Here is a 144179-nt window from a genome sequence, read left to right on the forward strand (position 1 = left end):
TGTCTCACATTTTCTCACAGGCCAGCATCACAAATCTGACCGATGTAGAGTTGTAGTGGACAGTTTCAATGGACTTATGGGTGACATTCAACTGATGGTACAAGCGTAGCAACGTAGACTCGGGATTGTTAGCCTCACAATTTGAGGTCCATCGTTTGATGTTGCACTTCCAGTTTGTCGGCCTCTTGTGAGAGCTAATTTTTCATATAAGTCAAGCACATTGTGTAAAGTCAAGACTAGATTAACGTTGCCACACAGCAAGAATATATACAGTATATATAAATCCCGCAGTGGGTATCAGATTTAGCATTAATGATTCCTAAGACAGAGCTTTTGCTATCGATTCTGATTTGTTAATCAGAGGCGTCAAATCGTGTGCGGACAATTGAAAGCATAGGTACTCACTTGTTGCATTTGTAATTGACCCATTCATAATGATTTGTCCATAACACAAATGAATTACTGTTTCATAACAGGCACATGCTGCTCTAAAACACATGCTACAGATCCCGACAGTCCACCTCAACGAAACAACCATGAGAGCAGTGAGTACAACGAAAGTCTGAATCAATATTTCTTGTGTGTTTCCTTTGTTCATTCTGCTTTGAACTGTAAAATCGGTTTTTCCCAGTAAAATGCATTTATTAAATATTTTGTTGCTTTTTTCAAAGTATATACTGGACAAAACAAAAATCACTGGTTAAGTCTTATGCCCTTTTTGCGTATGACAGTACTGTGTCATTTCTTGTGTGCCAGAGGATGGTGATAGTTTGTGCTTCGTTATTCAGCAATCATATTAACCCAAATATATTCAATGTGATTTCAGCATCACGTTGCACGAGATGAGTTATGGAGTTTCAGATTATTTTCATAATGGAGATATCTTTGTCACAGGTGAACCAGTTCACAAGCCTGCTAACTGGGACAACAATTGGTTACGATGTGTATGGCTTTTTTACTATCAACCCACCGACTGTCCTAAATGTAAGTTGATTTATATAGTATTTTCTGAGAAGATCTCAAAAGAAAACAGACATTACATGACTTTTACCACGAAATGTGACAAATGTTGGGGTAGGCCTTCGTTACAATTAGAGTGAAGTGTTCAAACTGGATACTTTGATCTTGTTACAGATAGTTGGAACTTTGGTGACCTACGTTGTGGTGGTTCTGCAGTTTCGTCCAGCGGATTCTCAGACAAGTCTTAGGTCATTGTGCCAGGACCTAGTGACTAATGTTACTTTGTTGATGGAGGATATGCACAACACATCATCATGTTCATAAATGTTTTCATAATAGTCTATCATCTTGGACCCAGTGATGATCAGTTGTACCTTGACGTTACAATATGTTTGAATATATGTAAACATATGTTTATGCTTCATGTGTATCGGAACGTGCTTAATCCGAAACCCGTTTTCCTTCTTAATGTTCTTATTTAGAGTTACTTGTTACTCTCAGCTTCTTATGGGAACGACTAATAAAGTATCTGTTTAGAACCTCTGAGATTGTAATGGACCATGTATATCAACTGAAGTGTAAACCATGCAAATTCCACTTTATTCTAAGCGAAAGGAATTAAGCCAAACCTGCCGAAGCATTTATGATCGGTTCATAATGGCTGGCAAGTGTAACATTTGGGCGTTATTCTATTTTAGCATTGTTGTCTCAAGTTCGTTTTGTTGTTACTGATTAAACAACTGGTCACTAAAGTTGTTTATGATGTGTTTATTCATGAGAATTGTTGTTCGCCCCTTGCTTGTCAAACATCGTCCAAATGTTTCTGTGGAACAGCTTTCTCAAATGAAAATGTGTCTTGAGGTATTTACTCATACACATGCTGTGTGATGTTGAAGCAGTTCCTATGAGACAAGCGGAAGTTTTACACTCTGCACTTTCCCATTTTAAATAGTCTGCTTTCGAGGTAAATAATCTGAAGGTCTTCACACACGTTTACAGCATTGAATGTATACGCCATTCCATATACACTTGTCGTATTCCGAGAATAAAGTTTGTAAGCAGAGGTGGATTCATGAAATTTACCATTTATCTATCAGGTAACACTGAGGTTAACGAAACGAAGTCCAGAAACGAAGTGGTCTCAGTCCGGGTTAAACATGTTAGTTCTAACTTCACAATTGTGTGACCAACATTTCAGTTCAGCTGTACAGAGTTCGTACATTCGCCAGGTTTCTGATCACGTTTTAGGAAACGGAAACGTTGTGCAATTACGATGGATCTTGGTTATAGGTGATCTCTTACAATTTTCACATTGACGTCAAACTAACTTCTCAAAAAAAACCAAACGATCCTTCAAAAAAGTTTAAAATGGTTTAACTATATTTCCTATAGATGTAGCAAAGGTGTAAAGACAGTGAAATTGCACCTGAAGTCCGGAATAAATGTATACACACGACACAAGACAACTGGTATAACACATGGCAAGTCACAGAAGGATATATTTACATACACATGAACGTCATGCGGGATGTTATAACAATATGTTGGCGAAGTGTTATGTGCGATTATATTGTTCTCTAGAAAGAAGCAAGTGACTGCTCTATTGCCTTAACCGAGGTGTATGGTTACTGGAATCTTGAACTGAACTTTGTTTACACTCCGGTAGCGTTCTGCAGCATTATACACAGCTTAGCAAAATGTGAACCTCTGTGAACACAATCACATTTGTTTCCCATACTGGCGTCGAATGCCAAGAGATTATGAATCTAAGTGCAATTCATGATGTTACGAGTGTGTATTTTCTGTATATTTTGTTGTTAATTAAGTAATATTTATTATTGGGTCACAACGTTTAGTGTTTTGAATAATATAAATATGATGGGTCACATTTCGTATAATAGATGATCCGTATTTTTAGGATTTTGGCAGCAGGCCGGTCCGGGAATTATCTGCCCTTGACGTCCTGTTTGTTTACTTCTGAGAGACTGTTTCAAGGGCATTCTACAGTGTTGGCGATGGCAGTAAGTGCTCGTACTTGTGTGATAATAACAAGTACAATAACAGGTTACAAACTGCAGAAATATAAAGGCTAGTTGCCGTGTTGTGAGCGACACAGATTCACACATTCCCATGACTGGAGTATATCATCAGTCGCTGCCAATGCTTCATAACTGCTGTCAGACCGCTGGCTGTGTTTTCATTCTACGTGACTGTTTCTCCCTCGTACTAAGACTTAGGAGAGTTTGCTATATTATATTTTGTGACAGATTGCCTTAGATATTGACTTGTGACTTTGTACAACTTGCTCTCATTGCCTTAATACAGTATCTGAATATTTTAAACTTGTCTTTTTCTGTTTTGCAGTAAACCTGCAGTGCTACTGTAAATAATAGGTATAGGATAGTTTCCATATGAATGTTTTCCTAAGGGCAAAGTAAAAATGACATTTTTACAAAAGTGATGAGGGCACTTTGTTCTCGAAAACGTGGACGCATCCTGCCCCACCGCTGGCACGCGTCATACACATCTAGAAACGCTAAGACTTTGTTTTCTTTGATTTCAAGAAATCAGCATGTATGATATTAAAGGATAAACGTTTTCGATGGAAATCATTCGAAAGTGCACTTGAGCTTTTAGGGAGCGCACAGAACACGAGATTACTCCACATGTCGCCGATAGTGAAGTCATATTGTTTGTGTTACAGTGCCCTGTTTCCGAAATCAATAGTGTGTTGTAAGATTGTTTTGAACGTCTGCAGAGTGTTATGTTCAATTCTTCCGCTTATTCAATTCTTTGCAATGTATTTACGTTGCGTTTGAATTACAGTGTATGTATCACTTAGTGTAATTCAGATAGCATGCAAATGTGACTTGTCAGTTTGAAACTTGTCTTCAAAAGAAAAGAAAAACCATTAGGGACAATGTACCGCATCCAGTCAACTGTAATTGTGGGCACGCTCACATTTGCCAAACATGAAAGCTTCTCCATTCATATTTTCATCAGCCTTCCGCTAAAAGCATCATCATTTCTTGATTTAACTCCATTTAAATCTACTAAAATAATTGCTCATTCTTATAACAATACCTATCGCCATGTTTAGTATTCTATCCTCTAAACATACACCCATTAGTATGGTGTTTTGTTCTCCAATATAACATATTTTTCTTTCATTCAATTTATTTAACTGATTTTTGTTAAACGTTAGTGAGTTGCATTTGACTTGTCATTACCGGACAGAAACGAGTATTTCTGAAACACGAATGGAGTGTCAAAGTGAAAGTAAACAACACAGGACTACGTTGCATAATTAACAGTTCATCGGGAAGAATAAATGTACCCAGTCTCACTGTGTTATGCAAATGTATTTGTCACGCTTGAACAGACTACCGGATTCTGCTCCAACCAAAAGCCTTTTACCTTAATGTGATGTACTTCCGTGTTTCCATTACGTTAATTGTGAGGTCATTCTTCTCCCGCAAACATGTTTACAGGTAAAAGGTGACATTTGATGTAGCGGTCCCAGACTCCTGTCCCGATTGTCTTGAAGCAAGGTTAGTCCCGAGCATCATGACTCGGGTTCAGCCACTGAATGCATCCATGGTATATTGGATGCAGTGACTACCATTTCAGGCTGCTTCACAAAGATGGGTGGTTGCATACACTGTACTGCGTCTTCCTAAACTGTTGTCTGTGGATTTACACCGGGATACTTGCCTATAAACTTACTTTACCTGTAACGATGTCAAGTGAATGGATTGTGGTGTTTCAATTATTGGCTCTTAATTTAATTGCTTCTGGTTGTTCGGCGTGAACCTCACTCAACTACATTGATGGAATATGCCAAATTTGGGTGAAAGATATTTACTTGTATGAACAGCGGTATGGTGTTCACGCAAAAATGAAAGTCATGGTTAAGAAAAGTAGGATGCTTCTTGCGCTAGTGTTGTCCACTGGAATTTTGTATTCAAGGGGCTATGTTAACCCAGTCCTTCTCGTCCCCGAAATCGGAGAGATTGTTTTTGTTGTCGACAGAGCTTTGGGGTGTTGGAACTATTTGATAACTACAATCAATTATTTCATTTTCTGCACTTCACTATCGAGCTGTGTTATTAGTTCCGTGACTGGATCCTACCCTCTTTGTTCGGAACTTGACGTGATAAACACCATTATAAAACGATGCGTTGCCGAAAGCATGAAACGTCAAGATAGTCAGACATTCCGATCAAAATCTGTCTCTGACATAACTGAAGAACTGAAGACCATAATGGGTCGATATAAGCGCATCGCTTGTTTAACATATGGGTACACTGTATAGTGATGTTATTGTCCCCTTTCAATTTACAGTATTTTTCATGTCACTCCCACTGTCATGGTTTTCGCTCTATGTCATTATGACTCGAACGGGATTACCAAGTAATGTTGCTCTGTGTATTTCCATCATGCTCTTTTGCAGTGCGTTATGCATCGTCTTGTCCTTGGCAGGCGTGAAGGTAAACGTAAAGGTGAGTATGTATTGTAGTTGTGTGACGTTAGGATATGCCCAATATGACTAAATAATACAAACAGCTTTATGGATAACTTCTTGTTTACTACGTTGAGCGACGTTTCGATGTAGATTCTGACATCGTTTTCAAGCTAAATGTGAATACAACCAAATAATGAGAAGCTTATATACATGGTATGTTGTGACAAACAGCGGATTAACATTAACAACGGTATGTGATAGAGTAAAGAAGTGGTACATAATTGGAGGAGGCCAGTCAGGAGCTAAAACAACAATGAGCACTAGTGATGAAGCCAATGAGTTGGATGAGTAGTAACAAGAAACAGACACTGTGCTTAGATAGTCTATGGTTTGATCAGTTCTTCATAGGCCGATGGTATGTAGTATCCTTGGTCTCTATTGATCAAATCACTGAACAAGCTGCACGTTTCTGCAGTAATGAAGCTGATAACCTCTGAGCTGCAAAGTAGTGTTGTACTATTATACAATAAAACAAATGGTCACTATGTATGTGTGCAAGTGTCTGTCCATAGTTGCAACACTTTTAGATGGGTCATTTGTACAGCAGATTAAAACATCTCCATCTAATGGGTGTTTCTGTGGTTTATTGCAACCCAAATTAAATTGACTACTTCCAGAGTAGAATTCCCACTTTTCCTCTTGTTTTTCGGTTTGTACCTGATTTTCTGTTAGGTGATCCAGTGGCGCGGGCTCATTATAACTTCTTGGTCGTTTAGTGCATAAGGTGGGCCCTGAGTGACGCTGTTCTTGTCAAAAGCTTCAAAGCCAAAAAGTGCGTATATGTCTACAGATCTCATTGGTAAAAACACACACATATATATTTATGTGTGTGTGTGTGTGTGTGTGTGTGTGTGTGTGTGTGTGTGTGTGTGTGTAATTTTTTTCAAGAAAAAAGTTTTTTAGTTTACTTTATAAATGTCAGGAATATTGGCTACGATTGATTTCATAGGTTTAAATGAACATTGTTTCCATGAGTTTGAAATTGGTTGTTTCTCTTTTCCAAACTGAAGGTGTTTGGGTAATATTGTTTTTCTTATATCTAATAATTATTACTTTTATTCACAGAGTTCAAATGCAGATAATCCATTGAATTCCACGCATCAATAAAAGATTGGGAAATTTTCAGTGTTCAATGCAAACTAGCTCACTTACCATCCAAAGCACTGACAGTAAGCGCTCTTCATGTCAACATTCATTTTGTTTGCGGACATCCGTAGGCTGTAGAACTCGGACTGTAGGCAGGTGTTGCCCCGTTGTGTTGGCTTCACTGAAGTGTTACAAACTGAAGCGGTGGCAGTAGAATCAAGATACTCTGCACTGTTGACATGCCCATCAGTGAACAAGCGACGGCCTTATAAAGATCTGTAAGCTTCTGTCATTATAGGGCCTGAACGACACCAAGTAATGATATACTCCAACTTCCGAACACTGTGCCAAGCTGTTTGAGTAGCCATGTAAAAGGGGTGAGTGAGTTTAGTTTAACGCCGCACTCAGAAATATTCCAGCTATATGGAGGCGGTCTGTAAATAATGAAGTCTGGACTAGACAGTCCAGTGATCAACAGCATCTCCGCACTGGTGAACCGATGACAGGTGTCAACCAAATCAGGGAGCCTGGGCACCCAATGCTGTTAGCGACCTTTGACAAGCAAGGGTTACTGAAGACCAGTATCCTAATATCCAGTAATACAGCTGAAAATGTCGAGTGGGGCGCTAAACAAACATAAAGAAACAAATACACACATGTCCATAATGTAGTGAGACTTGTACAATAGAGTCTGCATTTAGCAAACATTTCTTATAGATTTGGTGGCTTCATTTTACAACATTACACAGCAAAAATTAAGTGAGTGCCTTGGTGAGATAACATTTACAGTCACATCTGTTATACGTCAGCCATATCGTGACTAAATCAAATTATAGATTTGCAAAGAGTAATAGTAAATTATCAACTGTCAACAAAGGAAGAAAAACAGCTGGATTATAATAGACATTGATTTAAACTAGTAATGTTAACTAAAATAAATTGAACTGTACATGATGATACAATAAAAATGTAGTTTACATATCGCCAACAACTGAAGGTAGAACAACATTAGGAACAATGGGTTGTTACTTACCTTGGTTAACAACATGGATCCTAGCTGGATGTACACCATCAGACGCTGGAGATTGTAGGAAAATTTAGCCGAAATTTATAATAACAAACATTTTACAGTTTAAAAGTTTAAATTTTATTTTGAAAGTTTCCGGACTTACGTTCCCTCGCAGGAGGACCATAATTTTACAATACTTTAAGGATATCCTGTGATGATACAACCACAAATAAATAAAAGCGCAGTAGCTAATTTCTACTAAATTAAAACAATTTCACTTCTAAATTTACAAAAGGTATTGCACAAAATTATCTGGTAAGTATGTTTCTTAAAAAACATACTGAATGATAGTGTAAATTACAAGAAAAAGATCGTTGACTGCTTACATACTGAAATATCCCCTTTTACAATACGTTAACTCTCTTCGAGGATACAACACTGACCATCTAAGCTGCAACTATAACGCTGCCATCTATACAGTATAAAAATAGGAAAAGGTATCAATTTTCTTTTAAAAATTCACAGATTAAATGAGAAGCATCTTGATTTAAAAGACCCTTCATTGTTTGGGGTTGAGTCACATCGTCATTATTCCAGCCATATAGTGACGAGGTCAACACAGATCCAAACATAAAAAGCAGAAAATGAGATGCCTGCTCACTCGTTTCATAATGTGAGTCCCTTGCAGTCGAAAAGTCAAAGTACTCAAGCAGCAAGTGCTTGATGGTGAACACTTAATCGCAAGAGACACACACGTGTAAATGACTGTGGCCAGTACGATATCGACATCGCTGTAAAACTACATCATCACATTTTGTCTAACAACACAAGTTGGTATAACTAATTGTTCGCTTCAGGTCATCGAGTTGGTCTCTTCCTACACGTGTGTCCCACCTTGATATAAGGTTTGAAATCACTACACGGGATTAGCCGTGGAGAAACGTTGATGTGAGAAGACAGCAGTAAATGAAATGTAGTACCCCTCGTGTACATCTCAAGAACCCATTAGGCAGTTTTGGGGAAAACTAGTGAAATGTTTGGGGAATTCTAGTGAAAGCAACCTCACAATTAAACCAGTTTAATATTACAGATATATGTTAAAATATTTTATTTAGTTTCAGTAACGGAATTGTAAGTGTTACTAGAAACAGGTTTTCCTTTGGTCTTTTGTTGACATTACTGAATATCTTTTCTGCAGGACTGTGTAAAGATGTCCAACAAATACTTTCTTCTCAAACTCCTACTTTGTAGGCAGATATTAACCTGCTGGGCTTCACTGCGCTAGCATAGGTAATGTTAGCATAGTTTATAGAGAATCTCACCCACGTGTCTACTGATATCAGTTATATCAACACGTGTTACAAACATCCGAGGTTTGCCCTGGATATGTTGCCTTTTATCAACGAGTATATTTGATATCAGAAGGCACGGGGATGAGGCTCTGTATTTCATAAAAAACCCAACACTTTTCATATTTATCGATGAAAATGTATATATCTGAATATGGGACTGCCATTATTTTTTCAATGTCATAGCATTGTGACGTCATGGCGTTGTGATGACATGTAATGATGATGTCAGATCATTGTACAAAATCTACTGTTAAAATGATATCGCTTGATGTAGTCCAGTAAACACTCTTTGTTCATCACTTAAAATTGACAGTAGAATTGGGCTTTACACCTTTTACCCACACTGGGAATCAAACCCGGGTCTTCCGCGCGACTAGCGAACACTTTAACCACAAGGCTACTTCATCTCCATGTTATGGAATTACACACATCAATAGACCCGCGAAAGACGTATATCCAAGGTCTACTTTCTTTTGAAGCTCCGCGTGGGGTAGTTTGAAAACAGATATGTACCTACTGGCTGTTACTAGGTTAACATACATGGAGTTGTTATGGTACAATATAGCCCACGGGGCTGGTTGTAATTCAGTAACTTTCCTTTCTTCACCATTTACAAGTGACCGCTTTACAATAGCAAAGTTTCTGACATAGTAGATCACATTCCCGACCATGTCTATAGTCAAATCACCACTTGTTTTTCCCATGGTGGTGACCACTCTATAATCTGAACCATTGTAGGACATTGAAACAAGCCTTTCCTCAGAACAAGCATACACCCTATTGTATCTTCGATCAAGGGCAATATGTCCACATCGCATAGGGTCACGTCCTATTTCTTGGATGGATCTTCGTCGACTGCCATCAATTGCCAATCTGACTATTGTACATCCAGCGTCTGTGGAGGCAATGAACAAACACTGTTTCTCTTCGTCTGGAGCTATGGACTGCGCACGGATGTTGTAAGCTAGAGTAGACTGCCCTGTGGCATCTAACGGCATAGTTAATATTTTCTTTGTTTCCCAGAGGCCAACTAGAATTTTCCTTGATTCTGAGATGTAAGCTAGGGCAGATATAGATTTTAAACTGAAGAACGTATACTTTCTGATGGTATTTGTTTGGGTGAAGACCTGGTAGAGAGCAGTTTCGTATTCATCATTGTCGCATGCTACTAGAATTCGCTGAAACGATGTCATCGCAGGGATTTCTTTAGCTGTGAGTTCAACAGCTGAAAATGGAAATTACTTAAGTGTATTCTTTTAAGAAGTTTAATAATACTGAGATCCATTATATGATGTTATAAGTTATCACACCGTGTCTAGGGAAAAACGGGATTTTATCAGTCCTGCTTCCAGTTGTATTCTGTGAGCCACAGGACCTTACTTGGGACTGATATAATCCTCTATTTCCCGAGACACGATGTGATAACACATTTATCTAGCCGAATGAATAAAAAAAATAAAATAAAGACAAAACCAATACAGATCGAAATAACTGGTTAATTGATATATATATGTATGTATCCCAGCTAACACGCACCGTTCGCACAACGTTTATTTTTACGTCGTGGTTTGGTAACGTCAGGAAATAACGTAACTAGGACGTTATTAGAACGTCCTAGCATAACGTCATACCACCACCTTGTCACAACGTTACGACGTGACGTTATTAGGACGTCCTTGCAGCGTATTTTATCCAACCTTGATGCAACGTTCTCATAACGTTGTGAGAATGTTCGATTTAAATATACATATATTTTGTCTACTTGACACATTAGAATACGTTTGTACTGCTGCTGACCGGCTTAATGGTTTACTTATCAAAAGCATGTTGAATCTAGAACGATTTTCCGAATACATTTGTCATGTTTATTTTGCTAATTCGTTCTGTTGAATTAAATATTACTTAAAAGAACGTTTGAAAGTTATGAGAATGTTATTTCCATACGTTTTCACAACGTTACCCGTTACGTAACCTGGCCGTCACGGCATATCTCTGACCAAGGTGCAACGTTCGTATAACGTTGTGCGGACGTTCTATCTACGGCTTGCCAGTACTGACCGACCCGTGCCCACTGCCTGGTGGTTACTTCATTGATGGTTTACACGTCACATTTATTTCTTTTTTTTAAAGTTTTCATTATTATCTATCACTTTAGCATAAAAAAGTTTATCCATATCACTGTGGTCATTTTTGTTTCATACAAAGTATTATCATTTGTTATGACGTTTTCTGTGACGTCATTAACCGTACGCCGTTTCCCGCGCGTTGACAAATCTGTTCCCGTGCTGCTGCCAGGGTTCTCTGTTTTTTTCTTCACTTTTGGAAGAGCTCATCGCCAAATAGTGAGTATTATTTTGTGTAAAATAGACAACTATGTATTAATTCATGACGTTGTCTTTGAGAATAATGAAACTGACACTTGATTATTAACTTGTCCTAGCTTTTTAGGACACATTACGAAAATGCGATTCACAGCGTTATTTGGTGTGTATATTTTGAAATGTAAAATTCAGATAATTATTCGGTGTACTGAATTTCAACATTAGCATATTGATGATCACTGATATCAGCTTTTTTCCTGAAATCACTTATGATAATTCTGAAACATTGCCGATGAACCTAGAATCGGTTGGAACGGATTTGAAAATACAATAACACGAATGCCGAAGTGGGCTTTCCGCCATTTTGAATACAGTTTACAAAATCACATTTCGCGATGGCCGAGATACCTAATTACGTCTGCGTATAGTTCATGTTTAGCAGTGACAAATGCATCACTAAATTCCTCATATATTACTACCCTCAGGGCCGTATGAAACTTTTCTCATTAGGTTGTTTTGTCAATACTTTGATGCACAAAACGGAATCTGTAAAAAACAATATTGGGAGGCAGCTAATCTACATTTAGCCTTATATTTCAGTTTGCTAACTCGTACGTGCATGTATAACGGTGTGCGTGTTATTCTTGGAAAAGTTTTGTTTGTTTGAATAATATAAACATAAGACAATGACATAGTGGGTTTTGTAGACTACATTATAAACCTTTGATACAAGTGTTTAGAAGATTAGGCATAACTGTAGCCTGCTCCAATTATTTTAAGGCTAGCTGTGCTGACTGCTGGGCCCATCGATGTACTTGTATCCTTCAAACATGTAAGTCCAGATAAGCAAAATAGTATATGCATCCTTGGTTTCAGCCTGATAAGGCCAGCCGGAATGTCTATGTCCCCCTAACACTCCTTGGGTGCTGCCACCGTCACCCTTTCCCTCTCTGATAAATAATGACCACAGACAGCTAGGGATGTTAGTTCTCCAGTTCAACATGGCAAAGAGAAATCATCTGGCATTTTTTTTCATTCTTTTTCAAGCTGCGTGTTGTTCATATCAGGATACAGTCTAATAACTGATCTATTTTGACCATTATTTAAATGGCACAATCAGTCACTTTAAGAAGCGTTCCCGAGTTACAATTTGTTGTATGGATTTTGTTTATTTCAACGAATTTCAAAACGTGAACCCCAGTGTTGGACAGGGATTTGTTGCAACTCGTGGGAAGCGATTTGCATGCAACAGAACTTGCTCTATTTTCATGCAACAAATTGGATGATTAGAGTTTTAGTCCCTTAATTTTCTCGGGTTAAAATACTGGCAAGCATGCCAACTACCGCTAATTTAAAAGCGTCTTCTTCACTATCGCTTCCACAAAAGGACGCCGATGGTGCAAATAACATTTGGTTGCATAGCAACGACACACGTGCATACGCACGGCAGTGTCGCGAGACTAAAACTTTTATGCAACGGCTACAGCATTCCTGTAATTTGTGGCATGCAAAGTTATAGCTAAAATGGACAGATTATAGCTGAAATGGATAGAATTAACGCCCGCACGTTATCAGAAATGAACGGGCCACTGACCATCAAGTCTGTTGTTAGGTGACGTCATAACTAGCTCAGCTGTTGAAGTTCAATCACCTACGGCTCCTTTGAACTTGGGTTCATTACTGACGATATATCTGGCTCACGTTCGTCACATGTATCTGTGCCCGCCATAACAATTGTGCCACAAATTACAACATACAACGGTGAACATATTAACTGGAACTCTAACGTTGTTGAAATCTGAAAACAATGGCTTGCAGTATCGGCAAAGGTCAAGGTCGAGTGTCGTCATATCTCAATAGTGACGTCATCTGCGTTGTGCCATGACGTGTCTATATTTTTAAAAAGTGTGCCAGTGGCCTCCGGCGTTTGTTGTTGGCAGTAAATGCTACTAAACCGATGCCGTTGTTTTTGTTCTTGTTTCTATGTCTCCTTCGTCGGACAGTTAATGAAAGACCTCGGACTTCTGCAAATGATAACGCCCTGAAAAATAGTGTTACCCTTATAATTAACTACGATAACAAGTCGCATATTTTATCAACTGTTGGTTCTTGATAATATTACTGAAGATGATTTGACTTTGAGCAGTCATATATAGGGACACTGGGACAGTCACACGGGACTACATAATATCTCCAGTTTATGTAGCTATTTTGATAGGCGGAATATCAAAATTTGGAACTGAAACAAATTAAACTCCAATAAATAGGATTATTCCAAGTAACAACGGTTACATAAATATATCATAACGTAGTGTCTCTTATAGAATGATAAACTATCAAAACCAATTGGGATACTTTAATATTACGATCAGTGACAAGGTGTCCAGTTACAATTTTAATGATATTCTGAATGTCAAAACATTGTTAAACACTGTTTAAACGATCAGTGACAAGGTGTTCAGCTACCTTTTAGGTTTCCAGGCAAGGCTCATCAGGATGAGTTTCTTGTTTATAACTTGCACTCACTTCTGCATTTACGTGCTGAGGCCGAAGCTCAAGGTAGCCTAGATGTTTGCTCTGCCTTCAAGTTTGAGAGCAGCATGCATCAACTGAAACGCATGGTCCGATCAGGCAAGAACCCTCTGTCACAAGTGATCAGACGTTTGGCGGAAATTGGTGGCATCAACTACTCAAGCAGCAAACAAGGAAGTTTCATCACTGATAGAGCGCCAGACAACGCTTATATCACTGACAAAGATGTCATTCTCGAGGTTGTCTGTGCAAGAAACGGAGATCGGCTTCTCTGTAGGCTCCACAACAGACCTCAGTGTCTGTTCACAAACCCATGTGGTTCACGGCTACTCGACTGCTACGCCACTCTCGATGGGTATACTCGGATGACTCAACACGAAGTCGAGTCGAGGAAAAGGGCAATAATGACAAAGACCGACAGCGGTACTGTCTTCATGACCATCCTTCACCAATTATGATGTAGATTTTCGAAATATAACTCATCCATTAACTGACTAATTATATGCTTACAAATATGTAGCGTTTCGTTAACCCAAAAGGTTTAACTTAGAAAACGTTTATTAAGGTTTGCGAGGAATTACACTATACGAGAAGATATCTAAGCAAGGAAACTCTAAAGTACTGTGCTGTTTCCACCATATTGTAAAACAATATGTAATAACAGTGTAACATATCCTACCAATTACCATACAATGAGCTTAACATTAGACAGAAATTTCGAGACTGAGTAAATAATTTTCTAACATATATTTATGTATGATGTATCAAATGAGAAACAAATATATCATCTCAAAACTCTAAAACAACCAACAAACATATCAGTCACCGCAAAACCGCAGTAGTTTGTCAACTGAAACGTAATGTTTCTTTTTCCTGTTCATTGAAGAGAAATCTGTTGCCATTGTTCCATCCACGTGGCTGCTGTATGAACAGAACGTAATGTATATTGTTTCATTATTTGTTTAATATTTCCATTGATCAATGAGGTTTATAGTCAAAAGCTGTCCAAATAGGGGTGACGTTTTCGAGTCCTATTTAAATGTCTAAATTGAATACTTTTCTTTTTCTGATCATAACCTACATGTTTTTGTACATTATTGTCTACCCTTTAAGAAGTCCCAATAGTGATTTACGAAACTGTTTGTCCTACAGAGACTCCAATCATACTGGCCCCGCTTCAACGCCACCCAGACGGCGAGGAAACGGGAGATTCCGGACAAATCCCGATGGGCGGTGTTTCCTGTCCGCGTCATCTGCTCTGGGTATACGTTATGATATGTTCATGGAGATAAGGGGATAGATACGGCTCATTGGCACTTAAACAATTTCAATTATTCATGTATATGTTTGCACATGAATATTATATTCATGCAAAATACACTGAATTTTGCTTCATTTCTACTTTACTTGGGTCAAGACTATCTTATCAGTTATGTTCCTGCTTCGTATTACTTCTAATATTATCTATATGTAACAGTTTCTTGTTCCATATATTTACAGATACCTATGAACAGGCATCCAGGAGGGCGAATCGCTCGAAATTTATTAGTGTGGGCATGGATTGACATGTTAGACCCATTATAGGTGTTATTTATTATTTCAAATTGATATGATAAAACTATGACAATCTGGGTGAAAAGTATTTCAAGTAAATGATTGCGTTTCAATTGCAGGAAGATGTATTAATATGTAACTCATCTCAAACAGCATTTATTTCTAACTTCAGTTCAAATGATACAATTACGCATACAAAAAATGCATAGTTTATAGTTAACAATGACAGTCGTTTATTCATGTAAAAGTTTATCAATCAGAACAATTACACAAACGATTATTTATATATCTATTCCCGATGTAGAGTCAGTTAAGAATAGGATGTATGAGGGACTTCCCGCCCCACCAATATACCAAGTTAATACTGGAGCTTCAGGTAGTATAAGAGTATTCAAAATTTCTCCCTAACAATACATTTTGCATTAACTGACATATCAAATGAACTGAAATTCGGCTTAACATAGCGTGTTTGCTCTGGTTTCCATTTCTTTTCTTTTTAATGAAAAACTGAAGTGGATGCGAAAAGTATGCACCCGCGGTTTACTTGTTTCATTTTCCTAGTGTATAGATGTCAATATGTAGATAATCGTTCAACACTGTTCTTTATTTGATAAGTCTGTATGAAAATATGTCATTTTTGTGCAATCCAGGAACGCACAAGAGAGTGGCCACGTCAACTGTTCCTGCCACGCCTACGGTTATAGCTCCTGCTATGCCTACGGTTACTGCTCCTGTCACCCCTACTGCTCCTGTCATGCCTACGGTTACTGCTACTGCTATGCCCACGGTTACAACTCCTGTCACCCCTACTGCTCCTGTCACGCCTACGGTTGCTGCTGCTGCCTCGCCCACTGCTCCTGCCACGCCTGCAACTCCCGCGAGCTCAAATTCTCACAGTATGTATAACATGGGTGTAAATAGTATGTATAGTGTATTTCTCGTCACTTTGACTTTGACCCATCTGGGGTTTCGTTCTGCTTAATGCCATAATGCTTATTTCTTTTCTTGTGGTTTCATTCGTTCACAATCAAGTTTTAACTCTGAATCAGCGTTACTGACTGAAAGCTAATTTTTTACATAAGTGAGTTCATACAAATGTCTTCGTAGCTTGTTCCCTCCTGACTGATGTCTCAGTGACATTTTGTGTTATCACTGTAACCAATTTGCGGTATCATTTAGCCATTATAATCAGTCAACTTTGCAACTGTTTTAATGGAGACTTGTAAATAATCATGTCGTATGTAAATTCCAGAAGTCATCATGTCATCATGTCATTATGTCCCTATTGATTAATAAATTGTACTGTACCTTTTAGGTTTCCAGGCGAGCCTCATCATGAAGCTAAATGAATTGTTGGATGGGCAAAGGGAAATTCTAAAGCTTTTGACATCCAAAGGAACTGTAGCCAACTTACATATCGACATAGATGTCGAGAAGATGAACAGACCAGAAGAAATGACATCCATGGCAACAAATCTGTCAGATGGCGCGTACAGGGCGAGGATGGTAATATAACTCTTTCAGTTCTTGTTTTTATAGTCATATACACTAAATATTGATATCGTGTTTGGCATTACATTTCCAGATGAATGATTGAGGATGGAATATCAAAATCATAGCAAACATATGTATGGTTTTACCCGTCAATATTAGTGTAGGTTAAATTTTGGTTGTAGTTGTAGTGGCTTTCAAAGCTTTTCTATTGTAAAAGTATTTTCAAATTAAGACTAATACTTTTGTGTGTAATTGCCGTACACCTTTGCCATTTTATTTATTTATTTATTTATTTATTTATTTATTTATTTATTTATTTATTTATTTATTTATTTTGCATTGATATATTAATGATAATAGTTATAATAAGAACATTAATAACATGCTAGGATCACCCGAACCCTCACTGCTGCATTTCATCTGAATCTGTAAAACATAATAATACGGGAATTTGCAATGCGCTTAATTTCATACCATGGAGGGGCACGCTCAAAGCCTTGAAAACAATAGCCCTTATAACCCAAGCTGCCAGTGGGCCACTAAAAGGTAACCAGTCACATGTCGTATCCCGCCGGGTACCCATTTCCTGCTGGGTGAACACAGGCCATTCTGAACAAACTCATTTGTCTAAGGTGAGGCCACGTGTATCACGTGTGCTTCGTTGAGGGGTGAAGTCTACAAACTCTCAGGGCTGAAGCTTCCAGACAGCAACCCATTTTGAGGATAGCATAAACTTATGTTGGTGTCTTTTTCAGATAACTTTTCTCAGCTCTCTGGCCGGCAATTCAGCAGGGGACACCGTCAGGAGGATGATGAGGAGTTTGGGGACCAACCAACTGTGGTCCCCTTATAGTATGAAGGGGCGAAAGGGGAAGGCATGCTTTGCGATCATCCCCTCTATCGCACAGTCGTCAGTAAGCGTTCAAAATTGATCATATATTCACTTCAGATCCAATCTGAAAACCCACATCTTCTCAGCTGTGTATTCTTACTCGCATTTACTCTTGCATCAACACATATTATTATTATCATCATTGGTATTATTATTTACAACACAAACGTATCATTGCATTATTGCCATAACCATTATATTGTGATCCTTGTCAATGCCTACCCGTATACGTTGGATGAAAGTAATAATTATATTATGTGTTTTCTTGCATAAGTATCCTCATGCATATGCATATATATGCAGTTCAGTTCAAATTTGTTCCATGTGTACATACATGTTACGTTCACTGAGATTTAAAACTGATTTCAGAAGCATGCCTTAAAACAAGAAAGTAAGGGAATCCGAGGTGGAGACTGAGATGGCCGAATTCTTAAAACATGCTCCGTCACGCCAGGGAGGCAGTCGCCAAAAGGTTGGTGATCGCTTACAGTGCATTGAGTTAACGAAGCTTGTGCTGTGTGTGACTATACTCACATGATGCAGAGACAAGGCAATTTCAACTTTTCTCAAATTTTCTGCGTTCAGGATATGTTTAATTAATTACTTGCAAAGGAAAGCTTCTATGAAAACACATTTTCAATAGATACAAGAGTGCTGTAAAGCACCATATGGACAGCCTTGTCGCAGTTACTGAATAATAATGTACGCGTAAACATATGCCTGCAAAATAATAATTAGTTAAATCAAAAACACACCCAAAATGTTTTAAGCCAAGCTGCGATATTGGTATTTACAAGATACTTGGATAACACGTGCACACGCTGAAGATTTAATTAAGCGATTTAAGAGTGGATGGTCCATATACCATTTGAGTTGACAGTGACGGCTATGCAAATTACTAGGCTAAACTTCAGTCCCCATGGTGCCTAGTATGGTGACCTACCTTCAGTCTTTGGCGATCTATAGCCCATAATTTATATTGTATTGTCTGCTTTAATTTATAGAATGTTTTACTTTTCCATGCTAGTTTTATATCCATATGTGTGATACCCTATATTTTTACTGTCCATGGTTTTGCCTTTCACAATGTTTTCATTTTTCATATGCAGATTGTTTTCGTCACGATATGGCTGAGATATTGCCGATGTCACGTTAAATATTAACGCACTCACTAGGCTAATCTTGCCAATCAAATGTGTTATCATTAGCCCTGAAATATAAATATTTATTAGGGAAATAATCCATGTATCAAGCCACGATATCGATATTTCATGCAGTCACTGCTAACAATATTATAATAAAACAAGCCAAACATGTATATAAGCTACACATGCATCATAGCATTTTGAAAATCTGAATAACTTCCTAATATTATGCAAACCCATGTTCTGACCATTTTGTGCTTCAATCTGCAATAACTTTTAAAATCTGCAATTCTTTTTTTCAGTCTCAAGCTGCCGCCGGGGAAGATGGTGGACTGCAATCTCAAACATTTCTTAGATATTTATTACGCTGAAATAAACTGTTCAGTTTAAACAAAATAAGCATCTCTGTTTTGTCTTTCCAGGGTTCAAAGTGGTCAGTCTGAAAAAATCCAAACAGACTTGCTGACACAGTTATAATTGCCGAATAACTTCTAGAATTGTTGATAGTCATTTCACCATTTTTTCGGAACAGCGAATTTAATTTTAAAATATCAATAAACGTTGTTAAAACGATATGTTTATGACGTCATGGGGACGTTATTTTAGGTCGTATAAGGGATGTTTATGACGTCACAAGGACGTTATGTTTTGGTCGTATGAACGTACAAAATAACGTTGTGAGGACGTGTTTTCGACTCCACAAATAAGACGTAAGTGGGACGTTATATACTAACGTTCTGGGGACGTAAACGTAACGTCCTGACAACGTAAGTTTGTTAACTGGACCAGAACTCAAAACAAATTGTGTTCTTGAGTTGTATCCTCATTTGTTGTGGCAAAACTTTTCCGTGACCTCAATGCAGCACACGTTACTAAAGATTTGGCGATGCACGTGTGGTCACCGAGGCGTGGAGGAATGACATGATCTTTGTACTCCGCGGATCGAACGATGTACATGGTATTCATCACAGTCACGTGAACCAATCAAAACTTGACATTCTTACTTGAGGCTGGATAAATGTATTATATGTGAGAGAACACGGAGCTCAGGATAATGATGAACTTAATGACGGAACCTCCAGCTAATGGCAGTCTACATCAGATGTGTTCATGAATTGTTGAATGTATTCATACAGTCAACGACGTTAACTGCCTATGGAAACTTTGAGGAATGCATCAAGTTTGGCTTGCAATACCAATACATACAGCGTTGTTGACTATTACTCAGTAGCATGTCTGGCACAGATTCGATCACAGACATGTCACACCGCGATACAGCCTGAATAGTCCTGCTACTGCTCAATAAACAAGTGTAACTGTGATACCTGTTTCAGTAAAAATAAGGAATGCCGAAGGGGTGAGTGAGTTTAGTTTTAGGCCGCATTCAGCAATATGTGGAATAATGACTTTGTGCATCAATTACATCTTTAAAGTGACTACCGATGGGGACCGGAATTATATGAATGAGGGTGACAGTAATAGTTAAAATTGCGTCGTTTATTTTAGAATATGTTGCACCTACGGGATGTTTGCCAGCATTTCTGTGTACTTACGCTCTGGTTCAATGCATCGTATCACCGCCTTAATACGTATAAGTCTCGACTTCCGGCGACACTGAGGCGTTCCGTTGTCCTTGTAAAGGAAATAATAGAATGGCAATATTATTCAATTTGTAGAAAACTAAACAAAATAAACAAATTCCATCCAAAGTTACGAATGCAGTTTTCATTTGCTCGGCTATTCGATACTCCTCCAACAACTCCAAACGAGATAAATTCTACATCCAGGTTAAGAGCGTTTAAACACACATCTACCATTAAATTAGTAGATGCACATACATACACATAAACATACATACACACACATACACGCGCGCACATGCGCGTAAATGCTCATCTGTCTATCGGTCTCTATCTTTCTGTCTCTCCGCCTGTCTGTCTAACCTTCATCTTTGTCAACAAACGAAGAATCTCAGATGCAAATAGTGCACTGGAGTAAGTTAAATGTCAAATCACATTTCAAGTGCATAACAAAAGTAAATTACAATGCAACGTGTAACATGGTCAGTTTTAAAAGAAAATACTTCAAGAAAGTTTACTTCAACACTTAGAGATTTGTCTTGATATACTCAAGCTGGTTTTCAGACATGACTAAATACACACGTACCATTGTGTTGACAACGACTCGACGTACACGCTTGTCCACGTCGGTGCTGTTGTTCATCAACTGACATTGTAGTTGTGATGATTCAAATGTATAAAATGTACATCCACCGATGTGTCGACATAACAGCTCACACATCTTTATGCCAAATGGCTGCTTGTGAGGAAAAGCTGTATTCGTTGCCAAAGCAAAGAGCGGATATGTTATACGTAAGATGAACATAGATGCGAGGCACAGTGATAACATCATTCTCCTCCTTTCGGATCCAGTGGATTATGGTCACCAACAATCTACGCACATTTACCCTGTGTTTGATACATTATGTATACCGCAGCGGTGGAACCGAATGGACTGTAGCTTACCTTGTTTGATATATAATATATCATCATCATCTCTCCATGTTCATGTATAAGATATAATGGCGAGCTGATAACGGGGGCTTGTATATACATGTATGTGCTTATATGTATAGAAAAGATTACACATTTTGGGTCTTTCATTTATGAATAACTTTTTTATTGCGTCTTGTTCATGTTCTCCGAGTGTCAGTTCAGATTTGAACCTGAAAAGTGATGTTCCGTTAACGTTTCAGGGCGTACAGATAATGCTATTATCCAGTCATCAAATGCCTCTGATGCCTCTGACATTCATTTCAGAATGTTCGAGACGTATTAGAATGGCAAGACATACTGAAGCATTAGCAGTTTCATATAGCATGAAAATGAATTGTACGAGTCCATCTAGTGTCCTCTGTGTAGCATGTACCATTTTCAAACTTATTTGTCATATCGAAAAGTATATAATGCCATTTTGCTGTTATAAACCATGTGCGCATTTGAACGTTGGGTAGGAAGTCTGGGAACGAAAAGAGAAGATGGGCAATTAGATGTGAAAGAAATAAATAACAGGAATTGTTTATGTCTGAGAATCGTTTCAAGAATTTCAAGACAACAGAGTGACAATTTGGCTGTCGAGGTGATCTAAATATTTCAAACTATTGCAAGCGTAAGTTGTCCAAACACTGTAAATTTTAAATATGTAAATACTGTGCATACTACTGGCGTATACGATATCCTCAGGAAATAGTTCACTGCATAATGCAGAAGGCTTCACCTCTAGAGGTGCTGAACATTAACGCAGAGCAATGTACGAATGTACAATATTCGCCCAAGCAAATTTCACGTTTGTTTTAAGAACAATCTCGACACGACTCAGTCAATCTTGACACGACCGGTACGATCAGAAATGACTGTGTGGGCAAAATGACAGGATTTTATCACTAGTTGTATGGGTATCTTGGCAGGGAAGTATCAGTGACTGTGTTGGTACATTGACAAGGTAGTATCAGTGGTTGTGTGGGCATACTGACGGAGTAGTATTCCTGGCTGTGTAGGTATATTCACACGATACGTATTCCTGCTTTGAGGGTGTATTAACAGGGTAGTATGACTGTCTGTGTAGGTATATTGATAGGGTAATATCAGTGCCTTTGTGGGTATATTGACGGAGTAGTACCACCGAGAGTGTGGGTATATTGACAGCGTAGTTTTCCGACTATGTGAATATCTTGACAGGGTAGTATTCATGACTGTGTAGGTATGTGACATGGTAGTATTCCTGGCTGTGCAGGTATATTGAAAATGTAGTACCACTGGCTGTGTGGGTATACTGACATAGTAGTATCACTAGCTGATTGGGTATATTGGCATGGTAGTATCACTTGCCGTGTGGGTATATGGACAAGATAACATCACTGGCTGTCTGGGTATAATCACAGGGTAGTTTCACTGCCTGCATAGGTATAATGACAGGTTGGTTTCACAAACTATGTGGGTATAATGACGGTAGTTTCACTGCTGTTTTCTGAATGCATGTCAAAATACTGGTGTTCGATCAGCGGATCTCAATACATATCGTCTTCATGTCTGAACCGGCAAGCTGGTTATACTGCGCAGTCCTAGTATATTGATAGGGCAGTATCACTGGGTTAGTCCCACCTGTCCGGTTTGTTTGATGTGCTGTTTAGATACAGATAAGATAATCCCGAACGAGGATTGCAGTCCAGCCTTTGATGTACCGACTATAGCCTGTATTGGAAAGTCGAATAACGGACAAGCTGGAGCAATATGAAGTTATATCTTTATAAGGGTGTATATGTTAAGAAGTTAGATTTTAACAACGTTTTAATACTGAATTTAATTAACAATGCTCCGTAACATGACATTTTGACATCTATAACACTATATATACGCACATTTCTAAATTAACATTATTTTACCAAATGGTAAACCATATCACTGAAACATTTTAACACTGCCAAGTACAGCCTTTAACAACTTACACATAAACATGTACCAGAACATGGGTTTTCCTGAGTATGAATTGACTATTACTAGATACAGGCGCCATCACATCTGTCACTTCCGTTTACGCTACGCAAACAGTGGAACAGAATAATTTCGCCAATATATGTATAGGAAGTCAGCCGTGACTTTCGTGTGTGTGTAAATATATCTTTTGTTTGACAATCTAATTTTAGGAAGATTTCACTAAACGCCGTGTATCTACAATTCTAGTGTCCCTCGTTTTGCGATTCTTCCTTACATGAAGTCTGGCGAGTCTATTCTGAATGTCGATTGACCTGTCACCTGTATAACCAGTGGTGAAGTTTGTCATGACTCGAGCCCGGAACAGGTCCTGTCAGTTTTTCATTGATTAAACCTCAGAGAAACACAACAGTTACCAGCGAGGATGGACTCGGCAATGTATCCTTGTGTAAGTAACGGTTTAACATGCTTGAAACGGTGTTTATAGTAGAAGACTTGTGCATTCTTCGTCTTTTCTTGTCTCATATGTGTTACGGTTTTGAAATTACTGAGATAAAAGCCTTGTGATTCCCCTTTAAAATCAGCAAAATAGACCACAGACAATCTATAATGTGCAATAATATCTTGAATAAATAACAGATGGCAATGAATGACTATACACTCCTATGCAAATTTATTGACTCGCCCAGTATCGACATTCCCAAGAAAAAACAGATGCACTGACTGAAAATTGTTAACAGTCGTGAAACTTCAATGTTAGACGAGTTCTAGGTCTCTTAAGTGCTACTAGTACAAGAACTCAGTTCAAATCCATAATAATTAAAAGTTAATTAATGAGACATAACTTTACACACACACACACAAACAAACAAACAAAAAAATAATAATAACGTCCTCATAACATATGTGAATAAATCTTTTCCGCCTCTCCGACAAGTTCAGGTGTTACCTATCCTGTTAGGAAGTTCAATGGGATATTTAGGTAGACTCATCAGAGTCATTTGAAAATTGGTCAGCTCTCGATAGTTTTAGACAAACATTCTTTTGAGACGTTACTCAGCTCCAGACACCACTTGAAAATCATTGCAACCAAGACCAGTCATAATTGCAGATTGGTTTTGTTTCCATAAACAATATCAGAGACCTGTGTCAATTCTGCGTAGCGGAATTAAAGCGTTTGTCACAACATCGTAAAAGTAACAGCAACATAAATGGGCCACAGATACCTTTTCGTTCTCCGACCTAAAATAGAGACTTTTCAAAGGTGGCTTTTTACAGATGACAACTAAAGTTCTTAACAATAATACATTAACACCAACTCCAAGTCACTCCACAACCTGTAAACAGACTAACAGGAATTGCTTATTCTCTCAAAGGTGTACCATTTGTGTCGAAGACAGGTATGTAACATTCAGATGGCTTCACCCGAATGCAAAATGTTTAAAATGGGAAAACAGAGTACAGGGATCAAAATGGAGTCTGTCTTATAGGAATTCAGTCACCTCTGGTGAAAGATCTGGTCACATGGCTTGCTTTTAAGACACATTTTTAAACGAGATATATTTCGACAATGTATGCGTTTACGTGTTCTTGAAAGCAAACGTGTGTTGATATCGATTCTCATGAAGAAATATATCATCAGTATCTTTATGGACAACCTGTTTTACCATTGACAACAAGACTAACATTCATCTGTATGACTCGTGTGTTGAATAAGCTCCATCAATAGGACACACACACAGCTGACTGTTCATGATTACACGTTGTCCAACACACAGCTTCTAAGCTGTCTGACGCGTGAACCACGGCATGTCAACGTCACACGTAACTCGTTGCCATTTCAGGGCTCCTAAACAGTTGTTGTACAAGTAACAACTGAGAGTAACACGTCACACAAACAGAACAAAAAGGCAGAAAACGGTTTCACGTAGGGTGATGTTCCATCACACATATAGAGCATAATTCAGACGTTTTGAAACCTCAGGACGTTAGTAGGTCCATGTTGAGAGACGATGTTAAAACGTTTATGAACCCGATGATCCGTTGCGAATATCCTCCAACAGTATGGTAACATTAGCCAGTAGATCTTGACACAAAGTGCTGAGGCTTGTCTGAGAGTCCGGTTGACGAAACTGCACAACCACCACAACGTAGGTTACCAAAGTTCCAACAATCTGTAACAATACGAAAGCATGCAGTCTATAACCCATGCTCGTTATATTACAAATCTACAGAAACATATTGTCAAATATTCTGTATATAAACACGGGAAAGTACCAAAAACATTTCCACGTGAAATAAAGTTCATGTTTGCTCTTTTTTGAAATCTTCTTATGAAAACCTCATAGAAATCCACTTACACTGAGCAGAGTCGGTGGGCTGATAGTAAAGAGGCCATACACGTTGTACCCAATTGTTGTCCCAATCAGTAGGCTTGTGAACTGGTTCACCTGTGACGAAAGTTTTCCCGGTTATGAAAAAATCTCAAACTCCTCAGCTCATCGGTAAATATATTTATGATAAAGTTCACACAGACACCCAGTCACTAAGTCACTTACTCACTCACTCAAATCGGGCATTGTCAAAACTTTTTTGTACTTACTGCTCTCATGGTTGATTCGTTGAGGTCGTCTGTTGGGATCTTCAGCATGTATTGAAGAGCAGTATGTGCCTGTTATGAACACACGTTGAAGACAGTAACAGTGATGGATAGTGTTATGGACAAATCATTCATTGAATGGTTCAATCAGAAATGCAGGAAGTGTGTGCATGACCTGAAAACGTGCTTTCAATTATCTGTGAGTGTTACTGTGGAATATACCAAACCCCTAAACTTCTAGATTTGTATTGTTACCAATACTTATCTACCACACCATACATTTCCACGCAGACTTTGAATGATGCCGTATCCTACAATTGTACATACAGACCACAAACAAGGATTAAGAAACACCTCGTTGTGATTTGACACCTCTCATTAACAATCAGAATGTGTCTCATGAAACATTGCATACTAAATCTGAACTCCACTGCAAGATTCAAATACATTCGTCCTGTATGCCAACGTTAACCTGTATTTCACTTGGCACAATGTTCTTTCAGCTAGGATCCTTACAGGTAAAAAAAGTACTGTAAATCCTCATGGTCCCTAGCATTGTGATCTACCTTCAGTTTTGTACGATCAGTAGACCACTTTTCCTCAGTCTTGATCCCCAAATAGGTATCTGCCTTTGTTGATATATGCTAGTTAGGTTTGCTGTCCTTCGTTGACAGGGTTTTATATATTATTTGCATATATGTTCAATTTAGAATTAGTTTCAGCCAGGATATGGCTGACCAACTGCGATCTGATTTGAATCTTTACTGACTCACTAACTATGGTCTTAACATATACTAGCAAATTATCCTTTAGAAGAGGTCGACTAAATACAACTCTAACCGTCCTCAAAACTTGAGGTTAACAATCCCCAACCTACGTTCCCACATTCGTACTACCACTTGAATCTCTCCCATATCTTCATTTAAACTGTCCGTCAAAACTTCAGCATCGATCAACTTCGGTCTACGAGAAAACTGTTAGACATGATTTTGTGATTAACCATGCATGGAATGTTTAATCTTTGTAAATGGAAAGGTTCAAGTGGAAAGTAATAATAACTCGATATCATTCATAGCAAGGTGCCATGAATGCGAGAAGATGTCCTGCCACAGGTAGAAAAAAATTCATCATAGTTTAGTCCTATAGGATCACAAAGTCAATACTCACCTTTAAGTTCACCGTCACGCCTATTATGGATAAAGGGATGCATCCTATGCCACAGGCGAACAGGATAAAGATACATACAGCAACATTACTTTGTGATTCCATGCGTGTCATAATGACATAAAGTGAAAAGCATGAAAGAGGGAGTGACATGAACAATCCTATACACATGTGGAAGGCAATGAAGCTACCAAATCTAGATATTAAACTGCAGATGAGCTTATGTCGTCCTATTATGTCCTTAAGTTCTTCGTTTCTTTCACTGTGGCAATCAGGTGCAGTTTGTGACTGGATTCTCTGGCTTTCTTGACGCTTTATGCATTGGAGAACGCATCGTTCCATAATGGTGTTTATCACGTCAAGTTCCGAACACAGACAGTATGATCCAATCACTAACCGAATAACAGAGCTCGAGAGTGAAGTCCACAACATGAAATAATTGATCACTGGTATTAAATAGTTCCACCAACTCAAAGCTCCATCGACAACACATACAATTTCTCCAACTTCGCGGATGGCCAGGGCATAGGCTGACATGAAACCAGGTATACAAATCCCAAAGAACATCCCAAGCACTACAAGGATCCTACTTTTCTTAACCATATGTTTCATGTTTTCATGAACACCGTCCCTTTGTTCATACAGGTAGAAATCCTTCACCCAAGATTGATAAGATCCATCCCGAAAGTTCACTGAGGACCATGTATAAGCAATAGATGCTATGATATTTATAGCCAGAAATTGGAAAGCTATAATCCATTCTCTTGACATTGGTTCAAAAAATACAAGTTTATAAGCAAGTATTCCGGTGAAAATCCAAATACATGAGTTTCCGAAAACGCAATAAAGTATTTGGAACCAGTTCTCTTTGTGACGAAGCCTGAAACGGTAGTCACTGCATGCAATATTCTCCACAGTAACATTTGGACCAGTGCATGCTCCACAAATACGCATGAAAGTTAGCACTGGGCTAAGGATGTGTAGAACAGACTTGGACATCGTTGTTTCTTTGTTCTCATCAGACGAAATAGATGCATGCTGTGGCTGAACACGAGACATGATTACAGGCAGAACTCTAGCTTCCACATTAACACAGTCAGGCGTCTGATTCTGTCACGTCAAATACCGACTTTTATCGCTGAATGAGGTGATGTTAAGTTGATATAACTGACTCAGCAAACATAATGTACTCAGTATGTATTCATGATGCAGTGCTGCTTGTGTACATTCCACTTCGAAGTACTAGTGTGGTGTAAGTACAGAAAATCCTTTTATGAATATAGGATAAACAAATCGATCAGAATCAAAAGCTATTGTTTTGCAGAAATATCAAACACATTGTGGATTACAGAAATAATCGTCAATGAAATATGACATGAACACGTATGTGCATCAAGTTGAGTTAAAATGATCTTTGATGGGGCACTATTTGATATTAGGTTCAAGTGCGAGAAATATCAAATGAAATGACTCAGCAAAAACAATGCTTACTAGTTATATGCTTGATATGGTAGTACATGTGTACATAGATGCTTCCTGATAAAGTATTAATTTTGTAGTAAGTCTTGTGATATTTACTTTCACTCTAACACTTCATCCAAGCTTCATTTAATGCACTTTTGTCTCTGGGATGTCTGACGGTAACAACAATGTACATGGAGCATATTGGCGATTGACAGAACAATAAATTATATGAAATATACAAAAATATTCTAGAATAGTGTTCAGATCATCAGATTTGATAAGGAATGCCAAACCTGGAACACATAATCAAAATACAATTAGTGTAGATAATAGCTACAATGCTGTATTGCTTTAGTTTAGAAAACAGCACACCCACACACACGTGCGTGCATACATACTTATACACGAACTATATGTGTATATGTGTGCGTGTGTGTGTACGTGCATGTATAAAAGAACAAAACATTGTATATGTGTATATGTGGTATGTGAAACAGTAAATGATCGGTCGGTTCTTGGAAATGTATATGCAAAAAGAGTGGTTGAATTGGTTTGCATGTTACATGCGACTGAATCATGGCCCTGGTTTAACATTCCAGCACGACAATGCCGCCCTCATACGGCAAGTTTTGCAATGAATTTCTTGCAACGTTGACTTACTGCCTTGGTCTGCAAATTCACCGGATCTCTCACGGATAGGGCATGTTTGGGGCGAGATGGATCGACGTCTACACCGTCTTCCTCATCCGCCAGATAAAGCCCATGCAACAAAACTTGAGAGAATCTGGCGTGACATCCCACAAGACTTTCTGGAATGTTTGATTGACCCTATGCGCCGTGGATGCTCTGCTGTTCTCAATGCCGATGGTGGACATACCCGTTATTGAGCTTGTGACATGGTCGTTTGCCCCCTATCCCGCTTCTGGACTCGTGACGTCATTTTCAGATGAAATTCTCCAAAGTTGTCATGGTGTCATGATCCCTCTATTATAGTTTATATGTACCTTTACGTTATCGTACTTATCAGCTGGAACAATTTTCGTTTGTCCACAAACTTGGGGGAGACAAAAACACACCTACCGTTACAATGGCGAATTATTACAATTTTCACATCTGCTTTTGATGGTGCATTTAACAATAAACTCCACTGTTCACACCCGCAAATGACAGAATGATATGATTATATGTATACATTACGTTACAAACACAGCAAAATGTTCAATCGAACAAAGCACATATATCGTCTGAGTTTTTCATAAGCAAGAAAAGAAATATAAAAACGCAAATGTTTTAAATGGTTCAAACGGCTATATATCTGTAATTATATAAAAAAAAAAACAGTTGTCAGCTTTTGTTGAGGTTAAAGCTCCTAATTCTGACCAAATAGTGTAACGTATATATCACCATCGACTGCTGACCGAAAGCCACCACTCCACATGCATATAGACAGTCAGAGAACTGAGGCTATTTCAAACATTCCTGTTGTAACATCACTCAAACGGTTGTGGGCATTATCTCGGAATCGGTTTATCCTCGACAAAGAGTTATCCTTATGTTATGTTATGTTATGTTATGTTATGTTATGTTATGTTATGTTATGTTATGTTATGTTATGTTATGTTATGTTATGTTATCCTGTTTTCAGGATGTACTTGCTAAGCAGCCTCACATATCGACTTTACAGCTATCAGAAACCCGTTATACTACCGCCGATTTCAAAACACAACATTTCTAAATAAACATAGACTTAACAATTTTAAATATGTCACAAATTCCGATCAAACACAATGTTTTGAATCGGAGTACGACACTAAATTGCTGTAATAACGGAATCGATGTGATTCCCGTCCTAAACTCTCAGGCGGACATACAAATAGTGTTCACCAGCTTCTTAGTTTCCTGAAGCGTTAGAAAAGTTCCTAAACAGACTTTTTATGAGTCTTGCTTAGTTTTACTCAGTCCTTGTTACAGACTGCCTGTATATATCTATGTTCTTGATGCTGTATTTCGCATAATCTCCAAAAGTAGAGGAACATTAGTTTCTAGGTCTTGACGCAGTGCGTCAAGACTTGTCAGAATGTCGGTTTGACGAAACTGCACAACCACCACAAAGTAGGTCACCAAAGTTCCAACAATCTGAAACATTAACAACATATCCGATTTCTACACGACGCCACGAACCAATTATAACTTTAAAGATCTACAGAAACACTCGTCAAATCTACTGATGTCACTTGCAAAACACCTATCTCAACTCTTCATTGATTGTTACTTCCATTCATTTATGTGAACTTATGATATTGTTACGAGTGTGTATTTTCTGTATATTTCGTTATTAATTCAGTAATAATTATTATTGGGTCACAATGTTTATTGTTTTAAATATTAAATATGATGGGTCACATTTCGTATAAATAAATGGTTAACACTTTTAGGATTTTGTTTTTCCGGAATTTATCTGCTCCTAGTTTTCTATGTGTTTACTTCCGGGAGACTTATTCTAGGGTATTCTACAGTGTTGACGAACTTTCGGGAAAAGGCTAAATATATAAATAGGCTAGTTGCCGTGTTGCGACACGGACATTTCTGGAGTTTATATCATCTGCATCTGTCAACGCCTGAATCTACATTATCTGCTGTCACACCGATCGCTGTGTTTACATTCTACATAGCTGTTCTCTCTCTCACCAAGACTTTGGTGAGTTTGCCACTGTATATATCTTGTGACCCATTGACTTAGATTATGTCTCCCTTGAATTGTACTTGTAATCAGCATTGTTATATGGACTTGTGACTTTGTATATCCTTGCTCTTATTGCATAATAATACAGAATTTGAACGTTTATGACATGTCTTTGTTCTGTTTTGCTGGTTCACAAGGGGATTTCATACATCGTTTGTCACGGTAAATTCTTAACCGTAACAATATTAGCTGTGCAAGTGGACTTCGTTCAAGAACATCACAGCATAGACCACAATGACTATTTATATATGTTTCTTTAAAACAACTCAGTCCATGTTCACTCTTTTTATGGTTATTCTCTATGGATATAGAATCACGTTACCTTAAGGACAGTCTGATAGTAAAGAGGCCATACACATTGTAACCAATTGTTGTCCCAGTTAGCAGTCTTGTGAACTGGTTCACCTGTGACAAAATTATCTCCGTTATGAAAATAATCTGGAACCCCACAACTCATCGTATGCAACAGGATGCTCTAATCACATTGAATACATTTCAGTTAACAGGACTGCTGAATACCTAAGCACAAACTCAAGCCATACACAGCACGAGAAATGGCACAATAATTGAATTGGTTCACCTATGATAAATATTATGTCAATGTAGCATAGATGCCGTGTTTATGAAAATAGTCTCAGGGCTATTTGAAGACAAATCTTTTTGAATGAATTTCCTCGGCAGCATTATAGTTATAAGATAATAACTTCTTCGTAAACCAAAAACTGCGCTTAAACCTTTATAAATCATATATTTTCTTCTGGTTCAAAAAATGATAAACGTTAGTTATTTATACGTACATGGTCCATTGTGCAAAGTCGAATGAAACAAACCACCCACTCATGCACTGCAATCTATAGCCACAGACAAGCTTTTTTCCCTGATCAAATATATATAACACTCACAAAAGTCCAGAAACTCTCAGCACTGTGGCCACTCTCGCACAAGCGATTTCGCAAAATTAAACAGGCAGCTGTTATGTATATGTGCTAAGGATGAAAAAATAAAAACAAAATTTTTTCGAAAACTCAAAATTTAAACTCGCTCGCCCATGGGCACGCCCATGGGCGAACAGTGGCCAATGGGTATGCCCATGGGCGACAGTGTTTCATTTCATCCAGAATAAATGTTTTGGAAGTTGTAAATGAATGAAAAAATGTTAATAAGTATCATGACACAAATTTCAGCTTGTTGTGACTCGACTCTGCTAACTGAGAGCGATTTTGAAAAATCTCGCCCATGGGTGAAAAACATATTGGCCCATAGACGAGAATAATTAATGTCATTGAAACTACATGTTTTTTTCCAGGCATAGCAGTTTTACAATGAATGAACGTGTATTTATTAGTGTCTTGGCACGAAATTAAGCTTATTTTGACTTAATCCGGCTAATCAAGAGTGATTTTTCAACACGCCTCGCCCATGGGCGAAAACCATTTGGCCCATGGGTGAGAATATTTACTTTTACTCAAAATACACCTTTTCCCATGTTTTGGAGGTTGTGAATGGATGGAAGTATGTTCATAAGTATCATGTCACAAAATTCAACTCATTTGAATTAATTCCGTTAATTTAGAGCTATTTAACAAAATCTCACCCATGGGCGAAAAACATTTTGGCCCATGGGCGAGAATATTTCCTTTTACCCCAAACACATCTTTTCCAATATTTGGAGGATGTAAATGAATGAAAGTACATTTATGAGTATCATGACAGAAATTTCAACTTATTTTGACTTAATTCCTCTAAATGAGAGCAATTTTGAAAACTCTCGCTCATGGGAGAAAGACATTTTGGCCCATGGGCGAGAATATTTGCCTTCACTCAAAATACATCTTTTCCTGTGGTTTGGAGGTTGTAAATGAATGAGGATATATTTATCAATATCATGGCACAAAATCTAACTCATCATGACTTAAGTCTGCTAATTGAGATCGATTTTCAAAAACATCTCGCCCATGGGCGAAAAACATTGGGCCCATGAGCGAGAATATTTCCTTTTCACTCCAAATACATCTTTTCTAATGTTTTGGAGGATGTAAATGAATGAAAGTGCCATTGTGAGTATCATGACACAAAATTCAACTGATTTTGACTTACTTTTGCGAGTTCAGGAAGATTTTTAAAAAATATGCCAGAATAATCACTTTTACTCATAATACATCTTTTCCTGTGTATTGGATTTTGTAAATGAATGAGGATATATTTGTAAGTATCATGGCACAAAATTCAACTCGTTTTGACTTAATTCTGCTAATTTGTAACAAGTACAAGAATCTGGAGTTCCAATTAAATTTTCATAATTTTTTTTATTGTCTTGGGGGTTGTAAATTTATGAATGAAAGTGTGTTTATAAGTATCACGACAAAAAGAATGAAATCATTCCGGTCTTAATTCGACTAATCTCGCTCGTGGACGAAAATATTTTCGTTTGCTTGTTTTCTTTATTTTGTAAACATATGGTTTAAAAATAGATGAAATTCTAATGAAAATTCAGTTTAATTTCGTGAGTTTAGTTTTATGTCGCACTCAGCAATATCCCAGCAATATGGCGGCGGCTTGTAGATAATCGAGTTTGGATCAGACAATCCAGTGATCAACAGCATGAGCATCTACCTGCAGAACTGGGAACTGATGACATGTGTCAGCTAAAGTCAGCGAGTCTGACCACCCGATCCCGTTAGTCACCTCTTACGACACGCATAGTCGCCTTTTATGGCAAGCATGGGTTGTTGAAGCCCTCTTCTACTCCAGATCTTCACGGGTCCCGAACACAGAGCTTTACTTCAAGCAACATATACAATACACTTAGAATACTAAGCCTTGAGAATCTTTTGAATTTAGGTATTCTATAAATATACCAAACTTCAGCCTATATCTATGAAGTTGAAGTTATTTGTGAAAGCCCTAATCAAGAGTGACCAAACTCCAGTGACTATGCTGGGACACATTAATAAACGGTGTTGTGAGATCTTTAAACTGTATTGAAATATGTATTGCCAATTCCGCTGACATTCACCAAATGTACCTACCTAGTAGTTTTAAGTGTACCTACCCAGTTTAGTATGTTTCGCTTTAATAGTGTGGTCTCCATTTTTAGTAATTCCCGTTTGCCCGTCCCGGCTTTTCTTCGTCCGAGGTTTTATGGGGTATTCTCCTATTTGTCAGACCAGAAATTATCTACAACAGGGGTAGGTCACTCGCTTGTTTTCTTTACCATTTGTACTAATTAGTATGCGCCTCCTCATGCTCCAATGCACACAGTGACCTGATTCGTCTCCATCGCAACTTAGGCTGCGTTTAACAGTACTTCAGCCAGTTTACTGTATCAGTCGAAATCTTACAGTGAATGAATGAATGAAGAGCAAGAAGTATATGTGAATGAATTAAAGAAATAATAAAAGAAAGAAGTGCATATGTGAATGAATGAAAGAATAAATGATACACCACCGCCATCCCTTCCAAAACATGCTAAAGAACGCAAAACTATCGTTAGATCACATGTGTTAACATCAGCTTGTTATTGTCTCCCTGGTCAGACGTAACAATTGTCAGACAGGTTAAAACAACAAACTATCTGGTTGACTGCACAGCTGCCTGTTGACGTAGTATACCCACATCACCTACTTTTCCTGCGTAACCTTCATCTACATCACCACCCTTAATATATTGAGCAGAGAGCACAGAAGTCCCTACAGCTGTAACCACTGAACCGTGGCGTCTCTCTGCTCCCAAGTTCCCAAGTGGGGGTGTCCCTTTCTACCTATTCCATTAATCTTTAAAACATCTAACAAGCTGAACGCATGCATTTTTTTACTCAAATGTGATGTTATACATATCATAAGAGTATTTTGTATGTGTTATTCAGTTGATAAATTATTATTTCACGATACATATATGTACAATATTTTGCTTCGATTCTGTAACTACCCAGATTATGACATTGAGACCATTCTGATTTATCGAGTAAAATACGATTGTATAGTTTTGAGTTTGAATCTTGGCATATTTTACCGGTTTGCCACTTTTGCACTCTACCTTTTCAAAGGGGGCGTGCATATTTTGGTGGTTCTTAGTATTCCATCTATTCATTTGGATTTATTAATTTATTTGTTTTTGTTTTGTTTTGTTTTTTTGACTGCTAGTGGGCCTGTTAGTCTGCTTTGATAAGTGTAAATTTATTCTGACGTTTGACGAGCGGAACATGAAGTGTTGTTATCATGTATGTTATGTAATTATATTATTGGTATGGAGCGGCATTGATATGTATGTTTATGCTTGCCAATCCAGTCCCCATTGCTTGAGGAGGTTAATTTAAACTATAGATTAACGTATCCATACTATTAATGTGTAATCATTATATCGGGCTATGAGGAATGCGTAATGTAATCAAGATTGACTTTGCGTTTACTTTTCTATTTTTTAAATAGATTTTCACTATTTTTGCTACACTCGAACAGATTTACTTTGGCTTTCGTGATTGTGGTCTCTAAGTATTTTAGAAATTATGTTGTTGAGACAACTGGAACTGTTGATCTGCAGTCTTTCAAAATTCATTTTCACGAGATATATTCTCCCTTTTTACCAGTTCTCAAAATGAACATATAGCTGTTTACACAAAGGTATCTTCCCGTAAAATAAGTAGGACGAAACGTGAAGCATAGCAGCTTTACTGAAGCCATAACTGATTGCCATAACTGAAGTTGTTAAAATGATCCTGAAAACTGTCATTTTCAACATTCACCTTGCAAGCAATGTTACCAAGAAACTAAATAACTCATTACTAATGGAAGGAGTGAACTGAAAACCCATTTTATTAACTGAAGTCACTGATTGAACTCGGTAACATCGATTCACTTACATTCTGGTACACGTGTCTTATTCGTTTCCTGAGGACACACATTTTACTTTTTTTATAGAAAATCCGTGTCTAATCCCATAAAACAACACCGTTGTCACTACACCAAACGATTTTGACCTCGACCCAAAACAAAGGTTTAACTTACAGGACTACCTGTAAGATATCCCTTTCTTGATAACGAGTTTAACAGCTACGCCGAAATGCTGCTTACCTTTTAAGAAGTTGTATATCCATAGAACTTTCGTATTATTTTCCAAATGATCATGACCTGAACAGATATTACTTTGTCAGAGACTTCATGAGTGATTTTCAAGTTCTAATCCACACACTGATTTCCACTTTTTCATCATTTTGACTTTTATTTCAGTTTGTTGAATATCTCAGCATAACTCGCAAAGACAATGGAAACTGAGCGGAACGATGACGCTTTCTGTTTCTTCCGCGTTCACTTACGTAATTTCCGCAAAGCGCGTACGACAATTTGCGCCGAAAATGTTATGTCTCGTCCGCTGGTCTTGTTTATTGGAGTATAACAGCTGCCGCTTTCAAGTGTATTTTACTTGTCATATACAAAATTCATCCATGGATCATTTTAGGTCATTAGGGGACACCAGCTTTGAAATGAACAGGTGTTCGTGAGTGTATATGGATGGAAAAGACTGATTGCGCAAGACGCGCAGCCAAATATCTCACATTCACAGAAAATCTCGAATTGATTGTTTTATAAGGCGTCGAGCTGACCGGTTGGTTTTGGTGTTGTGTATAAACCTCCTTTGCAAGAACTTTGTCAAGCATACCTGCTTTGTCCTTTTGCTCTGGAAAACCTTGTCCGGCACGATATTCCTTCCAATTTAGTTATTGTGTGCATGCTGCATTTCAGTTTTGGAAATGTGCTTAAAACATATTTTGATTCTCAAAGAATGTGGTTCGTTTAGCAAGCAAAATATTGCTTTGATTAACACTTCACCAGTACTATACAATATTACAGAATACACAAAACCGGATACACAAAAACGACAAATTATAGCATTGTGATCAGGGGTATATGGGGTTATAGGAGTCCCTTTTTATCCACCGAGACAAGTCCTACACGCCCTGGTGGGGTGTGGATTCGGGGAGGGGGTAACGGAGGAGATGACCAAGACACACGTACTCCATACGCTATCATGGTCTTCCTTACTGCTTGAGGATCGACCTTTTCTCACTGTGGTCTATGATGACTTCGGTGAACGGAAAAGAACTTATTCACTGTGAAAACCAGAAAATAGTTGAATCCGTCCACGATTTTGTCATAAAACACAAAGCTTGATTTTTAATTTTTTAACAGGAAACTAATTAACTTGTCAAAAACCTTCTCACACATTTTCAGTGTTTCTACAAAGAGCTAGTCAGACTCAACAAACCATAATTCTATTTTTCGTGTTTACTTATATGATAGATGTATTTGATGTAATGATATGTATGCATATGTTATTATATGATAGTTCATATGGATGACGACACATGCTTCATTTATATTTTGTATTATATGCTGTATGGGTGAGGTACTGTAAAGCTTGTTCACCAGTCCCAATCAGAGTTACAAAACACACAAAAATACAACAACATGGAGATGTGTGGAGAAAATAGAGACATATGGAGAACAGCAATGTCATAACTGAACAGAAATCATTCCCTCTATTGGTGAAGGCCGTGTGGGATTAGTTAAACAAAGAAATCTAGTCGACCATGCCTCCTAATCCTCTTACTCCTTAAACAAACGACTTGCCTGGGCTGTCTAAAATTGAATTGAAATTTTTGTAAATTCGATGTTTCGGGTATTACGTAAGGAGGTAATCAGGTGTCAACACTATGGCGTTCGACGCCCCGGGCATGAAGGAAAACCAAATACGTTATAAAGTACAGTAATGTGGTCACTATGAGCGAGGCAGACAGTCTGTTCAGCACAGCTCATTACGAAAATCTCTTGTCGTTGGAGCTGCTCGTTGAGACGCTGAAGCGTTCTGTCAAATTCTTCTTTATTCTTTATTGTGGCCACTGTGTCACAATATGCAGTATACATTGCTCACAGACCCTCGATTCACGATGACGCCAACTTTCTCGACTACTGTTCGTGCGACGACTATCATTCAGGAATTGGTTCCACAGCTCATTCTTTCACCGAAGTCTTTGTGTATGTGTTTTAGCTCGTTAATTAGCGTAGAGACGAGTCTTCTGCTATTCTCGGGCATTCTCAGGCACACGTTCTCCAAGGTAGTCGACGCTCCGGGTGTCATTAGAACAGTGTTGAGTACTGTCACACTCCACTGCTTTTCGACAGTCCTGTTGTGTATTTGATAAAACAATCGACAATCCGGGTGTGAACCAAAAGAAGATACCACCATTCTCATCGGTGGATGAAATGGGATGAAGAAAACCCGCATACTCTTCATCTCATTGCTACACCGTATTTACCATAACGAATGTTTAAATATCACTTTATGTAAATAGAGCATCAAAACAAGCTGAAACCATGTATTATATTAACATGGTACTAACTATAGTCGATTCGAACCACTGCGTTACAGTTCACTGACTGGATGCAGGCTTTTCCCACGTGGCGGGGTAAAACTTAATGATCTATTCTCCCTCGCAAGGCCACGTGAACCAATCAGAAATGGACATTCTTAAATGGGGTAGGAGAAATGTGCCCTGTACGTTCTTATGAACCTTGATCTTTCCGGTACATTTCATCAGTTGTGTACAAATAATGGTCTAGAATAATGTTTCAAGCACTTTAATACGTATTGATGCAGGGGCTCCATATATGTTCTTGTTTACGTCCCAGTCGTCAAACGTTAGAATAAATTTACAGGTATCAAAGCAGACTCACTCGCTGGGCCACTTGCAATAAAAAACCCAAACAAAGCAAAAACAGGTAAATCAGTTAATTTAAACAAATAGATGGAATACTAAAAAACACCTACATATTAGTATGCACGCCCCATTTAAAAAGATAGAGCGCTATATTCAATCGTATTTTACTCGATAAATCAAAATGGTCTCAATGTCATAATGTGGGTAGTTACAGAATCAAAGCAAAATATGTTACATGTTTATGCAAGATTTATTTAGCAAAGCCATAAAAATCCCCGACAAACACGACCGCTTCTCCTCAATACGTGGGTTTGTGAGAGTGAGGGTACTCCCTGCAAGGCTCACTCCCATTAGTTAACAAGGCGTCCTCCCATTTTATGTATTTTTTACTCGATAGGTACGGAAAATTAATTAGGCGATGTGGGTATGTCATGACTGGTTGATTTCTCAGGATTGGGTATGGCAGAGTCGATATACTATGATCAGAGAGGATTTAGCAACCATGTTGGAGTGAAGGAATGACAAAACTCTGTGATAGATTGATGAGTGTCTTTTTTAAGCATTATGAAAATGGGAATGGTAAATTAACACAAAATGCCCTAGACCTGTCCAGCGTGTCATACATATATATATCATAAAATAATAATTTATCAACTGAATAATACATAAAAATACTCATATGATTATGTATAACATCACATTTTAATAAAACGATGCATGCGTTGAGCTTGTTAGATGTTTTAAGATTAATGGAAGAGGTAGAGAAGGATACCCCCACTTGGGAACTTGGGAGCAGAGAGACGCCACGGTTCAGTGGTTACAGCTGTAGGGACTTCTGTGCTCTCTGCTCAATATATTAAGGGTGGTGATGTAGATGAAGGTTACGCAGGAAAAGTAGGTGATGTGGGTATACTACGTCAACAGGCAGCTGTGCAGTCAACCAGATAGTTTGTTGTTTTAACCTGTCTGACAATTGTTACGTCTGACCAGGGAGACAATAACAAGCTGATGATAACACATGTGATCTAACGATAGTTTTGCGTTCTTTAGCATGTTTTGGAAGGGATGGCGGTGGTGTATCATTTATTCTTTCATTCATTCACATATGTACTTCTTTCTTTTATTATATCTTTCTCATTCATTCACATATGCACTTCTTTCTTTTATCATTTCTTTAATTCATTCACATATACTTCTTGCTCTTCATTCATTCATTCATTCATTCACTGTAAGATTTCGACTGATACAGTAAACTGGCTGAAGTACTGTTAAACGCAGCCTAAGTTACGATGGAGACGAATCAGGTCACTGTGTGCATTGGAGCATGAGGAGGCGCATACTAATTAGTACAAATGGTAAAGAAAACAAGCGAGTGACCTACCCCTGTTGTAGATAATTTCTGGTCTGACAAATAGGAGAATACCCCATAAAACCTCGGACGAAGAAAAGCCGGGACGGGCAAACGGGAATTACTAAAAATGGAGACCACACTATTAAAACGAAACATACTAAACTGGGTAGGTACACTTAAAACTACTAGGTAGGTACATTTGGTGAATGTCAGCGGAATTGGCAAGACATATTTCAATACAGTTTAAAGATCTCACAACACCGTTTATTAATGTGTCCCAGCATAGTCACTGGAGTTTGGTCACTCTTGATTAGGGCTTTCACAAATAACTTCAACTTCATAGATATAGGTTGAATTTTGGTATATTTATAAAATACCTAAATTCAAAAGATTCTCAAGGCTTAGTATTCTGAGTGTACTGTATATGTTGCTGGAAGTAAAGGGCTTCAACAACCCATGCTTGCCATAAAAGGCGACTATGCTTGTCGTAAGAGGTGACTAACGGGATCGGGTGATCAGACTCGCTGATTTGGTTGACACATGTCATCAGTTCCCAATTGTGCAGGTCGATGCTCATGCTGTTGATCACTGGATTGTCTGATCCAAACTCGATTATCTACAAACCGCCACCATATTGCTGAGTGCGACATAAAACTAAACTCACGAAATTAAACTGAATTTTCATTAGAATTTCATCTATTTTTAAACCATAAGTTTGCAAAATAAAGAAAACAAGCAAACGAAAATATTTTCGTCCACGAGAGAGATTAGTCGAATTAAGACCGGAATGATTTCATTTTTTTGTCGTGATACTTATAGTATTTTGAGTAAAAGTGATTATTCTGGCATATTTTCAAAAATCTTCCTGAATTCGCAAAATTAAGTCAAATCCAGTTGAATTTTGTGTCATGATACTCACAATGGCACTTTCATTCATTTACATCCTCCAAAACATTAGAAAAGATGTATTTGGAGTGAAAAGGAAATATTTTCGCTCATGGGCCCAATGTTTTTCGCCCATGGGCGAGATGTTTTTGAAAATCGATCTCAATTAGCAGACTTAAGTCATGATGAGTTGGATTTTGTGCCATGATATTGATAAATATATCCTCATTCATTTACAACCTCCAAACCACAGGAAAAGATGTATTTTGAGTGAAGGCAAATATTCTCGCCCATGGGCCAAAATGTCTTTCTCCCATGAGCGAGAGTTTTCAAAATTGCTCTCATTTAGAGGAATTAAGTCAAAATGAGTTGAAATTTCTGTCATGATACTCATAAATGTACTTTCATTCATTTACATCCTCCAAATATTGGGAAAGATGTGTTTGGGGTAAAAGGAAATATTCTCGCCCATGGGTCAAAATGTTTTTCGCCCATGGGTGAGATTTTGTTAAATAGCTCTAAATTAACGGAATTAATTCAAAATGAGTTGAATTTTGTGACATAATACTTATGAACATACTTCCATCCATTCACAACCTCCAAAACATGGGAAAAGGTGTATTTTGAGTAAAAGTAAATATTCTCACCCATGGGCCAAATGGTTTTCGCCCATGGGCGAGGCGTTTTGAAAAATCACTCTTAATTAGCCGGATTAAGTCAAAATAAGCTTAATTTCGTGTCAAGACACTAATAAATACACGTTCATTTATTGAAAAACTGCAGAGCCTGGGAAAAAAAACTTGTAGTTTCAATGAAATTAATTATTCTCGTCTATGGGCCAATATGTTTTTCACCCATGGGCGAGATTTTTCAGAGTCGAGTCACAACAAGCTGAAATTTGTGTCATGATACTTATTAACATTTTTTCATTCATTTACAACCTCCAAAACATTTATTCTGGATGAAATGAAACACTGTCGCCCATGGGCCTGCCCATGGGCATACCCATTGGCCACTGTTCGCCCATGGGCGTGCCCATGGGCGAGCGAGTTTAAATTTTGAGTTTTCGAAAAAAATTTTTTTTATTTTTTCATCCTTAGCACATATACATAACAGCTGCCTGTTTAATTTTGCGAAATCGCTTGTGCGAGAGTGGCCACAGTGCTGAGAGTTTCTGGACTTTTGTGAGTCCAGAATTAAATTGTGACTTGTTATATATGTTGTTTTTTCCAAAGTTGTACTCACCGCTCTCATGGTTGTTTCGCCAAGGTTTTCTGCTGGGATCATCTGTATGTATTGAAGGGCAGTATGAGCCTGTTATGGAAAAATGTGACAAACGTGAAGGAGGGCTGTTCGTGTTATGGACAAATCGGTAGTGTGTCGAATGTATTCCCATGGGGATCACATTATCAACCTTCATACACCTTTCTGGAATATAGAGTCATGTGGAAGTGAAGTTGATGAGTTGGATTGGTTGGCGTTAACTGTCAGTTGACGGACATAGACGTTTTCCAAGGAAACCTGCTATGAGTCACATTCGGTGTTATCAAGACGACAATGTGCCTTAGTTTAGTCCTTCAAGGAATATTTTGTAATCAACATACACACTCACCTTTACGTTTACCCTCACACCAGTGATGGACAAGATGATGCATGACACACTGCAAAGGACCATTCAGAGGCAGATTCTTGATGCTGGATGTTGTCATCAACGCATCGTTTCAGATTGGTGTTGATCACGTCAAGTTCCGAACAAAGAGGGTAGGACCCAATCACTAAAGAAATAATTGAACTCGCTATGAAAATATTAAAAATGAAACAATTGATCACTGTTATCAAGTAGCTCCACCATCCCCAAGCTCTGTCGACAACAAAACAATATCTGTGACTTCTGGTGTGACGAAAGCATGAGTTAACATAATCCCTGGCAACAACATTCCAGTCGTCATCACAAACGCTAGAAACATTCTACTTCTCTGAACCATGCCTATAATATTTTCATGAACACCGTGACACTGTTCGTACAAGTAAAACTCCTTCACCCAAGATTGGAATGTCCCATCCCGATAATTCAGTGAGGCCCACGTACAACACCAAGAAGCAGTTCCGTTCACAGCCATTATATGAAAAGCTATTATCCATTCGCATGACATCGGTACAAGTAATGCAACTTTATAAGCAAACAGTCCAGTGCAGATCCAAAAATAAGAGTTTACGATGGTGCAATAAAGTATATGGAACCACCCATCTTTGTGAAGCAGTCTGAAACGGTAGTCACTACATTCAATATTCTCCACAGTAACATGTGGACCAGTGCATATTCCACAAACACGCATCAAAGTTATGACTGGGTTAAGAATGTGCAGAACAGAACTGGGGTTAGTTGGCTCTTTGTTCCCATCAGACAAAGGTGTCACTTGCTGAACACGAGACATGATTTACTGAGAGAGTCTTTCTTGGATTATCATGGAAGGTTCTTTGTTTTCATCAGAGTGATCGGATGGTTCTTTGTTTTCATCAGAGTGATCAGATGGTTATTTGTTTTCACCAGAGTGATCGGATGGTTCTTTGTTTTCAATGTGACGCACAAGGTGGCTGACTGCAACTACCTTTGCTTCACGTCAATCGAGCCAGGGATATAATTTTGCCATATCCAATATCCCCAGAAATGGGAAGATGTCACGTTAGTTTTACTGAGCAAATGTTTACATTATGTGTTGCGGTGGCTCTGACGAATGTGTCGTGTGGAACTGGGATAGTTATATGAACAGAATAAATGCAATTGCATAATGAATACAGAACACGATTTGTTGATTACCAGCATTGACCCCACGAATAAAACAGTTGGAACACTTTGTTGAAGTGCTATATGGTGTGAGTATAAAGAATGTCATATGTAAAATCAAATGACCCAGGAAAGACAATAGAGACAGATCAACTGTTCATTCTGCAATGCAGCCCTGTAATATTTACTTTCACTCTAACACTTCATCCAGGCTTCATTTCATAACATTTGTTGCTGGGGTGCCTGAGGGAAATAGCAAGCCAGGTGGATCATATTGACGTTAGAAAATGATAAAAAATACACTTAATGAAGGAAAATGCTTTCGCATCGAGTATCACGTATTAACATGATGTCACAGAAAAATACCAACTCTGACAGGACTAAAAGAAAACATCATACTCTAAGTGGACAGAGTGATAGTATTTTATATCTCTAATGAGACAAAAGGTTTGTGAGTCTTCGAACGTCAGGCATAGAATTTGGTACATCATGTCTTTTTACAAGTGTCATAAAGTCAGTTTATTAATATAACGTGAATCGGACTATGCTCTTGAGATAATCCCAGGTGTGACAAGGCACAGGGTGCCCAGTGTCAACATGGTGTAATTCCTCCATTCTTCCTTTGTGGCAGTGTCTAGTCTGTTGATAGTAGTCGGAAGTTGTGAACGATAATATTGTGTGATAAGTCTGGAGGGATGGCTATGGTTAGGTGGACTTGGAAAATTTTGTTACAAAGTGCGTTGTTATTACAATGTTGGTTGCCACAATGCTCTCCTATTCCTGCAAAATTGACCAAGTGTCCCTATAGGATGTGGTCACATCAATATGGCTCTATGACCAGTCCGACTGTAACATGTGTATGCAAGACACAGGTATCCCGACACTATTTCCGAGCCTGTCTAGAAAATCTGAGGTCAACATTGATTGATCCGAAAACATAACGATGTCCAACGATAATTCAGCCTTGTCGGTCTTAACACAAACGGCATCTTGCGGTAATGTGTCGGTCTATCACTCATGGGAGGACGCATGAACGTCCACCATGCACCTTCCATATGTATATCTGATAAGGAATCTTGCATCCACTCGCTCTAACAACTGTAAATCTGGAAATCTTATTTCAGTTTGAAAGACACTTTTAGAACTGTTTCGGTTTTGTGACGCTGTTGTTCTGATGTAATAGACTGATGTACCAGTGGCGCCCCTGGTCGACCGAATCGATGTCCGTTAGTTAGTTAGTTACAGAATTTGAAGCAGCTCGCTGCATGAGATTTTTGAGGGGCATTTAGAAGATGGTCACTACACAAGATGAGTATTTGGATGTCAACTTCAGCTTTATTATATAACACGACTTGTCCCTCGTTCAGGCGATTAAAGACAGAATTAGGAAAGTCTAATGAAGAGGGTCGCTGTTAGATTAGACTTTGTTAAATTATTTATAATGAAACTGATTAATATCGAATCGAATGAATCTAACTCCTAAAATACGAAGCGTCTATATCGGCGTGGCACCACGTGAGTCTCTAGGAGGTCGTCACGATATGGTAGAAGGACATACGTATATTCTATAAGCGTAGGCCAGATATATCATGAGTTGTGGATGTAGCGTTAACATTTGATATTTTACGCATTTCATATTGGAATAAAGACGTTTCAAAAGAAACATTTTCTGAATTTCTTGAAAAATTGATATAGAACTTCATAACGTTTCTACTGAACATACTGACGAACATGTTGGATTTTCTTTTTGGTAAAAGAAGAAATAAAGTAAAATATGAAATTGTTATGAAACATATTAAAACAAATCTCATGTGTAAAAAGTGTTTGACGTCATGACAGGTTAAAAGCTGCTAATTTTCAGGTAAATGCGATATCTACTGAGCAGATGCACCATGGTTGTATTCAGAAAATAATACTACTTATACCTTAACATTCCTACAATTGTACTCTTGTTCTGCCATAAACGTTGTAAATGTTTGCCTTTTTCACTCCATTTGTAGCTTTGAGCTTACTTTATGTAGGAATTCTGCGCATTATAAATACACATATTATTATTTATACAATCTACATAGGTGATATAATGATATTACACGGTCAGCATATCCACACAACCATCAACACATTATAATACACTTTTTAATACACCCAGATAACCAGCGATACTACCCTGTCTCTATACCCTGACAGCCAGTGATACTACTCTATCTATATACCCTGACAGCCAGTGATACTACCCTGTCAATATACCCTGACAGCCAGTGATACTACCCTGCCCATATACCCTGACAGCCAGTGATACTACCCTGTCTATATACCCAGACAGCCAGTGATACTACCTTGTCTATATACCCAGCCAGCCAGTGATACTACCCTGCCCATATACCCAGACAGCCAGTGATATTACAATGTCTGTATACCCAGACAGCCTGTCGATATATACACACACAACTAATGATACGGGGTCGTCCCACTTGTCCGGTCATATAATCCGATGTAATCCAGATTAAGTGGATCAACAATACCGGTAACATGCTTTGCCCGACACACATTGAGATAGGTTTCGTGCAAGTGATGTCAGTAGATTTGACGAATGTTTCAGTGGATGTTTAAAGTTATAATTGGCTCGTGGCGTCGTATAGAAACCGGATATGCTGTAAATGTTTCAGACTGCTGGAACTTTGGTGACCTACGTTGTCATGATTGTGCAGTTTCGTCAAACCGACATTCAGACAAGTCTTGACGCACTGAAAACCTAAAAAACACTAGTGGCTAATGTTCCTCTACTTTTGGAGATTATTAGAAATACAACATCAAGAACTTAGACGTATACAAATGCGTCTGTAATAAGGACTAAGTAAAACTAAGCACGATTCATAAAATATCTGTTTGGGAACTGTATATTATGATCGTCTACTAGGGTAACATTTCTAACACTTTAGGAAACTATGAAGCTACTGTACATTATTTGTATGTCCGCCTGAGAGTTAAGGACGGGAATCACAGCGATTCCCTTATTACAGCAATACAGTGTCGTGTCTAAAGAGCGAATCAAGCTATTGAAAGTACTTCGATTCATAACATTGTGTTTGGTCGGAATTTGCGACATATTTAAGATTATTAAGTCTATTTTTATTTAGAAATGTTGTGTTTTGTAATTAGAGGTAGTAAAACGGCTTTCTGATAGCTGTAAAGTCGATATGTGAGGCTGCTTAGCAAGTACATTCCTGTTAATTTAGGGATGGGTGGTTAAACTTCAATAACGAACAAACACGAAACTTCCGGAAGTACTGATGTACCTTTTCGTTGCTAGATGTGCTTTTCGTTTCAAGCGCCTCAACGCTATTTGGCATGTTCACGAGGCCACTGAAAAACGACAGGATTTGGGGAATGGAATTTTGAGACACGAAAACAGGATAACATTGTCTTTGACGAGGATAAACCGATTCCGACACAATTTTCTTGCATTTTCCCAACCTTTGTGCCAACGACTTAATGGGAACGCAAACCGTTTGGGTGATGTTTACAACAGGAATCTTTTAAATAGTTTCAGTACTCATCTAACCGTCTATTAGATGCTCTATCGGGGAGAGATCCGGTGATTTGCAGGCCAAGGCAGTAAGTCAACGTTGTGGTGTTGAAAGAAATTCCACCCAAATCATCAGGGAACCACCACCAAAGCAATTCCTCTCCAAGACACAGGCCTGTGCATAACGTTCTCCCACGCGTCTATAGGCATGTTGACGTCCATCACTATGGGAAATTTCAAACTTGGACTCATCTGTAAAGCAACATTTCTGCACCAAAACAAGGGTCTGCGGATATGATTTCGGCACCACATTCAACGAGATTGTCGATGACGTCAGGATAGGTTTATGGCGGGACATCGTGGCCTGATCCGGTGATGACGTAAACGTTGTCAAACTGTGGTGTGGTGCATACGGCGAGGTCCTGGGATGGTCCGGGCAGTCATCAATGCAGTCTAAAACCTGTTGCAAAGATGGGTCATCCTTATCCATTTGTTCTGTCTTGGCGTTGTTACACGTGGACGCCCAGAACGTGACTGATCGATGACGTCATTTGTGTTCTGTACCGTCTCACCAGTGCAGAAATGGTGTTTCAGTGGCAGTGGAAATGTGCAGCCACTTGTCTTTGAAACATTCCCCCACGGACCGTCCCAATGGTCTCATGACGTTGTGCAAACGTTAGCCTTGGCATGCTATGCCTTTCAATAGCCGTTTAATTTTTGAACGATCGCAAGGGCAGTGACCGAGCTTTCCAAACTGGCAGTTTTGTGTGGCATTCACTTGCTCTGTTTCTCTTTCCGGGAATGCAAGTGCAACAACGCATTGCAAGTTTTAAGGACGTAACCACTGACGTCACGTAACGTGGCACGTGCATGCATGTTGGATACATATCACTAATCTCTGAGTGTAAATCCCTACACAGGTTTGATAACGTTAGATTTTAAATTTCTGTATGAAGTGTTTCTTTATGTGCCTAGTGTACATTTCTCACAGACTTTAATCAACCAATCACAATCGGGTATTTAGTAAACACATAATAGAAGATGAAATGCATAAATATACGAATTTGATTCTTTGCCATCTTCGTGTCCATGTGTTCATTTGACTGTTAATTGAACAATGATTCAGTCGCATCACTCTTTTTGCATATACGTTTCCAAGAACCGACCGATCATTTACTGTTTCACATACCACATATACACATATACAATGTTTTGTTCACACATACACACAGATCCATCCATCCATACATTCATCTGTTTATCTCTCTATCATATTTCATGTACATGTCTGTATCCATATATATGTCTCTGTGTCTGTGAGTTATGTTTTCTTATATTACTTTCTTTCTTTCAATCGACAATGTGCTCCATTTGCATTGCTTTTACCGTTAGACACCCAAAAGACAAAAGTGCATTAAATGATGCTTGGATGAAGTGTTGATCATTGTCTGATGAGAACAAAGAAACAACGATGTCCAAGTCTGTTCTACACATCCTTAGCCCAGTGCTAACTTTCATGCGTATTTGTGGAGCATGCACTGGTCCAGATGTTACTGTGGAGAATATTGCATGCAGTGACTACCATTTCAGGCTTTGTCATAAAGAGAACTGGTTCCAGAAACTGCGTTTTCGGAAACTCGTATATTTGGATTTTCACCGGAATACTTGCTCATAAACTTGTATTTTTTGAACAAATGTCAAGAGAATGGATTATAGCTTTCCAATTTCTGGCTATAAATATCATAGCATCTAGTGGTTATACATGGTCCTCAATGAACTTTCGGGATGGATCGTATCAATCTTGGGTGAAGGATTTCTACTTGTATGAACAAAGGTACGGTGTTCATGAAAATATGAAAGATATGGTTAAGAAAGGTAGGATATTTGCTGGGATGCATGGGATGTTCTTTGGGATTTGTATACCTGGTTTCAAGTCGACTTACACCCTGTCCATCCGCGAAGTTGGAGAAATTGTATGTGTTGTCGATGGAACATTGAGTTGGTGGAACTACTTAATATCAGTGATCAATTATTTCATTTTGTGGACTTCACTCTCGAGCTCTGTTATTCGGGTAGTGATTGGATCATACTGTCTGTGTTCGGATCTTGACGTGATAAACCCCATTATGGAACGATGCGTTGACCAACACATAAAGCGTCAAGAAAGCCAGACAATCCAGTCACAAACTGTGCCTGATTGTCACAGTGAAAGAAACGAAGAATTGAAGGACATAATAGGACGACATAAACACATGAACAGTTTAATATCTAGATTTGGTAACTATATTGCCTTCGACTTGTGTATAGGATTGTTCGTGTCACTCCCGTTGTCATGCTTTTCACTTTATGTCATTATGACACGCATGGAATCACAAAGTAATGTTGCTCTGTGTACATTTATCCTGCGGGTCACTGGCCTTGGGATGCATCGCCTTATCCATAATAGGCGTGACAGTGAACGTAAAGGTGAGTGCGTAGATTGATTTTGTTATCCTATAGGACTAAATTGTGATGCACTTATGTCTAGACACCTGTGGCAGGACCGTTTCACGCATTCATGCCACTTTCCTGTAAATGATATTTGCGTGGTCATTACTTTCCACTTTCCATTTACACCACAAAATCATGTCTATCGGTTTTCTCATAGACCGAGGTTGATCGATGTTGAGGTTTTAACGGACAGTTTCAATGAATGTATCGATGAGATCAACTGATAGTACAAATGGGGCAACTCAGGTTGGGGATTGTTAGCCTCCCATTTTGAGGGCCATTATTTACTGTACAGTTCTAGTTAGTCGAATTCTTGTAAAGGATAATTTGCTAATTTACGTTAAGGACAGTGTGTAGTGAGTGAGTCAGTATAGATTCAAATCACATCTGCAATAGGTCAGCCATATCCTGGCTTAAACTAATTCTAAGTTGAATAAGTATAGGAGAAAGCACGAGGTCAGAGTTGAAAATCCGAGGACGTGTAGCATAGCGTCCTAGGAATTCGCACTGAATGCGCATGCTTCAACCTCAATCACGTGCACGTCAAACGCACCTGCTACATGCACAGAATTTCAATCGCCTTACGGTGGTGAAGGATACAACATGACACACAAGTCAAACAGCGAAAGAGAGCTTTTCTCACACAGAATTCTTTTCAACTGTATTCCAAAGATATTGGTAAGACTAATGACAACGACGATTTCAACTTTCGGTTTAGAGAACCTTCATGCGAAAAAGAACTATAAGCTAAGATACAAAGTTCTGTGTCAAAACGAACGAACACGAAAAACAACTGGGCACTCGGCATTCTTAAATGATGGCAGGAGGAAAGACAACATAGATGCATGGACGAAAACATCGCTTTGTCTGAGAGTTTGTTTGAAAAGAAATTTACTGGAGACATCTACCAGCGATATTAACGCTATACTTAGGTACTTTGTTTTCGAGACACGTAAACAAGACGGTGGTTATTATCCATCAACTACGCTGTATGCATTGTTCGCTGCGTTTGCATCTGTTCTGAAAACGAATGCCTCATCCTTCAAACTATTTAAAAACGACGAATTTCAGGACGCCCGTATTGCTCATGACGCTGCAATGAAAGAGAGGTCTGCCATAGGACTGGGGTCAAATACTCGGAAATCAACAGAAGTTATCTCATTCGAAGAGGAAAACATCTTATGGGACCTAAATATTCTCGGTGACGATACTCCCCAGAAGCTTCTCGGTGCGGTACTATACCTTACAGGTGAGTACACGTTTACTGGTATTGAATTGACAATTTATACAGTTCTCAAACATCAAATGATATATCAGACGCAGTATACCCGCATTTGGTTTGTACCTAACTCTGTACCAATTTTGTCAGTTTTAAGTAATTAGTTCACGACATACCCATAGTTTGTTAGTTTAATTCATTAAACCATCCCATAAATATTTTACATCGGTTTTATGGAATGTTGCGTTGAACTTAAATGTTACAATTTTAAACTTTACGGGGCTAAACTTTGCGCTGATTGGTGGAAAAGAACATCGAAGTCTGGGAATGGTTAGCAACCCCCAGATTACAGGCCCCCATACTGACGGTAGCAGTAGACGTTTTGTGCTCTATGTTGAAGAGGTGTCGAAGACCAACTCAGGTGGACTGAAGCAGAGAAAAATAAAAGGGGAACAATTACGGACCTATGAGAATACTGACGAACCAGCTAGATGCTATGTCCGCATATACGAGAAGCACAAATCTTTTTGGTCAGTTTCAATAGCGTTTTGTCATGTAACGTTTTGACGAAAGTCGATTTTGCAATTAAATTTTATTGAGCAAGTATGTTATTATTTATTTTCCACACGTTTTCAACCCAAAACGCCTAGATGGGAAGGATGAAAAAAAAACAAAGAAAAGGAATGGTTTCACGAGATTCCGATTGGTCATAACATACTCCAAGATTCTGTCAAGCGCATCTGTAGAGTGGCTGGTATCAGTGGGAAGAAAAGCGAACATTCTTTTAGGGCAACTGCCACCAAACGATTGTACCAAAGCAACGTTGATGAGCGGACTATATGCGAACAGACAGATGTTTCAATATCAAGCATCGGTGTACCTTTAAAACTACATTTTTCAGACGTTGATATTTGCAGTTTCATTTCAAAGTAATAATATGTAGGTCAGTTTGCATACTAGTATAAGTAGGCAAAAAGAAAAAAACACTCATATTTTATTATGTCATCATTTTTAGGTCACAGAAGTGACGCTGTTCGTCTATACACACGAACACATGACGACTAGAGAGCGACTGTGAGCTGTCTTCTTTATGCATAATCCCGGAAGGTTTAGGAGAAATGTCAACATGAAAAACCTGAGAAGAATGGAGACAGCCAAGAAGCAAAACATTCAGCTCGAAAGGATTGTGAAACTGAAGTCCGCTGTGTTACTCCTACCTTCAAATTTAATTGAAACAATGGCAATACAATTCTGAGAGTTAGTTTTGTTTTGTTTTTGTTTTCACAGTGAGGGTTTACATTTTTGTAATCCCTCTTACGAGGGTTCTCAATGTGATTGTAATCCCTGGTATCAGGGTACACAATACAATTGTAATCCCTCGTACCTCTAATGTGGGGTTTCTCAAAGCTAAGCCATGTGGTATGATAATTATGAAACCCGTTGAAAGGGTCTTTAAGGAGTTCATAGGTTGATAAATATGCATATAATATCAAAAACCCTGTCAACGCAGGACAGCAAAACTAGCTAGCGTATATCATTAACGTGAAATAACAAGTTAATGTTGGCATACAGCACGAATGTATTTAAATTAGTTTATTCAAAGTGGACAGATTTAACATGTTTCATGAGACAATCCGTTTTATCGATTCTGATTGTTAATGAGAGGTGTCATACCACAATGACGTGTTTCTTAATTCTTCTGGTCTGTATGTACAATTGTAGGATACGGCATTATTCAAAATTTGCCCAGGAATGTATGGTCTGGTTGACAGTTTTGGGTACATTACAGTGCTGGACATTCAGGGGTTTGACATATTCCACAGTAACATTCACAGATAACTGGAAGCATTTTTCAGGTCCTGCACACACGTCCTGCATTTCGGATTGAACCATTTGATGAATGATTTGTCCAAAACACAAAGTGATCACTGTTACTGTCTCTAACGTGTGTTCATAACAGGCACATACTGCTCTTCAATGCATGCTAAAGATCCCAACAGACGACCTCAACGAATCAACCATGAGAGCAGTGAGTACAAAAATGTCTTCCCAATGCCAGATTTGAGTGCGTGAGTAAGTGACTGAGAGACCGAGTGCACTTTACAATAAATATATTTAATGATGAGCTGAGATTTTTTTCATAACTAAAAACACTTCCGTCACAGGTGAACCAGTTCACAAGCCTACTGACTGGGACAACAATTGGGTACAACGTGTATGGCCTCTTTACTATCAGTCCACCGACTCTGCTCAGAGTAAGTGGATTTCTATGGGGTTTTCATAAGAAGATTTCAAACAAGAAAAAACACGAACTTTCTTTTACATGGAAATGTTTTTGGTATTTTCCCATGTTTATATACAGAATATTTGACAATATGTTTCTGTAGATTTGTAATTTACCGGACATGGGTGCTTGATGGATACTTTCGTATTCTTACAGATTATTAGAACTTTGGTAACCTACGTTGTGGTGGTTGTGCAGTTTCGTCAACCGGACTCTCAGACAAGCCTCAGCACATTGTGTCAAGATCTACTGGCTAATGTTACTCTACTGTTGGAGGATATTCGCAACGGATCATCGGGTTCATAAACGTTTTAACATCGTCTCTCAACATGGATCCACTGCCGTCCTGAAGTTTCAAAACGTCTGAATTATGCTCTATATGTGTAATGGAACGTGACCCTAGTATGTAAAACCGGTTTGTGCCTTTTTGTTCTGTTTGTGTGACGTGTTACTGTCAGTTGTTACTTGTACAACAACTGTTTAGGAGCCCTGAAATGGCAATGAGTTACGTGTGACGCCGACACACCGTGGTTCACGCTTCAGACAGTTTAGAAGCTGCATGTTAGGGCACACGTTTGCCTTGTCATTCAAGGCGGGGCAATTTGCTGTGCAGATTAATGTCTCTTTGTCAGCTATTATCATAAGTTCTAAAACCAGCATCATACACATTAATCACTTTGAACATTTCGCCGATATCCAGATGACAGGTTGTGAGAAACTAAAATATTGTTAAAATTCAAGCCACATCGGCAGAAACATCAGGTCATGTCCTCGAATGGGTCACTATGTTCCCTAATGTGGCTCCTGACACAGTTTCATGGTACAGTCCTATCCGACGCTGATGAATTCAGCCAGCAGTGGATGGATAACCAAGTAGAATGAGACATCACGTAACTGCCCGACACCTCAAAGACAGTTTAGGTCGACTTTGAACGTGATAATGGGAAAACGCCATACAAATGGACTGTTATCATTGTGATATACTATCCCAAAAAATAAACGCATAGACGAAAAATCTGTTGAGAAAAGTTTCAAACATGTATAACTCGTCCATAAATAGACTTTAGTGCATGAATTTTACACCAGTAATGAGTGCATGTGCTTTAGAAGAAGGTAATGTCTATAAAACAAATAATATACTTCTAGACAGCGAAGACGTTGATGACGACGTAGCACGACCCTGACGTCTGGTTTTCTGGTTCTCAAACGAGCCTCTTTCAGCCTGTTCCGTACAGTTTGACCTGACATCCTCTGAAGCCCAGGTGCCCTGGCTGCTGTGCTCTCACCCGTGGGAGTACCATCACGCAACTGTAGTACCCGCATGTACCTATTTGAGCTGCAGTGGTAACTCTAAATCTGCCTGAAAAGGGGCGGTGATTTCTTATATCTGTTTGGCTGCAACGAGCTGCAAGTCATTTTATCTTGCTCAGACTAACATTCAGACGCCTGGCAACAGAAGAGTTGTAAAAATACAAATCGCCTATGCGTTTCTTTTGGAGGTATTGTTTATTAGAAACGATGAAATAGCTTGGTAGTGTTGCGTACCCTTGAAGTGCCAGAAACCAAGTCTCCCACGCTCCCTCCTCCTACTCTACGACGCTCCACTCCATTCCACATCACACCTCTCCTCTCCCTTCCTCCTCCTTCACTCCCCTGGCGCTCCGTTCTACTCCACTCCACCCTAGCCCACTCCGCTCCGCTTCGCTACACACCACTCCTCACTCCTCCACCGCTGCACTCTCTCAAGGTTTGGGAAGCTTCGCAAATTAGCAAGGTATTTCAATACAATAATGTGATGTCATGTCTGTTTTTAGTTCTATTTGAATCCTGTCTTATTAGCCCTGCATATGAGATAATTCACAATATATCTCATACGCTTCTCATATGGATACTTGATCAAGCGATACTTATGTACTTGTATCGTTTCAAACATGCACCTACTGAATCATAATATTCTTCAGCAAAATGGACAGTTTGAATACAGCATTCCATTAACCACGCACCCTTAACCCACACACTAACACGGCAACATGGATGTTCATTTATCATTGTTCTGAGTTCGAATCACGGGTATCTCAGCTGAAAACCATGCTCAAAGCGAATGGCAGGAACACCTCTAAACAACAACAGAAACCGAAAGGTGTCGTCTACAAAATCAACTGCGACTGTGGCGAGGCATATGTAGGTGAAACCTCCCGGCCCATAAACATCAGAATCAAAGAATACTTATCATCTACAACCAAATCAGATCGGAAATCTGCTATATCCGACCACATGATCAAATGTCCCAATCACAGCATAATTTGGGACAGTGTAGAGATATTATCCAAAAACCACAAGGACTTCACCCAAAGAAAACTGGCAGGAGCAGTTCAAATCAGGAGACACAAGCCCTCAATCAACAGAGATCAGGGATATCTCATCCAAACTGCATACAATGAACTCATAAAAATAACAGATTAGAGCTCACCAGCCAACATTACTAATTACCATATCAGCCATGTATACTTTGTCACAGCTACAGCCACTATTGGCTTCCTCTTATTGTCTCATCATTACTACCACCCATTGTCGTTGTTGTTTATCCCCCGCCTTTGATTCATACCTACATGTTGTTATTATTTTATCCCTGTCCATGTATATAAGTCTGTTCTGTGATGTATTACTCCACTCTTGCTTGACAACGGTATAAGGATCCATACCGAAACGTCGCATCATATGCAATAAAGAAGTTGTTATCCATAAAGAATCTTACCCTCTTCTTTTGTGATAGGCAGATATCTATTTTTAACGCCGCTTAGGCACACTCAAATTAGAACTCGAGTTTCCCTTCACCTGCATCACACTGGGTTAACAATGAATGGTCACAGAAATACATGAGCGTTAAGAAAATAGTCGATTGTGTAAAAGTCAGTGAGTTGAGTTTTACGCCGCACTCAGCATTATTCCAGGTAGTGATCAACAGCATGAGCATCGATCTGCGCAATGTGGAACCTGTTAGTTTGTATATTGCTTTACGCCTCACTCAGCAGTATTAGTGGTATGGAAATGTCAGGTTCTAATCTTTCCAGTAGTTTGTATATTGCTTTACGCCACATTCAGCCGTATTCCTGCGTTACACTGGCATAGCAGTGAGTGTTCACAGAAATACATGAGGATTAAGGAAATACTCGATTTTGTTACAGTGAGTGAGTTGAATTTTACGCCGCACTCAGTACTATTCCACCTATATGGCTGTGGTCTCTAAATGATTGAATCTGGACCAGACAATCCAGTGATCAACACCTGCGTAATTTGGAACCTATGACCTACAAACAAAACAGTTAGTGTATGGGAAATGTCAGTTTGTAATCTTTCCAGTACTTTGTATATCTGACTTTGCCATCCAGTTTCTTTTTCTGCAGTTTGTGAATTTTGTGGTCGTGTCAGCAGTGTTGACTCAGTGCCAAATGATTGTAAAAATTACCGCAATGGACGGTCCAGCTGGCGTCCAAAGAAACTGTTCAAGTGAAGATAGCCTCGGAGGGTGTATGGAGGAAGTCTGAAGACCGTCAGTATTGCCCTTGCGGCAATCCTAGTTATGTTATTCTTATTTTTTTAGTATGACCTTTTCCCAGTAAAATATGTTCATTTGAGAGAGTAGTTCTTTGTCTACCGATGACATTGTGAGTTGAGGGACTCGCTCAGAATGTCAGTATTCCAGAAAGGAAGATCAGGAATCTTGAATAAAACCCGACACATGTTGCCTCGCGGTGAGAGGACGGGCACGAGGTCTTAGCCAAGTGTGGGGCCATGGGGGGAGCTGTAGGAGAGCCTCCCCATGACTTTATACTAAACACCAGTGACAGCTAGAGATCAACTGATAATTATTAGCCATATACTGGCTATGAATTCAGCAGATTGGTACAGACCCTGAAGCTATGAAAATCTAGACTTGCCACATTTTCTAGACTTGCTTGGGCTCTCTTGAATATATATACTTCAGGGTCTGTACGACAGACTACGTTTTAGTTAATATCTTATAATACATACTGTAGTCAATATTTTAACAAAACGCGACGCGCGACAATGCGACATTTCATCAAAATGTCGCGTTGTCGCTTTGTCGCGTGTCGCGTTTTATTTAATATCTTATAATTCACACTGTAGTCAATATTTTAACAAAGCGCGACGCGCGGTAATGCGTGAATACGACATTTCATCAAAATTTTATTAGTTACGGCGGCATGTAAAAAAAACTATGACAAGCATGATTATATTTCGATATTTTTAAAAGGTTCAGATAGCCAGCAATGGACATCAGAACAATGATAAATGAACCTACATCTAGTCGTGAAGTCCAGAGTGGTTGAGTGTCGTTGCTTAACTGAATGGTTCTATTCAGACTGACCCATTTGCTGATTTTTTTTGGTGGATATAAGAGCCGTAGGTTTGAAACGATACAAGTACATATGTATCGCTGGATCTAGTATCCGTATGAAAAATTTATGAGGCATATTGTGAATCAGGCTATGTGCAGGATTAATAATATAGGATTCAAACAGAAATGAAAACGGGCATCACAATACATCATTGTAATGAAATACCGTGCTATTTATACCAATAAACCTTGGGTGAGTGGAGTGGAGTGGCGAGAAGAGTGAGAGGAGTGAGGGAGGGAAAGCTGGTTTCCGACACTACAAGTGTACGCAACTCTACCAAGTGATGTCATTGTTTCTAATATCCTACTGCCAACAGTCCATTTGTAGGGCGTTTTCCCATTATCACGTTCAAAGTCGACCTAAACTGTCATTGAGGTGACGGATGGTTAAGTGATATCTCATTCTACTTGGTATCCATCCACTGCTGGCTGAACAGGCAGATCTCAGACAAATTCATCAGCGTCGGTCAGGACTGTACCACGAAACAGTCAGGAGCCACATTAGGGAACATAGTGACCCATTCGAGGACATCACCTGATGAATTTGCCGATGTGGCTTGAATTTTAACAATAGTTTAGTTTTTCACAACCTGTAATCACAACCTGTCATCGAAATCTCCAAAGTGATTAATGTGTATGGTGCTGGTATTCGAATGCATGGTAATAACTATCTGGTGTGACTAAGAGACTAACTCTGCTCAGCAAATTGCCCCGCCTTGAATGACAGGGGTACAGTGCGCCGTGATTACAATGAATAGTTGCGCTACTAATTCGTTTTGCTGCTAGAAAACACTTGACTGGCTAAATACATTTGCAATATGTAAAACAATAAAGAAAGATTTGTATTAAGTTCAAGAAGAGAAGGCCCATTGCCATTTCGAGCACTCCTTCATTTTAAAAACCATTGGAGGTAACGAAAGACCAGTGAAGTCTGGAATAGAGTATAACATTTTCTGCGCATGCATAGATTAATTTACTTTCTACACATGCGCATCGGTAACAAAAAGGGCGACAACGCGCCAATGCGACATACATTTTGTCGCATTGTCGCGTGTCGAGTTTCAGTTAATTTGTTAAATGCATACTGTGGTCAATATTTTAATAAAGCGCGACACGCGACAGTGCGACATCGCGACATTTTGATGAAATGTCGCGTTGTCGCATTGTCGCGTGTGGCGTGTCGCGTTTTAGTGAATTCTTACATATCTTAGATAGGACGACAATGAGACAACGCTACATATCTTGACCTTGAAAAGTGTCGCCATGTCGCGTGTCGCACTTTGGAGGAACAGAGAAAATGTTATTCGAAACGCGACACGCGACATCGCGACAATGCGACAAACAGGCGAAATGTCGCGTTGTCGCATTGTCGCATTGACGCGCTTTGGTTAATTTTTTATTCATTTTGCTTGTTTTTGAGAGGGCGACAACGCGACAATGCGACAACGCGACAATGTCCCTTCTCGGATTCCATAGATGAGGGAGATGGTGTAGACGTCGATCCTTCTCGTCCCAAACATGCTCTATTGGGGAGAGGTCCGGTGAATTTGCAGGCCAAGGAAGTAAGTCAACGTTGTAGTGTTGCAAGAAATTCATAGCATAACTTGCCGTATGAGGGTGGGCATTGCCATGTTGGAATGTTAACCCAGGGCCAAGATTCAGTCGCATGTGATATGCAAACCAACCATTCATTTTGCATATACCTTTCCAAGAACAGACCGAATATTTATTGCTTCACAACACATACCACATATGCATATATACCATGTTTTGTTCTTTTACACACACAAACACACACACACACACACACACACACACACACACACACACATACACACACATATATATAGTTCATGTATAAGCATGAATACATGTTCATGTGTGTGTGGTGTTTTCTAAACTAAAGCAATATAGCATTGTAGCTATTCTCTACACTAATTGTATATTGATTATGTGTTTCAGAATAGGCATTTCTTATCCTGTGTGATGATTTGAACACTATAATAAAATATTTTCGTATATTTCATGTAATTTATTGTTCTTTCAATCCTCAATATGCTCCATGTACATTGCTGTTACCGTCAGACATCCCAAAGACAAAAGTGCATTAAATGACGTTTGGATGAAGTGTTAAAGTGAAAGTAAATATCACAAGACCTTCCTACAAAACTAATACTTTATCAGGAAGCATCAATGTACACATGTACTACCGTATAAAGCATATACCTAGTCAGCATTGTTTTTGCTGAGTCATTTCATTTGACATTTGTCGCACTTGAACCTAATATCAAATAGTGCCCCATCAAAGATCATTTAACTCAACTTGATGCACATACGTGTTCATGTCATATTTCACTGACGAAATGTAATCCACAATGTGTTTGATATTTCTGCAAAACAATGGCTTTTGATTCTGATCGATTTGTTTATCCTATATTCATAAGAGGACTGTTTTACTTACACAACACTATTATTTCGAAGTGGAATGTACACAAGCAGCACTGCATCATGCATACACACTGCGTACATTTTGTTTGCTGAGTCAGTTATATCAACTTAACATCACCTCATTCAACGACAAAAGTCGGTATTTGACGTGACAAAATCAGACTTCTGACTGGATTAAAGTGATAACCAGAGTTCTGTCAGTAACCATGCCTCGTGTTCAGCCACAGCATGCATCTATTTCGTCTGATGAGAACAAAGAAACAACGATGACCAAGTCTGTTCTACACGTCCTTAGCCCAGTGCTAACCTTCATGCGTATTTGTGGAGCATGCACTGGTCCAAATGTTACTGTGGAGAATATTGCATGCAGTGACTACCGTTTCAGGCTTCGTCACAAAAAGAACTGGTTCCAGATACTTTTGTGCGTTTTCGGAAACTCTTATATTTGGATTTTCACCGGAATACTTGCTCATAAACTTGAATTTTTTGAACCAATGTCAAGAGAATGGATCATAGCTTTCCAATTTCTGGCTATGAATATCACAACATCTTGTGCTTATACATGGTCCTCAATGAACTTTCGGGATGGATCGTATCAATCTTGGGTGAAGGATTTCTATTTGTATGAACAAAGGTACGGTGTTCATGAAAATATGAAAGATATGGTTAAGAAAGGTAGGATACTTGTAGCGCTTGTGGTGTTCTTTGGGATTTGTATACCTGGTTTCATGTCAACCTATGCCCTGTCCATCCGCGAAGTTGGAGATATTGTATGTGTTGTCGATGGAACTTTGAGTTGGTTGAACTATTTAATATCAGTGATCAATTATTTCATTTTGTGCGCTTCATTCTCGAGTTCTCTTATTCGGTTAGTGATTGGATCATACTGCCTGTGTTCGGAACTTGACGTGATAAACACCATTATTGAACGATACGTTGACCAATACATAAAGCGTCAAGAAAGCCAGAGAATCCAGTCACAAACTGCACTTGATTTCCACAGTGAAAGAAACGAAGAATTGAAGGACATAATAGGACGACATAAGCACATGAACAGTTTAATATCTAGATTTGGTAACTTCATTGCCTTCCACGTGTGTATAGGATTGTTCATGTCACTTCCGCTGTCATGCTTTGCATTGTATGCTATTATGACACGCGTAGATTCACAAAGTAATGTTGCTGTGTGTACCTTTATCCTGCTTGTCTGTGGCCTGGGATGCATCCCTTTATCCATAATAGGGGTGACAGTGAACGTAAAGGTGAGTATGTAGATTGACTTGGTGATACATATAGGACTAAATTCTCGCATTCATGCCACGTTCCTATGAATGATATCGCATTGTGTCATCATTACTTTGCACTTCAACATTTCCATTTACACCGATGAAACATTCCACACATGGTTAATCACAAAATCATGTCCAACAGTTTTCCCATCGACCGAAGTTGCTAAAATTTTAATGAACATATGTAATTTAACTGATATCACGAATGTTGGAACGTAGGTTGGGAATGTTAGCCTCAAATGTTGACGACCATTATTTATTTTTCCAGTTCCATTAAGTCGACCTGTTGCAAAGGATAATTTGCTAATATAAGTTAAGAACATTGTGTAGTAAGGGATTCAGTAAAGATTCAAATCACATCGGCAATAGGTCAGCCATATCCGGACTGAAACTAATTCTAAATTGAATATATATGCATGTAATATCTAAACCCCGTCAATGTCTTCTTTCTTAATCCTTGCTTGTGATCTGTGTGTACATTTGTAGGATACGGCATAATTCAATGTTTGTGTGGCAATGTATGGTTTGGTAGACAGTTTTCGGAATATTACAGAGCTAGACATTCAGGGGTTTGATATATTACACAGTAACATTCATAGATAATCGGAAGCACGTTTTCAGGTCATGCACACACTTCCTGCATTTCTGACTGAACCATTTGATGAATGATTTATCCATAACACAAATGAATCACTGTTACTGTCTCTAGCGCGTGTTCATTACAGGCACACACTGCTCTTCAATGCATGCTGAAGATCCCAACAAACGACCTCAGCGAATCAACCATGAGAGCAGTAAGAACAAAAATCTTGACAATGCTAGATTTGAGTGAGTGAGTAAGTGACTGAGTTAAGTTTACAACAAACATATTTAAAGATGAGCTGAGGTGTTTGAGATTTTTTTCATAACTGAGAACATTTCCGTCACAGGTGAACCAGTTCACAAGCCTACTGACTGGGACAACAATTGGGTACAACGTGTATGGCCTCTTTACTATCAGTCCACCGACTCTGCTCAGTGTAAGTGGATTTCGATGGGGTTTTCATAGGAAGATTTGAAAAAAGAGCAAACATGAACTTTCTTTTACATGGAAATTTGGGGTATTTTTCTCATATTTATATACTGAAGTTTGGATAAAATGTTTCTGTAGATTTGTAATTTAACGGGCATTTAACGGTTACAAACTGCATGCTTCCGTATTGTTACAGATTGTTGGAACTTTGGTAACCTACGTTGTGGTGGTTGTGCAGTTTCGTCAACCGGACTCTCAGACAAGTCTCAGCACATTGTGTCAAGATCTACTGGCTAATGTTACTCTACTGTTGGAGGATATTCGCAACGGATCATCGGGTTCATAAACGTTTTAACATCGTCTCTCAACATGGACCTACTAACGTCCTGAGGTTTCAAAACGTCTGAATTATGCTCTATATGTGTAATGAAACATCACCCTATTTAAAACCGTTTTCTGTCTTTTTGTTCTCTGTTTGTGTGACGTGTTACTCTCAGTTGTTACTTGTACAACAACTGTTTAGGAGCCCTGAAATGACAATGAGTTACGTGTGACGTTGACATGCCGTGGTTCACGCGTTAAACAGCTAAGAAGCTGTGGACTGGATAATTTCTAATCAACAGACAGCTATGTGTGTGTTCTCATCGATGAACACACGAATTATCCTACAGATCAGTGTTAATGTTGTCAATGGTTAAACAGGTTGTCCGTAAAGTTTTTTATGATATATTTCTTCATGAGAATCGATGTCAAAACATGTTTGCTTCAGGAACATGTAATCGCATACATTGTCGAAATGTTTCTCAAATGAACATGTGCATAAAAACCATGCGGCGTGACCAGATCTTTTACCAGAGGTAACATCAACAGAATTCCTGTAAGACAGACTCAATTTAGATTCCTGCACTCTGTGTTTTCCCATTTTAAACATTTTGCATTTGAGTGTAGTCATCTGAATGTTACATTATTGTTCTTGACAAAAATTGTACACCTTTGAGAGAATAAGTAATTCCTATCAGCATGTTTACAGGTTGTGAACTGACTTAGAACTGGTATTAATGTATTATTGGTATTTAGTTTAGTTGTCATCTGTCAATTCGAATGTCTCTTTTTTAGGTCGGAAAACGGAAAAGTATATCTGTGGGCCATTTAAGTTGGTATTAGTTTCACAATACTATGACAAACGCTTTGATATACCTACGCAAAGATGACACAGGTTTCTGATCACGTTTATTCACACAAAAACGGTCTGCAGTTATGATGGGTCTTGGTGGCATGTATCATCAGCGTTGTGTGGAGCTGAGTAATTTCTCAACAGAATGTTTGTTTAACACTACCGTCAGTTGACCAATGATTCTGTTGAATGTAACTAAGTATCCTACAGAACTGCCCAACAGGATAGATGACACCTGAACCTGTAAGAGAAGCGAAAAAAAAGCATCCACATATGTTATGAACGTGCTTCTGTATGTGTAAATTTATCTCAAACTTTATGTAAAATGATTCTTAATTATTATGGATTTGAACTCACTTCTTGTACTTGTAGCACTTACGAGATCTACCACTAGTCTAACATTACACTTTCTCCGCTGTCAACAATTTTCAATGACTGCACCTGCCTTCACTGGGGAATATCTATAATGGGTGAGTTAATAGGTTAGATTTTTATAGACGTGTATAACCATTTACTGTAACCTTGTTTATTATTTATTCAATATAATATTGAACATTATCGATTGTCTGCGTTCTATTTTGCTGGTCAAAAGTGGGCAATTACAACTTTTTATCTCAAGACAAGAAAAGGCGAAGAATGCACATAGTCTTCTACTACAAACACCATTTAACAGATGTTCAACCGTTACTTATACAGGGACAGATACATTGCAGGTCACGGGTCAACTGACATTCAGAATAGACTGACCAGACTTCATGTAAGGAAGCATCGCAAAGAGAAAACACTAGAACTGTAGATACAAGGCATTTAAGGAAAGGTTTTTAGAATTAAATTGTCAACCAAAAGATATATTTACACATACACGAAAGCCACAGGTGAGTTTGTAAAGATATAATGGCGAAATGTGCGATTTTAGTGTTCTCTAAAGAGCCACAAACAACTACCTTACTCCACGAAATGGTACGCAAGAAATTCTTCTGTTCAGCAGCTAGCGTAGCGCAAATGGAAGTGACTGATGCGATGGCACCCAGCCCCTGTATCTAGTAATAGTCAATTCATACTCAGGAAAACAAATACATGTTTGTGTGTAACTTGTTAAACGCCGAACTTGACCATGTTGAAATATTTCAGTGGATTCATTTTACCATTATGAATTTCCGAAAGCTGACACAAAAGATCAATGCATGGAATCAACGCCAGAAAACATTGTTCAAAATAGTCCTCAGAACGAAACGAGTGGATCAACAATACCGGTAACATGCTTTACTCGAGACACATTCTTTCATGTCACATGACTCCTGCGAAGGAATATTTGGATCCGTGCATCGTACTTCTCTGTCAACGCAAGCATTGGAGCATTAGGAACCATTTGGAATTTTGGAACGTGTGAGACACATATGCGTATAGCTCCATGCACGAATGTTGTTTGAAATGTTGCAACAAACCCATACCTGCTTACTGTCGACCTGAAATACAGTGTTGTCGTCCATCACCTGACAGTTGAGATGCGATATGTTAAATGTGTGCAATGAATAAAAACTAATTTGGAGACATAGTTGCTCACATATTTTCATCCCAAAAAGGTTCCTTGTTCCCGAATGCTTGCTTTGTCATGATGATCAACAGAAATCTTAAAACTGAACTTTTGTTGAAGCGTCTTACATTGATAGACGTAGAGGCGTGATGGAATCTAAGACAGAATGTGTAGACTGACGATGATGATCGTATGTACATGGCTCATTACAATCTCAGAGATCCTAAGCAGGTACTTTATTTGTCGTTCTGAGAACTGAGAGTAACAAGTAACTCTAAACTGAACATTAAGAAGGAAAACAGGTTTTAGATGAAGCATGTTCCGATACTCATGAAGTATAATTCAAACATATTGTAACGTCAAGATACAACTGACCGTCACTTGGTACAAGATGATAGACTATATGAAAACATTTATGAACATGGTGATGCGTTGCGCATATCTTCCAACAACCGAGTAACATTAGCCACTAGGTCCTGGCACAATGCGTAAAAAGACAAAGGACTCAACCAGTCATTTTTGTTTTGTCCAATGTATATTTTGAATATTCACTACAATCAGTTTTAACGGGAAACGAGCTTTAAAGTTCAAAGCAGAATGAACAAAGAAATCCATACAAGTACACATTCACTGAAATCTAAATTCCGAATTCCTAAATTCTTTGTACTCACTGTTCTCATGGTTGTTTCCTTGAGGTGAACTCTCGGGATCTGTAGCATGTGTTTTGGAGCAGCATGTGCCTGTTATGAACACACGTGAAAGAGAGAAACAGTAATTCATTTGTGTTATGGACAAATCATTTATCGAAAGGGTCAATTGCAAATGCAACAAGTGAGTACCTCCTACTTCAAATTTTCCACGCACGATTTGATGCATGACAAAGTAGCCTTCACAAGAGGCCGACAAACTGGAACTACAACATCAAACGATGGACCGCAAAATGTGAGGCTAACAATCTCCACTCTACGTTCCTACCTTTATACCATCAGTTAAATGTCTCCCATAAGTTCATTGAAACTGTCCGCCACAACTCTACATCGGTCAGCTCTGTGATGCTAACCTGTGAGGAAATGTGAGACACGGAGATTCTAATCTCTGATGAACCAACAGAAGAGACCGTAATATAAAACCTTTACGTTATGATGGATAACCAGTAGGGAAGTGATCACATGAAAAAGAAGAGTGACGCAAAGCGATATCGTACGGGTGAATCTGGCAAGATTGCGAGAAAAGGCCCTGCCAAATACTAGTACACACGTGTCTAGACAAAAGTGTGCTATAATTGAGTCCAATAGGGATCACATAGTCAATCTACACACTCACCTTTACATTTACCCTCACACCTACAATGGACATAAGGATGCATGACGCACTGGAAAGAACCAAGATACACGCACACAGAATAACATTACTTTGTGACTATGCGTGTCATAATGACATACAATGAAAAGCATGACAGCGGGAGTGACATGAAGAATCCAATAAACTTCATGTAGGCAATGGAGTCGCCAAATCCAGATATTAATCTACAGATGTGCTTGTGTCGTCTTATTGTGATCCTCAGTTGCTCATTCCTTTCATTTGGCACCCGTGGCGAGCCACCTCCTCGTGGTGGGTGCTGGGTAACTCTAAGAGCTCGCCGACACCCCTGTTGTGGACCCGGGGGGATACTTGGTCCACCAACCCGTTTGCCGTGGGTTGCGGCCCTGTGTCGGTGGAGGAAGGGATCCTGGTGGTTGAGGGCAACAGGGGCCTGCAATCGTGTTCCTGTTGCCTAACACACCACTTTGGCCCTGACTTCACCTAGACGGGTGGTTGAATGGGCCCGATTCAATCAATGGGCTGGTCACGCCAAGCCCTGTGCCTAGTGATTGTCATTATTGTACCTTTTATACTATTGGGTCTTGGTTATTTGAAAATTGCAATACACAAATTATCATTGTCTTGTTGCCTATAGTCCTATGCCAGAAGGCGGTGGCTCATGGGCCAATCTGGTTATATAGACCTCTGAATTACGTGTTCTTAAGAACTGTGTCATGGATTGAACCAGTCTGACACTTTCTCTTTAAGATATCATGGCTTTTCATGTCTATGTGTTCTGGAGTATGACACCTTTGTAACCCTGACGTTGCAGGCTGGCTTCCCCTGCATCACCGTCCTTGTTGACACTCGATGGCGGGAGGGGAGCAAGGGTGTTGAATCCTATTCTACCACCATGGCAAAACACGCGCAATCTGGTTCATCACAAAATTACAAAAGGAGACATGTAGATTGTGTTTCATCTGATGATGAAGCAATTACTACCAATAGTACTTCATGGCATCGATTTATTGTTATCACTTCTGCTGATGGTAACCCGGTGAAATTGAATCCGTTTGCCATTTCCAAAGGTATTGAAAGTATTTGTGGAGTCGTGAAAAATGTTACACGCCTTCGAAATGGTTCACTCTTCGTTGAATGCACACGAAGGCAACAATCCGTCAATCTGATGGGGTTACAACAATTTGTCAATATCAAGGTAGTTGTCTCAGTACACAAAACTCTCAACTCCTGTCAAGGTATCATTAGAGATTATGGCCGTGTTCTCTCTGACATGGACGAAAGTGAGATTGTTGCCGAACTAAAAGACCAAGGCGTTACAGCTGTCAAGCGTTTATAACCAAAAAACAAAATGATAAAATATTCAAAACAAACACATATTTGTTCACCTTTGCTCTTCAACAAATTCCAAAATCAATCAAGGCTGGATACTTCAAAATTGGGGTGGAGGTATACATATCAAACCCGCTCCGATGTTTTAAGTGTCAGAAATTTGGTCATGGGGCAAAATCCTGCACTCGTAATACTGTGTGTGTCCGTTGTGCTGGCGCTCATGAGAGCTCAGATTGCACTAGTGACACCACCAAATGTGCAAACTGTGCAAATGACCATACTGCTTCATCCAAAATCTGCCCTCGACATGTTCATGAATCTAACATTCTCAAAATAAAGTATACTCAAAATGTTTCTTACCAAGAAGCAAAAAAAATGGTTCAGCATCCTTCCATAATTACGTCTGCCAAAACATATTCTGCTACTGTTTCATCTGCAGCTCCTACTCCTGTTAACAAAGTTCTTTACTGCTTCGAAAAGTTGCCAAACAACCATATCATGGGTGAAAGACGAGCAGCTTACATTTGGCGATACTACTCACAGTCACTATGCTTCACATTGTCATACGTCAGCTTCACAGACCAAGATGACTCAATCTGACATAGAACCAGAAATTGAAAGTGAACTTATTCAGGATAATGTCCAATTAACACAAAAGGAGAAGAAACAGATGAGACGATCCAGGGGCCTACAAAACTTTAAGGTTCCTTCTTCCTCATCCCCAGTTGAGGTCCATAACTCATATGGGCTTCTTGATATGGAGGCTCTCCCTTCACCTCAAGTGCATGGGAGTGGACCCCCACCCCGGTCTAGATCACCAATCGAGCCACCATGAATAGCTCCTGTAACATTATTCAATGGAACTGTAAAGGACTTAGGAATAATCTAAATGACTTACAGTTATTAATACAAGACATAAGTCCATCAGCATTTTGTCTCCAAGAAACGTATCTCAAGAATACCGATCACTTGGATGTTCGGCAGTATAATTCATATCATTTCTTTTCGCCTCCAGGTGTTAAAACAACTGGAGGCTCATCAGTCTTTGTGAAACAAGGTGTCATCCAGAGCCGAGTTCCACTAAATACTCCACTTCAAGCTGTTGCTGTGCGTATAACATTACACATTGTCTTTACTTTGTGTTCTCTTTATATTCCACCATCTTCTAATCTCCATCCAACCAATCTTCAGGCACTGTATGATCAACTTCCTAAGCCGTGTATCATTATGGGCGACCTTAATGGACATAACCCGCTCTGGGGCAGTGCTAATACAAACAATAAAGGGAAGACATTGGAAGAATTCATTTCACAGAATGATTTATGCATTTTCAATGACAATTCTAAAACCTATTTACACCCAGGGACAGGAACCTATTCGTCTCTTGACCTATCTGTTTCTGATTCCACTCTACTTTCTGAATTCGAATGGTCAGTCCATGATGACCTCTGTGGCAGTGACCATTTCCCCCACTGTATTACGCTCTGTTGTACCAGCTGATTTCCCTCCTTCAACACGATGGAATTTTTCAAAGGCAAACTGGTCCTTGTTTGAAAAAGAAACATCAAACAAATTAACGCATGCTCCTCTACGTAACGTTTCAGATCCGACAAAACGTTTCTCTGATGTACTACATGACATAGCTGATGCATGTATTCCTAGGTCCTCAGCAAACCCTCACATTCGTAAACCATTGTTTGACAATGATTGCAAACAAGCAAGGAAGGCAAGGAAAAAGGCCGAGCGTTATTTCCGTCGCCATCCTATGGTACATAATTTTAATACCTTTAAAATTTTAAATGCAAAAGCAAGGCGTACATTTAAACAACACAAACGCCAATCATGGCGCAATTTTGTTTCCAGAATAAATTCACGAACGCCTATATCCAAAGTCTGGAATATGATTCAAAAGATAAAAGGCAAAGGGTCTAAATCTAGTGTCCAGCACCTTAAAGATGGGGATCACCTTTTAACAGATACATACGATATTGCAAATACACTTGGGGAAACTCTTGCTAAACATTCTTCCTCATCTAATTACGATCCTAAATTTATAAGATATCAAAAAGAACAAGAAAAGAAAAATATCAGCTTTACTTCAGACAATGGAGAAGATTACAATGAGTTGTTTTCCATCCACGAAGCACTTACCAGAAGCATGTTTGGAAACTCTACTTGCAATCTTTGATGAAATCGGGACGTCTGGTAACTTCCCCCCATCATGGCGTGAAGCAATAGTTGTGCCCATACCTAAACCTTGACGTGACCATACTGACCCCTCAAATTATAGACCTATTTCATTAACCAGCTGCGTTTGCAAAACCATGAAAAGCATGGTCAACAATAGACTGACATGGTACTTAGAATCTAATAATCTAATAACAAATATTCAGTGTGGATTTCGGAAAAATCGAAGTACTTTTGACCATTTAGTTCGATTAGAATCATTCGTAAAAAATGCAATGATTCAAAATCAACATGCAGTGTCTATATTCTTTGACTTAGAAAAGGCATACGACACTACATGGAAACACGGAATTTTAAAAGATTTGCATGATTTTGGATTACGTGGCCGTTTGCCTCAGGTCATATCCAGGTTTTTAAATTACAGACAATTTCAAGTCCGAGTGGGATCTACCCTGTCTGATCATTATAATCAGGATGAGGGTGTCCCACAAGGCAGCATTTTGTCTGTCACATTGTTCCGTGTAAAAATCAATAGTCTTTCTAAGGTTTTAAATGATTCCATTGATGGATCTCTTTTTGTGGATGATTTTAACATTTCATGTCGTGGAAAATATGAATACTATTGAAAGGCAGTTACAATTATGTTTAAATAGAATTCATAAGTGGTCGTTAGAAAATGGATTTAAATTTTCGAAGATTAAAACAAAATGTATACACTTCTGTAGGAAATACAAGCCTCACAAGGATCCAGATTTAGTTCTAGATGGCACTCCTATAAAAGTTGTTAAAGAAGCTAAGTTCTTAGGTATAATTTTTGATCATCACCTGACGTTTTTACTTCACATAAAGTACTTGAAAAATAAATGCTTGAAGGCTCTAGATTTACTGAAAGTTGTTGCCAGTTCTAAATGGGGAGGGGATCAGAAGACCCTCCTCCAATTATACAGAGCACTAATCCGTTCCAAACTAGATTACGGATCCATCGTCTATGGTGGAGCCTGTAAAAGCAACCTCCAAATACTTGATTCTATTCACCATCAGAGTCTGAGATTGTGTCTTGGATCTTTCCGTACTTCTTCTATTGACAGTCTTTATGTCGAGGCTGATGAGCCATCCCTAAAACAGCGTCGTATCAAATTATCATTACAATATGTCACAAAACTATATTCCAATGAGTCCAACCCTGCTTATAACTGTGTGTTTACTCCTCTTTATGAGGATCTGTATAACAAAAAGTCTTCTCTTGCTCCAACTCTGGGGCTCAGAATTCAATCACTCATTTCTGCTGCCGGCATTGAACTGGAAAATATAGCTCCTCTCCGCCTTCTTTCTTCTCCTCCTTGGCAACTAGTAAGGCCACAAGTTGACTTAACACTGACAACTTTTAAAAAATCGCAAACTAATGAATTACAATATAAACAAGAATACAATCAGTTAGAAATTAAATACAATGCATACAAATCATTATTTACTGATGGATCCAAGGATGGTGGCGCAGTGGCTTGTGCCACTGTCATTGGATCTAGAACAATATCTTCTAGATTACCGGATAATAGTTCTATATTTACAGCAGAAACAAACGCAATACTCTCAGCCCTTAAATATATTCAAAGACATCCTAAGCATAAACAATATATAATATTTTCTGACTCTCTTTCATGTCTTCAGGCAATTAAAAAATTATCATGTAAACATCCACTTTTAATAGAAATTATTGAGTTATATAATGATCTTGCTACTGGCCAATATGACATCGTCTTTTGTTGGTTGCCCAACCATGTTGGCATTTCTGGTAACACCATGGCCGATCTTGCTGCTAAGGCAGCATTAAACAAATCTGTGACACCACTTCATATTCCATACTCTGATTATAGAGCTATAATTAGATCGTATGTCCGTCATCTGATGCAAAGTAAGTGGGACACCCAAGTGGGTATCAATAAATTACATGAAATAAAACCTTATGTTGGTTATACCCACTTGGGTTGTCAGTCCAGATTTGAAGAGGTAATCATGCGACGATGTCGTATTGGTGACACAAGATATACTCATGAATACCTATTGAAAGGTGAGGATCCTCCGTTCTGCATCCCTTGTGATGAAAGGATCACAGTCAAGCATGTCTTGCTTGACTGTGTTGAATATTCCATCACAAGGGATAACTATTTTTAAACACGGACTATGAAGGATCTTTTTAGTAATGTTAGTTATCATTTAATTATCGCATTTTTAAAAGAATTGAATTTGTTATCAGATTTGTAAATAGATAACTATTTTATGAGTGGTAATTTGGATTAGTAACTGAGATTGTTAGTGGCTGTACCTTCAAGGGGGTTGAAGTAGTGTAAAATTATTGTCCGCCTGAGAAGGTATATAAGTCCCAAGGCATTCAAAGGTAATTTCATTTTACCGTCTATTTTAATTGTAGTATCTTTGTCATTTTAATTTTGGCTAAAATTCACTTCATCGCCTGCAGCTGAAGGGATGATATAAATCCAGCTAGGGTCCATGCAGGTAGCAAAAGTACTGTAAGTCCCCATGGTCCCTAGTATGGTGATCTACCTTCAGTTGTTGGCGAACTATAGCCTGTTTTATACAGTGTATCGTCCTCTCTAGTTAAAATATTTTGGATTTCATGACTAGTTTTAACGTCAATATATCTGTGATAATCTAGGTAGTTTTACTGTCTTTTGTCGACGGATGTTTTAGATTGATTACCTTGTTTTCATCGCTATATGGCTGTAATATTGCCGATGCGATGTAAAATTGTAACTCACTCACTCATTCCTTTCATTGTGACATTCACACACACATTTTGATTCTAATATGTGGCGTTCTTGATGCTTTATGTATTAGAGAGATAGATTGGATATTTATATAGCGCACATATCCACGCACTAGTGCATGCTCAAGGCGCTGGTATTTTCCCCTCGATCACCGGATGTCAATCTCAACAGCACATCGTATTTCAATCTCAACTTCCTGGGGAGTATACAACCCATGCTGCCATTAGGCGCACCGAGTTTATTGTGGCTCTCTCATCTTAACGAGGTACCCAATTGACAGCTGGGTGGACTAGGACACATAGTCACAACACTTTGTCCAAGTTTACTGCACGTTGCTGTACCCGCAACTAGGTGTATGCACGTGTTCATGTGGCCACCATCTGGTCATATACCAACGGATTCGTGGGTTCTTTTAAGTGCACAGGGTTGTGTACTGTACACTAGGGGTTGTGACATCACTGAAAGAGTCTGCACACAAAGTTGACTCCACGGTTTTTACACCCGGTCACAGGTGGGCTCGATCCCGAAACCTAAACCTCGCTGGATCACTAGCCTGGCGCCTTAGCCAACTCGCCCACCATGTCCCCATTCTTCAACACATCGTTCAATAATGGTGTTTATCACATCAAGTTCCAAACACAGAGGGTAGGATCCAATCAATGACTGAATAGCTGAGTTCGATGCTGATGTGAACAAAATCAAATAATTGATTACAGTTATCAAATAGTTCCACCAACCCCAAGATTTGATAACATTTCTCCGACTTTGGGGATGACAAGGGCATAGGTGAATAGAACTAGTGGCATCAAAACTCCAATGGACATAAGAAACGCAACAAGTATCCGACTTTTCTTAACCATGTCCTCCATTTTTTCATGCACACCTTCACATTGTTCATCCAAGTAGAAATCTTTCACCCAAGACTGGTATATTCCATTACGATAGTTCAGTGAGGTCCATGTACAAAAACCAGAAGTAGTTATGTTCAAGGCCATTATTTGAAAAGCTATAATCCATTCGCTTGGCATTGGTAAAGGCAGTGCAAGTCTATAGACAAGTAGACCGATGTAAAGCCAAAGATAACAGTTTATGAAGACGCAGTACAGTGTATGGAACCACCCATCTTTGTGAAGCATCCTGAAACGGTAGTCACTACATCCAATATTATCTATAGTAACACGTTGACCATTGCACACTCCACAAACAGGCATCAAGGTTGTCATTGGGTTAAGGAAGTGTACAACAGACCTGGGGTAAGTAGGTTCTTTGCTCCCATCAGATAAAGGTGTTACATGCTGTGGCTGAGACATAATGATTGTAGAGAGTCTTCTTGCTTCAATCCAAAAAGGACTTTGATCATATCACATCAAATGCCGACTTTTATTGAGGAATCTGGACAGATTGAGTTGATGTGAATGGCTCTGCAAATGGAATGCACTCAGTGTGTATTCATGAAGTAGTGCAGCTTGTAAGAATATAGGATAAGCGGTTTGCAGAATCTGAGCTTTGTGATGGATGAGAGAAAAGTAAAGATAACAGAAGATAACAGAAAACTGATATAGAGCACGAATGTGCATCAAATTAAGGTGAAATGATCTTTGTTGGTGTATGTTTGGTATTGCCGATGTGACGCTAAATATTACCTCACTCACTCACTCATTTTATCATCAGCCTAGCAGAGGAAACGCTGAAGAAACGCCCTTGATCCACGTAAAAACAGAGAAAGACCATTCGGTTACTATGCAGGCCTCATATTTTAAATTCAGTGATAGTGCAACACAATTATAGCAGTTAATCTATGAATATAATCAGGTTAATCTATAGTGATATTGTCAAAAGCGTTTATAAAAGCGTTAGGAAAAGATTTATTAAGTCACATTCTCATTGACCAACAACAATGTTACTGTGGCAATGCTTGTGAAAATGTACATCACTTCCTAATGGAATGTAAATTTTGCAACATTAAAAGAGAGATATTAATGTTAAATCTAAAATGTAGAGTAAAACATAACTTTCCAATCACACTGTCACTGATATTATATGGAAGTCAACAGAACAGAATAAATACGTTTCTAAATGTGTGCAAACTTATATCAAACAGTCAAAACGTTTTGTGTGATTACATAAATTGCGTTACTTTCATTTTCCTATCTCTTCTCTCTGTTCTTTATGAGATGTATATATTTAAAACTGTACGTATGTAAATATTGGAGAGCGGGTATTTTAAGTTGGATAACTTGTCCCCAATCTCGTTCACATTTGGGAATAAACTATGTTTAAATCAACAATGTAAATTAATCTAATATAGAAACATGTTTATGACTGGTTAAACATTTTAAAAATTGTCGAACCTACCCTTGCTTCACATCAATACAGTCAGCAGTCTGATTAAGTCACACCAAACGCCGACCTTTATCGAGAAACCAGGGAATGTTAAATTGCTATTACTGACTCTGAAAAATGTCTCTTATGGAAATAGGATGGCAAAACGTTTAGAAAGTGTTTTGAAGTAGGCTATTTTGTAAACTCGGAGAGAAGGATAAAGTCTAATTAACGTAAAGCGCGATCTGTGGATTATACAGGTCTGACCGCACGAATAATATAGTGGAGACATATTGTTTATTATAATAAGTGTTTTTTGGCATTTGGTTCAGATGCGACATAAATGCAAAATCTTTAAAGACAACAGACGGATCAACTGTTAATCTCAGTATTTGCGCTGACTCTAACACTCCATCTGGGCTCCATGTAATACACGTTTGTCCCTTGGGTGTCTGGCAGTAATATCAAGTCCATTGGAGCACATTGTCGACTGAATGAGCAATAACTTACACTGAATGAAAGAAAGTAGTTTCACGTTGTCATGTGTACAAACAAAAAGTGTGGGGACACTCTTAAATTTGATAGTCAGATATATACGTTGTTACGAGTATGTATTTTCAGTATATTTTTGTTATTAATTCAGTAATAATTATTATTGAGTCACAATGTTTAGTGTTTTGAATAGTAAATATTATGGGTCACATTTCGTTTTAATACCTGGTCAACACTTTTAGCATTCTGACATTCCGGAATTTGTCTGTTCCTAGTTTTCTATGTTTCACTTCCGGGATACTGTTTCGAGTGCATTCTACAGTGTTGACGATATTCGTTTGTGCCGGAACTTTCGAGAAATGACTTTGTAAATATATACTGAAAGGCAAAAGAAACGTCGTAGTTTTCAGTTCATGAAATTTGTATCAATGACATAGTTAGGTCAACTGTTTTTCACTTGATAATATCAACCAACATTTATGAAACATTATCTAAAGTGAAAAAGATAAAGTTTTGTCCGAAAACATTTTTCTTGAAAATTGATTACTTTTCACTGCTTTTGGACAAGGATCACTTCACCCAAACTCAACATTGAAAGCACAATGCGCGTGCATCTCATGGGCATCCAGGGCATAAATTGCCACCCTGACTGCTCGCACATCAGTTGTTTCCTACAGCAGCTATGCCACGGTAAACAAGAGATCAACGTCAACAGGCCATCGGACGTCTTCATGCTGGACAACGCCCTTCTGTCATCGCCATTGATTTCAACTGTTCTGTTAAAACGATTGAATGTCTCAGAGAGCGATTCCACGCCACTAACAGCACAGATGACCGTCCACGTAGTGGTCGTTCCCGGGTAACCACACAACGGCAAGACCGTCAAATCGCCCGTCACCACGTGCAAGATCGCTTCAGTAGGGCAAGAGACACAGCTCTAGGCACCATCGGCATCCATCAAAGAGCGATCAGCGACCGTACAGTTCGGCTAGGCCTTGAAGCCAGCCATCTGTTTTGTAGACGTCCTGCTCATGGTCCAGTTCTTACACAACGTCACCGACGTGAACGTCTAAACTGTTCACAACTGCATCAACACTGGCATCAGAGACTTTGGAGAAGAGTGATCTTCTCGGATGAAAGTCGATATTGTGTGTCCGTAGCCGATGGGAGGACTAGGGTTTTGCGTCGTTGGGGAGAACGCTTCCAGGATGCTTGTGTGATGGAGAGAAACGCTTGGGGTGGTCCGAGCATTATTGTATAGGGTGGAATCAGGCTTAACTAGAAACTTGGGCCTGTAATCTTCCAGAACCGTGGTCCAGGACGAGGGAATGGTGTGACAGCTGCCCGGTACATTGATCAAGTCCTTAGACCCCACGTTGCACCGTTCTTTTGCACGTCATCGGAACCATGTTTTCCAGCAGGACAATGCACGTGCACATACCGCCAGACTCACCAGAGCATTCTTGGATCAACACAATGTGGAAACCATTCCATGGCCAGCCCTGAGCCCAGACCTAAACCCTATTGAGCATTTATGGGATGAGATCTAAAGACGCCTCACTGACGTCAGACCACGGCCGACAACTGGAGACCAACTACGGGCAGCGTTCCTGAGAGTGTGGGCACAAATTCCTATGGCCTTTGTGAATTGGCTCGTACACTATGTGCTCAGGAGGTGGGCTGCAGTTGTCACTGCCAACGGTGGTCACACACGGTATTGACTCTCGCTCCCTTCAGTGACGTCATCGATGATTACGATGTTTCAAGTAACCAGAAATGCAATATCAAACTATTGATTATCCAATAACAGTTTGTTGTCTTTTCATTGTAGCCTTGGTCCTCATAAATCTGGTGTGTAAAATTACACCAGTTAGTACCACGTTTACAAACGACGTTTCTTTTGCCTTTCAGTGTATATAAAGACTGGTTGCCGTGCGGAGGGGGACACTCACACTGACATTCATTCATATTGGCTGGATATACTGCCAAAACACTTGAAATCCTGAATCTACATCATCTGCTGTCACACCGACAGCTGTGTTTACATTTTGCCATAGCTGTTCCCTCTCACACCAAGACCTTGGTGAGTTTGATATATTGCATTTTTGTGACCCACTGACTTAGATTTTGTCTCTCTTGAAATGTATTTGTAATCAGCATTGTTATATTGACTTGTGACTCTGTATATCTTGCTCTCGTTGTCTAACAATATAGAATTTGAACTTGTCTTTGTTCTGTTGTGCTGGTTTACCAGGGGATTTGTTAAATTGTTGTCACGGTAACTTCTTAACCGTAACAACGTGGTGACGTCATTTAAACTCTGAGACAAATGCAACCTTTTCTGTGCTTCATGGACAGTTTAAACGGCATGTTGGAACTTGCACGGATGCGACCGATTCAGTAGTTATTGACTGCGTGAAATGAAACATTACTGAAAAAGGCGAAATACAGGGTGTTCAAACACAAAAGCACCATGTTTGGTTCAAACGCCCATACACAACAGCCTAGTGAAACTGCACACTGGCAGTGGTGAATCGGTTCTTCTAAATCAGTCTTTTATATACAAAAGATATCTCCCACATTCACCATAGACCATACATGTTGGTGTTGACTGCCCAACACAAAGCAACGTTTTACACGCTAATAGATGTCTTTTTTGATACTTTCAAAACGATGGAATCGCCATATGTCGGATCCGTAGAGTAAGGTAGGCTGTATTTGTGAATCAAATATCTTAAAAAATATTTTAGGTGTCAACACGCCAAAGTTAGGCACAACTGACAATGAACTAACTAATGCTTTACTTGCTTTCAACGCCAGTTCAGCAAATCAACTTTTTCAAATTAATGGTTGTAGTAAACATAAATCCAAGATATGTGTACTGATTTCTTACAGCTGATTATCAAAACTCCATCTTTCATTTGATCATATGTGTTTTATCAAGGTTCACGGATACGTTCTATGTCTTTGTGTAACGTCCTAAAATATTTCATTGTGTCTGAACTCCAACAACTAATTCTGATAGAAGAATAACATCATCGGCATATTAGATCCAGAAACATTTGGACACCATGCTTTCCATTTGCAATGATTTCGTAGTATAAGTCATTGATAAAAAGGGGAAAAAGGGATAGGGCTGAAAACACAAAACCTTGTCTCAGTCAAGATGGTCAGTTAAATCATCACCGCAGCATACGCAAGTTTTCACATAATCAGAACATTGCTTTCAGAACTTAGTATATTTTCCCTTTAAGCCCAGAAGTAACTAAACAGTACCAAAGTTTTGGACGATCAACAGAATCGAAAGCGCTGCGAAAATCAACAAAGGCAACATATAACTTCCGCTTTTGGAAGCATTTTTCTACTGGGACAAGCACAGTAAATATATGATCTGACGTTAAATATTTTTCTAAAACCTGCATGCGATTCAAGAATAACACCTTTCATATTTGCCCATTTTGATAGTCGTATTTAGAACATTATTAAAAGCTTAACCGAGATTATTCATTAGAGAGATACCTGTTATTATCAGGATTGGTACAATGCCCCTTTTTATGTATAAGGTTTAAAGTTTAACAGTGTGACAAGGGAAATTTACTGAGAGAGCCTTTCTTAGATTAGCGTAGACTTTTTTATAACATGCCATTCATATTGCATCTCGCGTGAATCCGAACCTATTCTCAAGTACACTACAGATTCGACGAATCATAAGCTTAGTCAACTGTTCAGTATCAACCTGGATCATTTCATCCATTCGTCCTGCAAGTTAATGCGACAGAGTGTCGCAGTTGGTTAACAGTGATGTTCGGGTCGTCTGAGGATATGACCGATGTGAGCCATAATGCGGTGGCTCTGTTCTCTTCTTATACGTGTGGTTATGTCATCCCGAAACGAAGTGACGTTCGTGATAGGCTTGCCAATTTGTAAACAGACAACAACTGGTAAGTGCCTTGGGGGCAATTTTACATAGTCTGTGTCATAAAGTGGTATTTGACGACTGTTTCTGATACATTTAGGACTTCCCAGTTTACTCAATATTCAAAACCATGATGAAGTAGAGGGGAATTAATATATCAGTTAGAGGTAATAAAATGGAGTTAAAATAGCTGTGAATTAAACAAAAAAAAACCCACTCACGCTAACGTGACATTTAAACAAATGCAGTTGGAACTCTTTCCTTAGTCTGATTTGAAAACATGCAGCACTAGAACCTTTAACAGACTGCAAGTTCCATCTGGTTTTATGACTGTGATGAAGTAGTGGAAATCTGATTATTGGCACCTTGTAAAATCGAAGAGCTAAGGTGCTTTGACTTCTTAGCGATTTCACGCCCCTGTACTCCGGCGTGCAACAGAAGAGTAACTGTGGTTTTACACAGTAATTGGTGAAATTCGTGGTCAACTTCAAATCTATCCATAGAATTGACATTTTTGATGGTTTTTGTGATTTTGTGTCTACAAAGTGTACTAAATTAAAGCACATTTGCTATCATGTTCTAGCGACTGCTCAAAAAAAGATTGGATTGGTGGGGATGGAAACAGGATAACATTGTCTGTGTCGAGGTAAACCGATTCCGAGACAGTTTTCTTGCATTTTCACAACCTCATTGAATACAACCAACAGTGAATACAAATATTGTATGTGATGTTTCCTGCAGGAATGTTGGAAACAGCCTCTGTGCCCGTCTAACTGTCTACATTAATGTTGAGTAAAGGCTTTCCATCAGCGTTCGATGGTGATGTATCCTCCGTAAATGGGTCAGAAACATATATCCTAAACGACATCGAATAGATTTTAATAATGAGGAAACCCATATTGTCTTGAACTAACAGATGTGCAATTCCCCACAGAAAGACGCAATAACCCGTCATTGTATCGGTAGGTGTGTTTGGTGTCTCCCAAGACTGAGGGTAAACGAAAGTTGTTCCAGATCACAAACTGGTATGAATGCAGAGTAGAAAATCAGAGACCATATTATCCACTGCTTAAAAGATAAATTAACCAATCACAGTCAAGTATTTACTGAAGACATGACAGATGATGAAATATAAGAATATACTGGTTACTTCTTCGTGTACATGTGTTCATTTCAATCATGAAAATTGTAAGTGATTCAGTCGCATGGGACATGCTGACTAACTACACTCTTCTGGTATATATTTCCAAGAACCGAACATATATTGTTTCATTCATGGTTCGCGTGTCTGTGCCAAACACAGTTCAGTTCATAAAATTATAGTAACTGTTTTGGTTCAAGAGATTTCATTGTTAGCTAAATCACATCCCTTCTATGTGTCAGTGAAGGAGAGTTCACGACGACTGTATGAGCAGTATCAAGATGGAAAAGTGAGTAAAGAACTACGTTTAGTACCGGATGACAGACCACACAGCCAATAGTTACCCCCACTTCGTTTATCATTTGTTGTCATCTAGAGGATCAACCCCCTGGTGCTAAACAATACATCAGACTTTAGGTGGCAGGCTGTTATCTACAAAATCGTGTTTTATATTCATCAGAATTTATATTTCTCTTAGTTTGCACAAACTCAATGTCTGCAAAACGTTGCCTTTCATTCTGATAAATTTGCTTGTCCTATATCCATTCGTGGCGTTTTTCAAGTCCATCATGCTTTAAGCTCGAGGAGTCATGTAAATGCACAGCACGGAATCATCCATGTCCCTTGACTGCGTTCAAATTCCAATGTAAATCAATTTAACATCTCTCCATTCCTCGATAAAAGTCGGCATTTGACATGACATGATCAGACTGCAGGCTGGAATGACGTGAAGGAAGAGGTCTATCTACATTCATGTCGTCTCGTGTTCAGCCACAGCATGTATCCACTTCGCCTGAGGAGACCAAAGAACCAACTAACCCCAGGTTTGTTCTACACATCCTTAATCCAATGATAACCAGCGAATCAAGTCAGTCTGTCCAGATTCCTCAATACAAGTCGGCATCTGACGTGATATAATCAACCTCTTGGCAGGAATGAAGCAAGAAGACTCTCTACAATTACTAGTATAATGTCTCGTGTTCAGCCACAGCATGTAATACCTTCCTTCGATGGGAACAAAGAAACTACTAACCCCAGGTCTGTTCTACACATCCTTAACCCATGATAACCTTGATGTCTCTTTGTGGAGTATGCACTGGTGTAAGTGTTACTGTGGAGAACATTGGGTGTAGTAACAACCGTTTCATACTGCTGCACTGGTCCATGTGTTACTGTTACTGTATTTTTTGACTTCACAAAGAGAACTGGCTCGAGACTCCTCATTGCGTTCTCGGAAACTCGTATATTTGGATTTTCATTGGAATACTTGCTTCTAAACTTCCCTTCTTTGAACGAGTGTCAAGAGAATGGATTATCGCTTTTCTATTCCTGGCTCTCAATATTGCAGCTTCTAGCACTTCTACATGGTCCTCACTGAACTGTCGGGATTGATCACATCAATCTTGGGTGAAGGATTTTTACTCGTGTGAACAATGTTATGGTGAAAATAGGAAAATATGCTGTTCCCATCAGTTGACTATCGAGACAGGTAGATACATAAATGAGCCTAGATATTACAGGTTATGTAATATGTATGATAATTGATATATTGAAGACGAGTATCACTTCCTTTTAGTGTATACTGCGTACAGCCCTTTGCGCACTAAATGCATTTCTGCTAAGTTTTATACATATCCTTCTCTGCTGAATTTTGATTGCCACAATGAAAGAAAGGAAGAATTGAAGGACATAATAGGTCGACATAAGCACATCTGCAGTTTAATATCTAGATTTGGTAACTTCATTGCCTTCGACCTGTGTACAGGATTGTTCATGTCACTCCTTCTTTCATGCTTTTCACTTTATGTCATTATGACACGCGTGGAATCACAAGGTAATGTTGCTCTGTGTACCTTTATCCTGCTCGGCTGTGGCCCGGAATCCATCTCTTTATCCATAATAGGCGTGACAGTGAACGTAAAGGTGAGTATGTAGACTGACTTTGTGATCCTATAGGACTAAATTACATGTATAATGCACGTTTCTCTAGACACTTGTGGCAGGACCGTTTCACGCATTCATGCCACTTTCCTATGAATAATATCATTGTGTCATCATTAATTTCCACTTGAACCTTTCCATTTACACCACAAAATCACGTCTAACCGTTTTCTCATAGACCGAGGTTGATCGATGTTAAGGTTTTAACGGACAGTTTCAATGAATGTATCGAAAAGATCAACTGATAGTACTGATAGTAAATTGAATATGTATAGGAGAAAGCACGAGGTCAGAGTTGAAAATTCGAGGACGATCGCAAGTAGTGTAGCGTCCCAGGATTTTCACCGACGATCAGTGTTCACAATCCCTACCACACCCGAGGATGAGTGGTTTCTCCAACTTATCAACCGTCACGTAACATATGCTATTTCATAATACATAGGTAATGCATGTCATTTCATTCGTAACAACTCGTGTCATTCCGGCAAACCGGTCGAGGGAAGGTGCACTGAGGGATTCGCACTGAATGCGCATGCTTCAACCTCAGTCACGTGCACGTCACACGCACCTGCTACATGCACAGAATTTCATTCGCCTTACGGTGGTAAAGGATACAACTACAGACAAGTCAAACACCGAAAGAGAGCTTTTCTCACACAGAATTCTTTTCAAATGTATTCCGAAGACGACATAGATGCATGGACGAAAACATTGTTTTATCTGACAGTTTATTTGTAAGGAAATTTACTAGAGACATCTGCCAGCGATATTAACACTGTACTTAGGTACTTTGTTTTCGAGACACGTAAACAAGACGGTGGTTATTATCTATCAACTACGCTGTATGGATTGTTCGCTGCGTTTGCATCTGTTCTGAAAACGAATGGCTCATCCTTCAAACTATTTGAAGACGACGAATTTCAGGACGCTCGTAATGCTCTTGACGCTGCAATGAAAGAGAGGTCTGCCATGGGACTGGTGTCAAATACTCGGAAATCAACAGAAGTTATCTCATTCAAAGAGGAAAACATCTTATGGGACCTAAATATTCTCGGTGACGATACTCCCCAGAAGCTTCTCGATACGGTACTATACCTTTTAGGTGAGTACACGTTTACTGGTATTGAACTGACAATTTATACAGTTCTCAAACATCAAATAATATATCAGACGCAGTATACAAAAGAACATCGAAGTCTGGGAATGGTTAGCAACCCTCAGATTACTATGGTGGCTGATTCGGGCCATCGCTTTATCGCCCTGTAAAATCAAGGCGACATTGCGACAAAGCGATAGCACGACACGACATTGCGATACGCCGACACGATATAGCGATATTGCGATACGGCCAGAAAACGAAATAGCGAAAACCCGACACGATATAGCGATAACACAACACGAAATAGCGATATCACGACACGAAATGGCGATAACAAGACACGAAATGGCGATAGCTAGACACGAAATGGCGATATCACGACATGAAATGGCGATATCCCGACACGAAATGGCGATAAAACTGGGCGACATTGCGATATGGCGATAACGCGAAAAGGCGACATTGCGATATAGAGACACGATATGGCGATACAGCGATATTGCGACATAGCGATACAGCGACATTGCGATATTGCGATATTGCTTCCTTTCCATTTATGAAATATGGAAAAGCGGGTAAGCTGATTCAGTTTTAGAATCTGATAGGTGGAGTATGTGAGATAAACGCATTTGTAAAACCATCCAGTTTACAGAAATAGCTATAGCTCATCCAAAAGCACGATGAGTGATGACATATTTCAAACTTTGATAGTTGTGCAGGCCATGGTCATGCTAACTTTGTAGGCTATAGGATTTCACCAGAACGGATTTGCCATCATACTGTGCCTTTTTTTTCTTCTTTACGAAATGATAATATGATCATAAAGAAAAGTTGTAGAAGACTTTTTATTCTTGTATCTATATATAAGAAAATATTACATTGTACCCTGAATTAATTTCAGTAAGTATAGTAAGTCACTCTCAGAATTTAAAGAATTTAAAGCAAAATATATTTGACGCCGAATACAGTATTGTGGACCCACTGATGACCTTCAGCGTTTGAGGAGACAGCCCAATTAAACAGTCCGAGATACAATATTACACATGATTAGATTAAACAATTTGATACAAAATTGGGTGGAATTGACTTTATTTTAGGTTTGTTGAGGCTAGAGCAATAGAATTTTACAGGAAAGGTACATGTGCGGGGATGTAAATGTTTTTGGGGTGAAACATCTAGTTAATAAAATACAATGTATATGATTAATGCACATGGGTTTCAATCTATCTCTACAGATATTTATAGATTAAGAAAGTGTAGGTCTTGTAGTTGTTATAGCATGATCCCTCTGGTAAACGATTTGAAAACAGATAAAAACATGAATGTTTGTTTGTTTGTTTGTTTGTTTGCTTTCTGACCATGTCAATGTTGTATTTGAATGGTGGGGTGGTTAATACTATTACAACGTCGACACATTGTTTTATACATAAGGACAAAAAATATTACACTAAATGTAGAAATGTTTGAGATATTTACCGATTTTTTTCTAAATAGTCATTAGCAGGGTTGGGTGTTACCAAAATGTTCGTATTGCGATGTTTTGTGATATACGTTAGCGTACTGCAATATGTATTGCAATACATTATGAAAGTGGAACACATGGTTTAAGGTCATGAAATTACTGTTTCATTTCTTTTGAAACAATGCCACTAGCCAGTTAGGAATCAGGTGTGATTGTAGGAGAGATCAAATGAACATGTTTCTGAATGCTTTGCTCTAATGTTTGGAACTCGAGAAAAAGCGTCTGCAGCAGGGTCCACCATTTCGGTTTGTTTATCCCCACAACAACTGCCCTACCACTCTATTTTCTTTAATTCACATGGTTTAAAATTCATGCTAGTACAATCACATGACCAATAAACATTTTCGAAACTAAAAATATGCGGTTTAAACAGTATTTATTCAAAAAAAAAAAAAAAAAGACATCAGAAAGACAACAGAGAACCCACAAAAAGGAATGGCAAACAGATCGAACAAGGCCTGTATTGATGCCTCTCCCAAGAGAAAACAGCTTAAACGAATTAAACACGATTAAGAGATTGTAAAAGGATGTATAATTCAATGAGGCAATTTTCAAAACCAAGAAAAGGAGTTTATGTGTCATTTAGCCACACGTTTGGAGTTGAATTATGAAATGATAAATGGATGTAAGAAGTAATTCTGCATGAATATTGGATACGTTATCTTTGCCACAGATTATTTTTTCAACAGAGAATCTATTGCGGTAGAAGTACTGGTTATATTATGTCTGATATGACGAAATACAGGGCAAAAAGTGAAGTACGGGGTATCTTCTGTTAAAAAGCCACATTGGTATGAACTGTTTTCTTTTTATGTCTTTCGAAATGGTATAAGTTTAAGGCACTACGCCCAGTCTCAGTTTGGACATGATAATTTGGAAAAAGCGCGTGGCAATAATTAAAGTATTTATAGCTCTGAAAATGAGAGTGTAATAAGTAAGATATAATTTAAATTTATACAATAACTCTGCCGATTTACATATTCGTCCAGATTATTGTAGCCTTGTATGACTAATGGAAGAAGAGAGTGTTATAGTGTTAAACTCGTCTAGTTGTTTTTGTTCTGGCTGTCTTGAGTATCTTTGGCATTATGAAGGAAATAGTGAGTATTTTTGCCCACTTCTTGTGGAGCTTATCTTGTTAAGTACTCTGGCGTTAAAAATGTACCATCTTATAAAAAATAAACCATTTATGATTCTTTCTCCTTTGAAAGAGAGATGGCATACATGTTTCTTCGTCATTTGTTTAATGACTGATACCCAAGATGGCCTCGCTTAAGGTACGATGAGCATCAAGGTGTAATCTTTCTAGTACTGATCCTTGTTCTTGAGATCAGTTGTCCCAAATGAAGTCACAGTATTCAAAGGCAGGAAGGAGGAATGATATATACAGTCTTTCTGTTTAGTTTATTAGTTCACATTTAAGATTCCAAAAGCAATATATTATAGGACTAGTTTCTTTACTTGATATTCGATTTGCATATTCTATATACCATTGCTTTGAAATCGTAGCCCTAAATGTTTATGATAGTCATCCATCATTAAATCTGTTTTCGCTCTAGGTATTGCCTTTCAGTGAATAACGTTGTCACTGGTTTGGAGGGACTAAACGACACCTGCAATTCATTTCTTCACTCAGACAGATTAGCAAGATCACTGTTCAACATTCTTGGTGCATCGGTGGGGTTACGTATGATTATCAGCAAGGGAGGTATCATCAGCAAATAAAAGTATGTTGCTTGATACCAATAAGTGATTCATTTATCTAAACAAGGAACATAAGAGGACCCAATACGGAGTGTATTAATATATAATGATATAGAGGAAATACGAATATTATTAGTAGTTTGGCTACATCACAAAAATGGCAGATCGTATCGGGTGAACCGGTTTGCGAAATATAGTACTGTGAAGCTCGTATGGCAATATAACGGTTAAGCGGTATTATCGGCCACGTCCACAAATTTATCATTGTCGTACTTTAAAACGAACTTCTAAGCTACAACCAAATCGAGAAAGTGTTAACTTTAACAAGTAAAAGATAAGGTTCTAATTTTAAATAAATAAATAAATAAATAAATAAATAAATAAATAAATAAATAAATAAATAAATAAATAAATAAATAAATAAATAAATAAATAAATAAACATGAGATGCTACTAGAATGCGCACGTAAAGCACGTTCTTCATCCAGTATATACCAGTCGGCGGCAGGATGATGTGCTGTGAACGAGCCTAGCACATTGAGGTATACTAGTATATTTCAAAATTGCACTTTGTGCATTATGAACTGATAAAAATCATGACATTAGTACTAAACATTAACTTGACACGGCAAGACGTAGACTTTCGGAAAACGGGAAATCAGCTTCATTAATCCTTTTGTGCACATTACCATGGCCACACATGAGTTTAACTGTTTGTTTCCAAATCGTCTTCCAGAGGCATCATGCAATAACAACTACAAGACCCAGAGTTTCTTAATCTAAAAATATCTGTAGAGATAGACTGAAACCCATGAACATTAATCATGTAAATTATTTTTTATTAGCCAGATGTTTAATCCCATACTTCACATATTAGATTCTAAAAGTGAATAAACTTATCCACTTTTCCACATTTCACAAATGGAAAGGGAGCAATATCGTCATATCGCAATGTCGCTGTATCGCTATATCGCTATATCGCTATGTCGCTATGTCGCTATATCGCAATGTCGCTGTATCGCTTTATCGCAATATCGCTGTATCGCCATATCGTGTCTCTATATCGCAATGTCGCCTTTTCGCGTTATCGCAATGTCGCTGTATCGCCATATCGTGTCTCTATATCGCAATGTCGCCTTTTCGCTTTATCGCAATATCGCAATGTCACCCAGTTTTATCGCCATTTCGTGTAGGGATATCGCCATTTCGTGTCGTGATATCGCCATTTCGTGTCGTGATATCGCCATTTCGTGTCTAGTTATCGCCATTTCGTGTCTAGTTATCGCCATTTCGTGTCGCCGTATCGCCATTTCGTGTCGTGTTATCGCTATATCGTGTCGTGTTTTCGCTATTTCGTTTTCTGGCCTTATCGCAATATCGCTATATCGTGTCGGCGTATCGCAATGTCGTGTCGTGCTATCGCTTTGTCGCGATGTCGCCTTGATTTTACAGGGCGATAAAGCGATGGCCCGAATCAGCCACCATAGATTACAGGTCCCCATACTGACGGTAGCAGTAGACGTTTTGTGCTCTATGTTGAAGAGGTGTCGAAGACCAACTCAGGTGGACTGAAACAGAGGAAAATAAAAGGGGAACAATTACGGGCCTATGAGAATACTGACGAACCAGCTAGATGCTATGTCCGCATATACAAGAAGTACAAATCATTTAGGTGAGTTTCAATAGCGTTTTGTCATGTAACGTTTTGACGAAAGTCGATTTTGCAATTAAATTTTATTGAGCAAGTATATTATTATTTATTTTCCATACGTTTTCAGCCCAAAACGCCTAGATGGGAAGGATGCGTTCTATCTAACTCCACTAAAAAAAACCCAAAGAAAAGGAATGGTTTCACGGGATTCCGGTTGGTCATATAACGCTCCAAGATTCTGTCAAGCGCATCTGTAGAGCAGCCAGGATCAGTGGGAAGAATAGCAACCATTCTCTGAGGGCAACTGCCTCCGCACGATTGTACCAAAGCAACGTTGATGAGTAGACTATATGCGAACAGACACATGCTTTTATATCAAGCATCAGTGCACGTTTAAAACTACATTTTTCAGACCTTGATAGTTGCAGTTTCATTTCAAAGGAATAATATCTAGGTCAGTTTGCATACTGGTAAAAGCAGGCAAAAATTAAAACACTGTTCATATTTTATTATTTCATCATTTTTTTAGTCACAGAAGTGACGCTGTTCGTCTATACAAACGAACACATGACGACCAGAGAGCGACTGTGAGCTGTCATATCCCGGAAGGTGGAGGAGAAATGTCAAAATGAAAAACCTGAGAAGAATGGAGACAGCCCAGAAGTAAAACACTCAGCTCGAAAGGATTGTGAAACTGAAGTCCGCTGTGTTACTCTTACTTTCGATTTTATTTGAAACAATGACAATAAAAGTCTGAGAGTTAGTTTTGTTTTGTTTTGTTACAGTGAGGGTTTACAATTTTGCAATCCCTCTTACGAGGGTTCACGATGTAATTGTAATCCCTGGTATCAGGGTACACGATACAATTGTAATCCCTCGTACCTCTAATGTGGGGTTTCTGAAAGCCAAGCCATGTGATATGATAATTGAAACCCGTTGAAAGAGTCATAAGGAGCTCACAGGTTGATAAATATGCATATAATATCAAAAACCCTGTAAACGTAGGACAGCAAAACTAGCTAGCGTGTATCATTAACGTGAAATAACAAGTTAATGTTGGCATACGGGACGAATGTATTTAAATTAGTTTATTCAAAGTGGACAGATTTAACATGTTTCTGAGACAGCCCGTTTTATCGATTCTGATTGTTAATGAGAGGTGTCAAACCACAATGACTTGTTTCTTAATTCTTCTGGTCTGTATGTACAATTGTAGGATACGGCATCATTCAAAATTTGCCCAACAATGTATGGTTTGGTAGAACATTACAGAGCTAGACTTTCAGGGGTTTGATATATTCCACAGTAACATTCACAGATAATTGGAAGCATATTTTCAGGTCATGCACACACTTCCTGCATTTGTGATCGAACCACTTGATGAATGATTTGTACATAACACAAATGGATCACTGTTACTGTCTCTAAGATGTGTTTATTACAGGCACATACTGCTCGTCAATGCATGCTGAAGATCCCAACAGACGACCTCAACGAATCAACCATGAGAGCAGTGAGTACAAAATTGTCTCCCCAACGCTAGATTTGAGTGAGTGAGTGGATTATACCATAAATATATTGAATGATGAGCTGAGGCGTTTGAGATATTTTCATAACCGAGAACATTTCCGTCACAGGTGAACCAGTTCACAAGCCTACTGACTGGGACAACAATTGGGTACAACGCGTATGGCCTCTTTACTATCAGTCCACCGACTCTGCTCAGTGTAAGTGGATTTCTATGGGGTTTTCATAAGAAGATTTCAAACAAGAAAAAACATGAACTTTCTTTCACATGGAAATGTTTTTGGTATTTTTCTCATGTTTATGTACTGAAGTTTGGATAAAATGTTTCTGTAGATTTGTAATTTACCGGGCATGGGTTACAAGCTGCATGCTTCCGTATTGTTACAGATTGTTGGAACTTTGGTAACCTGCGTTGTGGTGGCTGTGCAGTTTCGTCAACCGGACTCTCAGACAAGCCTCAGCACACTGTGTCAAGATCTACTGGCTAATATTACTTTACTGTTGGAGAATATTCGCAACGGATCATCGGGTTCATAAACGTTTTCACATCGTCTCTCAACATGGACCTACTAACGTCCTGAGGTTTCAAAACGTCTGAATTATGTTCTATATGTGTAATGGAACATGGCCCTATGTAAAACCGTTTTCTGCCTTTTTGTTCTGTTTGTGTGACGTGTTACTCTCAGGAGCCCTGAAATGACAATGAGTTACGTGTGACGCCGACATGCCGTGATTCACGCGTCAGACAGCTAAGAAACTGTGTGTTGGACAATGTGTAATCATGAACAGACAGCTGTGTGTGTCCTCATTGATGGAGCTTATTCAACGCACGAGTCATACAGATGAATGTTAGTGCTGTTGTCAATGGTTAAATGGGTTGTCCATACAGTTACTTATGATATATTTCTATAGATGTCAACACGTTTGCTTTCAGGAACACGTGTAAACGCATAAAGTGTTGAAATGTTGAAAATGTGTATTAAAAACATGTGACCAGATCTTTCACCAGAGTTAATATCAACTGAATTCCTATAAGACAGACTCAATTTAGATTCCTGTAATCGTTTTCCCATTTTATACATTTAGAATTCGAGTGAAGTCATCTGAATGTTACATACTTATTCTCGACACAAATTGTACACCTAGAGAGAATAAGTAATTAATATCAGCCTGTTTACTTTACTTGTCGTCTGTAAAAAGCCACCTTTGAATAGTCGCTGTTTTAGGTCGGAAAACGAAAAGGTAGCTGTGTGGCCTATTTATTTTGGTGTTAGTTTCACTATGTTTTGACAAATGTTTTAATTCAGATTCGCAGAACTGACACAGGTTTCTGATTTTGTTTATGGAAACAAAGCCAATGAGCAATTATGACCAGTCTTGGTTGCAAGTGATGTTCACAATATTATCAAAAGCGTTGTCTGGAGCTGAGTAACGCCTCGGAACAATGTTTGTTTAACACTACCGTCAGTGGACCAATGTTCAAATGACTCTGATGAATGTATCTAAATATCCTACAGAATTTCGCAACAGGATAGATAACACCTGAACTTGTCGGAGAAGCGGAGAAGATGTATTCACATATGTTGTGAGGTCGGTTTGTGTGTGTGTGTGTGTGTGTGTGAAGTTATGTCTCATTAATTAACTTTTAATTGTTATGGATTTCCACTCAATTCTTTTACTTGTAGCACTTAAGAGACCTACAACTCGTCTAACATTAAACTTTAACGGCTGTCAACAATTTTCAATCAGTGCACCCGTTTTTACTTGGGAATGTCGATAATGGGCGAGTTATATTTGTATAGTCATTCTTTGTAAACTTGTTTATTATTTATTCAAGATATTATTGCGCATTATAGATTGTCTGTGATCTATTTTGGTGGTTTAAAGGAGAATCACAAGCCTTTTATCTCAGTAATTTCAAAACCATAACACATATGAGACAAGAAAAGACGAAGAAAGTCTTCCACTACAAACAGCGTTTAATGGATCTTCAACCGTTACTTACACAGCGACAGATACATTGCCGAGACCATCCTCGCTGTTAACTGTTGTGTTTCTCTGAGGTATAATCAATGTAAAAATTGACAGGAACTATTCCGGAGCCGGAGTCATGACAAACTTCACCACTGGTTATACAGGTCACAGGTCAAGCGGCATTCAGAATAGACAGCATGTAAGGAAAAATCGCAAAGCGAGTAACACTAGAACTGTAGATACACGGCGTTGAGTGAAATGTTCCTAAAATTAAATTGTCAACCAAAAGATATATTTACACACACACGAAAGTCACAGCTGACGTCCAAGACATATATTGGCGAAATGTGCGAGTTTAGTGTTCTCTAAAATGCCACAAGCAAGTAGCCTAATCCATGAACAGATGAGCATGAAAGTATTCTGTTCAACTGTTTGCGTAGCGCGAACGAAAGTGATAGATGTAACGCCGTACTCGGCAATGTTAAAATGTTTCAAAACATTCCATGGAGGAAGTTCACAAAGATAGTCCGGAGCCATATGGTTTACCATTTGGTAAAATAATGTTAATTTAGAAATGTGTGTATGTATATTGTTATGAATGTCAAAAGGTCACGTTATGGAGCATTGATAATTAAATGCAGCATTCAAACGTTGTTAAAATCTAACTTCTTAGCATGTAAACCCTTATAAAGATATAACTTTATATTGCTCTCGGTAGTCGACTTTCCAATACTGGATATAGTCGGTACATCAAAGACTAGATGGGAATCCTCGGTCCGGGATTATCCCCCAGCTATTGTACATTATTTCTATGTCCACCTGAGAGTTAAGGACGGGAATCACGTCGATTCCATTATTACAGCAATTTAGTGTCGTGTAATTCCAGATGACGTCAAAACTAAAGGGCGAATCAAGCTATTGAAAGTACTCCGATTCATAACATTGTATATGATTTGAATTTGCAATGTATTTACAATTGTTAAGTCTATTATTATTTAGAAATGCTGTGTTTTGTAATTAGAGCCAGTAAAACGGGTTCATGATAGCTGTAAAGTCGACACGTGAGGATGCTTAGCAAGAACATCGCAAGTGACATCGCCATTAATTTTGGGATGAGTAGTTAAGCTTTCAATAAAGAACAAACACGAAACTTCCGGAAGTACTAGTGTACCGTTTCGTTGCAGCTGGTAACTTGGAAAGATGCTGCAGAAAAAATTTCTAAGAGTTTGTGTGAGATAAACCTGGTTGCTTGACTAAGACACAGTAGTGGACATCTACTAACTTGCAAACCGAAGTGTAGAGGTGCTTTTCATTTCAAGCGCCTCAACGTTGTGTGGCATGTTCACATGAGACATGAAAACAGGATAACATTGACTTTGTCGAGGATTCCGAGACAATTTTCTTACATTTTCACAACCTTTGTGGCCACAACGTAACGGGAAAGTAAACCGTTTGTGTGATGTTCACAACAGGAATGTTTTAAATAGTCTCAGTACTAATCTAACCATCCATATGGATGTGGTGTGGTGGCTTTTGCTCAGCAGTTGACTTTAATATATCTTACACTTTTGGTTCAGAATCAGGTGCTTTAACATCAACAAAAGCTGACATCTGCTTTTTTTGTAATTACGGAACATATAACGGTTTAAACTATTCAAAACATTTGTGTTAATATTATTTACCTTTTTTATTTGTTTTCTTGCTTATGAAAAACTCAGACGATCTTTGTGCTTTGTTCGATTGAACATTTTGCTGTGTTTGTGACGTAATGTGTACATACAATCATATCATTCTGTCATTTGCGAATGAAAACAATTAAGTTCATTATCAAAAGCAGATAAGACAATTGTAATGATTTGTCGTTGTAACGGTACGTGGGTTTTGTGTCACTCAAGTTTGTGCGCAATCGAAAATTGTTCCAGACCGCCAATTAGTATAAATGCTCAGTGAATATCGAGACGTTATTATATGCTAGCGACACAAAGAAACCGTGTATTGTCAAATATTATCCCACTTGATAAGTACGATAACTTAAAGGTACATATAAACTTTAATGGAGGGAACATGAGACCATAACAACTTGGGAGAATTTCCACTGAAAATGACGTCACGAGTCCACAAACGGGACAGGGGTCAAACGACTATGGCACAAGGTCAATGACGGGTATGTCCACCATCGGCATTGAGAACACCCGTGCATCCACGACGCATAGGGTCAATCAAACGTTCCAGGAACTCTTGTGGGATGTCACGCCAGATTCTCACGAGTTTTGTTGCAAGGCCAAGGATGTTATCTGGCGGATGAGGGAGCTGGCGTAGACGATCCATCTCGTCCGAAACATGCTCTAGTGGGGAAAGATTCGGTGAAATTGCAGACCAAGGCAATAAGTCAACGTTGTGATGTTGCAAGAAATTTATAGCAAAACTTGGCGTATGAGGTCGGGCATTGCCATCTTGGAATGTTAACCCAGGGCCAGGATTCAGTCGCATGTAACATGCAAACCAGCCATTCACTTTGCATATACCTTTCCAAGAACAGACCGAATACTTATTGTTTCACAACACATACCACCTATACATATATACCATGTTTTGTTCTTTTACACACACAAACACACACACACACACACACACACACACACACACATAAACACACATATATATATAGTTCATGTATAAGCATGAATGCATGTTCATGTCATACAGCATTGTAGCTATTCTCTACACTAATTGTATATTGATTATTTGTTTCAGGATTCGCATTTCTTCTCCTATCTTGTGATATAAACACCTTTACAAAATATTTTCGTATCTTTCATCTAATTTATTTTTCTTTCAATCCTCAATATGCTCCATTTGCATTGTTGTTACCGTCAGACATCCCAGAGACAAAAGTGCATTAAATGACGCTTAGATGAAGTGTTAAAGTGAAAGTAAATATCACAAGACCTTCCTACAAAATTAATACGTTATCAGGAAGCATCTATGTACACATGTACTACCATATAAAGCATATACCTAGTCAGCATTGTTTTTGCTGAGTCATTTCATTTGACATTTGTCGCACTTGAACCTAATGTCAAATAGTACTCCACCAAAGGTCGTTTTAACTCAACTTGATGCACATACGTGTTCGTGTCATATTTCACTGACGAAATGTAATCCACAATGTGTTCGATATTTCTGCAAAACAATGGCTTTTGAATCTCATCGATTTGTTTATCCTACATTCACAAAAGGGTTTTTTTTAACTTACACCACACCATTACTTCGAAGTGGAATGTACACAAGCAGCACTGCATCATGCATACATACTGAGTACATTTCATTTCCTGACTCAGTTATATCAACTTAACATCACCTCATTCAGCGACAAAAGTCGGTATTTGATGTGACAGAATCAGACTTCTGACGGGACTAAGGTGGAAGCTAGAGTTCTGTAGAGTAATCATGTCTCGTGTTCAACCACAGCATGCATCGATTTCGTCTGATGAGAACAAAGTGACAATGATGTCCAAGTCTGTTCTACACATCCTTAACCCAGTGCTAACCTTTATGCGTATTTGTGGAACATGCACTGGTCCAAATGTTACTGTGGAGAATATTGCATGCAGTGACTACCGTTTCAGGCTTCGTCACAAAAAGAACTGGTTCCAGATACTTTATTGCGTTTTCGGAACCTCTCATGTCTGGATTTTCACCGGAATACTTGCTTATAAACTTGTGTTTTTTGAACCAATGTCAAGAGAATGGATTATAGCTTTCCAATTTCTGGTTATGAATATCACAACATCTTGTGATCATACATGGTCCTCAATGAACTTTCGGGATGGTTCTTATCAATCTTGGGTGAAGGATTTCTACTTGTATGAACAAAGGTACGGTGTTCATGAAAATATGAAACGTATGGTGAAGAAAAGTAGGATCCTTGTAGCACTTGTGATGTTCTTTGGGATTTGTATATCTGGTTTCATGTCAACTTATGCCCTGGCCATCCGCGAAGTTGGAGAAATTGTGTGTGTTGTCGATGGAGCTTTGAGTTGGTTGAACTATTTAATATCAGTGATCAATTATTTCATTTTGTGCGCTTCATTCTCGAGCTCTGTTATTCGGTTAGTGATTGGATCATATTGTCTGTGTTCGGAACTTGACGTGATAAACACCAATATGGAACGATGCGTTGAACAATACATAAAGCGTCAAGAAAGCCAGAGAATCCAGTCACAAACTGCACCTGATTGCCACAGTGAAAGAAACGAAGAATTGAAGGACATAATAGGAAGACATAAGCACATGAGCAGTTTAATATCTAGATTTGGTAACTTCATTGCTTTCGACTTGTGTATAGGATTGTTCATGTCACTCCCTCTGTCATGCTTTGCACTTTATGTCATTATGACACGCGTGGAATCACAAAGTAATGTTGCTCTGTGTACATTTATCCTGCTTGTCTGTGGCCTGGGATGCATCGCCTTATCCATAATAGGCGTGACAGTGAACGTAAAGGTGAGCATGTAGATTGACTTTGTGAGCCTATAGGACGAAATTATGATGCATTTTTGTGAAGACACTTGTGGCATGACCTCTTCTCGCATTCATGCCACGTTCCTATGAATGATATCGCATTGAGTCATCATTACTTTCCACTTGAACCTTTCCATGTACACCGATTAAACATTCCATCTATGGTTAGTCACAAAATCATGTCTAACAGTTTTCTCACACACGGAAGTTGATCGATGCTGAAGTTTAATTGGACATTTGTGAGAGATTCAACTGATATTGCGAATGTAGGAACACAGGGTGGGGATTGTTAACCTCAACTTTTGACTACCATTATTTATTGTTACAGTTCTGACAAGGTACAAATAACAAGTCGACCTTTTGTAAAGGATAATTTGCTAATATAGCTTAAGACCATCGTGTAGTGAGTGAGTCAGTAACGATTCAAATCACATCGGCAATAGGTCAGTCATATCCTGACTGAAACTAATACTAAATTGAATATATATGCAAAAAATATATAAAAACCTGTCAACAAAGGACAACAAAACTACCTAACATATATCATTAAAGACAAAAAACTATTTGGGGACAATAAAGAGTAAAAATGGTCTATTGACCTCCAAACTCTGAAGATAGATCACAATACTAGGGACCATGAGGATTTACAGTACTTTTGTTACCTATGTGGATCCTAACTGGAAGAACATTGCGTTCCTTGAAATACAGGTTCACGTTCGAATACAGGACGAATGTATTTAAATCGTACAGCAGACTTCAGATTTAACACGTAACGTCTTATGAGACAACCTATGCTATCGATTCTGATTGTTAATGAGAGGTGTTGAACCACAATGACCTGTTTCTTAATCCTTGTTTGTGGTCTGTATGTACAATTGTAGGATACAGCATCTTTCAAAGTTTGCGTGGAAATGTATGGTTTGGTAGACAGTTTTGGGAATAATACAGAGCTAGAAATTCACGGGTTTGATATATTCCACAGTAACATTCACAGATAATTGGAAGCATTTTTTCAGGTCATGCACACACTTCCTGCATTTGTGATCGAACCATTCGATGAATTATTTGTCCATAACACAAATAGATCACTCTTACAGTCTCTAACGTGTGGTTATTACAGGCACACACTGCTCTTCAATGCATGCTGAAGATCCCAACAAACGACCTCAGCGAATCAACCATGAGAGCAGTGAGTACAAAAATGTCTCCCCAAGGCTCGATTTGAGTGAGTGAGTAAATGACTGAATGAATCAGTGAATTTTACCATAAGTATATTTAATGATGAGCTAAGGAGTTTGAGATATTTTCATAACCGAGAACATTTCCGTCACAGGTGAACCAGTTCACAAGCCTACTGACTGGGACAACAATTGGGTACAACGTGTATGGCCTCTTTACTATCAGTCCACCGACTCTGCTCAGTGTAAGTGGATTTCTATGGGGTTTTCATAAGAAGATTTCAAACAAGAAAAAACATGAACTTTCTTTCACATGGAAATGTTTTTGGTATTTTCCCATGTTTATATAGTTTTTACAGAATATTTGACAATATGTTTCTGTAGAGTTGTAATGTACCGGACATGGGTACTTGATGGATACTTTTGTATTGTTACAGATTGTTGGAACGTTGGTAACCTACGTTGTGGTGGTTGTGCAGTTTCGTCAACCGGACTCTCAGACAAGCCTCAGCACATTGTGTCAAGATCTACTGGCTAATGTTACCATACTGTTGGAGGATATTCGCAACGGATCATTGGCTTCATAAAGGTTTTCACATCGTCTCTCAACATGGATCCACTGCCGTCCTGAAGTTTCAAAACGTCTGAATTATGCTCTATATGTGTAATGGAACATGACCCTATGTAAAACCGTTTTGTGCCTTTTTGTTCTGTTTGTGTGACGTGTTACTGTCAGTTGTTACTTGTACAACAACTGTTTAGGAGCCCTGAAATGGCAATGAGTTACGTGTGACGCCGACATGCCGTGGTTCACGCTTCAGACAGCTTAGAAGCTGTATGTTAGGGCACACGTTTGCCTTGTCATTCAAGGCGGGGCAATTTGCTGTGCAGATTAATGTCTCTTTGTCAGCTGTTATCATAAGTTCTAATACCAGCACCATACACATTAATCACTTTGAACATTTCGCCGATATCCAGATGACAGGTTGTGAGAAACTAAAATATTGTTAAAATTCAAGCCACATCGGCAGAAACATCAGGTCATGTCCTCGAATGGGTCACTATGTTCCCTAATGTGGCCCCTGACACAGTTTCATGGTACAGTCCTGTCCGACGCTGATGAATTTGTTCGAGATCTGCCTCTGTTCAGCCAGCAGTGGATGGATACCGAGTAGAATGAGATATCACGTAACCACCCGACACGTCAAAGACAGTTTAGGTCGACTTTGAACGTGATAATGGGAAAACGCCATACAAATGGACTGTTATCATTGTGATATACTATCCCAAGAAATAAACGCATAGACGAAAAATCTGTCGAGAAAAGTTTCAAACATGTATAACTCGTCCATAAATAGACTTTAGTGCATGAATTTTATATCAGTAATGAGTGCATGTGCTTTAGAAGAAGGTAATGTCTATAAAACAAATAATATACTTCTAGACAGCGAAGACGTTGATGACGACGTAGCACGACCCTGACGTAGGGTTTTCTGGTTCTCAAACGAACCTCTTTCAGCCTGTTCCGTACAGTTTGACCTGACATCCTCTGAAGCCCAGGTGCCCTGGCTGTTGTGCTCTCACCCGTGGGAGTACCTGTAGTCATGCAACTGTAGTACCCGCATGTACCTATTTGAGTTGCAGTGGTAACTCTAGATCTGCCTGAAAAGGGGCGGTGATTTCTTATATCTGTTTGGCTGCAACGAGCTGCAAGTCATTACATCTTGCTCAGAGTAACATTCAGATGCCTGGCAACAGAAGAGTTGTAAAAATACAAATCGCCTATGCGTTTCTTTTGGAGGTATGGTTTATTAGAAACGATGAAATAGCTTGGTAGTGTTGCGTACCCTTGAAGTGCCAGAAACCAAGTCTCCCTCCCTCCCTCCTCTTACTCTGCGACGCTCCACTCCATTCCACACCACACCTCTCCTCTCCCTTCCTCCTCCTTCACTCCCCTGGCGCTCCGTTCTACTCCACTCCACCCTAGCCCACTCCTCTCCGCTTCGCTCCACACCACTCCTCACTCCACCACCGCTGCACTCTCTCAAGGTTTGGGAAGCTTCGCAAATTAGCAAGGTATTTCAATACAATAATATGATGTCATGTCTGTTTTTAGTTCTCTTTGACTCCTGTCTTATTAACACTTCATATGAGATAATTCACAATATATCTAATACGCTTCTCATATGGATACTTGATCAAGCGATACTTATGTACTAGTATCGTTTCAAACACGCACCTACTGAATCATAATATTCTGCAGCAAAATGGACAGTTTGAACACGGCATTCCATTAACCACGCACCCTTAACCCACACACTAACACGGCAACATGGATGTTCATTTATCATTGTTCTGAGTTCGAATCACGGGTATCTCAGCTGAAAACCATGCTCAAAGCGAATGGCAGGAACACCTCTAAACAACAACAGCCACCGAAAGGTGTCGTCTACAAAATCAACTGCGACTGTGGCGAGGCATATGTAGGTGAAACCTCCCGGCCAATAAACATCAGAATCATAGAACACTTATCATCTACAACCAATTCAGATCGGAAATCTGACCTATATCAGATCGGAAATCTGACCTAAATCTGACCGCTATATCCGACTACATGATGAAATGTCCCAATCACAGCATAATTTGGGACAGTGTAGAGATATTATCCAAAACCCACAAGGACTTCACCCAAAGAAAACTGGCAGAAGCAGTTCAAATCAGGAGACACAAACCCTCAATCAGCAGAGATCAGGGATATCTCATCCCAACTGCATACAATGAACTCATAAAAATAACAGATTAGAGCCACCATTACTAATTACCATATCAGCCATGTATACTTTGTCACAGCTACAGCCACTATTGGCTTCCTCTTATTGTCTCATCATTACTACCACCCATTGTTGTTGTTGTTAATCCCCCGCCTTTGATTCATACCTACATGTTGTTATTACTCTATCCCTGTCCATGTATATAAGTCTGTTCTGTGATGTATTACTCCACTCTTGCTTGACAACGGTATAAGGATCCATACCGAAACGTCGCATCATATGCAATAAAGAAGTTGTTATCCATAAAGAATCTTACCCTCTTATCTTGTGACAGGCAGATATCTATTTTTAACGCCGCTTAGGCACACTCAAATTAGAACTCGAGTTTCCCTTCACCTGCATCACACTGGGTTAACAATGAATGGTCACAGAAATACATGAGCGTTAAGAAAATAGTCGATTGTGTAAAAGTCAGTGAGTTGAGTTTTACGCCGCACGCATTATTCCAGGTAGTGATCAACAGCATGAGCATCGATCTGCGCAATGTGGAACCTATTAGTTTGTATATTGCTTTACGCCGCACTCAGCAGTATTAGTGGTATGGAAATGTCAGGTTCTGATCTTTCCAGTAGTTTGTATATTGCTTTACGCCACATTCAGCCGTATTCCTGCGTTACACTGGCATAGCAGTGAGTGTTCACAGAAATACATGAGGATTAAGGAAATACTCGATTTTGTTACAGTGAGTGAGTTGAATTTTACGCCGCACTCAGTACTATTCCACCTATATGGCTGTGGTCTCTAAATGATCGAATCTGGACCAGACAATCCAGTGATCAACACCTGCGTAATTTGGAACCTATGACCCACAAACAAAACAGTTAGTGTATGGGAAATGTCAGATTGTAATCTTTCCAGTACTTTGTATATCTGACTTTGCCATCCAGTTTCTTTTTCTGCAGTTTGTGAATTTTGTGGTCGTGTCAGCAGTGTTGACTCAGTGCCAAATGATTGTAACAATTACCACAATGGACGGTCCAGCTGGCGTCCAAAGAAACTGTTCAAGTGAAGATAGCCTCGGAGGGTGTATGGAGGAAGTCTGAAGACCGTCAGTATTGCCCTTGAGGCAATCCTAGTTATGTTATTCTTATTTTTTTAGTATGACCTTTTCCCAGTAAAATATGTTCATTTGAGAGAGTAGTTCTTAGTCTACCGATGCCATTGTGAGTTGAGGGACTCGCTCAGAATGTCAGTGTTCCAGAAAGGAAGATCAGGAATCTTGAATAAAACCCGACACATGTTGCCTCGCGGTGAGAGGACGGGCACGAGGTCTTAGCCAAGTGTGGGGCCATGGGGGAGCTGTAGGAGAGCCTCCCCATCAATTTATACTAAACACCACTGACAGCTAGAGATCAACTGATAATTATTAGCCATATACTGGCTATGAATACAGCAGATTGGTACAGACTCTGAAGCTATGAAAATCTAGACTTGCCACATTTTCTAGACTTGCTTGGGCTCTCTTGGATATATATACTTCAGGGTCTGTACGACAGACTACGTTTTAGTTAATATCTTATAATACATACTGTAGTCAATATTTTAACAAAACGCGACGCGCGACAATGCGACATTTCATCAAAATGTCGCGTTGTCGCTTTATCGCGTGTCGCGTTTTAGTTAATATCTTATAATTCACACTGTAGTCAATATTTTAACAAAGCGCGACGCGTGGTAATGCGTGAATACGACATTTCATCAAAATTTTATTAGTTACGGCGGAATGTAAAAAAAAAATATGACAAGCATGATTATTTTTCGATATTTTTAAAGGGTTCAAATAGCCAGCAATGGACATCAGAACAATGATAAATGAACGTACATCTAGTCGTGAAGTCCAGAGTGGTTGAGTGTCGTTGCTTAACTGAATGGTTCTATTCAGACTGACCCTTTTGCTGATTTTTTTTGTGGATATAAGAGCCGTAGGTTTGAAACGATACAAGTACATGTATATCGCTGGATCTAGTATCCGTATGAAAAATTTATGAGGCATATTGTGAATCAGGCTATGTGCAGGATTAATAATATAGGTTTCAAACAGAAATGAAAACGGGCATCACAATACATCATTGTAATGAAATACCCTGCTATGTATACCAATAAACCTTGGGTGAGTGGAGTGGAGCGGCGAGAAGAGTGAGAGGAGTGAGGGAACCACATTAGGGAACATAGTGACCCATTCGAGGACATCACCTGATGAATTTGCCGATGTGGCTTGAATTTTAACAATATTTTAGTTTTTCACAACCTGTAATCACAACCTGTCATCGAAATCTCCAAAGTGATTGATGTGTATGGTGCTGGTATTCGAACGTATGATAACAACTATCTGGTGTGACTAAGAGACTAACTCTGCTCAGCAAATTGCCCCGCCTTCAATGACAGGGGGACAGTGCGCCGTGATTACAATGAATAGTTGCGCTACTAATTCGTTTTGCTGCTAGAAAACACTTGACTGGCTAAATACATTTGCAATATGTAAAACAATCAAGAAAGATTTGTATTATGTTCAAGAAGAGAAGGTCCATTGCCATTTCGAGCACTCCTTCATTTTAAAAACCAAAAGACCAGTGAAGTCTGGAATAGAGTATAACATTTTCTGCGCATGCATAGATTAATTGACTTTCTACACATGCGCACCGGTAACAAAAAGGGCGACAACGCGACAATGCGATATACATTTTGTCGCATTGTCGCGTGTCGCGTTTCAGTTACTTTGTTAAATGCATACTGTGGTCAATATTTTAATAAAGCGCGACACGCGACAGTGCGACATCGCGACATTTTGATGAAATGTCGCGTTGTCGCATTGTCGCGTGTGGCGTTTTAGTGAATTCTTACATATCTCAGATAGGACGACAATGCGACAACGTTACATATTTTGACCTTGAAAAGTGTCGCCATGTCGCGTGTCGCACTTTGGAGGAACAGAGAAAATGTTATTCGAAATGCGACACGCGACATCGTGACAATGCGACAAACAGGCGAAATGTCGCGTTCTCGCATTGACGCGCTTTGGTTAATTTTTTCTTCATTTTGCTTGTTTTTGAGAGGGCGACAATGCGACAACGCGACAATGTCCGGTCTCGGATTCCATAGATGAGGGGGATGGTGTAGACGTCGATCCTCCTCGTACCAAACATGCTCTATTGGGGAGAGATCCGGTGAATTTGCAGGCCAAGGAAGTAAGTCAACGTTGTGGTGTTGCAAGAAATTCATAGCATAACGTGCCCTATGAGGGTGGGCATTGCCATGTTGGAATGTTAACCCAGGGCCAAGATTCAGTCGCATGTGATATGCAAACCAACCATTCATTTTGCATATACCTTTCCAAGAACAGACCGAATATTTACTGTTTCACAACACATACCACATATGCATATATACCATGTTTTGTTCTTATACACACACAAACACACACACACACAAACACACACATACACACACATATATATAGTTCATGTATAAGCATGAATACATGTTCATGTGTGTGTGTAAACTAAAGCAATATAGCATTGTAGCTATTCTCTACACTAATTGTATATTGATTATGTGTTTCAGAATTCACATTTCTTATCCTGTGTGATGATTTGAACACTATAATAAAATATTTTCGTATATTTCATGTAATTTATTGTTCTTTCAATCCTCAATATGTTCCATGTACATTGCTGTTACCGTCAGACATCCCAGAGACAAAAGTGCATTAAATGACGCTTGGATGAAGTGTTAAAGTGAAAGTACATATCACAAGACCTTCCTACAAAACTAATACCTTATCAGGAAGCATCAATGTACACATGTACTACCATATAAAGCATATACCTAGTCAGCATTGTTTTTGCTGAGTCATTTCATTTGACATTTGTCGCACTTGAACCTAATATCAAATAGTGCCCCATCAAAGATCATTTTAACTCAACTTGATGCACATACGTGTTCATGTCATATTTCACTGACGAAATGTAATCCACAATGTGTTTGATATCTCTGCAAAACAATGGCTTTTGATTCTGATCGCTTTGTTTATCCTATATTCATAAGAGGACTGTTTTACTTACACCACACTATTATTTCGAAGTGGAATGTACACAAGCAGCACTGCATCATGCATACACACTGCGTACATTATGTTTGCTGAGTCAGTTATATCAACTTAACATCACCTCATTCAACGACAAAAGTCGGTATTTGATGTGACAGAATCAGACTTCTGGCTGGATTAAGGTGGAAACTAGAGCTCTGTCAGTAACCATGCCTCGTGTTCAGCCACACCATGCATCTATTTCGTCTGATGAGAACAAAGAAACAACGATGACCAAGTCTGTTCTACACGTCCTTAGCCCAGTGCTAACCTTCATGCGTATTTGTGGAGCATTCACTGGTCCAAATGTTACTGTGGAGAATATTGCATGCAGTGACTACCGTTTCAGGCTTCGTCACAAAAAGAACTGGTTCCAGATACTTTTGTGCGTTTTCGGAAACTCGTATATTTGGATTTTCACCGGAATGCTTGCTCATAAACTTGTATTTTTTTAACCAATGTCAAGAGAATGGATTATAGCTTTCCAATTTCTGGCTATGAATATCACAACATCTTGTGCTTATACATGGTCCTCAATGAACTTTCGGGATGGATCTTATCAATCTTGGGTGAAGGATTTCTATTTGTATGAACAAAGGTACGGTGTTCATGAAAATATGAAAGATATGGTTAAGAAAGGTAGGATACTTGTAGCGCTTGTGGTGTTCTTTGGGATTTGTATACCTGGTTTCATGTCAACCTAAGCCCTGTCCATCCGCGAAGTTGGAGAAATTGTATGTGTTGTCGATGGAGCTTTGAGTTGGTGGAACTATTTAATATCAGTGATCAATTATTTCATTTTGTGCGCTTCATTCCCGAGCTCTGCTATTCGGTTAGTGATTGGATCATACTGTCTGTGTTCGGAACTTGACGTGATAAACACCAATATGGAACGATACGTTGACCAATACATAAAGCGTCAAGAAAGCCAGAGAATCCAGTCACAAACTGCACTTGATTTCCACAGTGAAAGAAACGAAGAATTGAAGGACATAATAGGACGACATAAGCACATGAACAGTTTAATATCTAGATTTGGTAACTTCATTGCCTTCCACGTGTGTATAGGATTGTTCATGTCACTTCCGCTGTCATGCTTTGCATTGTATGCTATTATGACACGCGTAGATTCACAAAGTAATGTTGCTGTGTGTACCTTTATCCTGCTTGTCTGTGGCCTGGGATGCATCCCTTTATCCATAATAGGCGTGACAGTGAACGTAAAGGTGAGCATGTAGATTGACTTGGTGATACATATAGGACTAAATTCTCGCATTCATGCCACGTTCCTATAAATGATATCGCATTGTGTCATCATTACTTTCCACTTCAACATTTCCATTTACACCGATTAAACATTCCACACATGGTTAATCACAAAATCATGTCTAACAGTTTTCCCATCGACCGAAGTTGCTAAAATTTTAATGAACATATGTAATTTAACTGATATCACAAATGTTGGAACGTAGGTTGGGAATGTTAGCCTCAAATGTTGACGACCATTATTTATTTTTCCAGTTCCATTAAGTCGACCTGTTGCAAAGGATAATTTGCTAATATAAGTTAAGAACATTGTGTAGTAAGGGAGTCAGTAAAGATTCAAATCACATCGGCAATAGGTCAGCCATATCCGGACTGAAACTAATCCTAAATTGAATATATATGCATGTAATATCTAAACCCCGTCAATGACTTCTTTCTTAATCCTTGTTTGTGATCTGTGTGTACATTTGTAGGATACGGCATAATTCAATGTTTGTGTGGCAATGTATGGTTTGGTAGACAGTTTTCGGAACATTACGGAGCTAGACATTCAGGGGTTTGATATATTACACAGTAACATTCATAGATAATCGGAAGCACGTTTTCAGGTCATGCACACACTTCCTGCATTTCTGACTGAACCATTTGATGAATGATTTATCCATAACACAAATGAATCACTGTTACTGTCTCTAGCGCGTGTTCATTACAGGCACACACTGCTCTTCGATGCATGCTGAAGATCCCAACAAACGACCTCAGCGAATCAACCATGAGAGCAGTAAGTACAAAAAATCTTGACAATGCTAGATTTGAGTGAGTGAGTAAGTGACTGAGTTAAGTTTACAACAAACATACTTAAAGATGAGCTGAGGTTTTTGAGATTTTTTTCATAACTGAGAACATTTCCGTCACAGGTGAACCAGTTCACAAGCCTACTGACTGGGACAATTGGGTACAACGTGTATGGCCTCTTTACTATCAGTCCACCGACTCTGCTCAGTGTAAGTGGATTTCTATGGGGTTTTCATAAGAATATTTCGAAAAAGAGCAAACATGAACTTTCTTTTACATGGAAATTTTGGGTATTTTTCTCATGTTTAGATACTGAAGTTTGGATAAAATGTTTCTGTAGATTTGTAATTTAACGGGCATTTAACGGTTACAAACTGCATGCTTCCGTATTGTTACAGATTGTTGGAACTTTGGTAACCTACGTTGTGGTGGTTGTGCAGTTTCGTCAACCGGACTCTCAGACAAGCCTCAGCACATTGTGTCAAGATCTACTGGCTAATGTTACTCTACTGTTGGAGGATATTCGCAACGGATCATCGGGTTCATAAACGTTTTAACATCGTCTCTCAACATGGACCTACTAACGTCCTGAGGTTTCAAAACGTCTGAATTATGCTCTAAATGTGTAATGAAACATCACCCTATTTAAAACCCTTTTCTGTCTTTTTGTTCTCTGTTTGTGTGACGTGTTACTCTCAGTTGTTACTTGTACAACAACTGTTTAGGAGCCCTGAAATGACAATGAGTTACGTGTGACGTTGACATGCCGTGGTTCACGCGTCAAACAGCTTAGAAGCTGTGGACTGAATAATTTCTAATCAACAGACAGCTATGTGTGTGTTCTCATCGATGGAGCATATTGAACACACGAATCATACGGATCAGTGTTAATGTTGTCAATGGTTAAACAGGTTGTCCGTAAAGTTTTTGATGATATGTTTCTTCATGAGAATCGATGTCAACACATGTTTGCTTCAGGAACATGTAAAAGCATACATTGTCGAAATGTTTCTCAAATGAACATGTGCGTAAAAACCATGCGGAGTGACCAGATCTTTTACCAGAGGTAACATCAACTGAATTCGTATAAGACAGACTCAATTTAGATTCCTGCACTCTGTGTTTTCCAATTTTAAACATTTTGCATTTGAGTGTAGTCATCTGAATGTTACATTATTGTTCTTGACAAAAATTGTACACCTTTGAGAGAATAAGTAATTGCTATCAGCATGTTTACAGGTTGTGAACTGACTTAGCACTGGTATTAATGTATCATTGGTATTTAGTTTAGTTGTCATCTGTCAATTCGAATGTCTCTTTTTTAGGTCGGAAAACGGAAAAGTATATCTGTGGGCCATTTAAGTTGGTATTAGTTTCACAATACTGTGACAAACGCTTTGATATACCTACGCAAAGATGACACAGGTTTCTGATCACGTTTATTCACACAAAAACGGTCTGCAGTTATGATGGGTCTTGGTGGCATATATCATCAGCGTTGTGTGGAGCTGAGTAACTTCTCAACAGAATGTTTGTTTAACACTACCGTCAGTTGAGCAATGATTCTGTTGAATGTAACTAAGTATCCTACAGAACTGCCCAAAAGGATAGATGACACCTGAACCTGTAAGTAAGAGAAGCGAAAAAAGGCATTCACATATGTTATGAACGTGCTCCTGTATGTGTAAATTTATGTCAAAATTTATACAAACTGATTCTTAATTATTATGGATTTGAACTCACTTCTTGTACTTGTAGCACTTACGAGATCTACCACTAGTCTAACATTAAACTTTCTCCGCTGTCAACAATTTTCAATGACTGCACCTGCCTTCACTGGGGAATATCTATAATGGGTGAGTTAATAGGTTAGATATTTATAGACGTGTATAATCATTTATTGTAACCTTGTTTATTATTTATTCAATATAATATTGCACATTATCGATTGTCTGCGTTTTATTTTGCTGGTCAAATGTGGGGAATCACAAGTTTTTATCTCAAGACAAGAAAAGGCGAAGAATGCACATAGTCTTCTACTATAAACACCATTTAACAGATGTTCAACCGTTACTTATACAGGGACAGATACATTTCAGGTCACGGGTCAATTCAAATTCAGAATAGAGTGACCAGACTTCATGTAAGGAAGCATGGCAAAAAGAAAACACTAGAACTGTAGATACAAGGCATTTAAGGAAAGGTTTTTAGAATTAAATTGTCAACCAAAAGATATATTTACACATACACGAAAGCCACAGGTGAGTTTGTAAAGATATAATGGTAAAATGTGCGATTTTAGTGTTCTCTAAAGAGCCACAAACAACTACCTTACTCCACGAAGTGGTACGCATGAAATTCTTCTGTTCAGCAGCTAGCGTAGCGCAAATGGAAGTGACTGATGCGATGGCACCCACCCCCTGTGTCTAGTAATAGTCAATTCATACTCAGGAAAACAAATACATATTTGTGTGTAACTTGTTAAACGCCGAACTTGACCATGTTAAAATATTTCAGTGGATTCATTTTACCATTATGAATTTCCGAATGCTCACACAAAAGATCAATGCATGGAATCAACGCCAGAAAACATTGTTCAAAATAGTCCCCAGAACGAAACGAGTGGATCAACAATACCGGTAACATGCTTTACTCGAGACACATTCTTTCATGTCACATGACTCCTGCGAAGGAATATTTGGATCCGTGCATCGTACTTCTCTGTCATCGAAAGCATTCGAGCATTAGGAACCATTTGGAATTTTGGAACGTGTGAGTCACATATGCGTATAGTTCCATGCACGAATGTTGTTTGAAATGTTGAAACAAACCCATACTTGCTTACTGTCGACCAGAAATACAGTGTTGTCGTCCATCACCTGACAGTTGAGATGCGATATGTTAAATGTGTACAATGAATAACAACTAATTTGGAGACATAGTTGCTCACATAGTTTCATCCCAAAAGGTTCCTTGTGCTCGAATGCTTGCTTTGTCATGATGATCAGTAGAGATCTTAAAAATGAAATTTTGTTGAAGCGTCTTACATTGATAGACGTAGAGGCATTATGGAATCTAAGGGAGAATGTGTAGACTGACGATGATGATCGTATGTACATGGCTCATTACAATCTCAGAGATCCTGAGCAGGTACTCTATTAGTCGTTCTGAGAACTGAGAGTAACAAGTAACTCTAAACTGAACATTCAGAAGGAAAACAGGTTTCAGATGAAGCATGTTCTGATACACATGAAGTATAATACAAACATATTGTAACGTCAAGATACAACTGACCGTCACTATGTCCAAGATGATAGACTATATGAAAACATTTATGAACATGATGATGCGTTACGCATATCTTCCAACAACAGAGTAACATTAAGACTTATCTGACAGTCCAGTGAACGAAACTGCAGAACCACCACAGCGTAGGTCACCAAAGTTGCAACTATCTGTAACAAGATCAAAGCATAAACTTTGAACACTTCACTCTAATTGTAACGGAGGTCTTCAGAAACACTAGTCACAGTTCCAGGTAAAAGTCATTTTATGTCTGTTTTGTTTTGAGATCTTCTGATAAAATCATGTATAAATCACCTTACACGGAGGACAGTCGGTGGGCTGATAGCAAAAAGGCCATACACATTGTAACCATTGTCCCAGTTAGCAGGCTTGTCAACTGGTTCTCCTGTGACAAAGTTATCACCGTTTTGAAAATAATCTGAAACTCCTCAAATCATTGTGTGCAACAAGAAGCTGAAATCACATCGAATATATTTCGGTTAATATGATTGCTGAATGACTATCACCATCCACTGGCACACAAGAAATGACACAGTACTGTCATGTGTAAAAAGAGCAAAGGGCTCAACCAGTGATTTTTGTTTTGTCCAATATATATTTTGAAAAACAAATCCAACAGAATATTTACTAAAATCAGTTTTAACGGGACACGAGCTTTAAAGTTCAAAGCAGAATGAACAAAGAAAACCGTACAAGAACACATGCACTGAAATCTAAATTCCGAATTCCTAAATTCTTTGCACTCACTGTTCTCATGGTTGTTTCGCTGATGTGAACTGTCGGGATCTCTAGCATGTGAGCACACTCACTCACTCATTTTATCATCAGCCTAGCAGAGAAAACGCTGAAGAAACGCCCTTGATCCACGTAAAAACAGAGAAAGTTGGACCAATAGTAATCTCATGCCAAGACCATTCGGTTACAAGGCAGGTCTCATATTTTAAATTCAGTGATATTGCAACACAAATATAGCAGTTAATCTATTAATATAAGCAGGTTAATCTATGGTGATATTGTCAAAAGCGTTTATAAAAGCGCTAGGAAAAGATTTATTAAGTCACATACTCATTGACCAACAACAGTCAATGTTACTGTGGCAATGCTTGTGAAAATTTTTCATCACTTCCTAATGGAATGTAAATTTTGCAACATTCAAAGAGAGATATTAATGTTAAATCTAAAAAGTAGAGTAAAACATAACTTTCCAATCACACTGCCACTGATATTATATGGAAGTCCTGATAAGACACCTGAACAGAATAAATACGTTTTTAAATGTGTGCAAACTTATATTCAACAGTCAAAACTTTTTGTGCGATTACATAAATTACGTTACTTTCATTTTCCTATCTCTTCTCTCTATTCTTTTCTCAGATGTATATATTTAAAACTGTACGTATGTAAATATTGGAGAGCGGATATTTTAAGTTGGATAACTTGTCCCCAATCTCGTTCACATTTGGGAATAAAATATGTTTAAATCAACAATGTAAATTAATCTATAGAAACATGTTTATGACAAGTTAAACATTTTAAAACATTGTCGAATCTACCCTTGCTTCCCATCAATACAGTCAGCAGTCTGATTAAGTCACACCAAACGCCGACCTTTATCGACAAACGAGGGAATGTTAAATTGCTATTACTGACTCTGAAAAATATCTCTTATGGAAATAGGATGGCAAATTGATCAGAACATATAAGTGTTTTGAAGTAGACTATTTTGTAAACTCGGAGAGAACGATAAAGTGTAATTAACGCAAAGCACGATCTGTGGATTATACAAGACTGATCGCACGAATAATATAGTGGAGACATATTGTTTAAGTGTTTCTTGGCATTTGGTTCAGATGCGACATAAGTGCAAAATATTTAAAGACATCAGACAGATCAACTGTTAATTCTGCGATATAATCTCGTAGTATTTGTGCTCACTCCAACACTCCATCTGGGTTCCATGTAATACACGTTTGTCCGTTGGGTGTCTGGCAGTAATATCAAGTCCTTTGGAGCACATTGACGACTGATTGTGCAATAACTTACACTGAATGAAAGAAAGTGGTCTCGCGTTGTCACGTGTACAAACACAAAGTGTGGGAACACTCTTAAATTTGATAGTCAGAAATATACATGGTGACGTCATTTAAACTCTCAGACAAATGCAACCTTTTCTGTGCTTCATGGACGCTTTAAATGACATGTTGGAACTTGCACTGACGAGACCGATTCAATAGTTATTGACTGTGTGAAATGAAACATTATTGAAAAAAGCGAAATACAGGGTGCTCAAACACAAAAGCACCATGTTTGATTTGGTGAATCGGTTCTTCTAAATTAATCTTTTATATACAAAGGATATCTCCCACATTCACCATAGACCATACATGTTGGTGTTGACTGCCCAACACAAAGAAACCTTTTACACGCTAATAGATGTATTTTTTCGATGCTTTCAAAACGCTGGAATCGCAATATGTCGGATCCGTATAGTAAGGTAAGCTGTATTTGTGAATCAAATATCTTAAAAAATATATTAGGTGTCAACATGCCAAAGTTAGGCACAACTGTCAATGAACTGATTAATGCTTTACTTGCTCGCAATGCCAGTTCAGCAAATCAACTTTTTCAAATTAATGGTTGTATTAAACATAAAACCAAGATATGTGTACTGATTTCTTACAGTTGATTATCAAAACTCCATCTTTCAGTTGATCATATGTGTTTTATCAAGGTTCACGGATACGTTCCATGTCTTTGTGTAACGTCCTAAAATATTTCATTGTGTCCGAAGTCCAACAACTAATTATGATAGAAGAATAACATCATCGGCATATTAGATCCAGAAACATTTGGACACCATGCTTTCCATTTGCAACGATTTCGTAGTATAAGTCATTGATAAAAAGGATAGGGCTGAGAACACAAAACCTTGTCTCAGTCAAAATGGTCAATGAAATCATCACCGCAGCATACGCAAGTTTTCACATTATCAGAACATTGCTTTCAGAACTTAGTATATTTTCCCTTTAAGCCCAGAAGTAACTAAACAGTACCAAAGTTTTGGACGATCAACAGAATCGAAAGCTCTGCGAAAATCAACAAAAGCAACATATAACTTCCGCTTTTGGAAGCATTTTTCTACTTGGACAAGCACAGTAAATATATGATCTGACGTTAAGTATTTTTCTAAAACCTGCATGCGATTCAAGAATAACACCTTGCATGTTTGTCCATTTTGATAGTCGTATTTAGAACAGTATTGAAAGCTTAACCGAGAATATTCATAAGGGAGATACCTGTTATTATCAGGATTGGTACAATGCCCCTTTTTATGTATAAGGTTTAAAGTTTAACAGTGTGAGAAGGGATATTTACTGAGAGAGCCTTTCTTAGATTAGCGTAGACTTTTTGTATCATGTCATTTATATTGCATCTCGTGTGAATCCGAACCCATTCTCAAGTAAACTACAAATTCGACGAATCATAATCTTAGTCAAATGTTCAGTATCAACCTGGATCATTTCATCCATTCGTCCTGCAAGTTAATGCGACAGAGTGTCGCAGTTGGTTAACAGTGATGTTCGGGTCGTCTGCGGATATGGCCGATGTGAGCCATAATGCGGTGGCTCTGTTCTCTTCTTATACGTGTGGTTATGTCATCCTGAAACGAAGTGACGTTCGTGATAGGCTTGCCAATTTGTAAACAGACAACAACTGGTCAGTGCCTTTTAATGTTATGGGCAATTTTACCTATCACACGTAATCTGTGTCATAAAGTGGTATTTCACGACTGTAATAAGGTAATAAAATGGAGTTAAAATAGCCATGAACTAAGCAAAAAACACTCACTCTAACATGACATTTAAACAATTGCAATTGGAACTCTCTCCTTAGTCTGATTTCTCGCATCCCATAGCAAGTGGCATCAGTCCTCAAGGGGTAACGGCTGGTTAAACTGTTGGTAACGAAAAAATAAACGTTAACAGAACTAAATGTTTACCGTGACTTTGCAACTGGATATTTGGAAACATGCAGCAGGAGAACTTCTAACAAACTGCAAGTTCCATCTGGTTTGATGACTGTGATGAAGTAGTGGAAATCTGATTATTGACACCTTGTAAAATCGAAGAGCTAAGGTGCTTTGACTTCTTAGCGATTTCACGCCCCTGTACTCCGGCGTACAACAGAAGAGTAACTGTGGTTTTTACACAGTAATTTGTGAATGCAAGTATTGTATGTGATGTTTACAGCAGGCATGTTGGAAATAACCTCTGTGCCCATCTAACTGTCTACATTAATGTTGAGTAAAGGCTTTCCATCAGCGTTCGATGGTGATGTATCCTCCGTAATAGGGTCAGAAACAGATATCCCAAACGACATTGAATAGATTCAACTTTTTAATGATTAGGAAACCCATAATGTCTTGAACTATTGACATAACATTTACGTTAACATATTTCTTCAGGCTGATGATATTTTTGCCCAAAGCAGACGATCTTTCGGCTTTGCGCTATTAAGTATTTTCATGCATTTGTCAAGTAATGTGTGCATATGATCATCTGTTTCCGTGAATTGCGCATGTGAACAGTTGAGATAATTATCGCTGAATGCATAATGGAAAACAGATGTGCAATTCCCCACAGAAAGACTCAATAACCCGTCATTGTATCGGTAGGTGTGTTTGGTGTCTCCCAGGATTGAGGGTAAACGAAAGTTGTTCCAAATCACAAACTGGAATGAATGCAGAGTAGAAAATCGGAAACGTTATTATGCACAGATTAATAGATAAATTAACCAATCACAGTCAAGTATTTACTGAAAACATGACAGATGATGAAATGTAAGAATATATTAGTTACTTTTTCGTGTACATGTGTTCATAAAAAACACATGTGATAAAAAATTGCAAGTGATTCAGTCGCATGGGACATGCTGACCAAATACACTCTTCTGGTATATATTTCCAAGAACCGAACATATATTGTTTCATTCATTGTTCGCGTGTCTCTGCAAAACACAGTTCAGTTCGTAAAATTATAGTAACTGTTTTGATTCAAGAGACTTCATTGTTAGCCAAATCACATCCCTTCTATGTGTCAGTGAGGGAGAGTTCACGACGACTGTATGAGCAGTATCAAGATGGAAAAGTGAGTAAAGAACTACGTTTAGTACCGGATGACAGACCACACAGCCAATAGTTACCCCCACTTCGTTTATCATTTGTTGTCATCTAGAGGACCAACTCCTGGTACGAAACAATACATCAGACTTTAGGTGGCAGGCTGTTATCTACAAATCGTGTTTTATATTCATCAGAATTTATATTTCTCTTAGTTTGCACAAACTCAATGTCTGCAAAACGTTGCCTTTCATTCTCATAAATTTGCTTGTCCTATATCCATTCGTGGCGTTTTTCAAGTCCATCATGCTTTAAGCTCGAGGAGTCATGTAAATGCACAGCACGGAATCGTCCATGTCCCTTGACTGCGTTCAAATTACAATGTAAATCAACTTAACATCTCTCCATTCCTCGATAAAAGTCGGCATTTGACATGACATGATCAGACTGCAGGCTGGAATGACGTGAAGGAAGAGGTCTATCTACATTCATGTCGTCTCGTGTTCAGCCACAGCATGCATCCACTTCGCCTGAGGAGACCAAAGAACCAACTAACCCCAGGTTTGTTCTACACATCCTTAATCCAATGATAACCAGCGAATCAACTCAACCTGTCCAGATTCCTCAATACAAGTCGGCATCTGACGTGATATAATCAATCTCCTGGCAGGAATGAAGCAAGAAGACTCTCTACAATCATTATGTCTCGTGTTCAGCCACAGCATGTAATACCTTCCTTCGATGGGAACAAAGAAACTACTAACCCCAGGTCTGTTCTACACATCCTTAACCCAATGATAACCTTGATGTCTCTTTGTGGAATATGCACTGGTGTAAGTGTTACTGTGGAGAACATTGGGTGTAGTAACAACCGTTTCATACTGCTGCACTGGTCCATGTGTTACTGTTACTGTATTTTGTGACTTCACAGAGAGAACTGGCTCCAGACACCTCAGTGCGTTCTCGGAAACTCGTATATTTGGATTTTCATTGGAATACTTGCTTCTAAACTTCCCTTCTTTGAACGAGTGTCAAGAGAATGGAGTATCGCTTTTCAATTCCTGGCTCTCAATATTGCAGCATCTAGCACTTGTACATGGTCCTCATTGAACTTTCGGGATTGATCACATCAATCTTGGGTGAAGGATTTTTACTTGTGTGAACAATGTTATGGTGAAAATAGGAAAATATGCTGTTCCCATCAGTTGACTATCGAGAAAGGTAGATACATAAATAAGCCTAGATATTACAGGTTATGTAATATGTATGATAATTGATATATTGAAGACGAGTATCACTTCCGTTTAGTGTGTACTGCGTACAACTCTTTGCGCACTGCACTAAATGCATTCCTACCAAGTTTTATCCATATCCTTCTCTGCTGAATTTTAATACATTGATCTCCTCAAATAACACATCTGTCATCAGTCATGTAGCAATGATTATCTATCATGCTGTAAAGCACCGTCAATCAAATATGGCTGCAAGCAAGTAATGTTGTGTTATGGACCAATTGCCTATACACATTCCGCGAATAAAGAATAAAGAAAATATGAAAAGGAAACATGGTTAAGTAAAGTAGGATACTTGTAGCGTTTGTGATATTCACTGGAATTTGTATGTCAAGCTATGCCCACGCCATCCGCGAGGTTGGAGAAATTCCATTTGTTGTCAACGAAGCTTTGTGATGGTGGAACTATTTGATATCAGTTATCAATTATTTCATTCATTTCATCATAACAACTTGGGAGAATGACGTCAATCAATCAATGACGTCACGAGCTCAGTAACGGGTATGTCCACTATCGGCATTAAGAACAGCAGTGCATCGACGACGGATAGAGCCAATCAAACGTGCAAGGAAGGCTTGTGGGATGTCACGCCAGATTCTCTCAAGTTTTGTTGCATGGTCAAGGATGTTATCTGGCGGATGAGGGGGACGGTGTAAACTTCGATCCGTCTCGTCCGAAACATGTTATCTCGGGGAGAGATCCGGTGAATTTACAGGCCAAAGCAGTAAGTCAACATTGTGGTGTTGCAAGAAATTCATAGCCACCCTTACCGTATGAGGGCAGGCATTGTAAAGTTGGAATGTTATCCCAGGGCCATGACCAAGGGTAGAAAAGGAACTGCCACAGGTCGAAGAATCTGATCCCTGTAGCCCACACCAGTTACATTGCCCCGAACAATCACCGAAGGAGATCTGTGGATCACTGAAGGATCGTCTGGCGGGACGTCGTGGTCTGATCCCGTGATGACGTTAACGTTGTCGTACTTTGCTGGGATGACACGCGGAAGTTCTGGGATGGTCCGGGCAGTCATCACTGCAGTCTGAAACCTGTGGCAAAGATGGGTCATCCTTATCCATCTGTCCTGTCTTGGCGTTGTTCCACGTGGACGTCCAGAACGTGAAAGATCGATTTGTGTTCTGGTACCGTCTCACCAGTGGAAAAATGGTGTTCCGGTGGCAGTGGACATGTGCAGCCACTTGTCTTTGAAACATTCCCCCAAGGACCATCCCAAAGGTCTCATGACGTTGTGCAAACGTTAGCCTTGGCATACTATGCGTTTGAATAGTCATTTAATGTTTTGAACGATCGCAAGGGCAGGGGTTGAGCTTTCCAAAGTGACTGTATTGTGTGGCATTCATTTGTTCTGTTTCTTTTTACGGGATGCACGTCTCAAGGACAAAACCACTGACGTCACGTAACGTGGCATGTGCATGCACGTTGGATACATGTCACTAATCTCTGAGTTTGAATCTTTAAGTGTCTACACAGGTTCGATAAATTTAGATTGTTTGTTTGTGTCTGTGTGTTATGTTTTCTTATATTTCATGTACTTTATTGTTCTTTCAATCCTCAATATGCTCCATTTGCATTGCTGTTCAGACATCCCAAAGATAAAAGTGCATTAAATGACGCTTGGATGAAGTGTTAGAGTGAAAGTAAATATCACAAGACCTTACTAAAAATATTACTTTATCAGGAAGCATCTATGTATACATATACTAGCATATCAAGCATATACCTAGTCGGCATTGTTTTTGCTGAGTCATTTCATTTGACATTTCTCGCACTTGAACCTAATGTCAAATAGTGCTCCATCAAAGATCATTTTAACTCAACTTGATGCACATACGTGTTCATGTCATATTTCACTGACGAAATGTAATCCACAATGTGTTCGATATTTCTGCAAAACAATGGCTTTTGATTCTGATCGATTTGTTTATCCTATATTCACACGAGGACTGTTTTACTTACACCACGCTATTACTTCAAAGTGGAATGTACACAAGAAGCACTGCATCATGCATACATACTGAGTACATTCCATTTGCTGAGTCAGCTATATCAACTTAACATCACCTCATTCAGCGATAAAAGTCGGTATTAGACGTGACAGAATCAGACTTCTGACTGGATTAAAGTGATAACTAGAGTTCTGTAAGTAACCATGTCTCGTGTTCAGCCACAGCATGCATCGATTTCGTCTGATGAGAACAAAGTGACAATGATATCCAAGTCTGTTCTACACATCCTTAACCCAGTGCTAACCTTCATGCGTATTTGTGGAGCATGCACTGGTCCAAATGTTACTGTGGAGAATATTGCATGCAGTGACTACCGTTTCAGGCTTCGTCACAAAAAGAACTGGTTCCAAATACTTTATTGCGTTTTCGGAAACTCGTATATTTGGATTTTCACCGGAATGCTTGCTTATAAACTTGTATTTTTTTAACCAATGTCAAGAGAATGGATTATAGCTTTCCAATTTGTGGCTATAATTATCATAGCATCTAGTGGTTATACATGGTCCTCAATGAACTTTCGGGATGGATCTCATCAATCTTGGGTGAAGGATTTCTATTTGTATGAACAAAGCTACGGTGTTTATGAAAATATGAAACATATGGTTACGAAAAGTAGGATACTTGTAGCGCTTGTGATGTTCTTTGGGATTTGTATACCTGGTTTCATGTCAACCTACGCCCTGTCCATCCGCGAAGTTGGAGATATTGTATGTGTTGTCGATGGAACTTTGAGTTGGTGGAACTATTTAATACCAGTGATCAATTATTTAATTTTGTGCGCTTCAGTCTCGAGCTCTGTTATACGGGTAGTGATTGGATCATTCTGTCTGTGTTCGGAACTTGATGTGATAAACACCATTTTTCAACGATGCGTTGACCAATACATAAAGTGTCAAGAAAGCCAGAGAATCCAGTCACAAACTGCACCTGATTGCCACAATGAAAGAAACGAAGAATTGAAGGACATAATAGGACGACATAAGCATATCTGCAGTTTAATATCTAGATTTGGTAACTTCATTGCCTTCGACCTGTGTACAGGATTGTTCATGTCACTCCCTCTGTCATGCTTTGCACTTTATGTCATTATGACACGCGTGGAATCACAAAGTAATGTTGCTGTGTGTATCTTTATCCTGCTCGGCTGTGGCCTGGAATGCATCTCTTTATCCATAATAGGCGTGACAGTGAACGTAAAGGTGAGTATGTAGACTGACTTTGTGATCCTATAGGACTAAATTATAATGCACTTATGTCTAGACACCTGTGGCAGGACCGTTTCAGGCATTCATGCCACTTTCCTATAAATGATATCGCATTGCGTCGTCATTACTTTCCACTTTCCATTAACACCACAAAATCACGTCTAACGGTTTTCTCATAGACCGAGGTTGACCGATGTTGAGGTTTTAACGGACAGTTTCAATGAATGTATCGAAGAGATCAACTGATAGTACTGATAGTAAATTGAATATGTATAGGAGAAAGCACGAGGTCAGAGTTGAAAATCCGAGGACGATCGCGAGTAGTGTAGCGTCCTAGGATTTTCACCGACGATCAGGGTTCACAATCCCTACCACACCCGAGGATGAGTGGTTTCTCCAACTTATCAACCGTCACGTGACATATGCTATTTCATAATAAATAGGCAATGACAACTCGTGTCATTCCGGCAAACCGGTCGAGGGAAGGTCCACTGAATGCGCATGCTTCAACCTCAATCACGTGCACGTCACCTGCTGCATGCACAGAATTACTTTCGCCTTACGGTCGTGAAGGATAGAACTACAGACAAGTCAAACAGCGAAAGAGAGCTTTTCTCACACAGAATTCAATTCAAATGTATTCCGAAGACGACATAGATGCATGGACGAAAACATTGCTTTATCTGAGAGTTTATTTGTAAGGAAATTTACTAGAGACATCTGCCAGCGATATTAACACTGTACTTAGCTACTTTGTTTTCGAGACACGTAAACAAGACGGTGGTTATTATCCATCAACTACGCTGTGTGGATTGTTCGCTGCGTTTGCATCTGTTCTGAAAACGAATGGCTCATCCTTCAAACTATTTGAAGACGACGAGTTTCAGGACGCTCGTAATGCTCTTGACGCTGCAATGAAAGAGAGGTCTGCCATGGGACTGGGGTCAAATACTCGGAAATCAACAGAAGTTATCTCATTCAAAGAGGAAAACATCTTATGGGACCTAAATATTCTCGGTGACGATACTCCCCAGAAGCTTCTCGATACGGTACTATACCTTTCAAGTGAGTAGAAGTTTACTGGTATTGAATTGACAATTTATACAGTTCTTAAACATCAAATTATATATCAGACGCAGTGTACCTGCATTCGGTTTGTACCTAACTCTGTACCAATTTTGTCAGTTTGAAGTAATTAGTTCACGACATACCCATAGTTCGCTAGTTTAATTCATTAAACCATCCCATAAATATTTTATATCGGTTTTATGGAATGTTGTGTTGAACTTAAATGTTACAATTTTAAATTTTAACGGGCTACCCTTTGCGCTGAGGGGTAGAAAAAGAACATCGAAGTCTGGGAATGGTTAGCAACCCTCAGATTACAGGTCCCCATACTGACGGTAGCAGTAGACGTTTTCTGCTCTATGTTGAAGACGTGTCGAAGACCAACTCAGGTGGACTGAAGCAGAGGAAATTAAAGGCGAAACAATTACGGACCTATGAGAATACCGACTAACCAGCTAGATGCTATGTCCGCATATACGAGAAGTACAAATCTTTTTGGTGAGTTTCAATAGCGTTTTGTCATGTAACGTTTTGACGAAAGTCGATTTTGCAATTAAATTTTATTGAGCAAGTATGTTATTATTTATTTTCCATACGTTTTCAGCCCAAAACGTCTAGATGGGAAGGATGCGTTCAATCTAACTCCACTCAAAAAAGAAAAGGAATGGTTTCACGGGATTCCGGTTGGTCATATAACGCTCCAAGATTCTGTCAAGTGCATCTGTAGAGCAGCCAGTATCAGTGGGAAGAATAGCAACCATTCTCTGAAGGCAACTGCCTCCGCACGATTGTACCAAAGCAACGTTGATGAGCAGACACATGCTTTTATATCAGGCATCAGTGCACGTTTAAAACTACATTTTTCAGACCTTGATAGTTGCAGTTTCATTTCAAAGTAATAATATCTGGGTCAGTTTGCATACTGGTATATAAGCAGGCAAAAATTAAAACACTGTTCATATTTTATTATTTCATCATTTTTTTAGTCACAGAAGTGACGCTGTTCCTCTATACAAACGAACACATGACGACCAGATGCGGCTGTGAGCTGTCTTTATTATCCATAATCCCGGAGGGTGGAGGAGAAATGTCAAAACAAAAACCTGAGAAGAATGGAGACAGCCAAGAAGTAAAAGACTCAGCTCGAAAGGATTGTAGTCCGCTGAAGTCCGCTGTGTTACTCTTACTTTCGATTTTATTTAAAACAATGGCAATAAAATTCTGGGAGTTCGTTTGTTTTGTTTTTTTACAGTGAGGGTTTACAATTTTGCAATCCCTCTTACGCGGGTTCACAATGTAATTTTAATCCCTCGTACCTCTAATGTGAGGTTTCTGAAAGCCAAGCCATGTGATATGATAAGTGAAACCCGTTGAAACTGTCATTAAGCAGTTCATAGGTTAATAAATATGCATATAATATCAAAAACCCTGTCAACGAAGGACAGCAAAACTAGCTAGCGTATATCATTCACGTGAAATAACAAGTTAACGTTGGCATACGGGACGAATGTATTTAAATCGTACAGTGGACTTTATTCAAAGTGGACAGATTTAACATGTTTCATGAGACAGTCCGTTTTATCGATTCTGATTGTTAATGAGAGGTGTCAAACCACAATGACTTGTTTCTTAAATGTTCTGGTCTGTAAGTACAATTGTAGGATACGGCATTATTAAAAAATTGCCCAGCAATGTATGGTTTGCTAGAACATTACAGAGCTAGACATTCAGGGGTTTGATGTATTCCACAGTAACATTCACAGACAATTGGAAGCATTTTTTCAGGTCATGCACACACTCCCTGCATTTGTGATCGAACCATTTGATGAATGATTTATCCATAACACAAATGGATCACTGATACTGTCTCCAACGTGTGTTTATTACAGGCACATACTGCTCTTCAATCCATGCTAAAGATCCCAACAAACGACCACAACGAATCAACCATGAGAACAGTGAGTACGAAAATGTCTTCCCAATGCTCGATTTGAGTAAGTGAGTAAGTGACTGAGTGACTGAGTGCACTTTACAATAAATATATTTAATGATGAGCTGAGGTGTTTGAGATTTTTTCATAACCGAGAACATTTCCGTCACAGGTGAACCAGTTCACAAGCCTACTGACTGGGACAACAACTGGGTACAACGTGTATGGCCTCTTTACTATCCACAAGAAAAAAATGGTGATTTACAAAAATTTACAAAATGTAAATGTCATATTTACAAACATTTACAACGATTGTAAAGGTGATGTTTACAAGGCTTGTAAACTTTTGTAAATTTAGGAAGGATTTTACCTTTACTTCTTTCAATTTTGCGATTTCTCAAGAATCCCCATGACTCTGTATACTTACTAATTTATTAATTTTTTTTGTTCTGTTAGAGTTCTTACTGTTGATATGCAGAATAGATCTTCATATGTGACATATTTATTCATGAAAACTGAATGGAATAATGGAAAGGAATACGCCATAATGTGTATAGTCCATTTGTGCTTTATATCAATGCAACTGCGTCTGGTGCATGAAAACATGAAAGTTGATGTGTACGGCCAGCATTGATCTATATACCAAGTACTTGTGACTGTTAAAACAGATGTCTTGCCTTTGTTCGAGATCATCATCCCAAGCTCATTCCGGTGATTTTACCACTCTACTCCATGGGAACTATATGCATTCTCTAAATAACACCTGTCACCAGACCTTTTATGTTGGTGCTCATTAACGGTGTTATGCAATTGGCCTATTCAAGAAATCTCATAAACATGTCAATAGATAATTGGTTGTGATGTCAGTACGTGTGGATTGGAGCAAATACTCAAATGAATTAATAAAAATCATTGTGTAACAAGATTTATATAATCATTTACAAGACATATGTTACAGAATATTTAAATGGTGCCTGCCGGTCTATCATTTGTTTGTTTACATTGTTTTGGCGTACATAATTTTTTAATTTATCAATCATACATAAAACATAGCTCACATAACTGTACACTCTGTTTTGCATTTGGTAACTTTCGCAAATATAGGAAATTCTTAAAGTGCTACACAATCATACATCATCAGTGTCAACAGTGATAGTTCACTTTATACACAACTGACTCAACAAAATGGGAAAAAACTTTTCCATACTCTGTCATGGTCTTCCTTTCTGCTTGAAGATGTTTTTGTTTTTAGTCTATGGTTACTTCGGTGAGCATCCATAATTTTACTATCAAGACACCAAAAATAATTATCTTACCAATAACATTCTCATAAATGCTCTATATTAATACAATTAGTTTGTATGTGTGGAATGCACTTTACAAAGGTAAATAAACCAAAGTTCTAATACAAGATTATCATATGACAAACCACGAGGTTAATTCTTCAATCATGTTTAGTATCAAATCTAAAAGAAGAAGTGACGAAGAGGTAGGCAGATCTTAAGATGGACAGATTATTAAGATCAGATAATTCACTATTTCCATTTGTTGAGAAATCTTACACTCAAGACTACCATATCATTTAGCAGGGATCAATACACAGAGTCGTAGAGTATCCCTGCCATTCAGTAAGTGTTTAGTATATTGAATCACGATATGAGAACAACAGCCCGACTAATTGGCTGATCAAAGGTTTACTACATGTCATAAATATCCTTCCTGGGACTTAATCAGGCTATGGGGTGGAATATATTCCCCAGGTAACACCAACTGTTTTTTTTGTGGTTGAGCTGAAGGATTACCTGTTGCATGTAATTTCAATTATAATGTATAATTAGTATAAGACTGATTTTGGACGTATTCTTACAGACGCAAAACGATCTTTTTTATGTTTTAAGACATAGGTTTCATCAAAAACAACAATGACAGAGCAATACAGACTAATCCCAGTATTTATGCATATACGTATTTTGGGTTCCAATATCACACGTCATTATATGGATGGAATAGTGACCTTAATCCTTTTCAAAATCGCTGAGGCATTTCAAAATCAGATTTAACACAAATGTATTTTAAAAACTAAATTGATTGTTTATCTCTTTGTAAATGTTTGTAACGTTTTCAGACAGGAAATTCTTATACGATGTTGTATTAGCAGTAATTCGACTTTATTTAAGACTTTAGTTGTAATACCTGCTAGTCATTTTGTTAAATGCTAATTGCATTTTTCCCATGAATTTACTTTCACAGACAACTGTGAGGCAGGCTCTATGGAATGCTGAGTCTGTAAGAGGAATGACCCTAAATCCACAACAGATGTAAGAATATAATTTGATATGATTTAAATACAGTAACTGCAAGAGTTTCAATGCATTAAACCATTCAACAAGTAAAACTTCTGGTGTTTCTACAATAACCTCGACATGAATTTATCTTCATTGTGCAATAAATTTTGAATTGTATTTTTTCAGGTTGGAAACAGGACAGAATAAGGACGCTATGGCAGCTCTCCCTGTTATTCCGCACGCTGAGTTTCAAGGTATTGCAGTTCTGGTTAATGCTCTGTCCTATATGCATTAGTGCACAACAAAAAATGAGCACAACCTACTGTCATATAATTAAGAGTGCCCATTTCTTGAGCTCCAAACGTGACTTTTGTTGCACAATAAAATTATGCAACAAAATGTGATGTTCAAGGGCGATTTTGTTCAACCGTTTGAATCGGTTGCATGTGTTTGGTGACGACTTCTTGTTATAATTCTGTAATCACTCTATAATATACGTCAGTTTTATTGAAACGTAAAGTTTCTGTCAGGGTATTGTATCTTGTTTGTTGCAGTGGCTATGACAAGATGTTTGCAGACAAAAAAGGAAACCGTCTCAAGAAAGAAAAACAACCAAAACAAACACAGTGATGTCATGAGAAAATGTTCCAGAAAAACTACAGTAAGTAAACATGAAAACCAATTTAACTAGCTTTCGGGAATCAAGAATTAGGTGAAACTGTTTTAAGAGGATGCACTATGTAACATAGCTTATCATCAATTAACAAGGAAGAAGGCATGTTAATTGATGAATCTCAACTGAGATGATATCAAGGTATTAGGCCTTGTTAATTAATGAACCCTTACAGGCATGACTTGCTCATCAATGAACAAGGGATTAGGCTTTGTTCAAGGCTGGGAGATACAGTAACAATCACCCCACAGTATTAATCCTAGTCTGTCGTACAGACCCTGAAGTATATATATCCAAGAAAGCCCACGCAAGTCTAGAAAATATGGCAAGTCTAGATTTCCTCAGCTTCAGAAAATGAAGAAAGTCTCAGGGCTCCATTTCATTATTTTTTTCACTATGAACGTTTTCAGTGAAATATGTTCATTTCAGAGACTAGCTGTTAGTCTATATTAATCCGTGTGATCTTTCAAAGGAGAAAAAAGGTTGTACCATACAACACCTGTGTTCTAATGCACTAAATACACAAGCATCAATAATACTTGCTATGAGATTCTGAGAATAACCATTGATTCTATTTTCACATTGGTTTACCATTCACTTAATGCAAGTATAATCATATTGACTGTTTTCTTCAGAAATCGAGTCGAAGGGATGCGACAGGCAGACCTCCCGAGCCATAAGAAAGCAAAATATGAACCAGTATTAAAGAATGCACAACTACAATGCTACCCCATTGTTTTTTATTGTATATTTGATAATAATGTGTAACATACTTTCCTTAAATTTGTAAATGGAATGTTTTTGTATGAAATTTAATCTTCCTCTTTCTTGTTGTAATCTGTAAATAAACATCTAGTGTGAGCTTGACACTGTCTATTTGTTCTGGGGTGATGTCATTCGCATGAAAGACATGAGTATTATAAAAGTGAAACAAATTCCGCATCATAGAATACCATTTCCATCAACACTGCAGTATTGACCACGGAGCACTATCAAGCGAACATCAAATGTTTTTCAATGTTATGATATGCTAAATTCCTTGTTCACGCGTCATGAAACAAATTCAGCACATTACAACTTTCACCACCTAAACCACCCACTCCTCGGCGCATTATCGCGATGATGACACTGCAAGATGTCAAACCAGCCTACAACTCAGCAGAAACAATTTCAAAATGGTTTTTTATCCAATTTTTTATCCAAGAAAGATGCAGTAGAGTTGCATGGGAAATGGAAGCAGTGTGACCCGCCACACCTCAAATATGGTTCCTATGCCATATGAATAAAATGACAATGCACAAAGCCGAACGAAGACCTCTCTGTGTATTTTACAGGCACAAGGTGGATAAGAACTTACTAGTATTGATCACGAGATAAAAAAACCCAAACATATGAAATATCAACATATTCCACAACAAATATTCCACCACTATAAGTACTAGTAACATATACTCCATTATATCAGTTCTGCTGTTTGTAAGAAAATAAATAAAATTACAAGCGTACAATCGCGATTCAGAAGTGCAATATGTTGTACCAGGGAGCCTATATAGAGTATTGTTGAGTATCCCTGGTTGTACTTGGACTTTCGTCCCTCGTAAGGAAGCCTGCGGGAGATCAAACCTAGTCATAGCTGGTGGATGTGCACTTAAGTGTAACGACGGCAACCGATTGTCTGCTTCATTTGCTGATACGCCGAGCGCTCATAAGGTGGGGCCCATAGTGTGTTCAGAAAGATGTATTTGATGGGCATTTTAGAAGTATGGCGAGTCACAAGAAAGAAAGATTCTTTGTGGATATCAACTTTTTGTATTGTATATGATGCATCGTTTCAGTATGGATTGATATACCGTTGTCAAACAAAATCATATACACTATGTTGTTATCCATAAAGAATGTAAGTAGAGACGTTGGGTTTTGTAAATCTCTGAATTTGCGTTCGATCCAATCAAAAATCATCTCAGTAGAGATGGTGAACTACTGGAAACTGTCATTCGTCCAAGTACAAAGCAGGACTTGAAACTGACAAGCGTTTGCACCAGTTTCCGTGAGATCCAGTCATCCATGAAAAACGGATGTAGTTTGTTTGCAGCCCAGACACATAAAAAACATGTAATATGTACAAGTATCACACCTGCTTTATTGCATAATGTGTCTGAGACAGGACTCGGGTGCATGAGTCATCAATCAATTTATTTTGTTTATGGCGCATAGCCTGATAGGTGTTAAGTTTAAATGGCATGTGGTCAATGATTGAAGCTGTGTATTGCATATTGTCTTTAGCAGACAGGCAGCCATACATATAGGTGTCAATAAACCAGACATTAAGCTTTCTCTGTGATAGAGGCTGTTTCTTACAACCAACATGTTTTTTATGTAACGAGTAGATTATTTACTTGTTTGTGTACACAGTTAAGTTTAGACTACTGCTCACGACCTCATACTCCGGGCATGCATACTGTTTCAAGCTCCGCGAACCTATTCACTGCGCATGCGTTATGGGCGCAGCGCAGCACAACTGTTGAAGCAACTTCTTCCCCCAGCGCTGGGTGAAATTTAGTGAATCGCTTGAACTCCGAATTCGCGGATTTTTTTCCATCGCGTTTTTTTTTTCTTTATAGGTTGAATTGGCATTTTCTATGATTTGTTTCGGTAACTGCATACCAAAAGGTATCAGAATCTGCAAAGTTGTGTTTTCCTTTTTTTACGTGACCTGTTAGAAAGTTTCGTTCCATGAGATAACCTGTCAAAATAATACAACATATCAATAATGCCCTATGCTCCAGGGTGGGCAGTTCTCTCTGCAGATCTTGATGTTTCTTTTTCTTTGGGACAGTGTCTGGCCAGCACTATGTTGCACCATGTTCAGTTTATTAATTTGCGTCCCCAGTCCAACATGAAATTTATCACCTCGAAAACGTTGGGATGGGTTTTTCGAACAAGTTACTTTAACCTCCCATACCAACCTCTTACTTGTTATTTGTCCAGGGCACATTTCTGTCATGGAGTTCCATTCCTGAAGGTTGTTGTTTAGTTATGTTAAATATAGTAGTATGTGCTAACTGCAACTAGCCCGTGTACAACAGGTGTAGTCCCACGAAGCCTAAAATTATTCAGTTAGGTACAGTTCACTCGGCTTATTGGACTTCATGTCTCAATGATTTTATGGGATTATGGTGGATTGTTGCTTGGCTGACCACAGAAAGGAAGAATCAACAGAAACAACAGAAATCAAATATGATTGTAAAGTATTTCAAAAGGTGATCTATCCCATATGTATAACTGGTGCTATTGGTAAAGGTTGGATCGACCACATGATTCATAGCAACATATACTGTCATGTGTTATGTTATCACAACACAATCTCTATCATTTAGCATATTATCACAGGTGACAAGGTGATATTGTTTATGGTATTGTTATTCACTGTTCCCAAACACAAAATAAGTGGGATACTGAGTCAGAATTCTTTTCTAAAGAGCTTGCGTATAGTGAAAGAAACACCCATGCATCTTCACTCCACCGAACACTGTGGTAAGAGCATCAGTATCCATAACAGAGTGACCACTCTCCACTGAACAGTGGTCTGTCCCACTCTCATTTCACGCCCCAATTACCTCATTAATTATGTCCAGGGGTCAAACTGTAATTAGCCTTTGGGATTTATTAGGTGCGAATTTGAGGCCTTGCGGACCGTTTTACCATCACCCACCAGTTATCTCCCCTTGTGGATCTTTACAAGTTGTAAATGTCTTGTAAACATCATCTTTCCAAGCTTGTAAATGTCTTGTAAACATCATCTTTACAAGAGATTTACAAGCTTGTAAAGGTGAACTTTTTTTCCAGTGATCAGTCCACCGACTCTGCTCAGTGTAAGTGGAGGAGATTTCAAAAAAGTAGCAAACATGAACTTTGTTTCACGTGGAAATGTTTTTGGTATTTTCCCATGTTTATATACAAAATATTTGACAACATGTTTCTGTAGATTTGTAATTTACCGGTCTTGGGTGCTTGATGGATACTTTCGTATTGTTACAAATTATTGGAACTTTGGTAACCTACGTTGTGGTGGTTGTGCAGTTTCATCAACCGGACTCTCAGACAAGCCGACCCGTGAAGGTCCCGGGGTAGAATAGGCCTTCAGCAACCCATGCTTGCCATAAAAGGCGACTCAGCTTGTCGTAAGAGGCGACTAACGGGATCGGGTGGTCAGACTAGCTGACTTGGTTGACACATGTCATCGATTCCCCATTGCGCAGATCGATGCTCATGTTGTTGATCACTGGATTGTCTGGTCCAGACTCGATTACTTACAGACCGTCGCCATATAGCTGGAATATTGCTAAGTGCGACGTAAAACTAAACTCACTCACTCACTCACTCAGACAAGCCTCAGCACATTGTGTCAACATCTACTAGCTAATGTTACCCTACTGTTGGAGGATATTCTCAAAGGATCATCGGGTTCATAAACGTTTTATCATCGTCTCTCAACATGGACCTACTAACGTCCTGAGGTTTCAAAACGTCTGAATTATGCTCTATATGTGTAATGGAACATCACCCTATGTAAAACCGTTTTCTGCCTTTTTTGTTCTGTTTGTGTGACGTGTTATTCTCAGTTGTTACATGCCGTGGTTCACGCGTCAGACAGCTAAGAAACTGTATGCTGGACAATGTGTAATCATGAACAGACAGCTGTGCGTGTGTCCTCATTGATGGAGCATATTCAACACACGAGTCATACAGATGAATGTTAGTCTTGCTGTCAACGGTTAAATAGGTTGTTCGTAAAGTTACTGATGATATATTTCTATAGATGTCAAAATATTTGCTTTCAGGAACATGTAAACGCATACAGTGTTGAAATGTTTCTCGTGTGAACATGTGTATTAAAAACATGTGACCACATCTTTCCCTAGAGCTAACATCAAATGAATTCCTATAAGACAGGCTCAATTTAGATTCCTGTACTGTTTTCCCATTTTAAACATTTTGCATTAGTCTCTATTTTAGGTCTGAAAACGAAAAGGTATCTGTGTGGCTTATTTATTTTGGTGTTAGTTTCACTATGTTTTTACAAATGCTTTAATTCAGATTCGCAGAATTAACACAGGTTTCTGATCTTGTTTATGGAAACAAAACCAATGTGCAATTATGACGGGCCTTGCTTGCAAGTTATCTTCACAATGATATCAAAAGCGTTGTCTGGAGCTGAGTAACGTCTCGGAAGAATTTTTGTTTAACACTACCGTCAGTTGACCGATGTTCAAATGACTCTGATGAATGTATCTAAATATCCTACAGAATTTCGCAGCAGGATAGATAACACCTGAATTTGTCGGAGAAGCGGAGAAGATGTATTCACATATGTTATGAGGTCGGGGTTTTTTGTGTATGTGTAAAGTTATGTCTCATTAATCAACTTTTAATTGTTATGGATTTGAACTCAATTCTTTTACTTGTAGCACTTAAGAGACCTACAACTTGTCTAACATTAAACTTTCACGCCTGTCAAAAATCTTCAATCAGTGCACCCGTCTTTACTTGGGAATGTCGATAATGGGCGAGTTACATTGTATAGTCATTCATTGTAAACTTGTTTATTATTTATTCAAGATATTATTGCGCATTACAGATTGTCTGTGATCTATGTTGGTGGTTTAAAGGAGAATTACGAGCCTTTTAGCTCAGTAATTTCAAAACCGTAACACATATGAGACAAGAAAAGACGAAGGCAGTCTTCTACTCCAAACACCGTTTAATGGATGTTCAACCGTTACTTACATAGGGACATATACATTCCCGAGACCATTATCGCTGTTAACTGTTGTGTTCCTCTGAGGTTTTATCAATGTAAAATTCACTGGAACTATTCCGGGCCCGGAGTCATGACAAACTTCACCACTGGTTATACAGGTCACAGGTCAAGCGGCATTTAGGGTAGACTTCATGTAAGGAAGAATCGCAAAGCGAGTAACACTTGAACTGTAGATACACGGCGTTTAGTGAAGGTTCTTAGAATTAAATTGTCAACCAAAAGATATATTTACACACACACGAAAGTCACAGCTGACTTCCTAGACATATATTAGCGAAATGTACGAGTTTAGTGTTCTCTAGAAAGCCACAAACAACTATCCTAATCCATGAACAGATGAGTATGAAATTAGTCTGTTCAGCTGTTTGCGTAGCGCAAACGAAAGTGATAGATGTGATGGCCCCTGAATCCAATCATTTCATACTCAGGAAAACTCATGTTCCAGTATATGTTTGTGTGTAAGTTATTGAACGTCGTACTCGGCAATGTTAAAATGTTTCAAAACGTTCCATGGAGGAAGTTCACATAGATAGTCCGGAACCATATGGTTTACCATTTCGTAAAATAGTGTTAATTTAGAAATTTGTGTATATATATGGCTATGGATGTCAAAAGGTCACGTTATGGAGCATTGCTAATTATATGCAGCATCCAAACGTTGTTAAAATCTAACTTCTTAACATGTAAACCATTATAAAGATATAACCGTACATTGCTCTCGGTATTAAAAACAAGACAGGAATCCTCCGTCCGGCGTTATCTGTCGGCACATCAAACAAACCGGACAGGTGGGACTAGCCCTAGCTGCTGTACACTATTTGTATGTCCGCCTGAGAATTAAGGACGAGAATCACATCGATTCCGTTCTTACAGCAATTTAGTGTCGTGTCATTCCAGATGACCTCAAAACTAAAGAACGAATCAAGCTATTGATTCATAACATTATATTTGATTGGAATTTTCGATACATTTACGATTGTTAAGTCTATTTTTATTTAGTAATGTTGTGTTTTGTAATTAGAGGTAGTAAAACGGGTTTATGATAGCTGTAAAGTCGACATGTGAGGATGCTTTGCATGAACATCGCAAGTAACATCGCCATTAATTTTGGGTAGGTAAGCTTTCAATAACGAACAAACACGAAACTTCCGGAAGTACTAGTGTACCGTTTCGTTGCAACTGGTAACTTGAGAAGATGCTGCGGAAAACCTTCTAAGAGTTTGTGTGAGATAAACCTGGCTGTTTGACTAAGACACAGTAGTGGACATCTACCAATTTGCAAACCGAAGTGTAGAGGTGCCTTTCATTTCAAGCGCCTTGACAACGTTGTGTGGCATGTCCACATGAGACATGAAAACAGGGTAACATTGTCTTTGTCGAGGATTCCGAGACAATTTTCTTACATTTTCACAACCTTTCATACATTTTCACAACATTTGTGGCCACACATTAACGGGAAGGTTTGTGTGATGTTAACAACAGGAATGTTTTAAATAGTCTCAGTACTAATCTAACCATTCATATGCATATGGAGTGGTGGCTTTCGGTCAGCAGTCGACGGTGATGTATCTTACACTATTGGTTCAGAATCAGGAGCTTTAACCTTAACAAAAGCTGACACCTGGTTTTTATAATTACGGAACATATAACGGTTAAACTATTTAAAACATTTGTGTTAATATTATTTACGTTTTTATATTTGTTTTCTTGCTAATGAAACACTCAGACGATCTTTGTGCTTTTTTTTCGATTGAACATTTTGCTGTGTTTGTGACGTAATGTGTACATACAATCATATCATTCTGTCATTTGCGGATGTAAACAATTGAGTTTATTGTTAAATGCACTATCAAAAGCAGATGAGACAATTGCAATAATTTGTTGTTGTAATGGTAGGTGTCTTTTGTGTCGTTCAAGTTTGTGGGCAAACGAAAATCGTTCCAGACGCAAATTAGTATAAATGCTCAGTGGAATATCGAGACGTTATTATATGCTAGCGACATAAAGAAACCGTGCATTGTCAAAATATCATCCCACTTGATAAGTACGATAACGCAAAAGTACATTTAAACTATAATGGAGGGATCATGAGACCATAACAAGTTGGGAGAATTTCAACTCAAAATGACGTCACGAGTCCAAAAGCGGGATAGGAGTCAAAAGACCATGTCACAAGCTCAATAACGGGTATGTCCACCATTGGCATTGAGAACACCCGTGCATCCACGACGTATAGAGTCAATAAAACGTTCCAGGAAGTCCTGTGGGATGTCACGCCAGATTCTCTCAAGTTTTGTTGCAAGGTCAAGGATGTTATCTGGCGGATGAGGGGGATGGCGTAGACGTCGATCCATCTCGTCCCAAACATGCTCTATTGGGGAGAGATCCGGTGAATTTGCAGACCAAGGCAGTAAGTCAAAGTTGTGGTGTTGCAAGAAATTTATAGCAAAACCTGCCGTATGAGGGCGGGCATTGCCATGTTGGAATGTTATCCCAGGGCCAGGATTCAGTCGCATGTAACATGCAAACCAACCATTCTTTCTGCATATACCTTTCCAAAAACCGACCGAATATTTATTGTTTCACAACATATACCATATATACACATATATCATGTTTTCTTCTTTTACACACACACAAACACACACATACACACACACACACACACACACACACACACACATACACACACACACACACACACACACACACACACACACACACATATACCCCATGTATAAGTATGAATGAATGTCCATGTGTGTGTGTTGTTTTGTAAACTAAAGCAATACAGCATTGTAGCTATTCTCCACACTAATTGTATATTGATTATGTGTTTCAGGTTTGGCATTTCTTATCCTATCCGATGATATGGACACCATTATAAAATATTTTCGTAAATTTCCTCTAATTTATTTTTCTTTCAATCCCAAATATGCTCCATTTGCATTGCTGTTACCGTCAGACATCCCAGAGACAAAATTGCATTAAATCAAGCTTGGACGAAGTGTTAGAGTGAAAGTAAATATCACAACACCTTCCTACAAAATTAATACTTTATCAGGAAGCATCTATGTACACATGTATTACCATAACAAGCACATAAGTAGTCAGCATTGGTTTTGGTGGGTCATTTCATTTGACATTTGTCGCACTTGAACCTAATGTAAAATAGTGCTCCATCAAAGACCATCTCAATTGAACTTGATGCACGTTCCTGTTCATGTCATATTTCACCGACAAAATGTATATCCACAATGTGTTTGATGTTTCTGCAAAACATTTGCTTTTGGTTGTGATCGATTTGTCTATCCTATATTCATAAGTAATTTTTTCACTTACACCACACCAGTACTTCGAAGTGGAAAGTACACAAGCAGCACTGCATCATGCATACATACTGAGTACATTCCATTTGCTGAGTCAGTTATATTAACTTAACATCACCTCATTCAGCAGTAAAAGTCGGTATTTGACGTGACAGAATCAGACTTCTGACTGGACTAACGTGAAAGCTAGAGTTCTGTCAGTAATCATGTCTCGTGTTCAGCCACACCATGCATCGATTTCGTCTGATGAGAACAAAGAAACAACGATGTCCAAGTCTATTCTACACATTCTGAACCCAGTGCTAACCTTCATGCGTATTTGTGGAGCATGCACTGGTCCAAATGTTACTGTGGAGAATATTGCATGCAGTGACTACCGTTTCAGGCTTCGTCACAAAAAGAACTGGCTCCAAATACTTTATTGCGTTTTCGGAAACACGTATATTTGGATTTTCACCGGAATGCTCGCTTATAAACTTGTATTTTTTAAACCAATGTCAAGGAAATGGATCATAGCTTTCCAATTTCTGGCTATGAATATCACAACATCTAGTGCTTATACATGGTCCTCAATGAACTTTCGGGATGGATCTTATCAATCTTGGGTGAAGGATTTCTACTTGTATGAACAAAGTTACGGTGTTCATGAAAATATGAAAAATATGGTTAAGAAAAGTAGGATACTTGTAGCGCTTGTGATGTTCTTTGGGATTTGTATACCTGGCTCCATGTCAACGTTTGCCCTGTCCATCCGCGAAGTTGGAGATATTGTATGTGTTGTCGATGGAACTTTGAGTTGGTGGAACTATTTAATACCAGTGATCAATTATTTCATTTGGTGTACTACACTCTCGAGCTCTGCTATTCAGTTAGTGATTGGATCATACTGTCTGTGTTCGGAACTTGACGTAATAAACACCAATATGGAACGATGCGTTGACCAATACATAAAGCGTCAAGAAAGCCAGAGAATCCAGTCACAAACTGCACCTGATTGCCACAATGAAAGAAACGAAGAACTGAAGGACATAATAGGACGACATAAGCACATGAGCAGTTTAATATCTAGATTTGGTAACTTCATTGCCTTCTACCTGTGTATAGGATTGTTCATGTCACTCCCTCTGTCATGCTTTGCACTTTATGTCATTATGACACGCGTGGAATCACAAAGTAATGTTGCTGTGTGTACCTTTATCCTGCTGGTCACTGGCCTGGGATGCATCACCTTGTCCATACTAGGCGCGACAGTGAACGTAAAGGTGAGTATGTAGATTGACTCTGTGATCCTAGGGGACTAAGTTATGATGCACTTTTGTTTAGACACCTGTGGCAGGACCGCTTCTCACATTCATGCCACTTTCCTATAAATGATATCATTGAGTCATCATTACTTGCCACTTGAACATTTCCATTTACACCGATTAAACATTCCAAGCATGGTTAATCAGAAAATCATGTCTAACAGTTTTCCCATGGACCGAAGTTGCTAAAGTTTAAATGAACATATGTAATTTAACTGATAGTACGAATGTGGGAACGTAGGTTGGGATTGTTAGCCTCAAATTTTGAAGTCCGTTATTTATTTTTCCAGATCCATTGAGTCGACCTCTTGCAAAGGATAATTTGCTAATATATGTTAAGAACATTGCGTGGTAAGGGAGTCAGTAAAGATTCAAATCACATCGGCAATAGGTCAGCCATATCCGGACTGAAACTAATTCTAAATTGAATATATATGCATATAATATCTAAACCCCGTCAATGTCTTCTTTCTTTATCCTTGTTTTGTGATCTGTGTGTACAATTGTAGGATACGGCATCGTTCGATGTTTCTGTGGCAATGTATGGTTTGGTAGACAGTTTTGGGAACAGTACAGGTCTAGACATTCAGGGGTTTGATACATTACATAGTAACATTCACAGACAATTGGAAGCACGTTTTCAGGTCATGCACACACGTCCTGCATTTCTGATTGAACCATTCGATGAATAATTTATCCATAACATAAATGGATCACTGTTACTGTCTCTAACGTGTGTTCATTACAGGCACATACTGCTCTTCAATGCATGCTGAAGATCCCAACAAACGACCTCAGCGAATCAACCATGAGTGCAGTAAGTACAAACAATCTTGACAATGCTAGATTTGATTGAGTAAAGTGACTGAGTGCACTTTACAATAAATATACTTAATGTTGAGCTGAGGTGTTTGAGATTGTTTTCATAACTGAGAACATTTCCGTCACAGGTGAACCAGTTCACAAGCCTACTGACTGGGACAACAATTGGGTACAACGTGTATGGCCTCTTTACTATCAGTCCACCGACTCTGCTGACTGTAAGTGGATTTCTATGGGGTTTTCATAAGAAGATTTCAAAAAAGAGCAAACATGAACTTTATTTCACGTGGAAATTTTGGGTATTTTTCTCATGTTTATATACTGAAGTTTGGACAAAAATGTTTCTGTAGATTTGTAATTTAACGGACGTAGGTTACAAGCTGCATGCTTCCGTATTGTTACAGATTGTTGGAACTTTGGTAACCTACGTTGTGGTGGTTCTGCAGTTTCGTCAACCAGACTCTCAGACAAGCCTCAGCACATTGTGTCAAGATCTACTGGCTAATGTTACTCTACTGTTGGGGGATATTCGTAAAGGATCATCGGGTTCATAAACGTTTTCACATCGTCTCTCAACGTGGACCTACTAACGTCCTGAGGTTTCAAAACGTCTGAATTATGCTCTATATGTGTAATGGAACATCACCCTATGTAAAATCGTTTTCTGCCATTTTGTTCTCTGTTTGTGTGACGTGTTACTCTCAGTAACAACTGTTTAGGAGCCCTGAAATGGTAAAGAGATATGTATGACGCCGTGGTTCACACGTCAGACAGCTAAGCAGCTTTGTGCTGGACAATGCGGCCTGGATAATTTGTAATCATGAACAGACAGCTATGTGTGTATCCTTATAGATGGATCATATTGAAAACACGAATGAAACTGATCAGTCTTAATGTTGTCAATGGTTAAATAGGTTGTCCGTAAAGTTTTTGATGACATATTTCTTCATGAGAATCGATGTCAACACATGTTTGCTTCAGGAACATGTAAACGCATACATTGTCGAAATGTTTCTCAAATAAACATGTGCATAAAAACCATGCGGCGTGATTCCTGCACTCTGTGTTTTCCCATTTTAAACATTTTGCATTTGAGTGAAGTCATCTGAATGTTACATTATTGTTCTTGACAAAAATTGTACACCTTTGAGAGAATAAGTAATTCCTATCAGCATGTCTACAGGTTGTGAACTGACTTAGAACTGGTATTAATGTATTATTGGTATTAAGTTTAATTGTCATCTGTCAATTCGAATGTCAAATATACTTACGCACAGTTGACACAGGTTTCTCATCACGTTTATTCACACAAAAACGTTCTGCAGTTATGATGGGTCTTGGTGGCAAGTATCATCAGCGTTGTGTGGAGCTGAGTAACTTCTCAACAGAATGTTTGTTTAACACTACCGTCTGTTGACCAATGATTCTGTTGAATACAACTAAGTATCCTACAGAACTGCCCAACAGGATAGATGACACCTGAACCTGTAAGAGAAGCGAAAAAAATGCATTCACATATGTTATGAACGTGCATTTGTGTGTGTAAATTTATGTTAAAAAGTAAGCAAAATAATTTTTAGCTATTATGGATTTGAACTCACTTCTTGTACTTGTAGCACTTACGAGATCTACCACTAATCTAACATTAAACTTTCTTCGCTGTCAACAATTGCAATCTTCAATCACTGCACCTGCTTTGACTGGGGAATGTCGATAATGGGTGAGTTAATAGGTTAGATTTTGATAGACGTGTATAGTCATTAATTGTAACTTTGTTTATTATTTATTCAATATAATAATGCACATTATCGATTGTCTACGTTCTATTTTGCTGGTCAATCACAAGTCTTATCTCAAGACAAGAAAAGGTGAGAAAATGCACAAGTCTTCTACTATAAACACCTTATAACAGATGTTCAACCGTTACTTATACAGGGACAGATACATTTCAGGTCACGGGTCAATTGACATTCAGAATAGAGTGACCAGACTTCATGTAAGGAAGCATCGCAAAGAGAAAACACTAGAACTGTAGATACAAGGCATTTAAGGAAAGGTTCTTAGAATTAAATTGTCAACCAAAAGATATATTGTAATATTCATTACTGATTTACCAAGAATTTGCCATGCTGAACGCTACATCTTGGAAATTAAAGAAGTTACATGTAATTATTTTGCTCTTGAACACTAAACTAGTATTCATAATCACTTAGAAGCATCACTGTACCATTGCCATAATTTTTCATAACTATTATCGGGATGATTCCCAACAAATTGTGTGCTCGGTCGTAATGTGGTAATATCGTCACCTATTTTCGTGACATGTAATTTCAATTTTTGCTTCAGCACGTTAGATTACAAACTGACATGTTTTCCCTGAGGTTGTATAATGTTGTTGAAGTTAAAAGGATCATTACTATGGATGTGTTTTACCTTTTAAGTCCAGTGTTCTTCGGGAATTGTCCCAAACTGTCCATTGCAAATTCAAGAGTTCGCGGTGTTGTTGCTCCATCGTGATACGTTGCCGCATCACGCACTCGATCACTACTCATGTTTACCTTCTATATTTAACCAATATTTTGGGGAAAAAGTGTTCAGAAACATGTCTTTTCGACATGACAAGTATAACTGTGTTATTCATGCGCATGAATAATTGTTATTTAGCTTTATGGCTATGCTACCACAATGGAACTAGTTTCTTGCTCCTTGTCCATTGCAATTCGATTGTAATTACGGTAAGTTTGTTAAAATCAAACTGAACTAAATATTTGGTCTTAATTTGGTATAAATTATTCTTGCAAACATTTTATTGCAACAGGACACAGTAAGGGTGTTTTCCTGATATTTTTAATGCATTGTATTGTACGATCAGATCACTCGATTGCGTCGAGTGACGTTTTGACATGTTACCATGACCTGTCACTAGCGTAATGATGTAGGTCGCTTTGATGTTAGTGTCTTGTCCGTTTCTTTTGTATTTACGATTAGATCCTAGTTATGATGAATTCAGTCCTTAAAACCATTTCGGACACTAAACCCATTTCATGGAAACTCTGTGATGGAGTTTTCTACAAAATAACGGCTACAGAAGTGTAACATCAAAGAAAGCCGCCATTACGGTAATATCATAACTTAGACACCAAAACTTCTTGTCCGTTTTCTTAATGTTTGTCTTATGAAATACTTAACTCCGTAATTATTTTCTGTGATAAAAACGGACTTATATAAATTAATACGGACAACTTAAGATCATCTGGTTAAATATATTTTCATGTATTTACCTTACCTACGTGAGGTCATCGATACCGTCATGTCACGGCATCGGCTCAGTAAACATTTTGCTTGTCCGTTTTGTAATGTTACTGACTATCATAAAACAAATCATACCATAATTTTCCTTGTAAAATTCGGACAAAACGGACATTGAAAGGACAACCTCATGTGCATTTGTATTGTTGTAAATTTGATTTGTTTATTCCCAGTGTAAACAAGCCTGTCATCTACGTGGATTCTGATTGGCTAATATCTAGTCACATGACATGTCAGGAATCTATATAAGCTCGGCGCGAATTTCGAACAGGGACTTGATCAGACCTCCTCAGAGGCACTACTTGTGTAATAGCTGATCTTGTCGACACCTTTAGGCCCAAACACAAATTCATAGAATATTAAAAGGACTAAACAGGAATATTTATATAGGTGAATACACTATTATACATATCATTCTCCTTGGGAAATTCAATTGCTAATATAGGAGATTATTTTACTTGCCTTATTGGTCCATAGAAGTAAGTCTTTATGCTGATCACTGAGTCTTATTAGGAATCCTGACATGTCATACCTCTGATATCAAGTGCAAACATACTGTAAGAAAAGACCACTTCTGAATATTTATTAAAAGTTTACATTTGTTGTTAAATCCTGACTTGGTCTCTCATTCACTGACGCCCCAAGCTCGGGGGTGTTACAGTTTTTGGTGTCAGAAGTGGGATACTAAAAGTCTAATTAGTATCCAGTGGTCGAATCCCATTCCAGTGCAATAATAATATTATGATGATGGCAGAATCACCAAACTCGGAGATCCAGTTCCGTACTGTTGATGAACTTAGTATGTCCTCTAATCATAGTGATGATCTGCCTAATGTGAGCCCTCCAAGTCCTTTAATTCCAGAACATGTAGCTGGTTGCAGTGATGAACAAATCCAGGCTGGTCTTGTTCGTACTAAACATGGGTCCCCCTATCCTCATGCACGCAGACACTTGTCTGAACAATCTGATGGTAGATCTGGATTGATAACTGTTCCTAGATATGTGCAAAACGGTCCTTACAGGTCTCAGTCAGCTTGCCATCATTTAGGTGAACATTGCACAAATCACAAAGAGACAAGCCGCCCATGTACCCCTTGTGATCATGGCATTATTCCTGGCTCAAGTACCTTCACTGATCCACCTGACGTCCGTGTTCCAAGATTGGCCCCTGACAGAATGTCCCATGGAGGTTGTGGAGACCGTCAGTGTTTACCTCACTATGAACATCCCCAGGGTAATATGAGGCCTATCACAAAAACGCCTGATGTTTCTATTCCTGGGCCAAAAACAAAGAAAACTGGACTTGTTTTCCACCCAGATGCCTTTGATGGTAGTGGAGACTGGGAAGAGTATCTCACTCATTTTGAAGTTTGTGCTGAACTTGGTAATTGGGATGATCAGGATAAAGTTTTGGCATTAGCTGCCAGCTTACGCGGAGGTGCCCGTACATTTTACATTGGTCTTTCTGTAGATGAAAGACGGCACTATGACTTACTTGTTAGGAGAATGGGTGATCGATTTGGTAGTGCCCGCCAACAAAGTCGATGGTTGTCTCGATTGGAAATGAGACATAGGCACCCTGGTGAATCTATAGCTGCTTTAGCAGATGACTTGAGGCAGATGGCTCAGAGAGCATACTCAAATCTTGACCCAAGGGCTCAGGAGGCCCTAGCCCTGAACCAGTTGTATAAAACCTTAACTCTTGAGATGAAGTGTAGATGCATAGACCGTGACTGTCACACAGTTGCAGAAGCTGTAGATGTCATTGAACGTTATGAAGCTGTCATAGATGATAGCAAAGATAGAAAGAGAACACATGTGCGCATGACTAACGCTGCCACAGATGATTTCATTCCGAAGCATTCAGATAGTATTGAAAAGTGTCTGCAAGACATTGTCCAGGGCTTGTCGAAACTTGACATCAAGGGTCATGGCTCCCGACCGCAGTATAACAGAGGCTATCAAAACAATGGACATGATCAAAAAGCCCAAAAATCCTTCAGACGCTGTCTGATTTGTAATGAACCTGGACATCTGCTGAAATCATGTCCATTATTTGAACAGATGAGACAGGCATATCTCTTCAGTCAGGCACAACAGCCCTTCCCCACTTGTTCTAGAGATTCCCAAACTGGTAGGACTTCCTCACAGTCCAAAGCCAAGTCTTGCTTGCAGGGAAACTAGATTCTGTCATGGAAGAGAGCCGACCCTTGACAGATACTGTAAGGCTCAAAGACACCCCTGTATCTAGAGTTGGACAGATTGGTCAACGTGTTGACAGCGAAGATAATGGTCTCTATATTACTGGATTGATCCATAATACGGAGGTGAATCTTTTAGTTGACTGTGGATCCACAGGTTGTCTTTTATCTAAAAGAAAGTTTGACACACTGACAGACAAACCTCATCTGGAAGCTTGTAATGTTGAATTGCAAGGGGTTGAAGGTAGCTCCCTACTTACTTATGGGCATGTTGCTCTCACCATTCAGTTTGGTGACCAATCTTATATACAGAGATTTACTGTCTGTAATATCACACCAGAAGCAATATTAGGACAAGATTTTCTCATGAAACATGTGAGTGTCATTGACTACAACAGCATGAGATTGAAGATGAATGGAGGTGTAAATCTGAACTGTTGGACAGGCGGAGAAGCATTAATGTGCTGCCGAGTTCAAGTGAAGGAAACTGTTACTTTACCACCTCACACAGGAGCTTGGGTTCCCGTGGAGCTCCCTGGTAGTGCCTACATGGCCCCAAGCGGTCTTCTTGAGTCGTCTCCAGAGCTACTCACAAAGAAAAATGTTTGCATGACGCAAGGCGTTGTGAATACCAAAGCTAACCAACTGGCTGTTAATGTTATAAATCTTGGGGATGAAGAAATCACACTGCAACCTAAGATGAAACTTGGTACTTGTGAACCTGTGTTCACAGAAGTGACAGAGATTAGAGGAAGTGATCACACTGCAACAGAAAACATGGTACTAGAAGGCTCTAGTTCAGACATTGAGAGCACCCTACCTGAACACCTCCAAGAACTCTGGAAGAAGAGTTCAGTTCACTTAGATGAAGGGGAAGGTCAGGCTCTGGCAAATTTGCTCATTAAGTATGAAGATGTGTTCGCCAAGTCATCAAACGACTTAGGGCGCACGAATTTGGTTGAGCATACTATAAACACAGGTGAGGCAAAGCCTGTGAAATTACCTCCTCGCAGGCTCCCCTTTGGAAAGAGAGATGCTGAAAGAATCGAGGTCCAAAAGATGTTGAAACAAGGTGTCATTGAACCTTCGTCAAGTCCATGGGCTAGTCCTATTGTTCTTGTGAAAAAGCATGACTTATCGTGGAGGGTATGTATAGACTATAGAAGGCTGAACGAAATGACTTTAAAGGATGCATACCCTTTACCTCGGATAGATGAATGTCTAGACGCTTTAGCTGGATCCTCTTGGTTTAGTTGTATGGACCTAAACTCAGGATTCTGGCAAATTGGGATGGCAGAGGATGACAAACCTAAAACTGCTTTTGCAACTAGTCTTGGGTTGTACCAATTTCTTGTGATGCCATTCGGTCTTGTTAATGCACCTTCCACGTTCCAGCGCCTCATGGAAAATGTCCTCAGAGGACTACAATGGGTCGAAT

At 38.7% G+C, this 144179-nt stretch overlaps 6 protein-coding genes and 5 pseudogenes across 6 annotated transcripts in view; 8 read left to right on the forward strand and 3 right to left on the reverse strand.

Moving 5' to 3' along the window:
* Nucleotides 1-1284, forward strand: part of LOC137285835 (uncharacterized) — a 2566-nt gene extending 1282 nt beyond the window's left edge. The window contains exons 2-4 of the mRNA XM_067817761.1: nucleotides 477-545; nucleotides 895-984; nucleotides 1135-1284. Coding sequence (XP_067673862.1) covers nucleotides 477-545; nucleotides 895-984; nucleotides 1135-1284 — 309 coding nt within the window. The remainder of the gene's footprint in view (nucleotides 1-476; nucleotides 546-894; nucleotides 985-1134) is intronic.
* A 24100-nt stretch (nucleotides 1285-25384) lies between these two features.
* Nucleotides 25385-28182, reverse strand: LOC137281057 (uncharacterized). Its single transcript, XM_067812204.1, has 4 exons — nucleotides 27127-28182; nucleotides 25963-26031; nucleotides 25721-25810; nucleotides 25385-25534 (listed from the first exon to the last, which is right to left on the reverse strand). The coding sequence occupies exons 1-4, from the start codon at nucleotides 28180-28182 to the stop codon at nucleotides 25385-25387; spliced, it is 1365 nt and encodes a 454-aa protein (XP_067668305.1).
* A 14724-nt stretch (nucleotides 28183-42906) lies between these two features.
* LOC137273824 (uncharacterized) lies at nucleotides 42907-43715 on the reverse strand (annotated as a pseudogene).
* A 4677-nt stretch (nucleotides 43716-48392) lies between these two features.
* Nucleotides 48393-53890, forward strand: LOC137273831 (uncharacterized; annotated as a pseudogene).
* A 6768-nt stretch (nucleotides 53891-60658) lies between these two features.
* On the forward strand, nucleotides 60659-63099 carry LOC137285899 (uncharacterized). The gene is made up of 4 exons (XM_067817765.1): nucleotides 60659-61714; nucleotides 62467-62535; nucleotides 62671-62760; nucleotides 62950-63099. The coding sequence occupies exons 1-4, from the start codon at nucleotides 60659-60661 to the stop codon at nucleotides 63097-63099; spliced, it is 1365 nt and encodes a 454-aa protein (XP_067673866.1).
* A 10548-nt stretch (nucleotides 63100-73647) lies between these two features.
* On the reverse strand, nucleotides 73648-74396 carry LOC137273840 (uncharacterized; annotated as a pseudogene).
* A 7314-nt stretch (nucleotides 74397-81710) lies between these two features.
* On the forward strand, nucleotides 81711-90938 carry LOC137273850 (uncharacterized). Its single transcript, XM_067806727.1, has 5 exons — nucleotides 81711-81781; nucleotides 82628-82880; nucleotides 90319-90387; nucleotides 90512-90601; nucleotides 90789-90938. The coding sequence occupies exons 1-5, from the start codon at nucleotides 81711-81713 to the stop codon at nucleotides 90936-90938; spliced, it is 633 nt and encodes a 210-aa protein (XP_067662828.1).
* Nucleotides 90939-95825: 4887 nt separating this feature from the next.
* Nucleotides 95826-98664, forward strand: LOC137285851 (uncharacterized). The gene is made up of 4 exons (XM_067817762.1): nucleotides 95826-96881; nucleotides 98020-98088; nucleotides 98233-98322; nucleotides 98515-98664. The coding sequence occupies exons 1-4, from the start codon at nucleotides 95826-95828 to the stop codon at nucleotides 98662-98664; spliced, it is 1365 nt and encodes a 454-aa protein (XP_067673863.1).
* Nucleotides 98665-105162: 6498 nt separating this feature from the next.
* LOC137285819 (uncharacterized) lies at nucleotides 105163-107601 on the forward strand (annotated as a pseudogene).
* An 11336-nt stretch (nucleotides 107602-118937) lies between these two features.
* On the forward strand, nucleotides 118938-123468 carry LOC137273856 (uncharacterized; annotated as a pseudogene).
* Nucleotides 123469-135311: 11843 nt separating this feature from the next.
* On the forward strand, nucleotides 135312-137785 carry LOC137285917 (uncharacterized). The gene is made up of 4 exons (XM_067817766.1): nucleotides 135312-136367; nucleotides 137158-137226; nucleotides 137360-137449; nucleotides 137636-137785. The coding sequence occupies exons 1-4, from the start codon at nucleotides 135312-135314 to the stop codon at nucleotides 137783-137785; spliced, it is 1365 nt and encodes a 454-aa protein (XP_067673867.1).
* Nucleotides 137786-144179: the final 6394 nt, after the last annotated feature.

The sequence above is a fragment of the Haliotis asinina genome, chromosome 1 (assembly GCF_037392515.1).
Source record: "Haliotis asinina isolate JCU_RB_2024 chromosome 1, JCU_Hal_asi_v2, whole genome shotgun sequence".
Classification (NCBI taxonomy): domain Eukaryota; kingdom Metazoa; phylum Mollusca; class Gastropoda; order Lepetellida; family Haliotidae; genus Haliotis; species Haliotis asinina.

Bases quoted from the DNA above. Each gene is read 5' to 3' on its own strand.
- LOC137281057 (XM_067812204.1), bottom strand. From the start codon at position 28,182: ATGTCTCGTGTTCAGCCACAGCATGCATCTATTTCGTCTGATGAGAAC. The intron at 25,811-25,962 runs GTAAGTACAAAA...CTTTCGTCACAG, and splicing joins ACGAATCAACCATGAGAGCA to GTGAACCAGTTCACAAGCCT. The intron at 25,535-25,720 runs GTAAGTGGATTT...GTATTGTTACAG, and splicing joins GCCCACCGACTCTGCTCAGT to ATTGTTGGAACTTTGGTAAC.
- LOC137285899 (XM_067817765.1), top strand. From the start codon at position 60,659: ATGCCTCGTGTTCAGCCACAGCATGCATCTATTTCGTCTGATGAGAAC. The intron at 61,715-62,466 runs GTGAGTATGTAG...TGTTCATTACAG, and splicing joins GGGTGACAGTGAACGTAAAG to GCACACACTGCTCTTCAATG. The intron at 62,761-62,949 runs GTAAGTGGATTT...GTATTGTTACAG, and splicing joins GTCCACCGACTCTGCTCAGT to ATTGTTGGAACTTTGGTAAC.
- LOC137273850 (XM_067806727.1), top strand. From the start codon at position 81,711: ATGTCGTCTCGTGTTCAGCCACAGCATGTATCCACTTCGCCTGAGGAG. The intron at 82,881-90,318 runs GTGAGTATGTAG...TGTTTATTACAG, and splicing joins GCGTGACAGTGAACGTAAAG to GCACATACTGCTCGTCAATG. The intron at 90,388-90,511 runs GTGAGTACAAAA...TTTCCGTCACAG, and splicing joins ACGAATCAACCATGAGAGCA to GTGAACCAGTTCACAAGCCT.
- LOC137285851 (XM_067817762.1), top strand. From the start codon at position 95,826: ATGTCTCGTGTTCAACCACAGCATGCATCGATTTCGTCTGATGAGAAC. The intron at 96,882-98,019 runs GTGAGCATGTAG...TGGTTATTACAG, and splicing joins GCGTGACAGTGAACGTAAAG to GCACACACTGCTCTTCAATG. The intron at 98,089-98,232 runs GTGAGTACAAAA...TTTCCGTCACAG, and splicing joins GCGAATCAACCATGAGAGCA to GTGAACCAGTTCACAAGCCT.
- LOC137285917 (XM_067817766.1), top strand. From the start codon at position 135,312: ATGTCTCGTGTTCAGCCACACCATGCATCGATTTCGTCTGATGAGAAC. The intron at 136,368-137,157 runs GTGAGTATGTAG...TGTTCATTACAG, and splicing joins GCGCGACAGTGAACGTAAAG to GCACATACTGCTCTTCAATG. The intron at 137,227-137,359 runs GTAAGTACAAAC...TTTCCGTCACAG, and splicing joins GCGAATCAACCATGAGTGCA to GTGAACCAGTTCACAAGCCT.